The sequence below is a fragment of the Notolepis coatsorum genome (genome assembly GCF_963971535.1).
Source record: "Notolepis coatsorum genome assembly, chromosome: 7".
NCBI lineage: Eukaryota > Metazoa > Chordata > Actinopteri > Aulopiformes > Paralepididae > Notolepis > Notolepis coatsorum.
In genome coordinates, this window is record NC_140171.1 from 12,742,914 (window position 1) to 12,887,092 (window position 144,179).

Genomic DNA, 144,179 nt, shown 5'->3' on the forward strand with positions numbered 1-144,179 from the left:
GACTGGCCCTTCTTGTGTTTGCGCCTGTACAGAACAGTCCAGTTGATCTGCCTAGGGTTCCTCTTGGCGAGGAACGCAGACTCACACTTGGCATTCAAGAACTGGAACACCTTCCCGTCTATCCTGGCGTAGCGGCGGCCATGGCCGGGGTAGATCTTATAGCCGCTGAAACTGCACAACTCGACCTTCATGATGGCTGCGAGAGAGAGCACCGAACCGGAAAGCACTTGATCTTAGAGAAAAGGCAGAGAAGCGATACCGTTAAACTTCTTCTTCTTCTTCTTCTAATGTTTATTGGCGGTTGGCACTAACGCAAAAAGCTAAAACTAAAGGCTGGCTGTCACAAAACAGTCACATCTAGAGACCTCAAAACCTACTCTAGCGAGGCCTTTAACCTTGAACTGGAGAGTCTGGACTGGTCAGATGAACTCAATGGTACACTGGTTGAAGAAACTTGGCTTGGCTTCAAAACCAAATTTTCATCAATACTAAACAAAATGGCCCCCCTAAGAACCACCAGGGTAAAAAATCGCGCTGAGCCATGGATGCACACTGAAATACTGACCGCTATGAAAGCCAGAGACAAAAAATGCTCTGAGTTTCGTAAAAGTCAGTCAAAGCTTACCAAAAGCACGAGCAGTGAACTCCAAGACCACGTGACTGAACTCAAACTAGAAAGAAACAGACTAAGAAATGACGTAAACTCCATGATCAAAACTGCTAAAAAAAAATTCATCAATGACAAAACCGAGGAAAACAAAAATAAACCACGTGAACTTTGGAAATTACTCAACAATCAACTAGGCTGCAGTAAAAAACTCAAAACCAGGTTCTCAAACATAAACATAAAGACGGACAACACGCTCATCACAGACAAGCTGGATGTAGCCAATTACTTAAACACTTTCTTCACAAACATAGCCACAACACTGGTAAACAAACTACCCTCCCACTCAGGGCAGTATGGGGTAGAACACATAGTAGCATACTACATGAACCTAGGCGTCCACAAAGACGACTTCAAACTGGAAATAGTAACTACAGATGAGGTACTCAAAAAACTGAGCGCCCTCCAACCAAACAAGGCCACTGGCCATGACAACATCCCCTCCAAATTCCTCAGAGACTCAGCAGCAGCCATCACCCCAGTCATCACACACATAATAAACCTCTCCATAAAACAGGGACACGTCCCCAAGGACTTCAAAATTGCGAGAGTAACACCCCTGCACAAAAAGGGCAGCAAATTAGACCCGGGTAACTACCGCCCTGTTTCTATCCTTACATCCATCTCGAAAGTCATGGAAAAAATAGTATACGAACAGATCGAAAAGTACCTCGCGGAAAAAAATCTAATCTACGAATTCCAATCTGGCTTCAGAACATCCCACTCCACTGACACATGCCTTCTCTACTTGAACGACCACATCAAACAAGAGGTGGACGCGGGCAAATACTGCGGCATGGTCATGCTGGACCTACAAAAGGCCTTCGACACTGTCAATCACACCATTCTGATTGACAAGCTAAAAGCAATTGGTTTTGATAGTTTATCAGTGAGCTGGATACAATCCTACCTGGAGGGGAGGGAACAGATGGTGGAAGTAAACGGTACCCTATCCCCCCCCCTCACAGTGAGCTGTGGTGTTCCACAAGGAAGCATACTAGGACCGCTACTATTCCTAATTTATGCAAATGACATGTCGTCAGCTTGTGACTGCAACTTGTTCCTGTTTGCGGACGACTCAGCCCTGCTGGTCTCTGACAAGAACAAGTTACAGGTTGAAAAAGCCCTCAGCTCGGAACTAGGCAAAATCTGCATATGGCTCGCCGACAACAAACTATCATTACACATGGGCAAAACAGAGTCCATTCTCTTCGGCTCAAATAACAAACTCAGCAAGACCGACGGCTTCTCGGTTACAGTGGGTGACAATATTATCACAAGGAAAGATGAAATTACCTACCTGGGTTCCATCCTAGAGGCTAATCTTTCCTGTGACAAAATGGCATCCAATGTAATAAAAAAAGTCAACCAACGAACGCGATTCTTGTACCGGATCTCCTCTCTGGTAAACAAGAATACCCTGAAGACTCTAGCAGGAGCACTCATTCAAGGGTACTACGACTATGCTTGCACCTCATGGTACCAAAGCACCTCAAAGGCACTAAAAAACAAATTACAAACATCTCAAAACAAGCTAGTCAGACTACTACTTGACCTGACTCCTAGAACCCACCTCACCCCTGCCCACTTTGACAACCTAGGATGGCTTAGAGTAGACGACAGAGTACAGCAACTTGCAATGGGCCTGGTCTACAAGATACACTACGCGACCAAGGTACCCATGTACATGTCAAAATACTTCCCAAAGGTCAGTGAATACCACGATCACAACACCAGAGGGAGCTCCACAAATCATGTAAAACCCAGATTCGGCTCAAACAAGGGACTAAACACGTTTCGCAATTATGCCACATCAATGTGGAACGCCCTGCCTAAAGCTGTAAAGGAATGTGAATCACTACCCACCTTCAAAAACACTCTCAAAAAACACCTACGTGAGACTGCAATTCGAAACTGGCCCCTACAAATGTCCTAACCTAGTTGTACAGTAAATGACCAAGTAAGGCTTTGTCAATATTCCAATGTACAGTGTAAAATGTGTGTGTGTCCCCTACCCAACCCCCCCCCCCCCCCCCCACCTCCAATGTACAGCCCTCACCCAACCCACCCAACCCCACCCCACCAACCTCCTCCAATGTACAGTTTCTACGCCAAATGTATATACACTCCTTTTCTGGACACTTTTGTATCACAAACAGTACTGTATTTGCAAATCTGATATGTCATAAATGTATAGATGTAGCAGTACTGTCTATCTGTATGTCATGTATGTCATATATCGCTGCTGTCGGGACAAAACCTCATAACTCCAAAAACCCAACTTTTCAGCAGATGAAAAAAACGAACACAGATTTGAGGGTGAATAGAGTTAGGCGGTTTAGACAGATGATCGGTTTAATGCTTTCCCATTGTTTAAACTTTGTAAAACCCACACACACATATGGAGGATGATCTACGGAGTTGATTTATATAATAAAAAAAAATTCAAAAAATGGAGTTATGAGGTTTTGGCCCGACAGCAGCGATATGTTATGATGAATTGAAAATGGGGGACCCTGGTGGAAACAAGACGAAAGTCTTTCTCTGGTCTGCATCCCCTTAACAATTGTATGTATTGAGATGTACTGTACTGTACCCATTCTGCAATCTGTTAATAAACTTTTCAATCAATTCAATCAATCAATCACGTGCTGGTGCATTACCGCCACCTACTGAAATTGATTTTAGAGCTAGATGGATTATGCACATGCCAATCCCTATTCTACACTACTCTATATCCTACCACTCAAACCTGCACTATTTAGAAAATTAAAAATGGCCGTCAGGCGGAGCGGGGTCATTCCCAGACAGCTCACTCTCGGTCGTGGGTTTATGCAGAGATGATTCATAATATCTCTTAACGTATAAGATAAATACTATCAGGCAACATGTGTAGCGTCCGATATATGGATATGTCTACTTTTATACAACATTTAACCGTAGAGGAATTATTTAAGAACAATGTAACGCTATTCAAGTATACTTCTCAACACATCCGCGTCACGTGGCAGCCACCCTCCAATAGGACAAGAGCTAAATATCCAAAACTCAAAAACACCTAAAAGAGGAAGAGTTGCATATATTTTCTACTAATCTGAATCATATAGACAAAGGAAATTAATAACCTCAACCGAACGCTCAGCGGGTGACATCAAGTTGACTTTTCGATCCAATCTCTCCCTGTTTTTGTGTTCTGTTCTCTCACGTTGCAGATACACACGGCGCTCTGGCTCCATCTGCTGGACAATCAAGCGAACTGCACTTAGCGTAGGCGAGGTAACTCCACGACCAATGTCCTCAAACTGAAAACATGTCATTTCATTACAGTCCCCTCGTGTTCATACTGAGGGAATGGGGTTTATATACTGGGGAAATAAACAGACAATGAAATACAATTGATGAAACTTTGAACCGTTGCTCATTTGAAGGTGTGAATATCTGGTCTGTCCTGCTGCACGAGGACCAGGCCTCCCTCCTCGAGTCCACCATTTGTTTACACGCTTGCGAGGCCGTATTTTAACTACATGATTTCAACTTCAGATCATCTAATTGTATTGCTTATATATTATCTATGACTATTTCTACTATTACTCTGCCATGCGTGTACCTCCCCTCCCCCATGCTGCTATTGATCGGAAACTTTATTTAACAGATTGCAGAATGGGTACAATACAGACAGTACGGCTCAATACACACAATTGTTAAGGGCATGCAGACCAGAGAAAGACTTTCGTCTTGTTTACATCAGGGTCCCCCATTTTCAATTCATAGTGACGCCCGAATTCCCCCAAGATGGTCAATAAAGGAATATCTTACTAAAACTATGCAACGTTACTCCAGAGGCAGTGAGTTGAGCTTTTAAACATCTTGCCTCAACTGCTGTTGAGACTTGAGACGTTATTAATAGTCTCTGAAGAAGCTCCAGCTTTTCCATCCCTGCATCTGATCAAAACACTCAACAGAACAGAACTTAGACTGAAGTGGACATGCAAATGGTTTTGACCCAAAAAAAATCCATGAAAACTAATAGTTGACAACAAGTAATAAAGAAAACAAATGCACATAAATACTTACGCCAACGTATTTCCCCATGAAAACCGAACGTCCCAGACGGTTTGTGTCTCTTTCCATGTCCAACTTGTCTTCTTAATAATAAACAGCGCAGTGTAAAATACTCAAAAGGTAAAGGTTATAAAATACTCAAAAGGTACAGGTTAAGGTTATATTCCAGTATGCCATGGTGGTATTCATTTGTTCCTAACGCAGCCCAGCAAGAGAGAGGATACTTTGTGCCGAATTGCAGACAGTGCACAAACAATTGACTATGGGGGAGGGGGGGGGTTGTCCCAGGTGTCCTGATGCTGTGCAGTCCTGCGCATTGCAACACATGGAGGTGTTAAGTGGTGAACGTGGGGGGAGGGGAGGCTTCAGCCAGGTCAATACCAAGTTAGTTGGGTTGGTGTCCCACTACATAACATGAGTCTTACCTCTTAATCTTTGTATCTTCTGTACCCTCCAATATGTGAATCTAAACCAGTCTTTCTAAAAGCAAATATCCTAATTACTAATTTACTTCCAATGGAATTTGTAATTATGGCCTACAGAGGGGGGGGGGGGGGGGGGGGGCTGAAAACGTTGGGAACCCCTGGCTTATAGAAGAAATCTTATTGGGCCACTGCAAATTCGCCCCCTACTGGCCATGGCAGGCATCAACGTTATTAGATCACTTTTAGGGGGGCTGACTGTGCCTTTTATCTTGCTTTTATCACAAAACGCACAATTCTGTTGAACATTTTAGCTAAGCTGAACCACTATTTATGCTATTAAGTTCTAATCTATTTTTTTTTTTTTTTTACAGTTTTTCTTTATTTTCCCTTTTCAACATGAAACAAGACAATACAATAACAATACTAATAAACAAGACATCACAGGACAATAACAGTAATAATAATAATAATAATAATAATAATAATAATAATAATAATAATAATAATAATAATAATAATAATAATAATAATAATAATAATAATAATAATAATAATAATAATAATAATAATAATAATAATAATAATAATAATAATAATAATAATAATGACAAGACCATCAGTTAAATCAGAATAATGAAAAATAAAATAGTCATGTATAAATTAAATATATAAATTAATAAGAATATATATATATAATATATATATATACATATACATACACACATACATATATATACATATATACATGCATATACCCACATGTATGTACCATAAGGCGAGATTACTTGAGCACCCGTCATCTCCAGTATCGACAACCAAGGTCCCTACCCCGTGAGGACCCCAAATCCGGCACCCCAGCGAGCCAGAGCATCATGCCTCTTTAACACTCCGACTCACCAAGACCTCGAATCAGGGGCCCCCACCAGTCCGAGACCGCGTCTTGTTTGCTTTTCTCATATTTTTATATTCAGAGTTAATGATATTGTTTACACTGTTCATTTTTTCTCATACGTATTTTTAAATAAACAATAATAAATAATAACAACAATGACAACAACAACATCATTGTTATACAACAGACAGGCCTCTTACGCGTCTGTTGTACAACTTCTTCCACTAGGGAAACCCACCTCCAAAAAATACACAACCGGGGATAGACATACCAAGACCCCCGGCCCCCACCCCTCCCCCAACCAAATAATCTAATCTATTTTTAGAAATGTAATTGGTCTGCTTTAAAAAAAAAATTATCTCAAACCTCATTTTAATTGGTCTACTGTATAAGTTAGCTACAATAGATTTAGCTAGGCCTATCCTAATGGTAGAGCTGCCAGTTAACACCCTATTATGCTAAAACATGCATTTGTTTGTTGTCCACTAAGCTTGCTAGGTAGGTTAAAATCACTGATTATTGGAATACTAAATCTAAAGAAAAGAAAATGATCAGAATTCTTTCACTCTCAATCAACCAAAAGGGGGCCCTTTGCCCCAATGAAGAGGGGGTTATTTGCCACAAATGTGGTCACTACTAAATGTTTTAAATCGTTTTTTTCCTTCTTTTTCTTAGTGTATTATTTCTCCCAAAACCTTTGTAATAACATAATAATCATTTCAGAGCTATGGTATTATCACATTACGCTGCAATCCTTTTAAAATTATAAAATATTAGATCAAGGACTGCGTCTCTTGTTGTTCTTGCATGTTACCTACCAAAGTCGGCCCATGTCACCCCACTTCTTAGGGACCTGCACTGGCTCCCCATTGCTGCACGAATCCGCTTCAAGGCCCTCGACCTGGCATACCGTGCGGCAAAGGTAACCGCTCCCGCCTACCTCCGGTCAATGGTCTCTAACTATACACACCCTCAAGACCCCTACGCTCTGCATCTTCTGGCCGTCTCAGACCCACTCCTATCCGAGCTCCGGGAGGGTCATCAAGGAGAACCTGCCTTTTCTCAGTCCTTGCCCCACAATGGTGGAATAAACTACCCACCCCAGTTAGGACAGCCGCTCGAAACCCGTCCAATCTTTCGCTGTAGACTAAAGACGCACTTCTTCAACCATTATCTGAAAAAAAAAAAAAAAAATAATAATAATCTAACCCTAACTAACCTTACTGTCATGCACTTGTCCTAATAAACTAACCTACACTGTAGCACTCAACACTTTGATGAACATTGTTGCTCAGCTGATAGAGTTGTGCCCTTCCTGATGGCTTGTCGTACAGAACTTGTAAGTCGCTTTGGATAAAAGCGTCAGCTAAATGACTAAATGTAAATGTAAATGTGCGCCTCAAAGGTCCATTTTGACCCCTAGGTTGGTGATTGTTGGTGATTGTTGGTGACAGGGTGATGTTCTGGCCGGAAAAGGTGATGGTGGATGAGCGGACCTGCTGTGGGGTGCCAATGAGAATGGCTTCAGTTTTGGAGCTGTTTAACTGTAGGAAGTTGTGCTTTATCCACGCCTTAGTCTCCTCCAGGCAGGTGGTCAGAGTGGATGATGGCAGGACTGTGGATGGGTAGGATTTATTTCGAGGTCGAGTTGGGTGTCATCACCGTAGCCTAAGTTGGAGAGAAAGCAGTGCTTTGTGGCTTCTACTGATCAAACTGTGTAACCTATTGTAAGTGTATTTATGACTCAAAGAGCCTTGTGTTATTTTTGTGAATGTGATTATATATAATTATCTCTGTGTACCACGTGTACTTCTTTTGAAACCTCTCAATACATGATGACTGCACTTTACAGAACCTTGAAGCCACAAGTGGAGTCATTTGCAGAAGGACCCACGTGGGTATGGAACCCCCAACCCTGGCAGGATTAGTGCCATGCTGTACCCACTGAGTTAGAGGAGCCTCACGATGGAGGAACCAGACGTGCATAGCCTAAAGTTGTATTGGCCTTAGATGGCTCCATTTCGTGGCGTAATTTCACTAATATAAATGAGTGTGTGCCGATCAGACCTGGCAAGTTAACGTTAGCTAGCTATAAAATAGGCCTACTTGGTGAGTTTGTTTGTGAGTGAGACATGAGATAGACTCATTACACAATGATCAGACACTATTTCTTGCCTACCTTATCTATTAAGTGTCATATGACTTATTCTAAGATCACAGTCAGAGACCACTGAAGACGGCATTCAGTCTATTTTATAAGGCCTTTGATTCCCTGGAACACAAAATACAAATAAATAAATGTGAACAATTGACACTTATTTCTGTTTATACAGTAGTTATGTTATGTATAATGTTTTCTGTTTTTTGTCTATACTCACTGTTGAATTAAGGAAGAAATTAATGGAGGGAGTCACTTACTATTGTGACTAGTGGTGGGACTCGATAAAAGAAATTTCAAATGAATTTTGGTATACGAGTGAATCAATGAATATACATTATACATACGTTTAAGCAGCAAAATCCTGTATTAGCTACTACACAGACCAACAGATCAATGCAATTTTTAATAAAGTGCAGCAATTTTAGGAATAATATATATATAGCGCAAAGGACCTTTTGTAAACTCAAGCACTTTCGAGGTAAAAGTAAAACGCAGTACATTCCAGAACAGTTGACCATTAAAAAAAAAAAACTATGTGTGTGTGCTGTGGCTGCCTCACTAAGCCGTTTCCCCAAGCTTTTATTTAGTTCTAGCAATATGCATAAATCAAACCAACAATAAATTATATAGAGAAGAAGACAGTATATGGCATATTAATACAGTATATTCCACTATACAATATCCGCGGCGATCGGTTTAGTTCTTATTTATTTAGTCTGCTCTGTGTGTAATGCTCACAATGCCTCATTGAGTCAGGACTATAAATGCAAAACGTAATTGTTAATGATACAAATATTGTCGTATTTATTATCATAATTATTTAATTCCACAGATGTCTGTAGTATCGGCAATCCCCAATGACTTGTCCCAGAGAAAGCTGTTGAAAATACGGGCGTGCACCGGTCTGTCTGACTTACCTTTTTTCGAGTTCGTAAATCCTACAACGAATTTACAATACGAAGCCGTTCGAGAATGCAGAATAAGTATGTAAATCGAGTTACGAAGGAATTCCTTGGTAACTTTTACGTATGTCCGTTCGAGAATGAGGACCAGTGTTGCCAGATGTAAGAGAATTATCGCATTTTTTTTTTATCCACTTTTTCTCCCATTTTCTATATTTTCTCCCATCCCAATTTTGTATCATCCAATTCAACCCTCCCCTGTCACAAACGCTGTTTCTTGCCTCCCACAAGCCGGCTGCAATGTGGACTAAGTCATACATAGCACAAGTCCCCTCCGGTACTTGAGGTAACAGCAGTCGCATCTTTTCACCTGCGCAGCTCGATCTCTCAGTGGCGAGGAGTAACGCGTGGGAGGCTCACGCTGCCCCCGACACTTCCTGATTCTACTGCGCAGGCGCACCAACCGACCTGTAGGAGTCGCTGTCCACAACGCCCGATCCCCACCCATCAGTTTCCCACCCCCTAATACGGCCAATGTGTATTAGTACGGACGACCAGCTAAACTGAAAGCAAATGTCTCCAGCATTTCGTGGCGAGCGCCTTGCCCACTACGCCACGTAGCCGCCCCAGAATTATCGCATTTGTATGATCATTTCACCCTCTGTACGATCAATAATGCCAAAAGTCCCATAATGTATGACAATTTGACCATTTTGTGACACTTGAGTATTAGTAGTTGTACAAAGTAGGACAGTTATTTTTGTCAGCCAATTTCCCGCCATCGACTAAAAACACCCATTCAAACAATATCTGAAATGTACATAATATTATATTCTATTATGTGACCGGTGTCAATTGTTCTGCGTTGTGTTTCAATGATGGAAGGGACAGCCAGGACTCCGCTTTGTAGAACACAGGTTTATTTCTTTCTGTACAAGCAAACAAAGACACACACAGGTCTCGAGTCAGCAACTGTGCTCTCAGGCCAAGCAACAGTTGCCTTTCTGTCTCGTGAACATGACAAGAGAGGGGCAACGGTTGCCTTTCTGTCTTGTGAACATGACAAGAGAGGGGCAACGGTTGCCTTTCTGTCTTGTGAACATGACAAGAGAGGGGCAACAGTTGCCTTTCTGTCTCTGGAACATGACAAGAGAGGGGCAACAGTTGCCTTTCTGTCTCGTGAACATGACAAGAGAGGGGCAACAGTTGCTAGAGCAAAGGCTTTGGGCACGTGGACGATACCAAAATATAGATTGTTGATGTTGATTGCAGGAAAATATTATAAAACACTGCATAAACTAAAACAACAATGCAGCAATATATCAGAGAGGGAAGAACATTACGGAATTACATGTAATTAATTCATCAGAAATGTCCACTCCCCTACACTATGACCCCGTCCCCATGCCCAACAACAAGTAGCATCCTGAACAAAGTGGACACGTTAGCCTCATAGCATAATTGCCTACGACATTTTTTGACCAAATTGAACCAATCAGAACCTTGTTATTTTAAACATTTCTTTCTGCCTAACTCACTCGTGTGACTTGTGTGAAAATTCGTTTTTTCTTCTTTTCCGAAAGTCTTGAAAAATGACTTAGGCAATTATGCTATGAGGCTAACGGTATGTAAGTGTAGTGTGTGATGTGTAGAGATGTGGTGTAATTATAAACGCAAGGCATATATTGGACAGGGTGAGCAGCTTCAAGTACCTGGGGGTCCACATCTCAGAGGACCTGAACATGGTCAACACACATAGACACAGTAGTAAAGAAGGCGAAACAGCGTCTCTACCACCTGAGACAGTTAAGGAAGTTCAGAGTATCGGGGAAGATACTCCAGTCCTTCTACTCAGGAGCTGTAGAGAGCATCCTGACCGGAAACATCACTGCCTGGTATGGAAACAGCACGGCACAGGACAAGAAGGCCCTACAGAGAGTGGTGCGCTCAGCCGAGCGTACCACGGGTATTGCACTACCCCCCCTGCAGGTTCTATACAACAAGAGGTGCAAATCCAGAGCCTGCAGGATAATGAAAGACCCTCACCACCCCAATAACAGCCTGTTTCAGCTGCTGAGGTCAGGCAGACGCCTGCGAACTCCAGCTACTAGGACAGAGCGGCTTAGGCTCAGCTTCTTCCCCCAGGCCATCAGAGCCATGAACAATGAACATTGAGTGCTCAGAACATTGAACTGTCCACACACAAGCACACATGAACACACACACGACACGCACACTGTGCACGCTCACACACAAGCAGCCACTTAACACTTTAACATGAGCGGGCACACACTCATGTCGCACACACGCACACTTATGGCCAAAGGAAATGACACTTTAAATTAGAATAACAGGAACAGTGTATTGCACTACCAAAGCTAACTAGCATGTCCCACATGCGCTGTAAATAACTATGTACAGATACCGAGATGTCACTCCATGTTACCTGCTACCTGTTACTGCACAATGTTGTTTCCTTCTTTTGATTCTATTATATGTACCACTGTATTGCACATCGTTGCGGGCAAGACCACCCGCATTTCATTGTATACCTGTATGCCGTGACAATTAAAACTCTTGACTTGACTTGATATTCCACTTGTTACACATACATTACAAAATAAAGTAGGTGAGAGAAATAGGGGAGGGAATAGAAAAGAGGAGGTAGTAATGACCAGATTAATAGAACACAGTAATTTGAAATGGACAACACAATTTTCTATGCCTGTCTTTCTTTTGCTGCTATGAAGCACTTTGAGCTGCAATTATTTTTTTATGAAAGGTGCTATACAAATAAAGTTCATTATTATTATTATTATTATTATTATTATTATTATTATTATTATTATTATTATTATTATTATTATTATTATTATTATTATTATTATTATTATTATTATTATTATTATTATTATTATTATTATTATTATTATTATTATTATTATTATTATTATTATTATTATTATTATTATTATTATTATTATTATTATTATTATTATTATTATTATTATTATTATTATTATTATTATTATTATTATTATTATTATTATTATTATTATTATTATTATTATTATTATTATTATTATTAAAGTGAAAAGAAACAATGTGCCGATCATGAAAAATCCTGTAGTTGGCGACAAATGCAAGGCCACCGCAAAAAAAACATAATAGAAGAAGAAGAAGAAGAAGACGTCATTTCCTGTTTGGTGGCCGCGGCGTGAAATCAAATGGGCGAGAAAAAACAACTAGTTAACAGTTGTTGCAACAAACTTTGGCAAAAGGGAGAGGTAAGGAGGACAACACCGTCGAATAAGTACACGAATATAATTATAGCCATATAATGCGAATTATATAAACTATATAATTTATGTTATAAATAATACAACGACTACGTTAGTCTTGGCCAAATTCTACGCCACTCTGCTAGCTTAATTTATATCACAGCCTGGCAAGTTGAACTTTACCTTTGGATTTCCTGGGCGACGCACGTCATGTAATTTAATTTCCCTTAACCTTACCCCTAATAATTATATATGATCTAAACATTATTGATTTGAACACGATTTGTCAAACACCCACCCCGAAGTGTTCGACAAACGTCTATAAATAAGTAAAGCTAGTGACCACTGTTCTCAACACACCTCAGGTCAGGCTCATCATTCAGTTCACTCTGGACCAAGTCTGGGGTTAAACATCACACTTCTGAAGTGTAAACAAACTACTGCACTGTGCACAGAAATATTCTAAACGTTCTGTGAGAAGTTGACAGTTGGTCATCATACTACACCTCAAGTGAGGAATTGTTTCGTCACTGATCATTTGGTAATGGTAACATGATTAAGTTAGCTCAAATTGTTTTTCTTTTGACTCTAAATCTCCCCAAAATGACAGGCACACCTTTCAATCTATTCACCTGTTTGACTCTCATCATGAAGTCATCTTAGCTTTGCTTTTCGGACTCACTGAACACATGATGAAAACTCTGTGAATATCTTTTTCAAAGAATAACATGTTTACTATCACTTTGTAGGCAAGGCTTTGAGGTACCCAAAAAGCACATTCAGGAAAACTCTCACAAACTCTCAGTATTTTCTCTCAAGGAATGAATCACAAAAAAGTGCTGTTGGATGTCAATTTCCGTAACATCCATAACGCTGTGTATTTTGTCACCTATCTCAAAATCCAAAAGGTCAAAACATTTCTTATTGCAGGCTCATCTTTATCTCTAAGTGTGTAACTAAAATGTGTAAATTACCGTATACTTCAAACAAAGGGGTCATAATCGGACTTAACAACACACATTCACAATGTAACATCCGTCACTTGCAATGTAACATCCATAACACTTGTAAAGAATACAAAAAATATGACCAAAATGACTAATTGTTGCTAATATGTCATCTTTATAAAAGTTAGCTTTGCTTAGGAAGTTTGGTTGACAAACTTTTCCTGGATAACGTTATGGATGTTACATTCGCTGTCCCATAAAGGGGCATTATAACAGCATGCTTCACCTGCCAATGGAAAGACACAAAGTACATATTTGATTCACATATTGATACAACAGCCCTTCATGACCAAAGGTGAGGTTAGAAAAATATCTGTTGATTTTATTTGTCATTCTGGCCATTCAGAAAGTCATACAATTAGGTTAATCGAAAAATTTATTTTTACATCATTGTGTCTCCTCCTGTAGTGTGAAAAAACATGCATTCACATAAATATTACGATCAAATCTATTTTGTACTTCAAAATATAGACCTTGATGATACATTTGAAATTGGTTTGGTTATGATCATGTTATTAAATTTTTTTCATGGTGAGGTTGACATTTGCATGGAATTGCCCGCATAATTCACACACAAACAACAGCAGTCCTTCTTCTTGCTCTTTACCTTTTGAGGCTTTGCAGACTCACTCGCAACTATAGACACGGGTCACACGGTGTGACCCCCATCCTTCTAGAATCTAGATCACACTAGGAGGACTAGGTCATTATTAGCGGTTCATTTGGGATTGTCACTTCTTGGCCAAGCTGCAAAGTTGCCACAATTTCCCCCTTAAAGGTTCTTACCTTAATCCTAACCTAAAAGGAACACGCCAACATTATGGGAATTTCACTTACCGTCGTCCTCGGAGTCAGACAAGAAGATGGATATACCAATTTGCAGTTGGTAGAGAGGGATCCAGCTGCATGTTATCTTAGCTTAGCACAATGAGTGGAAGCAGAGGAGGAGCGGCTAGCTTAAAACTCCCACCGCTAGGCTAGCCGCTCCAACCCCCCGCTTCTAGTCATTGTGCTGCCTAGCTTAGCACTCTCTACTGAGCGCACAGAGAGGAAATTGGTAACTATATTCTTGTCGGACTATAGAAGATGATAAGCTAATTTCCCATTATGTTCTCCTCACTACATCCTTGGGATCTAGCATCTCTACTGTCCCTCAACCCTGCCTTACGCCGTCCACTGAACTCAACCCTGCTTGTCTTGACGCCGTCCACTGAACTCAACCCTGCTTGTCTTGACGCTGTCCACTGAACTCAACCCTGCTTGACGCTGTCCACTGAATGTAAACCGCCAACCTGTGTGACTGATGTCAGTCTTCCTTCTTCTGCTCAGTACCCCATCTAGAAAAGGAAGTAGGAACCGACACTTGATTGTTTCACCATGGACATGAGCTTAATAATCATTGACAGTGAAGACGCCAGTGAAGATGACACTGGTCAGCAGTCCATCAGTGACCTCTCGGTTCTAATCGTGGAGGTGGACGAGAAGAAGAGCACAGGTAACGTTGGTGTCTCTTGTGGTAGGGTTGGTAGCATCATTGTCAATACCTGGAGCTTGCGTCAAAGGAGCACAGGTCAATTGAAGTTGGTAATGCTATTTTGGGGTCTGTTATGGGTCATGTCACAGTGTGTTGTTCCATAGTATAAATATCTATAGGCGTGTTTATACTTTCTTTTGAAATGAGACCAGTAACTTAATGATATACTTGTCTTTATAGACAAAGGTAGTGATATATTAGAGACTATTCTGAAGCCCTAATGCACAGAAAAGCACTGTTATGCACCTCCTCTGTATTGTACCATTGTCCCACACTGGAGTACCTATCTATCTATTCATCTCTCCCTCCCTGTGTATTTATACTGTACTGTGTGTGTGTGTGTCTGTGATGGTGCCAGACCATACGTTGTCTCCTAGTAAGTTGGATGAAGACCTTGTGATCACCTTCTCTCAGAAAGCCGAGGTGCTGCCTCACGCACGCTACGACTGCACCACACACCCGTTCACGTGAGTAGAATACTGCCTCACACTACGACTGCACCACACACCCGTTCACGTGAGTAGAATACTCCCTCACTACGACTGCACCATACACCTGTTCACATGAGTAGAATACTGCCTCACACTACGACTGCACCACACACCCGTTCACGTGAGTAGAATACTCCCTCACTACGACTGCACCATACACCTGTTCACATGAGTAGAATACTGCCTCACGCTACGACTGCACCATACACCTGTTCACATGAGTAGAATACTGCCTCACGCTACGACTGCACCATACACCCGTTCACGTGAGTAGAATACTCCCTCACTACGACTGCACCATACACCTGTTCACGTAAGTAGAATACTGCCTCACTACGACTGCACCACACACCCGTTCACGTGAGTAGAATACTGCCTCACGCTACGACTGCACCATACACCCGTTCACGTGAGTAGAATACTGCCTCACACTACGACTGCACCGCACACCTGTTCACGTGTGTAGAATACTGCCTCACACTACGACTGCACCGCACACCCGTACACATGAGTAGAATACTGCCTCACACTACGTCTGCACCACACACCTGTTCACGCGAGTAGAATACTGCCTTACACTACGACTGCACCACACACCTGTTCACGTGAGTAGAATACTGCCTCACACTACGACTGCACCACACACCTGTTCACGTGAGTAGAATACTGCCTCACTACGACTGCACCACACACCTGTTCACGTGAGTAGAATACTGCCTCACACTACGTCTGCACCACACACCTGTTCACGTGAGTAGAATACTCCCTCACTACGACTGCACCACACACCTGTTCACGTGAGTGCAATACACTTCAGGCACACACCCTCCATAATAGGTTGACTGGCACAATGGGAACCATCAAATTAGGGCCGACCCCGATCAGTCGACGAGTGCAGGTAGGGGCTGCACGATTATGACAAAAACAATCATTGCATTTATTATTCTTGATATTGTGATCAGGATTATTAAGTATGATCAATGGAAATTACGTTTACGTACTGTACTGCACATGCTGCACATGGTGGTAGGCAGGGACTACAGATGAAAACGGGCTCATTAGCTAATTCTAGCATATTTACATTGATGTGGAAACTGAAGGTGATGATTAACCCTTTCACTGCCACACAACAGAAGGTTAACCCTTTACTATCACACAACCGACGGCGATGCTCCATAATTGTGCAGCCCCAAGTGCACGGTTTCCCAAAATGTTCAACATGCTAAACAAGCACACCGTCTGTAAAGTGTATTATGTCTCTTCCTCAGGGCTTCAAGTAGTTGCAATGTCTCTCTTCTGTCCTCAGGCCAACGGATCACGACGTCCTCGGTCCAGTCGGCAGTAACCGGCTGTTCTGTGATCAATGCTTCTGCTATGTCTGCGACAAACTAGCATCAATGGTACGAACGTGTGTGTATCCATGTGAGTGAAAGACATGGGGGGGGGGGGGGGGTGTTCCAGTGTAAGGTGTGGTGTGTGTTCCGTAGTGACTCTTCCTGTGTGTGTGTTCTGTAGTGACTTCCTGTGTGTGTTCCAGTGTAAGGTGTGGTGTGTGTTCCGTAGTGACTCTTCCTGTGTGTGTGTTCCAGTGTAAGGTGTGGTGTGTGCAAAACATCTGTCACTGCAACAGCCACAAGAAGAGTGTGTTCTGGAGCCATCACCGTGACAGCCTGCTGCTGGGAAACCTGAGAGCCTTCAACCTGAAGGTGTCGGACCTAGACAAACACCTCCGACATGCAGGTACACACAGACATAACCTAATCTTAACTATAACCTAAACCCTAACCTTAGCAGTGATGATACTAATAATATTACGTAGCTTGTCATACATAATCAGGACGTCGAACATGTCTCCATTGGGTCCCCAATGGACTACTATCACTACTACTACTACTACTACTACTGCTGCTGCTACTACTACTTCTTGCTACTACTACTACCACCACTACTGCTGCTACTACTACTACTACCACCACTGCTACTACTCCTACTCTGTTCACATATGACTGTACAGCCACACACAACAGCAACAGGATTATCCAGTTCGTAGACGACACAACAGTCATCGGACTGATAAACAACAATGATGAGACAGAGATGAGCTAGTCCAGCTGACACGTTGGTGCAAGGACAACAGCCTTGCACTGAATGCCAGCAAGACTAAGGAGGAGCTCATCGTGGACTTCAGGCGACATCAGGGCAACCAATCCGCCTGGATGGGATACCAGTGGAGGTCGTCAACTGCTTCCGGTTCCTAGGACTCCAGATCTCCGATGACCTAAGGTGGACCTACAACACGGAGGTCATGCTCAAGAAGGCCCACCAGCGCCTCTACCCCCTGCGGCGCCCCAGGAAGTGTGGCATAAGCACGCAATGGCTTGTGAACTTCTACCGAGGCACAGTAGAGGGCGTACTGACGAGCTGTGTCACCGTGTGGCATGGCAACACCACCACTCAGGATAAGAAAGCCATCCAGAGGGTCGTGAGGACGGCAGAAAAGATCATCGGGTGTTAGGGCTGTCACTAGCGACAATTTTGTTATCGATTAATCAGTTGATTATTTTATCGATGAATCATTAACCATTAATTTACCAGAAAAATCTATTTCAATTGAATATTTCAAAATGTTTAAAGGAACACTCCAACATTTTGGGAAATTAGCTTATTTGCCATCTACCCTGGAGTTAGACAAGAAGATGCATACCTTTTTCTTCTCTGTGCATGCAGTAGGAGTAGGAAGACGTTGGGAACTAGGCTAATGGAGGAACCTACTTCCAGTGACTGATGCTAAGCTATGCTAACGTGCGCGTCTTCCTACTCCTACTGCATGCACAGAGAAGAAAAAAGGTATGCAGCTTCTTGTCTAACTCCAGGGTAGATGGCAAATAAGCAAATTTCTCAAAATGTTGGAGTTTTCCTTTAATGAGTATCCTCATCCTTTTTAGCTTTAGATAAAAAAAAAAATAAAAACTACCAGCCAGAGAGATTATTACCAGCCATAAATAGCTTTTTAGTATATTTTCATGAATTATTATATGTATTGTGTTGTGTGTTATCTCTCCACTCCACGCTTGTGCCAGCACAGGAGATACGATTAAAATGTATTTTTTATATATAGGCTATATACATATTTAAAAATCAATATCTTCCTTTTCAATAAAATAGGCTCAGGAATCAGGATTGTTAAAGCTAATTAGCCTAATCCATGTGAAAAAGAGTAGCATATAGTAAATGTATGCACACACACGCGCACACACACGAGAGGGAGAATAGCTTATAGCAGACTTAATGATGTTGCAATATTTTTGCTAATGAAGTGAAATATTTATGATCAACTATCAAGTTCGTTTTTATAGTGTACATTTAGGCTACTTCATTGATCATTATCATTGAACGTACAGAGAGAAAGAGAGAGGGAGACCCCCCCCCCATTCATCACTATTAGAACTCCATGAAACTGATTTTGCCTGTGAGCTAGCTTAGCTTAGTTAGCACTAGCAGCTAACGTTAGTTAAAAAGGTTTTTAACCGTGACAGGCATATAGTAAATACTATAGTTTACATAGAAACAGCGTGACTCCCAGGCGTTCACTGGCTATAGAACGCAGGGCTGAAGAGCCCAGCAGCTTCACAAAGGCATCAACTGAAGGGACTCTTATCGGGTGTTCACTGCCATCCATTGAGGAGATCCATGAGTCCAGGTGTCGGAACAAAGCCATCTCCATCATCCAGGACCACAACCACCTGGGACACCAGCTGTTCTCCCCCCTGCCATCTGGTCGTCGTTACCGCAGCATACGAACAAACAAACCGGTATAAGAACAGTTTCTACCCACAGCCCGATGAACAGTTAATCTGCTCATTACTCGACTCAAATGCTGCTACAATGCTCAGCCACTTACTGCACCCTCGGGCATCAATATAATGTGCAATTATTTTAGCTTGTCTGTGTACTTATTATTATTATTTTTTATTTGTACTTATTTTATTGCACATACCGCAGACAGTTGATTGTTTATTGTATATAAATACCTGCTTTTTTATTTTGTAAATTGTTGCATTTTATTCCTTGATGCTGTGGAGCAGAGATCTGAATCTCTGAACTGCTACTACTACTACTGCTGCTACTCTCCATCCTTTGTCAATGAAGTTGTATCAGTTGTAATTGATTTGTTATCCTTACTTTTGTCTTGCCTTGTTATCTTATGATTTTATATGCTGTGTGATTTTATTTTTTGCTTATTTCTGTACGTCTCATTTATTTTCAAACCTTTATTTAAGATCTAAAGGCAACTACGGTTTCCATCATTTACAGTCACATTGAGTGTATGCACATAAACTATTCCTCTTGATTAAACATATATTTTTCCTACGTCCAGATTCTCTGCTGAATATATTCAAATCACGGCTCAGCGAGGAGTACTGCATCTACCTGAAAGGAAAGGATGCTGAGCCTTCCGTGCCTCAGCCCCCTCCACAGAGCCAACGACGACTGATGCCTCAATTCCATGAGTGAGTGACACAAGCCTGGGCCAAAGCCTGGGCCAAAGCCTGGGCCATTCAAATCAACTGTTTTGTGCAGGGTTTTAAAAAGTCTTGGGTCTTAAATTCTTAATTCTCAATTTAAGGCCTTAACACTTTGGGTGCCACGCATATCGCTTATCTTTACCCCTAGAATGCCAGCGTTATAGTCGTTTCCGCGGTCGTTTCACTATGTTTGTGAAGCTGTGTGTGTGTTTTGTATTATAGCTGTGGAGACATGGTGTGGCTCATTTTGACAAACATTGATTACTTGTAGTGCAACGTGGGAGTAATAGTTTGTTTCCACACGCTGTAGTTTGTAGTTTATTACACGATAAACATCGCACATTTCCAAGATAATCCAGTCTTTTTTCATAGATTGTGAGATAAAACGCGTTATGTGCAATAAGCCCAAACCGTTCTGGCTGATCCCCTGAGACCCCAAATACTCCCAAATCAAAGGTATATGACATGTATATATGTACCTTCACACAATCATCAAGGGGGGCGGGGGCGTTCTAACTCAAATCTCGAGGCGATCGCTCCGTCTCCGAGGAGGGGCCCTTGCAAAAAAAAATAGAATAGGTGTATCCACACCAAGCTATTCCAGTTCAGACACGGACGATACTGCCACCTGGTGATTGTCGATCGGCATTGCAGTTCTAGTGTGTGGGGATGTGCCAAAATGATGCAGATCGCTCCGGGCAAGTCTGTAGAGTGGGGATCAAAGTAAAAAGATCAAACGATCCAAAAACGTAATATCTCGTTTTTGTCACTCGACGCTTGTCGAGCAAAAACGTAATATCAAATTTTTGGCACTGAAAGTGTTAAAGCGTATTAAAAAGTCTTACATTTAATTTGTACAAGTATTATGTGGGGGCAGCCCGGCTGTCGGGAGATGAAATAATGTTAAACATATTAAATATTTGGGCGGCTAGGTGGTGCAGTGGGTAAGGCACTCACCTCCAATGCTGGCGACGCTGGGTTCCACATTGCTTTCAGTTTAGCTGGTCGTCCGCACTAATACACATTGGCAGTATTAGGGGGAGGGAAAACGGATGGGTGGGGATCGGGCGTTGTGGACAGCGACTCCTACAGGTCGGTTGGTGCGCCTGCGCACTAGAATCAGGAAGCGACGGGGGCGGGGCCCCTCCAAAGCCCAGACCCCCGACGCTGAAAGATCGAGTCGCGCAGGTGGAAAGATGCGACGGCTGCTACCTCGAGTATCGGAGGGGACTCGTGCTATGTATGGCTTCGTCCACATTGCAGCCGGCTTGTGGGAGGCATGAAACAGCGTTCGAGACAGGGGAGGGTTGAATTGGACGATACAAAATTGGGATGGGAGAAAAATAGAAAATGGGAGAAAAAGTGGATAAAAAAAAATATATATATATATTAAATATTTTTTGTATTCAAGTCGTTGTTTTTTGCTGGGCTACCGGGAGCTTGGTGCGCCTGGCGAGAGCTTGTATGGAACGTGCAATAATTAAAATTAATTTGTCATGGGATTTCATCTACACAAACATGTTGGAATCCCTGCATAATGCACCTTCAGAAATCAAAGCCACGTAAACGTAAGAAGGTTGAGCTCCCAGAATTGGTATCGTCAAAGGATGACGTGGTATCAAATGATCATGTAATGTGTGTGTTGCAGTTACTCACCGGTGTATGAGTGTCTGTCATCCTTCCTGGACGAAGCTGACCGACAGGAAGACCGAGCAGCTGCCGTCATGCGACTGGGAGCTGCACACGACTTCCTCCTACACTACCAGGCTCCAGGGTACGCACACTGTACTGTGGACATTCATGCCTTGTTCCACAAATTATTCGTGATTTTGTTTGGGAAAACACATTTTGCCCTATAATTTTTCTTGTGACTGATAAGACTCGCAGGCCAAACTCACAAACAATATTAATGCTGTTCAGTGTTTCCCACCGGATTTTGTGAGACTGTGGTGGGTGAACCTTGGACCCTCTAGGGGGGTCCGGGGGCATGCTCCCCCCGATTTCTTTTTACATTTAGTTTGTTTTCATTAACCCATTCAGTGCCAACCACGAGATTAGTCTGGTTAACTCGCCATGCGTTGAGTGCCAAGACCCGAGAAAACTCAGGTTTTAATCATTATTTCTTTTATTAGCAATATTTCATTTTTCATCCATCCAGCCTGACGTTATCATTGGGAATGGGTCTGAGCTCGAAAAGGGCAAATACCGCCGCCTATCGTCGTAAATCCGGTCCAGGTTTTAGTTCTCGGGCATGCAGCTGGATACTATTGCATTGAGTCCCCCCACTGGGAGCAGCGTCAACTATGTGTTTTGGTGCTATAACGTTGGATCAATAAACGCGATCAATATTTGGAATGGCGATCAGGAATTGGATTAATCTTTTTGCAGAACATCTGATGTGAGGTAAGGACTCTATTTGACCAGTCTTGGGTTAATCGGATGTCAAAAATGTAATTTAAATAAAGTATAAATAACTTTGGTCCCAATACGGAACCCTGTGGAACACCACAGGTTACTCTTCTAAGATGTGGTTCTGTATTATTGTTTACATATTGAGTTGCTGTTTGTTGGTGAATCAGAATAAGTTTCACCCTCCGTAGGGAGGTACATTTCCTTAGTCAAATTTGGTAGGGATGCACCGAATGGGAAATTCTTGGCCGAAACCGATACCGAAAATAGGAAACAGTTGGCCGAAAACCGAATGCCGAAAGGCCGAAAATGATTCATATAAATATATATAATGTATTTTTTTTTCAGCTACCTGATTATGGCAAAAGACATGATTATGGCAAAACTTAACTTAAATAATATTATTAATCACTATTATGGGCCCATAAAACATTTATTCAGCACTTTTGAATGCATACATTAATTTCAGACTGACTGCTGAAAGATTGTACAATTTAAACATTTTCTCTTTGCATACAACAAAATGTGCATTAAAGTCAAGTGCATTTTCTTTTCTCTGTAGGATAACTACAACAAAGTGCATTCAGAACAAAGCCAAGGTGCTTTAAAACTGATAACGATCTGCATAAAGACACACACACAGGACTGTTGTATTTACTACATCTCCCATGACTCTTAGCGGGGGTTGACGTAGCTTACGAGAGACTGGTCAAAGGGGAATGGAATCGTTAGCTAGCTTAACGCTAACGTTAGTTCAAAATGTTTTAACCGCGACGGGGCATATAGTAATGGCGAGGATATAAAGCATGTTAAAGAAGCATTTATTGGATGCGTTGCTCGCGGTCGCGGAGTTTATACATAGAAACAGCGCGACTCCCAAGAGGAGTTAGTTATCACAGGCTGCAGAACGCAGGAAGAGCTGCCAAGCTGCTCACGTTGCACGTTTTGATTACGTCATCACAACAACACTTTCGGTTACGAACGTTACGTATCCCTGTTCTTTGACATTCGGTGATATATTTTCGGTGCTAAAACCCTTTCGGCTGAAAGAGCCTTTTTAACCATTTTCGGCCGATGATTTTCGGTGGCCGAATGTTCGGTGCATCCCTACCGAATACCGTGAAACCGTGGTATTTTTGCCCAAGGTTATCGTACCCTCAAAATGTCATACATGCCTAGTTACACTATAGGCTACACTACTAGGTCTACACTATACTATAGTTTAAGGCTACTTTCACTGTTTTACTGCATTACAGTACTGTTATTGTCATTTTTTTATCAATACAAAAAATATATTGCATATATATTGTTGGTGCTCCTTACATTTAGGTGGGTGCTCCTACATTTTTGCTGGTGCTCCCAACTTTTTGAAGTTGGGAGCACCAGTGCTACCAAGTAAAAATGTTAATTTCGGGCCCTGCATAATTTTAACTATACACAATACATAATTTTAACTATAGACAATACATAATTTTAACTATACACAATACTCAATTTTAACTATACACAATACTCAATTTGAACTATACACAATACTGAATTTGAACTATAGACAATAAATACATAATTTGAACTATACACAATACTGAAAGGTTACAGTATGTAGATTTGTTTATTTGTATGACAAAGTCAGTCAACCCTTGCAATCAGTTTCATTTAATGAATTCAAAACAGCATTGATATTACGTAAAAGCAAACTGGCAATAGAAAAGATGTTCAAAATGATCTAGTTCCCTTAAAACGCTAACGCTATTAAATACAAATATATAGTGGAGGTTAAAATAAGAATATGACTTGGCCTGAAAAAAGTTCAGTCAGGAGATTTATTTTTGCTTTAATCCCCGAATATACCTTACCTTAGTCAGAAGGATTTGAAACACGAGAATTCTCGTTTTTGGCGCAGAAAGAGTTAAGAGCCAGTATTGCTTTTTCCTAACAAAATTGTATGAATGCCTATTTGTTCTTATTTTTTATTTAGGGCGTTTTCACACCTGTAGTTCGTTTGCTTTGTTCCGATTCAGGGAGACACGGACTATAATGATACAATGTTGCACTTGTCCCTTAGTTCGTTTGTGTTCACACGGCTGTGTTAACAGCGGACCAAAACAAACGCACGTGCGAGCAAACTGTCACTCATTGGTCAGATTTTGGTGTGTGCCGCACCCCCCCCCCCCCCCAACCCTGAATCTCCGCGTTACATTGAAATCGGGGAGGGGATAGCGGGGGGGAGCATAATGAATGTGGATGAGAGCCTTGATGTAAGTGGTTGCAGATACGGCTGTGGGGGTGCTGGAGACATGATCGAATAGACTTGTATGTGCCTGAATCTCCTGAACACGGCGCGAGCCATTCCTAATCGATCAGAACTAAATCGGCAGCGAAAAAGCCTGTTTTTAAGCAGCTATTCCCCATGCACATGCGCAGATTGCCCACGGATTGTGACGCAACGCACACCCGCCCTGGACTGTTCCATCAGAGGGGGGAGCTTCGGTGGCCAGTGTCTTTTCAGCCGAACAGGATAATGAAACAATGATCCCACTAAATGACCAGACGTGTCTTATGTCGACATCTACAATTACCTCATGGAGTCTCCAGGTAGACTAATGTTTATATTTAAGTGCAGTGGTCTGTAGCCACTCACGATTTAGGAATGGCTCGCGCCGTGTTCAGGAGATTCAGGCGCATACAAGTCTATTCGATCATGTCTCCAGCACCCCCACAGCTGTATCTGCAACCACGTACATCACGGCTCTCATCCACATTCATTCATTTGCTCCCCCCGCCATCTCCTCCCCGATTTCAGAATCCCGGAAGTGTTGCGGTGGTCTATAGCGCGTTAACTTTACCGATCTAGCCTAAAGACTACAATCTGATCCCGCCCATAATTCAATGCGAAAGCGGCATCATGCAGCACGTATACAGTACGGCAAGTGAGTTGTGTCGGTTTGTTAACAGTTAAGTCGATTGCATTCTCACAGCCTACGAGTCGCTTCGGGTTCGGTTGGAAGTGCGCCGAGACCACCCTCTCTAGGTGGTCTCGGCCCGCTTGTTTTGTTCTGCAACAGAATGCGATTGCTGTGTTCACATATGCCCAACTGAACCGAAATAGGGGGTAAACGCTCCAGGTTTCGGAACAACAGCTCCAAACGAACAGATTCATCACATTCATCATTTCAAACACAGCAAAGAAAGGCAAATTATCACTTACATTATTATTATTATTATTATTATTATTATTATTATTATTATTATTATTATTATTATTATTATTATTATTATTATTTGTAAAAATATTGTCGATCAGTGTTGCACTGTCCTTTGTTATTCTGCTAGGTTTTACAATTAAGGGATAGAAACTCAATCTAAACATATTATCAACAAAGTCTTTAGTTTTTGTATGTTCATTAGATTTCATCAAATCAATATTGAAGTCGCCACAAACAAATCACCTTATCCTTATGCATTTCATATAATTCAGAAATCTTCTTATTAAATTGATCAATACACGACCCTGGTGTTTTGTAAATGCAACTAATTAATATATTTTTGGATCTTTCAACATTGATTTCAATGGTTACACATTCCATCAAATTGTCAATAACCGTTGTCGTATTTTCAATAACTTTACACTTAAATTCAGACTTCACAAACGGGGCAACTAAGGCGGCTGAGTGGCGCAGTGGGCAAGGCGCTCGCCGCTAACGCAGGGCATGCTGGTATCGAGCCCAGCTCTCGGAGTTGCTACCGGCTTGGCCGGCCGTCATACTAACACAATTGACAGTGTTAGAGGGTGGGAAAGCCGGTGGGTGGGGATTGGACGTTGTGGACAGCGACTCCTACAGGTTGGTTGGGTGACGCCGGTGCGGCGGAAACAGGAAGTATCGGGGGCAGCGTGAGCCTCCCACGCGTTACTCCTCGCCACTGAGGTGAAAAGATGCAACAGGCTGCCTCCTCGTGTACCGGAGGGGACACACGTGATGCAAGGCTTCTATCCTCACTACAGCCGATCAGTGGGAGGCATAGCCTAGCAACGTTCAAGACAGGGGAGGGAAGAATTGCAAATACGAAATTGGGATGGGAGAAAAATTGAAAATGGGGAGAAAAAGTGGATAAAAAAATTAAAAATGGGGCAACTACTACAGCCCCCCATGGCATGGATCTTTATAACTCCAGGGTCGTCTTTGAGAAACTGTTGTATATGGCATGGATCTTTATAACTCCAGGGTCGTCTTTGAGAAACTGTTGTATATGGCATGGATCTTTATAACTCCATGGTCGTCTTTGAGAAACTGTTGTTTATGGCATGGATCTTTATAACTCCAGGGTTGGCGTTGAGAAACTTTATAACTCCAGGCTTGAGATAAACAAACCAGAGGCCTGTGCCTACAAGGCCAAATCCATACTGCTGCAGAGGTATGTACATGCACACACACACACACACACACACACATCTTTCTGATGCTCTGATTGTAACGTATGTATTCTGAATCTACAGTATATGTATGTGTGTTCACAGGGTAATAGATTCTGTTCAGAGACAAATGGTGACGACTAATTTCTCTTCTGAGTTTATCTACAAACTGGCGGCGTTCTACCAGAGACTCAGTTTTACTCCCCTTATGAGGAACCTGAAGAACAGGTGAGTGAGCATGCATGTGTTTGTCTTGGTTCTTCTAGCCTGTGTTTGTCTTGGTTCTAACTTCTAGCCTGTGTTTGTCTTGGTTCTAGCCTGTGTTTGTCCTGGTTCTAACTTCTAGCCTGTGTTTGTCTTGGTTCTAGCCTGTGTTTGTCCTGGTTCTTCTAGCCTCTGTTTGTCTAGGGTCTAGCGTGTATCTGTATTGGTTCTAGTCTGTGTTTGTCTTGGTTCTAGCATTTGTGTGTCTTGGTTCTAGCATTTGTGTGTCTTGGTTCTAGCCTGTGTGTGTCTTGGTTCTAGCTTGTGTGTGTGTCTTGGTTCTAGCCTGTGTGTGTCTTGGTTCTAGCTTGTGTGTGTGTCTTGATTCTAGCCTGTGTGTGTCTTGGTTCTAGCTTGTGTGTGTGTCTTGGTTCTAGCCTGTGTGTGTCTTGGTTCTAGCATGTGTGTGTGTCTTGGTTCTCGCCTGTGTGTGTCTTGGTTCTAGCCTGTGTGTGTCTTGGTTCTAGCCTGTGTGTGTGTCTTGGTTCTAGCCTGTGTGTGTGTCTTGGTTCTAGCCTGTGTGTGTGTCTTGGTTCTAGCCTGTGTGTGTGTGTGTCTTGGTTCTAGCCTGTGTGTGTCTTGGTTCTAGCCTGTGTGTGTCTTGGTTCTAGCCTGTGTGTGTCTTCGTTCTAGCATGTGTGTGTGTCTTGGTTCTAGCATGTGTGTGTGTGTCTTGGTTCTAGCCTGTGTGTTGGTTCTAGCCTCTGTGTGTGTCTTGGTTCTAGCCTGTGTGTGCGGCCTTGGGACGACCTGCTATTGGTCTCGGTGCTGAGGGGTCAGAACGTGACGGGGATCCGTAAGGATAGAGGCAAGAAGGACATGCTGGTTGAGCCAACTGCTGTCGTCCTACTGAGATCAGAGCTGCTACAGCAACAACACAGGTACAACCTAACCTTAACCTCTGTGGTTCTCCTGAGATCAGAGCTACAACCTAACCGTAACCGCTGTGGTTCTACTGAGATCAGAGCTACAACCTAACTGTAACCGCTGTGGTTCTACTGAGATCAGAGCTACAACCTAACCTTAACCTCTGTGGTTCTACTGAGATCAGAGCTACAACCTAACCTTAACCTCTGTGGTTCTACTGAGATCAGAGCGCCTACAACCTAACCTTAACCTCTGTGGTTCTACTGAGATCAGAGCTACAACCTAACCGTAACCGCTGTGGTTCTACTGAGATCAGAGCTACAACCTAACCTTAACCTCTGTGGTTCTACTGAGATCAGAGCGACAACCTAACCGTAACCGCTGTGGTCCTACTGAGATCAGAACTACTACAGCAACAACACCGGTACAACCTAACCTTAACACATTCCCAGCCAACAGCGAGTATACTTGTTATTGGGAGCCAACGCTTGAACGCCAACGAGTATACCGGTACTTGTTATTTGAAAGTTTTTCATTTTTTTCAAAAAAATTAATTGTATCCACTTTTTTTCTCCCCATTTTCTATTTTTCTCCCATCCCAATTTCGTATTATCCAATTCTTCCCTCCCCTGTCTTGAACGTTGCTAGACTATGCCCCCCACTGGTCGGTTGTAGTGAGGACGGAAGCCTTGCATCACGTGTCCCCTCCGGTACACGAGGAGGCAGCCTGTCGCATCTTTTCACTGCAGCAGCTCGAACTCTCAGTGGCTAGGAGTAACGCGTGGGAGGCTCACGCTGCCCCCGCTACTTCCTGCTTCCGCCGCACCGGCGTCACCAAACCGACCTGTAGGAGTCGCTGTCCACAACGTCCAATCCCCACCCACCGGCTTTCCCACCCTCTAACACTTGCCAATTGTGTTAGTATGAACGACCGGCCAGCCGGTAGCAACGCCGAGAGCTGCGCTCGAACCCAGCGTCTCCTGCATTAGTGGCGAGCGCATTGCCCACTGCGCCAATCATCCGGCCCCTTTTTTTTCAATATGTTTATTCATTATTCATCCAGGGACCTTGGTGTTACCATAGGGAATGAGTCTGAGATCGCCAAAGTGCAATACCGGCCGCATCCAGCTAGACGGCGTCACGGCGGTATCGAGCACCCTTTGAAACCTTGTATCTTGGCCTGTGTAACGGCCAAATGTCTCTGTGCGCACTTTTCTTTGTCGGGCAAATGGAGCAGTTATAACAATCTGATTGAGAAGTGTCAAATGCTCCCGATGCATGATGTGTGGTGGATTATGTTGGCGACACGATCGACACCAATACTTGGAATCACGATCAGATAATTGGAATATTCTTTTTGGGGTACATCCTAGTGAATGTAAGGACTATATACCCGTAATCAATCCTGCGTTGATCCAACCATGTCTTCACCTCGATCGCAACGTGTGTGTGTGTAACGTTACTCCACAACGTATGCCGTTGGTGACTATCAAAGCATCAAAAAACAACCCTAGTTCATGATGAAACATAATACCTATTATATAGATTTGATTTGGGAATAGTAGCGTGTCCAGGCAAAAAACGGTTATAGTAGAATACACGTGTAATTCTATTCCTCAGCCTTTCGGGAATTACCCCAGATCACTCTATAACTATACTTATATTCACCACGGTATAACACGGGAACGTATGTATGGATAGTGGTGCACGATATATCGGCGGCCGATATAATATCGACCGATATGGTAATTTTTTTACACATCGGTATCGTTCCGATATCAAGATAGGGCAGATATAAAAAAAAATACATATAAATTATTTTTTAATAAAAAATTTAAAAATAAATGTTTTTTTTACATGTTTTTGTCTTAAATGTTTTAAAAATATCAGTCATTTCTGAAAATAAGTTACAAAAGTAAAAAAAAAAAAAAATGCGTTTTGGAAAATAGCTCTTTATTTGATTATCATAAAAAAGTGGTTTCTATACAGAGATATCGACATCGGTAAATATCGGTATCGGCTAGGGATGGGCGTGAGTAATCGATTAATCGTGTTATGATAACTGTCTGTTGATGAAGTGTTGTTATGATAACTGTCTGTTGATGAAGTGTTATGATAACTGTCTGTTGATGAAGTGTTGTTATGATAACTGTCTGTTGATGAAGTGTTCTTATAACTCAGATTCAGATTCAGACAACTTTATTGATCCCCGTGGGGCAATTCATATTTGCAGCTTCACCACAAGCAACAAAGACAAACAAACAACAAAACATCTCAACGACAGCACGGAAAATAAAGAGAGAAACACTCCATGTGATACAATCCAGCAATAAAAGTAAAAGTAAAAACAGACAACCAAGTGCAAAAGGCTACTTAAAATGACTAATGTCTGTGTTTAAAAGTCTGATAGCCGAGGGGACAAAAGATTTGGCGTAGCGGTTGGTCCTACTTGGTGGGACGTCATAACGGCGGCCAGAAGGCAACAGTGAAAACCGCTGAGACAGAGCATGGAGGGGTTGATTAATGATGCTCGTCCCCTTCTTGACCACCTGGTCCGTCCAGAGAGAACATAGGTCTCTCTGTTTTACTCCAATTATTTTGGAGCACACTTTCACAATATACTGTAGGTTGTTCCTATCTTCCTATCAATAATTCACTTCAATTCAAGAAGTCTGTACGCAAACTTTAACAGCATTAAGGAATACTTAAACCAGTTTACACAACCATTTAACATAATTGCCATTTCAGAAACTTGGATGAACGAGGAAAAGGGAATGGATTTTGAAATGGTCGGATATGAACTCAACTATATGAACAGAAAAAATAAGAGTGGAGGAGGAGTGGCTGTGTATGTGGATAATAACTTGAATTATAAGATTGTAGAAAAAATGACAAATGTGATTGATAATTTATTAGAATGTATAACAATAGAAATATGTGTAGAAAAAAAGAAAAATATAATTGTGAGCTGTATATATAGAGCACCAGGTTCGAATATTGAAGTTTTCAAGGACTGGATGGAAGAAATGTATATAAACAATAATCAAAAGGCTATTTTCATCTGTGGGGATTTTAACATTGATCTTTTAAATCCAAACAAACATAAAATGACTGAGGAATTCATCAACACATTGTATAGTTTGAGCCTTTATCCAAAAATCACAAGACCCAGCCGAATCACATCCCATTGTGCCACTCTGATAGACAATATATTTACGAACATTATAGAAAACAATACAGTGAGTGGATTACTAATAAATGACATCAGCAACCATTTACCAGTTTTTACAGTTTATGACAACAACTACACAGAAAACAAGCAGGACAATAAACTACAATTTAAACGAGTAAGGACTGAAGAATCAATGAACGCTTTCAAAAATGATTTGCTACTACAAAATTGGGAGATAGTATATAAAGAGGATGACACTGATAAAGCATATGAAACATTCTTATCTATATTTAACTTACTATATCACAAACATTGTCCAATAAAAGAATATAGCAGTAAACATAAACACTGAGACAGCCCATGGATCACAAGGGGATTACAGAATGCATGTAAAAAGAAAAATACACTATATAGAGAATTTATAAAACATAGAACTAAAGAGGCAGAAAATAAATATAAGAAATATAAAAACAAGTTGACTAATATTATGAGAAGATGTAAGAAGGATCATTATAGTAGAATATTAGATAACAACAAATATAATATTAAAGGTGTTTGGAAGATATTAAATGGTATTATCAGGAATGGATCAAGACAAATAAACTATCCTCAGTATTTTATGGAAAAGGATCAAACTATTAGCAATATGGATGATGTGGTTAACAACTTTAATACATTTTTTGTAAATATTGGACCAGAATTAGCGGGAAAAATCCCAGATCCAGTGACTCCTGAAGACATAAAAGACAATTACATTGAAAGAAATCCTAGTTCAATGTTTCTGGAAGCGGTAGATGAAAATGAAATTATAGAAACTACTAATAAATGTAAAAACAAGACATCTACAGACAGTAATGAAATAGATATGAAAATAGTAAAAAATGTCATTATTGGGATTTCAAAACCACTCACGCACATCTGCAATTTATCATTCAAAACTGGTCGATTTCCGAATAAAATGAAAATAGCAAAAGTCATACCTCTGTTCAAGACTGGAGATAAACACCACTTCACAAATTATAGGCCTGTTTCTCTACTTCCTCAGTTTTCAAAAATATTAGAAAAACTCTTCAACAACAGATTAGATAAATTCATTGATAAACATAATTTACTCACCGATAGCCAGTATGGATTCAGAACACACCGGTCAACATCATTATCATTGAACTTGAGCAAAACTAAAATTATGTTGTTTGGAAACTGTAGATTGGATACTCAGGTACAAGTTAAAATAAATTATGTGATTATTGAAAGAGTTTATGAAAATAAATTCCTAGGTGTAATAATAGACCATAAAATCTGTTGGAAACCTCACATAAAACATGTCCAATCTAAACTCTCACGAAGCATTTCAGTCATGAGTAAAGTAAAGCACATCCTGGATAGAAAATCACTCTACATTCTCTACTGTTCACTAGTTTTACCATATTTAAATTACTGTGCTGAAGTCTGGGGAAACAATTATAAGTCTACACTACAACCACTTTTTATACTCCAAAAAAGGGCCATAAGGATAGTTCACATTGCAGGTTATCGTGATCACACTAACATATTGTTTCTGGAGTCAAAGACATTGAAGTTAAATGATCTTGTGGAATTTAAAACGGCACAATTAATGTATAAAGCAAAAAGTCATGCACTTCCAAGAAACATTCAAGAATTGTTCTTTGATAGGGAGGGGGGTTATAATTTGAGGGGAGAACACAATTTAAAGGTGCTAAACGTACGCACTACCATGAGAAAACACTGCATCTCAATATGTGGAGTGAAACTGTGGAACAGTCTTAATGTGGTGCTAAAGCAATGTCCAAACATGAGACAATTCAAACTGATGTATAAGGAAATTATGTTCACAAGGTACAGGGATGAAGAAGGGACTTGATATTCACGGGTGTTTACATTTTTATTTTGTTTCTATTTTATTTTATACATATATAGTTTTTGTTTTTTTGTTTTGCATTTTTATATATATATATATTTTTTTCTTTTCTTTTCTTTTCTTTTTTATGTTTAAAATAGTACACTCATTTGAGTAGTGGAAAAGGGGTAGGATTAAATAAGTGTATACTTCTTCCTACTCCTTTTCCAACATGCAGATTGAGTTGTTTTTCTTTTTTGTTATTGTTTGTTGTATTCATTGCATGTTCGAAATAAAGACTTCAAATCAAATCAAATCAAATCTTTAATAGACAGGCCACTGAACCAGCAGATAAAAGAAAAAGTTAGGAGGCTTTCAATAAAATAACTATGAAAAGTGCTCAGGATCTTCGCACTAACATTAAAAGAGTTCAGCTTTCTTAGCAGGTAGATCCTCTGCTGACCTTTTTTAACAATAGACTCTGTATTTAGGTTGAACTTCAGTTTACAATCAAACACAGTTCCCAGGTATTTGTACGATTCAACAGTCTGGACGTCCTCATCGTGAATTACACTAGCTACACTGGCTTGATGATCGGGGTTGTGTCTGAAGTCAATTATCATGTCCTTAGTCTTAGAGACATTGAGGTCCAAGTAATTCTCATCACACCAATTCACAAAGTCGTGAAGTACAGGTCCATGATCAGTTTCGGAGCGCTGCAGTAGGGATACCAGGACAGGCAGGACAGTGTCATCTGAAAACTTAACCAGATGCCTTTGGTCATGAAGCGATCTGCAGCTGTCCGTGTACATAATTGTCTGTTGATGAAGTGTTGTTATAACTGTCTGTTGATGAAGTGTTGTTATAACTGTCTGTTGATGAAGTGTTGTTATGATAACTGTCTGTTGATGAAGTGTTCTTATAACTGTCTGTTGATAAAGTGTTGTTATGATAACTCTGTCTGTTGATGAAGTGTTCTTATAACTGTCTGTTTATGAAGTGTTGTTATAACTGTCTGTTGATGAAGTGTTGTTATGATAACTGGCTGTTGATAAAGTGTTGTTATGATAACTGTGGCTGTTGATAAAGTGTTGTTATGATAACTGCCTGTTGATGAAGTGTTATGATAACTGTCTGTTGATGAAGTGTTGTTATAACTGTCTGTTGATGAAGTGTTGTTATGATAACTGTGGCTGTTGATAAAGTGTTGTTATGATAACTGCCTGTTGATAGTGTTGTGATAACTGCCTGTTGATGAAGTATAAAGTGTTATTATAACTGTGGCTGTTGATGTGTTGTTATAACTGTCTGATGAAGTGTTGTTATGATAACTGTCTGTTGGTAAAGTGTTGTTATAACTGTGTGTCTTGACATGTTGTAATGCTGGAACTCTTCTGTGTGTCTGCAGGTACAGAGAACTGGCCCGTTACATCAGAGTGGTCCAGACTGACAGAACCCCCCGGTGAGTTGACACACAATAACACACGCTGGATTCCATTCTGAGCTTGTTTGTGTTTGTATGTTTAACACATTCGGGGCCATTGGGATCCGTCTAATCTCACTCTATAAGGCCAGTTTATCATAACAACCTTTCATTGTGCGTGAGGCTGTTAATCTATACTTTATATTATTGCTATCTGTCCATTGTCATTGTCAATTGACACTATAAACCGTCCCTTCAATATGCCTTAAAGAAATAATTTTTTCATTAATACGTTCCCATTTTATAGCGTTGTGAATATGAACTACCGTAATTCCTCAAATATAGGACGGGTCTTGTATTTACCTCAGATGCAAAGAGCACCAGGCCTTTATTAGAGAGAGGCTTATATAAGAGGCAGGCCATAACCTGTTCCACCCGACGGGACCGGATCCGGTCCCAAAATGGCATCTGGTCATAAATCAATATATTTCAGAGTGATGCAAACATTTGTGATTTTTTTTAAAAATTCTTTAAATTTTTTTATCCACTTTTTCTCCCATTTTCTATATTTTCTCCCATCCCAATTTCGTATCATCCAATTCAACCCTCCCCTGTCACGAACGCTGTTTCTTGCCTCCCACAAGCCGGCTGCAATGTGGACTAAGTCATACATAGCACAAGTCCCCTCCGGTACTTGAGGTAACAGCAGTCGCATCTTTTCACTTGCGCAGCTCGATCTCTCAGTGGCGAGGAGTAACGCGTGGGAGGCTCACGCTGCCCCGACACTTCCTGATTCTACTGCGCAGGCGCACCAACCGACCTGTAGGAGTCGCTGTCCACAACGCCCGATCCCCACCCATCAGTTTCCCACCCCCTAATACGGCCAATGTGTATTAGTACGGACGACCAGCTAAACTGAAAGCAATGTGGAGCGCTGGGCTCGAACAGGCGAGCCCAGCGTCTCCGCATTCGTGGCGAGCGCCTTGCCCACTACGCCACGTAGCCGCCCAAACATTTGTGATTTTAAAATCAAACATATTCAAGTATTAACACATCCTGCGCCATTCACGTTGTACGACGTGTTTCAAGTTCATGCGAATTCTGCCAATCCACAGTGTACGACGTTATTGAGATCATATTTCATTTCTTCGCCATGTTATTCATAATTCCCTCACGGAGCCTGGTATGATGCAGTGGGAGCATGCACAACTCTGCAACGCTTCAATACTGCCCCCTGGTGGATGATCGGCGAGTTACCAAACCGGAAATGGCCGAGTCGATCTCGGTGCGTCTTGGAAATGCGTCCGGCACTCGCATATTGTCGCGGGACTCGAGACACACACCGTGTATATGGATCGCTGCCATAACTCAATAATCGACATGATTTGGGCTGTTATTATTATTATACAAACCGGAAATGGATCGACTTGATCACCGTCAAATAAGTGGGATATTTTTGCTCCAGTCTCACCGGCCAACGGTAAGAGGACGCTGACGTACTTTTCAGCACGTTTGTTTATTATTATCCATGCAAACTGCTCTGATCAATATATCACCCATAGTACATAAAGCATTTACTGACGAGCACGGAATTATAAACGACCCCCCCCCCCCATTCACCCGTGCATGATCAGTCATAACGTTTAGGATCATGTACAGTTGAAATTTTTAATATAACGTGTATCGGCAACAAACGGCATTTGATAATCTATATATGCGTTTATGCCTATAACTCACGTTCTAGGAATTACTGCAGAAAACGATAAAAGCATATTTATATTCTAGACAGTATTTTCGTATGAACCTATGAATGAAAAAGTAAAACGTTCCTACATCCTGAACGATAGATAATCGATGTTGAATGGGCCATAGTAATGTCAATTTAGCAATACAATTTAAAAAGTTATAGTCCTGCAAAGAAGGTAAACATCTCCATAGGCTTAGACTGGTGGCAGTGATCAAACATTGATGGATATAAGCGTGGCAGGGAATGTGTTAACATCACTAACATGTCACAAAAGCATGTAGAATGTATATTATCATCAATACGTTAGTTTAGCAATAGGTTAAAAGTGCCATTAGATAGTTTTAACTTCTCGATTTGCTGAAGTCTATTGCAAGATGGTGACCATTTTGGAAAATTTTAACCATGGGAATTGTAGTTTTTTGCTGCCATTTTGTCGAGGGCATGCTTAGCTGTGGCTCAGCGTTGGAATTTTTGCGAACTACACTTCCTGGCAGGTTCTGTGGAGGTTCAAAGTTCAGCGTTCTGAATGAATTATATCAATAACGTTTTTGACAAATATTGAAACACAGTTAGTTTCTCCTCCATATTGTTAGCAGTTTCAAAATGGTTGCACTATGGTGAAAAAAAAAGAAATACAGTAAATTACAGTAGATATCATTATCTGTTCTTATGCACGCCTGGTGATACTAAATCCAAATTGAACTCGGGCATTTGAAAGATAATATATGTATATATATATAAATGTGCGAATTGGCTATAATAAGGTAATTTATAATAGAGTTGTTCCGATACCGATACCAGTATCGGAAATGCCGCCGATACTGCCTAAAATGCTGGTATCGGTATAATCTTTTAATTTTTTTAATTTTTTTTTAATGTATGCACTGGTATCGGATCAGTATCGGTATCGGCCGATACCCAAAGCTTAGGTATCGGAATCGGATCGGAAAGGAAAAAATGGTATCGGAACATCTCTAATTTATAAGCATCATATTCTATATTCTATAATAATATTTCAAATTGCATTGGTCCGGATGGGAGAATTCAGTATGTATCTACAGAACCTTTGGTTTAATCATCTTCCCTTTATTAATTTCCTTAGATTTTTTTTTACACATGATCTCAAGAGGGTATTGTACGAGATCAGTGGCAGTTTTTTTTAAGTTTGGTCATTATTATCATGGTGTTATTCACTGTCAAAGATGCAAAGAAAAATCATAATTCATATTCTCCTTTTTTCACCACAATTTAAGCAAGCCTAGTAATAGATACAATATTTCTGACACTGTGAATACATTCCCTGAGGTCCATAGATGTCCCTAGATACCAAGAATATGCAAATGGACCTTGTAGAAGTGGAGCAATATTCTATTTACCTAGGTATATATTTTAGGTGAAAATATTCCACGGGTGGAACAGGTTAATTTCACAAACTGGCCAATTGTAATTGTGATTGATTGATTTTATTTAGACATGACATGAGTACGGTATTTGCTTTGTCAGGGTGAAACTGGTGGATTAACGTAATTCACACACTGAAGTTGGAACTGTCTATAGGTTGCGGGGTCCGGGGACAATTTAGCGTGTGGTACCTCTCAACTCTTCCTCAGTCGAATCGAGTTGATGATAACATGCAGTAGCTTTAGCTAACGCTATCATAGCATCATGATCTGTAATATCAACTGGACAACGCCAGCCCCGCCTGCCAACACCATATAGATGGCGAACGTTAACCAACGTTTGCAAAACAAGCCAACGTCATCCAGCTGACAACAACGTTAGCTAACACTAATGCTAAAGCTAGGGAAACGTTAATGTAGTCAGTGTAGAGAGAGGCAGCACTTAATTTGCATTGGCAAGAGTTTATCTCATTCTATGTCACGGCATGAAAAATTTAAATAAAACTTTTTTTTGCGACCTTGTATTGGAAGCCGGCCTGTATTTGTCTGCATGTATTGAACCCCCGGCTTATATAAGAGGCCCGTCCTTTATTCGAGTACCCTCCACTATTAGAGGATTTACGGTATATACCGCAATGTTCTGGGGTATTTCCTGGAAGGCGAGATATAGGGTGCTAAGCTAATAACGTTAAATCGAATGGCGTTTCGGCTATACACAAGCTAGAGCTAAAACTCAAAATGCATATTATCGGTATCATGGTCCACCATGAATGCATGAAGGGGGGGGGGCGGGGGACGTTGTTTCTGATTATTGATTACCAATAACGGCATTAGCCTCATACGCTGACCGGGTGGATGGCTATCAAAGCAAGGCCCGACCAGGCTGAAATTGATGTCAAATTGCTCTTACCTGTGGCCGGTTGGACGGCAAAAAGGATTTCCCAGTTATCGATCGCCATCTGGTAGATCCATATATTGGTTGATGCTATATTCCTTTACTGCATACTGAATTCAGCGCCCCAAAAACATTTTGCAGGCGATCGGCTACAGGCATAGCTTTAGGCTAACAAAAAAGTCAACCCATGATAAAAATAAAAAAAACACCGGTCTGTAACAGGGAACACTGCATTATCGAGACAGCGCCCCTACGAGGATCTGGCCGGTAATGCACTTTTCCGAATTCCAAGAGTAGGGTAAATCTGCAGTGCCGCTCGGTGACATTGAGTAGGATATTACAATGGAATGAAAGCCAAAACAACCGTACCACGTGGTTGGCCCTCAAGTGTTGGATCCGAAACACGTAACGTGGTTGGCCACGAATGTGTTAATCATGACACTGTTTCTCAACATAATCCACAGACCTTGTTGTGAACAGTTTCATTTAGGGACTATTTCCTACCAAAGTCCACCGGTATCCGCCTGATATCTGATATCAATATAATTGTATTCTTAGGTGAACTGTGATGTTATGACAACCCTATCACATGTGTTATTGATCTCCTGACCTCCTCACGTTTGTGTGTGTTGTGTTGGTTTGTGTGTGTTGTGATGGTGTGTGTGTGTGTGTAGTGTTGTCGATTTGAGAGACCTCATCCCTCTCTTCAAGGCTATGGCGGGAGAGTTTCACTCAGCCATTACCGCCTTCTTCCCTGCCCTGCATGGCCCCGCCTCCCGCCTCAGGCCACACCTCTTCTGCCTCTACCTCCGCATCTTCAGCACGGCGACCGGTCCCATGGTGACCACCGGCCTGCCGACGGAGCCGGTCCCTGCTGAGGCTGAGTGGCAGCCAATAGAATTAGAAGGTCAGACATCTAAAGACGCGCACGGGCACACACACACAGATGCAAGCACACACACGTATGTACATGGCTACACATACACACACACTGATACACACACGCTTACACATACCACAGTGGCAAACACGGTACATGTTGGAGAGAGTTTGCAGCCGTTATGAGGGATATTCCACATATATAATGGCTGAACAGGTATTGCCTGGCCGACAATGGTGCAGACAAGACGGCTTACAAAGCATAGGACGGGTGATGGGAAGCATAGGAAGGGTGATAGGAAGCATAGGAAGGGTGATAGGAAGCACAGGAATCATGTTAGGAAGCATAGGAAGGGTGATGGGAAGCATAGGAAGGGTGATAGGAAGCATAGGAAGGGTGATAGGAAGCATAGGAAGGGTGATAGGAAGCATAGGAAGGGTGATAGGAAGCATAGGAAGGGTCATAGGAAGCATAGGAAGGGTGATAGGAAGCATAGGAAGGGTGATAGGAAGCATAGGACGGGTCATAGGAAGCATAGGAAGGGTGATAGGAAGCATAGGAAGTGTGATAGAAAGCATAGGAAGGGTGATGGCAGTGTTTCCCCTAGGATTTTTTTCAGGGGGGGTGGTAGGCCCCCCAAAACTACTAGTGTTGTCGCGGGGGGCGCGTGTCACGGATACGTGGTGTTAACAGTGTCGTCATAAACGCGCGCAGTAAGGCGGTTGTTAGTATCGGTGCATTTATCTACACTGAGCTGAAATGAAACGATTGCACATAAATTGTTAATATTTATTTACAACACACATATGAACTATTTACAATACAGGGACAGTGTTTCCCACAGGATTTCATGAGACTGTGGTGGGTGAACCCTGGACCCTCTAGGGGTGTCGGGGGGAATGTTTCCCCAGAATAGTTTTTTTTGTCTATTTAAAAGTTAAATGCATCAATCTGGTGCACTTTGAGAGCAAAATAAAGAGGCCAGATCTATGATGAACTTTGTGCTCAAAACACAAAATCTACTAGATTGCAGTGCTTCCCAATCCTCTCCTCGGAGCACCCCAGCCATTCCATGTATTTGTTAAATTCCACCACCAGCACACCTGATTCAACTTAACAAATACATGGAATGGCTGGGGTGCTTCGAGGAGAGGTTTGAGAACCACTGGAATAGAGCAGGGGTTCCCACGCGACCCCCGAAATAACGGTGTCAGAGAGCCGCGACCCCCACTATTCTAGGAGGTAAATATTTTTTTTTAAATAACATTTATATTGCAAATTTTTTTCTTTTTCTTTTCTTTTTTTATAAATGGAAATGTATGGTTGAAACATGCAAACGTTCAAACGCACACACACTAATAAGCATTGGAGGCTTTTAACCAGGGCCGGACTGGGAAAACATTCAGGCCAGGAAATATAGTGCGAAATATAGCCCCAGTCAGGCCACTTTTTAAGCGGGGGGTCCCCCACCAGGAAATCTGTTGTTACAAAGACTTAATTTCCTGCATTCTGGTGTAGGATTTTTTTTATTTGTACCCTTTAAATGCCAATAGTGTTTGTGATGGCATCACAAATTATTGTTAACACTTTGAGTGCCACGCCGGGTTTTCCTTTTTACCCCCTTGATGCCACCATCCACTCCCAATGTTGATTGATTGAATTGATTGAAAAGTTTATTAACAGATTGCAGAATGGGTACAGTACAGTACAGCTCAATACATACAATTGTTAAGGGGATGCAGACCAGAGAAAGACTTTCGTCTTAACGTTAATATCGCCTAAATTATGGCTATGTGTCTAATCTGCCCGTCGCTTATCAAAGACTCATTTTCCAGTCAACATTGGCAAGGCAGATTGTATTTTTATCGCTTCATTTCCGTTTGATAGCATTTAGAAAATCACCCGTTTTCCGGGGAAAAACAACACATTCTATGATAATCGCCTTTTACTGGAATATTCCAGAACGTTGTCATTTGTCGGCCTATTTATGAATCGTTTTCAAATAAACGCTAGATGATCGATAGTAGGGGTGGACGGTATAAACGGTATACGGTATAAACGGTATTAATTTGCTCTACGGTATGGATTTTGACTATACCGTGTAACCGGTACAGCAGCTCTAAAATAGCAATGACGTCATGTAACCACAGCGCGACTATTTCAATCGCATTTGCCCCTAAAAATAGATAGAATTAGTCATAGATAATAGATATGTGCAAACTGGAAAAAGTTATTTAGGAGGCTTCGCGCAGTGGGCGTGTCAACACGCAATTGTCATTTCATAATAAACGCATATCACTGCGGCGCACAGCAAGTTTCAATTTCAGTTCCTGGCATTTTTAACCAGTGGAGAAAGGTAAGATATTTCCCTATCGTTTTTCTTATATGAATTATTCTACGTTAATAAAACATACCTGGTGATCAACTACAGTTTGCTGTAAACATTACGATATGTGTGTAGTGTTATGATAACGACGGCAGCAGCGGGAGCCGGGAGGACGGCTGCAGCAGTGGATTTGCGAATAGCATGCAGCTGCAGAGCCGCAGAGCCAGGGGCTCTTTCAGGTCTGGTCACAGGCCCGTCAAACAGCGCCCCCCCATCACCATTTTGTGTGTCAATTTGTTGACACATGTGTCAATTTGTTGACACAATTGTCAATTCTTAAAGCTGAGGATGAGTGGCACCTTTGTCTCAATTCTTATTCAATTCAATTCGCTCTGCGGCTCTGCAGCTACATATGCTTCTAGCAAAATCCAGCCCCGCTGTTTGCAATGGGAGCAGGAGTCTCGACTCGGGACTTATTTTATTTGGAATATAATGACTTTATACGCAAAAGTAGCCTAGTTTTAAGTTAAAATATTATAAATCTACATGCCTTGAGGATGTCATTCTTTATATAGCCTGCCTATCAGGCAAAAAAAATTATTCTAACAGAAACACTGATACCGTGATATATACCGTTACCGTCTATGCTTCAAATTATACCGTGATATAAATTTTAGACCATACCGTCCACCCCTAATCGATAGTATATGTGTGCGCACGCACGCTCGTGCCGTGCGCTGATAATCACTGCTGTTATTTCCTCATGGCTTTTACAGTCAAAACAGCTATATCACATATAGTGGAAACGCTTATATCTCCGTGAAAACAAGTCTGATTATCCTAACACTGATAACATAGCTTCCTTACCTGAGGTCAGATGGTATCAAAATGGTTTATTCCAATTTCCGATCGCCATTAGAAAAAATCGATAAATGTATTGATCAACCTTCTCCCATTCACTTTCATTGAGTCCATTCCAAAAGGGTGATTTACCATCTGGGAGACGATAGGGGGTGCTTTTTTCAGATCTGAGCGCCGGCGGTCCCTGGATCTCCAACGGTAGGCTCGCGTGATGCAATATGATTTCAGATCGCTAATATAAAAAAAAATAACCCGAATATTCTCAGGCGTGGCACTCAAAGTGTTAAAAAACAGGCTAGCATATGTATGATTAGCAACAACACTGATTTTGATGGATTTTCAGTTTTTTTGTAATATCAGATTGAAAAAAGGACTAAATTGTCCTCTTCAAAAACGCCATAAAAATATTACTATATGTTGAAATAATTTACCACTTTTTCTTTCATAAATCTTTTATTGCAGCGGCTAGGTGGCGCAGTGGGGCAAGGCGCTCGCCACCAACGCAGGAGATGCTGGGTTCGAGCCCAGTTCTCGGCGTTGCTACCAGCTTGGCTGGTCGTTCATACTAATACAATTGGCAGTATTAGGAGGTGGGAAGCTGGTGGGTGGGGATCGGACGTTGTGGACAGCGACTCCTACAGGTCGGTTGGTGCGCCTGCGCAGTAGAATCAGGAGGCAACGAGGGCGGCGTGTCCCTCCCACGCAGACCCTCGCCGCTGAGAGATCGCGCTGTACAGGTGAAAAGATGCGACGGCTGCCTCCTCGAGTACCGGAGGGGACACGTGATGCAAGGCTTCGTCCACATTGCAGCCGGCTGGTGGGAGGCATGGCCTAACAACGTTTGAGAATGGGGAGGGCGGAATTCGACAATGCGAAATTAAGGACGGGAGAAAAATAGAAAAATGGAGAGAAAAAGTAGATACAAAAAAATATATAGATCATAACACCACATATTAATTTTATAATTCTAGCCCTTTAAATGCCAGTGTGTGTGATGGCATATATTTGCAATATATCAAATGCAAAGTACATTTTTCTGGGGGGGATTATTACAGGCTAGAATGTGTCAATGATTAGCAACAACAATGATTTTGATGGATTTAAATTTTTTTTGTAAGGGTCCCGCCTCCACCAATCGCATGCGGCTCCCTTTGTGTGTGTGTGTGAGCAAGAGAGAGAGAGATAGTTCTCCAACTTGTGTGAGTTACAGTGATCTCCTGGTTGTTCCCCACCTAGGTTATCTAACTATTGCACCGCTGCAACTAGAAACACTGGCCTGGCCTGCTTCTAAGTTCAGTGGCCTGACTGCATAAAAAAAAAAAAACTGTATTGAGGAGTCGTCAGAAAACTTCTGCAGGTGGCACCCGCTTGAGTTGTGGCAGAAGTCTGAGGTATAGAGGGTGAAGAGGAAGGGTGACAGCAGAGTTCCTTGGGGGGTGCCGGTGTTGCTCACCAGTACATCAGACTGACTGTCCTGTAGTCTGATGTACTGCAGTCTGTCAGTGAGGTAGTCCTTGATCCAGGCCACCAAGCCGTGCTCCAGCTGCATCACAGAGAGCTAGCAGTGACTGCTGGATGGTGTTGAAGGCACTGGAGAAGTCGAAGAACATAATCCTCACTGAGCTGCGCGGCTTCTCCAGAAAAAAGGTACCGTTGGGTACCGGTATCGATTCCCATGTAAAAAGAAACATTTCCAGGCTCGGTGTCCCGAGCAGACCCACCGCGTAGGCCAGATGCAAGCCACATTTTACAATACACCTCTGTTGGGCTGCAATCGCAATATCTGTCAGAAAAATCGCAATTAGATTATTTCCCAAAATTGTGCAGCCCTACTGCTGACTGGGGCCTTGCTATGATGTTGTGTATTCTGTGAGGCTGCTGACTGGGGCCTTGCTATGATGTTGTGTATTCTGTGAGGCTGCTGACTGGGGCCTTGCTATGATGTTGTGTATTCTGTGAGGCTGCTGCCTGGGGCTTTGGTATGATGTTGTGTTTGCTGTGAAGACCTACCACACATCCCCTGTCGATCTGAGACAAATGTTTCTTTTATAAGACGAGCTAAACCTTCTCCCTTCCTCCTCCCTAGGGGCCACACCGCTGTCGCGTCCTGAGCTGGTCATGTATTTTGTCAGGCTTCTGAAGGCCTGTCCTGCTGTCTACGACGATGTGAGTATATAGCACAGGAGAACAACAAGAGGATATTATAATAAGATATAGAGTTGCATCAATAACCATAATTAGGGATGCACAGAAAATTCGGCCACCGAAAATTATCGGCCGAAAATGGTTAAAAAGGCTCTTTAGGCTTTCGGCCGAAAGGGTTTTAGCACCGAAAATATATGACCGAATGTCAAATAACGTGTTGTTGTGATGACGTCATCAAAACGCGACTACAGACATACCGGTAGCATGCGCAACGTCTAACGTGAGCAGCTTGGCAGCTCTTCCTGCATTCTACAGCCTGTGATAACTAACTCCTCTTGGGAGTAGGGATGCCCCCCGAAACCCGGTTCTAAACTAAATTAGAAAAAACCGAGTATTGATAAGCTCCGACGTTAACGGTACTGCCATCAGTAGTCTCTAGGAGCGGATTAGCTACGGAGCTAACAGTGTACCATCCATCTGCGACGCAACGGTGGCAGCAACAGTGGACACAGAGTAATGTTAACGTTATGTCGAGTTCATACTACACTACACGTATGAACTCGACATAACGTGTCGTTAACGTTACTCCGTTTCCATGAAGTGTTTAATTAGCAGCAATCTCTGGTTGAAAATGTATCGTTAAACCGGAAATGGAAATGCGAGGACAGGAAGTCATCATCAATCGTTGTAGTCTTTTAGTCTTAACACTTTAAGTGCCGAAAACGTGTTTAGGCGTCCTTCCCCGCCATGCTCAAGTTGCCGAGGACGCCGTAACTCGTCTTTAATATCAATATTTCAAAAATCTGTGATCGGAATCATATTTTCCATCCGCAGCCTTCACACACAGTTCTGAGCTCCTCTCAAACCTCTAGCGGTTCAAGAGCGCCATCTGGTGGCCGATCGGCATAAGCGCCAAACAGGAAGTTATGTGGTTGAAGTGCTGATCGTCCATATTACTTCCGGGCACTCTCTATAGGTCCCGGGACTCGATCTCGACACAATACATAGCGATCCGTTGCCAATAACTCGATAAACAACATGATTTGGACGTATATACTATTATACAACCTGGAAATAGATCGCGTATTTCTACATCCCATAATAGGAATATTTCAGTTCCACGCTCATCGTCCAACGGCGCGAGGAAGATACGGTAAGATTCAGCGTTATTTTTGAACGTGTTCGATATAAACTGCTCTGATGATCATATCACCCACACTAGATGAATGATATAACACTGCCCACGGAATTATAAACGATCCCCCGCCCATCCGGTCATCATCAGATGATACGTAGAAACTTCTAGAAGTACGTCCAATTGAAATTTTTGATCTCGCACAGATTCCTACCAAACTGTATTTCATCATCAATATAATGCATTTGGGGCTATAAATCACGTTCTGGAGAAAGCTGCAGAAAGAGATGAAAACATACTTATACTTTAGACCATATTTTACTATGAATATGTGAACGAAAAAGTTTAACGTTGCTACACAATGAACAATACATATAGGACCTTGAATGGGCCCTAATAATGGCAATTTAGCAATAGAATTTAAAAAGTTATAGCCCTGCAAAGAAGGGGAACTTTTCCATAGACAAATAGAGCTGGCAAGGGATGGTATATCATGAATTTAGCCTTAGGCAATCAAAGTGTTAACTAAAAGATTTTAACAAAATAAAAAGCAGCAGCACTATTGCATAACTGAGTCATGTTTGCTATGTATTTCTTTCTTTAGGGGAGTAGGACATTTGTTTCACAGTTTTAGCATGTTTTATAGATGGCTAGGTTAAACACAGGTTTTTGTTTTTAAGGGGGGGGGGTTGATTTGATTGAAGTTTATTTCAAATATGCAACACAACAAACAAACATCAAGTACATCAACACCTCTTGTGTGTGTGTGTGTGTGTGTCTTTATGCAGATCTTTATGCAGTTTTAAAGCACCTTGGCTTTGTTCTGAATGCACTTTGTTGTAGTTATCCTACAGAGAAAAGAAAATGCACTTGACTTTAATGCACATTTTGTTGTATGCAAAGAGAAAATGTTTAAATTGTACAATCTTTCAGCAGTCAGTCTGGAATTAATGTATGCATTCAAAAGTGCTGAATAAATGTGTTATGGGCCCATAATAGTGATTATTAATATTATTTAAGTTAAGTTTAGCCATAATCATGTATTTTGCCATAATCGGGTAGCTAAAAAAAAAAAAAAAAACATATATTTATATTAATAATTTTTCGGCCTTTCGGCATTCGGTTTTCGGCCAACTGTTTCCTATTTTCGGTATCTGTTTCGGCCAAGAATTTCCCATTCGGTGCATCCCTAACCATAATAAGATGTAGAGTTGGATCAGTAGCCATAATACGATATAGAGTTGGATCAGTAGCCATAATAAGATATAGAGTTGTAACCATACTAAAGAACGCAACCATTCATAGCTGCAAATGACCAATACCAACCATTTTCACCATAGAGAATCATATTTTTGGTTCTGAATGTTTAGTGTCAATTGAAGTCCGACCTACTACTACAGGGTTCTCGCAGGGTCTTACAAAGTCTTACATTTAATAAAAGACCTTGAAAAGCCTTAAAAAGGTCTTAACCTCTTAACACTTTCAGTGCCATAAACGTTTTTGGGTCGTTTTTCCTTTTATTTTAATTGTAATACCCTATTCAATGTCGGGGAGCTGTATGTTGCCTGTAAAAGGCATACTCAGACTTCAAAGGTGCAGTACCGGCCAGATCCTCCCAGGCGGCGGTATCGAGCACCCTTTGAAAACGTGTATCTTCGGCTGTGCGTCGATTATATGGGTCCGGGTCAGCTATTTTTCTCTGGGCAAGACGAGCGGTTATAACGCTCGGATTGAGAAGAATCAAATACTCCCGATCCATGTTGTGTGGTGGATTATGTTGGCAACACGATGGACATCAATACTTGGAATGGCGATCAGATAATTGGAATATTCTTTTTGGGGTACATCCTAGTCAAGGTAAGGGCTATATGATATCAATCTTGCGTTGATCCAAGAATGTCTTCATTGTGATCCGAGCATATGTGTGTAACGCTAGTAGGGCTGTCCCCGACTAAGGATTTGGATGGTCGACTATGATTGGCCAAAATTTGTACTGTGGGGGGTGCTTAATGTCTGAAGGAGTCGACTGAAGGCTTCTTGTCCTCTGCAAAAGCATGCAATTGGTCCACTGATGGATACATCTTGATATTTGTCTAGTCTAGTGTGTTCATTAGATGGGTGAAATCCTCTTTCAGTGCCTGTTTTCGTAGGCAGTTAGCTTCTGGTATGCGTGCCATTAGCGTTAGCCACGCTTCTAGGCCTATTTTCTTTTGGAAAGAATGATATATATATATATTTTTTTTTTAATATATATTCGACTAAGAGGTTGGTTAGTAGTAGACTACGGCCCCTTTCGGCCCCGTAGTTAGACTACGGCCCCTTTCGACCGATTAGTCGACTAATCGACTAATAGGGGTCAGCCCTAAACGCTAGTCTACAACGTAATCCGTTGGTGACGATCAAAGCATCAAAAAACGACCCCCACCCTTTCATGCATTCATGATGGAACATAATACCTATCGTATGCATTTGATTTTTTTTATTGTAGCGTGTGTAGGGACGAAACGCCAATGCATTTAGTATAATACACGTTGCGGGCTATTACCAGCCTCCCAGGAATTACCCTTGGAATTATACCACGGTATAAAACCGGAATGTATGGATGACATTTTTTTAATTTTTCACATCTTGAACGGAAGGTTCTTACGGTCAAATGACCATGGTTATAGCTAGGGATGGGAATCGAAAACCGGTTCCCGTTGGGAGCCGGTTCCTAATTGTCCGATTCCTGGAATCGCATGCCTCCGTGACTATCGATTCCTCTTATCGCTGCCATGTTTTTTTGACAGTTGCGCATTTTAAAACAATAACATTAGCGCCACGCATGTAGCCATAGAACAGACTATTTGATTCCTTAAGGGCTCGAAATTGCCTGGGTTTTGGTCATATGCTCCCGAAATGCTCCCGCTGTTTGACTGTTTCTATGTGCAGTGAAAACTACTCCAATGCTTTAGAACCTAGTCATTCATTTAATTCGGGTCAACCTAGCGTTAGCCGCGGAGCTAACGCTAGCTAACGTTGGCTAACCAAGCTAACACAGAGACAGACACACTGCTCAGGTAGAAAAAAGGTGGGGGCGGGCGGCTAGGTGGTGCAATGGGCAAGGCGCTCACCACCAATGAGGGAGACGCTGGGTTCGAGCCCAGCTTTCCGCATTGCATTCAGCTTTGCTGGTCGTTCATACTAATACATTTGGCAGTATTAGGGGGTGGGAAGCTGATGGGTGGGGATCGGGCGTTGTGGACAGCGACTCCTACAGGTCGGTTGGTGCGCCTGCGCAGTAGAATCAGGAAGCGCAGACCCCCGACGCTGAGAGATCGCGCTGTGCAGGTGAAAAGATGCGACTGCTGCTACCTCGAGTACCGGAGGGGACTCGTGCAATGTATGGCTTCGTCCACATTACAGCCGGCTTGTGGGAGGCATGGCCAAACAGCGTTTCGAGACAGGGGAGGGTAGAATTGGACGATACGAAATTGGGATGGGAGAAAAATATAAAATGGGAGAAAAAGTAGATAAAAAAAAAATAAAAAAAGGTTGGGCCGAGCCGGGACCGGGAAGGGAGCAGTGTGTTTGTGTGCATGCGCGCTGGTCTTCTGAAAGAAGTCGGAGGAATAACGACCTGTTGAATGCAACTACGGTTCAATAGATTAAATTAGTTTAAGAATAAAAAATATTCTAGGGCGGCTACGTGGCGTAGTGGGCAAGGCGCTCGCCACGAATGCAGAGAAGCTGGGATCGCCTGTTCGATCCCAGCGCTCCACATTGCTTTCAGTTTAGCTGGTCGTCCGTACTAATACACATTGGCCGTATTAGGGGGTGGGAAACTGATGGGTGGGGATCGGGCGTTGTGGACAGCGACTCCTACAGGTCGGTTGGTGCGCCTGCGCAGTAGAATCAGGAAGTGTCGGGGGCAGCGTGAGCCTCCCACGCGTTACTCCTCGCCACTGAGAGATCGAGCTGCGCAGGTGAAAAGATGCGACTGCTGTTACCTCAAGTACCGGAGGGGACTTGTGCTATGTATGACTTAGTCCACATTGCAGCCGGCTTGTGGGAGGCAGGAAACAACGTTCGTGACAGGGGAGGGTTGAATTGGATGATACGAAATTGGGATGGGAGAAAATATAGAAAATGGGAGAAAAAGTGGATTAGAAAAAAAAAAAAAAAAATATTCTAAAAATAAATTTAGTTTAAGAGAATAATAATAATAATAATAATACACTTTATTTGTATAGCACCTTTCATACAGAAACTGCAGCTCAAACTGCTTCACAACAGAAAAAAGACGGGCATAAAATGAGCACATAAAGTGCAGACATATAAAATCAGAATCTCAAATACATTATTTTATTTAAGTGTATAATACATATATATTTTCTTTTTACAGTTTTTGTATTTTTCTGACATGGGGGCTCAACAATAAATGACAATCAGAAATGTCAAGTTGCATGTTGTTATTCTAACAGCTTAGTTCTGTTTTTTCTGCATTTCCAATTTATTTATTTAAATTATAAATTGATCAGGGATCAATAAGGGAATCGATAAAGAATCTGATCGATAAGCAGAATCGCTAATGGAATCGTATCGATAAAATCTTATCAATTCCCATCCCTAGTTATAGCTCTACAAACAAGGTGACCGTTCCCTATCTATCTAGTGGTGGCCTCGCTACAGACGGCTGCGGCTAATAGATGGCACCCAAAGTGTTAATTGATGGAATGATGCCGCTGAATGATGGAAAATTTAGTAATTTTGAGAAGAGGACATCCAGAGCTTTCAATGAGCGTTGGCATTTTTCAAAACTACACATCCCAAAGGTCTCTAGCTTTCGGCAAGCAAATGACTTCCTGGTTATTTTTTTTTTCTTATTACTCAGGATTATATACCACAAAACTGAACGTTATTGGCATATATTGGAGCACAGTTAGTTTGTCTCCCCTATTTTGAGCATTTAGCAACCATCCGATTTGAAATCAGTTTCAAAATGGCGGAGCTCTGGCAAGAATAAGAAACAGTAGATTTCATTATCTGTTCTTATTAGGGCTGTCTTAAATACTTCAAAGCTTCGAAGCTTCGTTCGATGGCACAAGCTTCGAACATTAAAAAAAAATCAAAGTAAAAAAAAAAAATTAAACTTTTTTTTTCAAATCTTTTATTTTATTTTTATTTTTACTTCGGTGTGTGTGTGTGTGTGCATGGGGCCATTGGGTGGGGCCGGGGGACAAATACACTGAAGGAAAGTAACCCAGCTCAGCACTGCCCAAATTATATCATCACTATTGCCTGTTTGAAGGATATCATCCTCAAACACATATACACCACCTACACGCCTATTCTCAGTCCTTGCCCCACAATGGTGGAATGAACTACCCACCCCAGTTAGGACAGCCGAATCCCATCCAATCTTTCGCCGTCGACTAAAGACGCACTTCTTCAACCATTATCTGAAATAAAATAAAAAAATCTAACCCTAACTAACCTTACTGTCATGCACTTGTCCTAATAAACTAACCTACACTGTAACACGCAACACTTTGATAAATATTGTTACTCAGCTGATAGAGTTGTATCCTTCCTGATGACCTGTCGTACAGAACTTGTAAGTCGCTTTGGATAAAAGCGTCAGCTAAATGACTAAATGTAAATGTGAATGTAAATGCCTTGTAGAATTCCACACATAAGAAAGAAAGATACTGGGATGAATAAACAAAATAGGAAATAAAATGTAGAAATGCATGCAATACATAAATAAATATGAATCTCCATATATGAAATATAACATTTAGATAAGGTGCTACTGAGATGTTTTGGTGAGTTCTTTGTTTTTTTGTGGAAGTAGCCCTTCTTAAAAATGCATGAACATTCACTGATAATTGGTCTGTAGTGGAGTCTACAAGGTCTACATTGCCGGACCATGTAGAATCCGGACCTTGTAGACTGACATAATTCTGTGCATAGTTTAGTCTACACAGGCCATATTTCAAATAATCAAAATCTTACTTCATTCATCTTAAACATTCTTGATTTGGGGGATTGGTAGTTCCCATGAAATCTGAAGTTGTTCAAACGACAACAGCGATCCACCTTGAATTAAATCACACTGTGTTAGTGTGTTGGCTGCGTCACAGTCACGAAAGGGGCTACTTAATTCATTAATCCAATCCACTTTATTTATAGAGCACATTTAAAAACAACAGTTTACCAAAGTGCTGTACAAGTCCCACAACATAAGATAAAAAAAGAAAGAAAAAAAAATTATATAAAAAAAATATATATATTTTTTTTTTATTCGAAGCTTCGAATTAAAATCGAAGCTCGGCCCTGAAGCTTCGATTGCCAAAAAAAATTCGAAGGTCAGCCCTAGTTCTTATGCACGCCTGGTGATACTAAATCCAAATTGAACTCGGCCATTTGAAAGATAAGATTTGGCCCAATCCATAAATGTGCGAATTGGCTATAATAAAGTAATTTATAGGCCTGCTATTCTATATTCTATAATAATATTTCAAATTGCATTGGTCCGGATGGGAGAATTCAGTACTGTATCTACAAAACCTTCTGTTTAATAATCTTCCCTTTATTCATTTCCAACATGAGTCTGCGCTCCAATATATGCCAATAACGTTCAGTTTTGTGGTATATTATCCCAAGTAATAAGAGATATAAAATAAAAATGCATACAGAAGTAATTTGCTTTTTTTTGACCTAGAGGCCTCTGGGAAGTGTATTTTGAAAAATGCCAACGCTCATTGAAAGCTCTGGATGTCCTCTTCAAAATGGCCGACTTTCGCGATCATAACAGAAAAACTAAAACTAAAATCGAACTAATGACACTTTAACCTATTGGTAAACTAATGTATTGATGATAATATACATTATAACTGCTGTTGTGACATGGTTGTGATGTTTATACTTGAATATGTTTGGGGGAAAAAAACTATAATTTTGTCACAGTCTGTAGAGCTTGATTTATGACGTGATGTCATCTGCGGTCCGCACGGGTAGAAGAGGTTAAGAGGTTAAATATGATTTTGATGGGTCTTAAACATTTATTGTATTAGGAAGTTACATTGAAATTTTGTCATTTAGCTGACGCCTTTATCCAAAGGGACTTACAAGTTCTGTACGACAAGTCAGCAGGAAGGGTACAACACTTTCAGCGGAGTAACAATGTTCATCAAAGAGTGCTGAAACTTGGGCGCTGCATTGTTGAGTGCATAGTAGTAGAGAGTATAGACCTATTAGTATAGTAGGAAGAGTGCATGATAAAAGACAGTTTTCTTTAGTTTTTTGGTAAATTTAAGATTTTAAGTGAAGAAGAAACATAGAAGTCGACTTCTATGTTGTGATAACTTCTCTGTATCTCGTTTATGTATTGTATTAGAAAGTTACTTCTATGTTGTGATAACTTATCTGTAGCTCGTCTAAATGTCTTGTATTAGAAGTTACTTCTATGTTGTGATAACTTCTCTGTATCTCATTTAAATGTATTGTATTAGGAAGTTACTTCTATGTTGTATCTTGTTTAAATGTTTTGGTGGTAAATGTCTGCTTACTGCAAAGTAAGCAGTATGGTAATAGCCATACCGTATATCAGTTCCTCCAACAATTTGTAATGACTTTCATACTTTTTTGCCAGTATAGGTGTGAAATAAGCATTCAATTATATTCAAAGTGGTCTTAACAAGCTCTTAACAAGTCTTAGACTTAAAATGTTAAAACCTGCAGGAACACTGTACTAGGGAAAATGCAATGGAATGGCCCACAAAGTTGTCATTTGCAATGGAATGGCCCACAAAGTAGGGCTGGGCGATATGGCCTCTAAATGATATCGCAATATTTTTGGCCATATCACGATACACGATATATATCGCGATATTGTGACATTTCCTCTAAAGCACTTAAAAATGCTTGATTTAACCCTTTGATGCATACAGTCACGCCAATATGATGATTATAATAAGTCCCTGCAACATATGTTTGCATTATTAAACCATGAAGATGCTTTAAAAAATAATGAAATGAAAATGTACTAAGAGTAGTCTACATTCAGTCTTATTTACATCTAAGACGATTTATATAAAATACTTTTGCACGGTACTGTGTTTTCTATCCACTTTAGCCAAACACACACACATATATATATTAAACTAAATAAGACTTGTGCACATCTAGTTGGACCCCGACTGGAGGTGCAGGTCAGCGCAAGAGAGATATATAACTAAAAGGAGAAAACCTTCAAAAAGAAAGAAGGGACCGCACACTCCTAGGACTGGTTTTTGCTTTTTTATTGCACAACGCGTTTCGCTTCTGCTTCCTCAGGTGCTATGCTATGCATCGGCCGATATCGGCATTAAAATGTGATATCGGAAAATATCGGTATCGGTTAATTTTTTTTATACGTTGATGATGTCCGATATTATCGGCCGATATCGGCATTAAAATGTGATATCGGTTGATATCGGTATCGGAAATTAAGAGTTGGACAATATCGGTATATCGGTATCGGTAAAAAAGCCAATATCAAGCATCCCTAGTATCTATACACACTACTGTGAGAAAATAATAATCACACACAAAGGGATAATGGCTTATAGCAGACTTAATGATTTTAGAATATTTCAGATAATGAAATTAAATGTTTATCATCAACTATCCAGTTAGTATTTATACTGTAACGTTTGGCTACTTTAAATCATTAGAGAGAGAGAGAGAGAGAGAGAGACAGAGAGAGAGAGAATGTAAACAGGAAGAGTTTAACACACAGAGATGGAAACTGGATGATATAAAGAAACGAATAACCAATAAATATGAAGTTTATGTTTAAACTTCTGTTGTCAAACGTCATCAATATAACCCACCCCCTTTCCTCACTAATGGAACTAGTGTTGTGGAGTCCGCTTTGAGCGTTTTCCAGGGTTAGCATCTAACGCTAGTTAGCTTAGCCTAGTCATCATGGATAACTTGGTTAGCAGCTAACGTTAGCCCATTGCTTGCGTCAATTAAAGTCTCATCTCAGCCGCAACGTGACAACATATACTCTTATGTTCACGATATAATAATTTACTACATCTCATGTAGAACAAGCCGCGATACATCGAGTATACTCGATATATCGCCCAGCCCTACCACAAAGTAGGAAACTCTGGCATGATCTCTCAACTCTCGACATAATTTCAACATGGCGGTATACACTGTAACATGTAATCAACAGTGTTCTAATCTTTAGAAGACACTGAAGCTAGGTTCAACTTCTCGTCCATACCAGTGTGGCAGCCTAATCTGCAAAGTTTCCCAGCATATATTGTGCTGGGAAGCCAGATACACAAACACCAGCCTCTTGCAGGGTCATGTGCTCCTGCCTTAGATAAACTTCCCAAGCTGGACACTGGAATGCACTGAGGTCATAATTCCAATTTCCCCAGCTGGGAGCTTCCGACCTGCCACTTTGAATGGATGCGGCAACAAGCCCAATGGGACTTATTATTATATCTTATTTTTTTTTTCTACCATCCCAATTTAGTCATTATGCCAATTCCATTCCTGGTCGTTGCGCGCATTGCCCTACTGTTGGTCTGGGGAGGGTGTAGACCAGTGGTAAAAAAAAATAACAGTAAAGACAAAATGTATTGGGGGGGGGGGGGGGGGGGGGAAGAAGAGCGAGTAAGAGCATAATGTATGTATTGGATTGGATTGCAAGTATTGGGTATATATCTCGTAAACTACATTTATATTGAATCAAATGGAATGTATAATCCTGTGACTTACTGTGGATATTTACTGTTAATGCTTGTGTATCTAATTTTATGTCATGTTTAAAAAAAATAAAAATGTACACAAACAACCATAGACCACAACGTCTTCATCCATAGAAGAACAAATGAGGATGAGTTGGAGACGGGGCAGAAGGAAGCACAGCTTATCTAGTCCTGCCCCTTTCTTACACTATCATGACAGTTAAAATAAAACGCTCTCTACCTGATAGAGAGAAAAAATTATAATGCATAAAATAAGGTTAAAAAACAACAATACAACCATTCTTTTTAGTTTTGAAGAAATCAAAACATTCCCTGAGAGCGACTATCTATTTGTCTATCAGTGATTCATTTATTATTATTATTTTTTTTTTAACTGTGCACTATTATTGCTCTGTTTTGTTTCTATGACGGTACCCATGGTGATTTCACTGGGATGTGGGTACATTTCCTGATTCAGAGCCTACATTTAAATTCAACTCATTTGGACGTAGCAGCTCAAATCTTTTTAAATAAAAATAAATTATACTTTGGTATCTATAAGAAGAAGACGACTTTATTGTACACAAGGCAATTCAAATTTGTCTTTTCGCCAATCCCTCCTAGTACTCAACGCATGCATTTCATCAGAGAGGTTAGAGCGCAGGTCACCCGCAGTACAGCGCCCCTGGAACAGGTTTGGGGTTCAGTGCCTTGCTCAAGGGCACTTAGGCAGGATGGTGTGCACCGTAGATGTAATACCAGCCACCCTTCAGCCACCAGCTGGAATACTATTACTACACCCTCCTGTCAGTGACGGGGTTCGAACCAGCAACCTTTCGGTTACTGGCCGGCCACTTTACCTCTAGGCCATCCTGCCTACCTCACTGTTGCCCATCTTCTTGTCAGACTCTGGAGAAGGCGGTCATGTCCCATGATGTTGGCGTGTTCCTTTTTAAGCTGGCCTCTCCCTTTACGATGCGTTTGTGTTCCAGTGTCAATGTTGGGCCAATCTGCTGGAGCTGGTCAACACGCCGTCGGACCCACAGGTCCCTCTGGTGGAGCCCAGTCACACCTTCATACAGGTACGTCTCTCTCCTCTCTCCCTCTCCTCAGCTTCCTGTCTCCTGTGTTTCTTCACACCGTGTCTCCCATCTCTCTCCAGGATGTGAGGACATTCTCCAGACAAATGCTGGACTACGATAGTTCCTGCAGACTCCCCTCGGTGTTAACCAGTGGAAATGTATGCATTTTACATACACACACACACACGCACGCACACACACACACACGCATATATTTACATTTAGGCATTTAGCTGACGTGTTTATCCAAAGTGACTTACAAGTCAGCAGACAGGAATAGAATAGAAATACTTTATTTATCCCGAGGGAAATTCAGCACTAAAGATCGCTCGCAGTACATTCACATTTACATTTAGTCATTTAGCTGAGACGCTTTTATACAAAGAGACTTACAAGTTTTGTACAACAAGACAGCAGGAAGGGTACAACTCTTATCAGCTGAGTAACAATAAACACATTGTAACAACAGTAACCGTAATCATTTAGGTAGTCAAAACAAAAGTCACGAAAGAAGAATAAAATAATAAATAATAAAATACGGTCCGGGATATACATTCTGAGATATGTATATACAGCCAAAAATATACATTAACATGTACAGTAATTAGTGTACAATTGTAAAATGTCGATTTAAAAGTAAATGTCCAGGAAGATTATGCCAGATAGTACTGTCACTCTGTGCTCAGTGATGCGTTATAAAGTCTGATGGCTGTTGGTGTGTTTGTGTGTGTATTCAAGAATTCTTGGAGGTGTGTGTGTTCAAGAGTTTTTAATAGGGCTATCTCCAGTCTTGTGGTTTGTGGGGGGGAAAAGCTGTCCCTGAACCTGTTGTGTTTGTCTATCTGTATCTATCTATCTATCTGTCTGTGTGTGTTTGTCGATCTCTGTGTGTTTGTTTATCTGTATCTGTATCTGTGTGTGTGTTTGTCGATCTCTGTGTGTGTGTGTGTGTGTGTTTGTTTATCTGTGTGTGTGTGTGTGTCCAGGAGTTCAAGGACCAGGCCTTGTTGCTGTTCGTAACGGAGGCTCTGGCTCAGCGCGTCCTCCAGTCCCCTCTCAAACCCGCGTTCCCCTTCATCGGAGCCTTCAAGGTAGCTTCCTCTTCCTGGCTCTCTGACATCACTTCCTGTCCTTGGAAAGAGGCGCAGCGGTGGCCTAAAGGATGGAGAAGTGGGCTTGTGACCGGAAGGTTGCTGGTTAGAACCCCCCGGACCTCAATCTCAATACACACCACTGATGTGCCCTTGAGCAAGGCACTTAACCCTCAACCTCTCCAGTGGAGATGCTCGATGGCCAACAGTGTATTGACTGTGGCTGTACTGAGGAGCTCCCAGGTGTGAATGTGTGCTTCTCTGGGAGTGTAAAAAAACAAAAACATCCAGATCCAACGCAGCTAGGAAGTGGCTTCAATGTGACAGTAGGTGGTCATGCTCATTTATCCCTATGGTATTTCGTGTTCTTTTCAAGCCAAGTCATCCTGCAAAGCATTTAGCTTTAGATGAAGAAGCAGCGTTGAGAAGCAGCTACCGCCAGCTGTGTAGCCCGTTAGCTTTGCAGTAGCTCTGTGCCCTACAGCCACAGTGAGCTGCCTTGACGTAGGAAACATCGTCCCGCTTCTTTGACTCGGCTGTGATGTGCCACGGTCCACACTTAGTATAATTTACGCCAAAACTTCTTTGATGACAATTTCGCATGGCACCAGCAGGTGTCATGCTAACTAGTCTGGCTTAGCTAGCAGGTGTTTTGAGACTATTGGGTCCGGATCAGACTGTAGGGCTTTTTAGAAGTTTTGTGTTGCCATTGAAAGTGGGATAATGTGGGGGCGGCTACGTGGCGTAGTGGGCAAGGCGCTCGCCACGAAACCTGGAGACGCTGGGCTTGAGAAATATAATATGGGAAATATGGGAGAAAATATAGAAAAATGGGAGAAAAAGTGGATAAAAAAAAAAGAAAGTGGGATAATGTGGAGAATGTGGCTAATGTGGATAACACCCTTCGAAATGACGGTAGAAGCATCTCCATGACCTGCGCATGCATCTTACAAAACATCCCTCACAAAACATACATGTACAACAAGTGAGTGAGTGAGTGAGTGACAATTTGCCACATATAGCCCACAGTGACAATCCTGCACCTTGTGGGGAAGAACACGGGTTAAACGGCCACTGTGGAGATGCCGACGCTTCAGGCCTGGCTTCAGATCAACGTGTGCTTTGTGTTTGTAACCAAGGAGTCTTCTCTTCCAAACCCAAAGGCACAATGGAGTTCATTGAAGGGATCAAGCCTCAACCTTCTGTTAGATCTTACTATGGACAGGGTTCGCACAAGGTCCTTGAAGTGCTTAAAGTGCTTGATTATTTTTACAAAAAAAAAGTCAAGGCCTGGAATTCCTTAAACAGCCCATTTTTAACAAGGTGCTTAAAAAGTCCTTGGAATTCAAATCAACCTTTCGCATTGAAAGTTTTGTTCATCCATGATACAATAGACCTGTCGCTAAACCACGCCCCCTTTGAAAACTCGGTCAAGCTAAGCCGACCGTGGATGACTCTCGTTGGCGATGGCCGTAGGTAGCCCCTTTCCTGACTGTGATGCAAGCCTTGCTTCACAGTCACGAAAGGGGCTATGCCGCGGGAGATTTACCACAGCAGGTAATAGACCTGTTTTTTAAAGATAACACAAATATTTCATCTAGAAGCAGACAGAGAGGGTTACATTATGCAGTGGAAAAGTACGTTCATGAGATTAGCGGTGGGACGATACATAGATCCAGATCGATATATCGATCTATTATCAATAATCAAATAGGATCGATGCAACGTAAAAAGATCGATTCATATTGCGATACTCTTATTTTGAAAATCCCATGGAGTGTCGTATCCGCTCGGCTCAGATCAACAGCACACAGCAGTAGCGTCTAGAGTCACTAGAGCAAGGCTAGTGTGCCTATTCTGCGACCCAAAACATGTCCCTGCTGTTTTATTCCGCAACGGGTCAAATGCATCTAACCTGCTTTGCAATCCTCGCCATTCCATTATGCCCACGTCGCGTTAAGGATAGAAATTAACGTTACGTTAGCATAAGCTAACAACAAGCTAACCCAGAGCCATAGGCAGAGAGAAGTGGGGACTGGGAAGGAGGGTGCATTCTCGAGACAGCGCCACTACCAGGATCTGGCTGGTACTGCACCTTCGGACTCCCAATATGCCTTTTCCAGCCAAAATACAGCTCTGTGACAGTGAATAGGATATTAATATCGGGGGAAAAAAGAAAAACAAACCAAAAACAGTGAACAGGAGGTCTATTTGTATTAAAAACAATAGATTGTTTTTCATTTAATTGTCTGGAAGAGCTCAAAAATAAAAATGTCAAATGATATTTCCATTGCCTTTTTTGTTGTTGATTTGGGCATATAATATCGTCTCATATCGATCGCAGGCACCTGAATCGAATCGTATCGTATCATGGCAGACTTTGTGATATCGAAAAATATCATATCGTTGTCCAAAGAATCGATATCGTATCGTATCGTGATGAAACTGGTGATTCCCACCCCTACATGAGATACACATTTACCTTAGACCTCCATGGTGATGCAAGCATTAGCTATAGATAACGTCGCATTACTTACAGTTAGGGATGGGTACCGAATTCGGTACTTTTGAGGTACCGAACCGAAACACGTCGGTACTACCGAGTATCGAATCAAGTGAGATACAGAAAAAAAAATTACTTTTTTTTTTTTTAAACTTTTTTCTTTTCATGTCAACGTTCACACGCACAATATATGCTTACCTAGGATTTGACTTGATTCAACAACAAAGCAGTCGGAGCAATGGCAAGCCGAAAACTGTTGAAATTGTAGTTATTTGAAGTTTGGATAATTTTTTTTCACGACTCAGGTAGGTAAATAACATTTCTTGAGACTAAAGTACCGAAAAAAGGTACCGTTGGGTACCGGTATCGATTCACAGGTACCGGTATCGGTTCAAATGTGAAAGGTACCCATCCCTACTTACAGTTGACTTGATTGAAGATTACAAGAACTATGACGATAATCCATGATTATTACTATTGCTGATACATTTAGTTTAAGGCTAGTGGGCCAACGCAGTATACGAGCTAGACCCGACAGTTGTGTCACTACTAGTCACTAGAATGAGGAAAAAAGTGAGAGCTGTCACTTGCCAACAATCCTCATCCATTATGGGGTGAGACGTCAGAGAATGGTATGCTGCACATTCTAGTGTACATCAGGTCAAATGATTGATTACACTAACTATAAATGTATAGTGATAGAGACCAAAGTAAAAATACCTAATAATAAAATAGACCTAATAATAGGGGGCGACAGTGGCTTGGGAGTAGAGCAGTCGTCTGGTAATCCGGAGGTTCCGGTTTGATTCTCGCTCCTCCCAGGCAGCGTGTCGAAGTGTCCTTGAGCAAGACACTGATGAGCAGGTTGGCACCTTGCATGGTTGCCTCCACCGTCGGTGTGTGAATGTGTGCGTGAATGGGTAAGATGTGAGAAACAAATTGTAAAGCGCTTTGGATAAAAGCGCTATATAAATACAGCCATTTACCAAAATACCTGTAAATCACAGTATATGGGTACAGGACATTTTCTTTTTCTTATAACTTTTCTTATAACACTAAGTATAAGTTATATTTAATATAAATATAAATAAATGCATATACAACACATTCTCAAGATAGATCACTCTGATTAGAAAAGAAAACCCACAACTAAAGTGTACATAAATAGCCACTATTTTTAATATATACAATAAATATACATGGATTTACAGTTACACAAATGGATGTACGATATAAACTGGAATAGCGAACAATATCATGTGTTGTTGTGATACATCTATGGTAATTTACCATTATATTCTTGTAGCCAAATGAATGCTGTGACTAGGCTTAAAATTGATTTTGTCCCAACCCCAGACCCATAGTTCACAAATCGAATTAAAATGTTATCGCTGGATGCACATTGTCAATCTCCTGACCCGTTAGTCATAGTCACAACATTTGCTGTGATTATTGATGACCCTTGGAAGGAGAAACATGTTGATTTTGGTTACCCTTTCTTCTAGTACTTCCATTATGGATTAATAGCCTGGTCTGTTGACATTTGCAATATCAGCAACTGTTGATGAAGATTAAGTAGTAGATGCCTATAGAATATGTACTGTACTTTTACTTTTGAAACTTAATACAGTACTGTAGTGATTGTAATGGTACATAATTCACCCACGGACCTATTCTCCACTTGCACAACCTGAAAGTAGGCACTTCCGGCTGACTTCTGGTTGCGAATGGTACTTCCTGTCCCATCCAAATACATTGTTTTTAGCTACTTTTCTCCTGTTATTTAAACAACTTTGTCGTCACAGAGAGGCAATGAAACGTTTGTATTATTATAGTATAGAATGTATTTAATAAGCAAACGTTTGTCAGCAGGGTTTTTGGGCTGTATTTCATGTAAAAACGTTTACTGTTAGTTTACTTGCTCACGCTAATTAAGGCTAATGCTGGCTAACAGAAGCTAGCGCAAGAAACGACGCCGCAAAGTATTGTTTATAGTGCATTTCTTGCCACCTTATAGCATTTGTACATTTGTATGACAGTCTATAATGCTCCCGTGAGGTTTTTACGGACGTTTTGGTAATGATTTTCACTATAAAATCATATTTCTAAATGACAGGAAGTTGATAAACTGGCCGGAATAGCTTTGAGCTAACTATCTTTGCCGATGCATTCCATTCTAAACGTAACGTTAGTTGTTCAAAACATTACCGGTCTATATAATTTGTTCCTCAACGTTATATAGACAGGTAATGTTTTGTAAACTAACTGCAGCCTGCTACAGTTAGAAGCTAACGTTAGCCAGCAAGCTGCAGCCTGCTACAGTTAGAAGCTAACGTTAGCCAGCAAGCTGCAGCCTGCTACAGTTAGAAGCTAATGTTGAGGAACAAATTATATAGACAGGTAATGTTTTGAACAACTAACGTTATGTTTAGAATGGAATGCATCGGCAAAGATCGTTAGCTCAAAGCTATTCCGGCCAGTTTTCATCAACTTCCTGTCATTTAGAAATATGATTTTATAGTAAAAATCATTACCAAAACGTCCGGGAAAACCTCACAGGAGCATTATAGACTGTCATACAAATGTACAAATGCTATAAGGTGGCAAGAAATGCACTATAAACAATACTTTGCGGCGTTGTTTCTTGCGCTAGCTTCTGTTAGCCAGCATTAGCCTTAATTAGCATGAGCAAGTAAACTAACAGTAAACGTTTTTACATGAAATACAGCCCAAAAACCCTGCTGACAAACGTTTGCTTATTAAATACATTCTATACTATAATAATACAAACGTTTCATTGCCTCTCTGTGACGACAAAGTTGTTTAAATAACGGGAGAAAAGTAGCTAAAAACAATGTATTTGGATGGGACAGGAAGTACCATTCGCAACCGGAAGTCAGCCGGAAGTGCCTACTTTCAGGTTGTGCAAGTGGAGAATTGTTAGGAACATTCTAGAAAATTAGTGCCGCCCGAACATTCTGGAACGTGTGTGATGTCATGGCAGTACATTCTAGAACCTTAGTTCTGCCCGATCATTCTGGAACGTTGGTGATGATGTCATAGTAGTACCTTCTAGAACCTCTAACATTCCTATTAAATTTTAAGCATTCTTTAGCTTTCTAGTAATGTCCACCTTCCGGGGAGCCTGCTCCACAGGCCGGCACTCCTCATCTGGAGTAAGAGGGGAGGAGAGAGGGATGAGGGGGAGGGGCAGTAACATCTCCAGCACACCTCATTCTGTGAAAAAAACACAAAAAGCTGAGTATTAGCTAATAGCATAGACAGATAATAATAATAGTTCATTTATGGAGCATCTTTCATACATAAAATGCAGCTCAAAGTGGATTTTATTGATTCCTACAAACCGGTTGATACACTCACACTCATCTGTGGCCTTTTGGAATAAACCTAGTGGCTACAGTCAGCGTTAGAGTATGGTCAGGGTTAGCTTATGGTTATGGTTGGGGCTAGGTTATGGTTCTTTATATAACCTTTATTTACCAGGGTAGGTTGTGTATAACCTTTATTTACCAGGGTAGGTTCTGTGTATAACCTTTATTTACCAGGGTAGGTTCTGTGTATAACCTTTATTTACCAGGGTAGGTTCTGTTTATAACCTTTATTTACCAGGGTAGGTTCTGTGTATAACCTTTATTTACCAGGGTAGGTTCTGTTCATAACCTTTATTTACCAGGGTAGGTTGTGTATAACCTTTATTTACCAGGGTAGGTTCTGTGTATAACCTTTATTTACCAGGGTAGGTTCTGTGTATAACCTTTATTTACCAGGGTAGTTTGTGTATAACCTTTATTTACCACGGTAGGTTCCGTGTATAACCTTTATTTACCAGGGTAGGTTGTGTACCTTTATTTACCAGGGTAGGTTCTTCTGTGTATAACCTTTATTTACCAGGGTAGGTTGTGTACCTTTATTTACCAGGGTAGGTTCTTCTGTGTATAACCTTTATTTACCAGGGTAGGTTCTGTTTATAACCTTTATTTACCACTAGCTGGCTCTACTAGTACTAGCCCTGCTATCAATCCAGTCCAGAGTATAAGCTAAGGTTATGATGCAGAAAGCTAACCTTATGATGCAGAATTATCTGCGGTATCGTTACATGTTGGCAGCTAACGTTAGCTAACTGGGCTGGATATACGATAGCTAGTTCGCAGTCAAAGTCAAACGTTAGCAAACTAATAGTTTGGTCTACGTTTCTAATGCATGCCGTCAAATATATATATATATATATATATATATTTTTTTATAAACATAACATCAAATTAGACACACAAGCATTAACAGTAAACATCCAATGAAATCACCATTTGAATCATAAATGTAGTTTACGAGGGGCGGCTACGTGGCGTAGTGGGCAAGGCGCTCGCCACGAATGCGGAGACGCTGGGCTCGCCTGTTCGAGCCCATCGCTCCACATTGCTTTCAGTTTAGCTGGTCGTTCATACTAATACACATTGGCCGTATTAGGGGGTGGGAAACTGATGGGTAGGGATCGGGCGTTGTGGACAGCGACTCCTACAGGTCGGTTGGTGCGCCTGCGCAGTAGAATCAGGAAGTGTCGGGGGCAGCGTGAGCCTCCCACGCGTTACTCCTCGCCACTGAGAGATCGAGCTGCGCAGGTGAAAAGATGCGACTGCTGTTACCTCAAGTACCGGAGGGGACTTGTGCTATGTATGACTTAGTCCACATGGGTGACCGAGTCGCGGGACAGTCCTGATATTGGGCCGTTTGTCCCGCGTCCCGCAACAACAAAGCAATGTCCTGCAATTCAAAGATAAAAAAAAATATATATATATATATTTTATATTTTTTATTTTTTATTTTTTATCTTTCAAAGATTATTATTTAAATTTTTTTTTAAATGTTGTTAATTTAATGCCTCGTTCCAATACCCTCTTATATTTAAAATAAAAGAATCGGGCGACGTCACAAACCAATGCATTGCGCAGCCGAGCAATAGTATCCATCTGCAGGACCACAGCACCGACACATTTAGGACCGCAACACTTTGCGGACCCACACTCTCCAGACCCTCGCTCCCATTGGCTGATTTGGGTCACGTGACCGTCCCACCCAATGGCTGAGTGGAGTGTGGGTCCGCAAAGTGTCACGGTCCTGAGAGTATCGGTGCTGTGGTCCTGCAGCAGGATGCATCTCCAGCCGAGGCTGCTGAGCAGCTCACTCGAGTCGCGCTGCCTGTCACCTGTCTGAGCCGGTGTTCTGCGAAATTCTACTACTCTGCTGAGAACTGCTGCCGTAGCGCGAATCGCCTATATGTTTGGACAGCTGGGTGACGTCACCCTATAGTTCACTCCGAATTCCAACAGGTGTACCGACATTTTATCATCTACAAATACATTCGGCTGCAAAGCCAATTACATGCAAATATTTACATGCATATACAGTTCAAAAGGTGCAATGAAAAACATATGTTTAAGATATTGTTTAAGATATATCAACAACAAGACTCAACAAGACGTTCGTCAGCAAGGTGGCAGGATATTGTAGTGTGAACGATTGTGGGTCATGCGAATGCGTGCGCCATGCTTGCCAGCAGGTATAGTAGAATTTCGCAGAACACCGTTTCAGATGATCCCCAAAAGGTAGAATGCTGCCACTGACAGGAGCTTCACCATCAGACATGGAGGAGAGGGGGACGTCACATATAGTTGTTCAGCAAGTCTGGCCCGACTATTATTGAGAACTGAATCAATCAGAGGGTCGGTTTGTTATAATAACAGAATACACGGGGAGTATCGCCGGGACACTGTCCAGAGGGAAGGGGGCAATAGAATCCGGAGGCTAATATCCCCAAAACCGGAGGTGAGTTTAATAAGATTAATAACAAAATGAGCTATATATAGCCTACCGTCTGCGTCGAATATGATATATAGGCATTTAAATAATAAATACATTTATTTAATTTTAATTAGCAATAAAATTTTTTTTAATTTTCTGCTGTGAGACCGGATAAAACTAGTCTCTTTAGCTGTATAGGGGCTGCAAACTGAAAAACATCATTCAACAGCAATACAGAGGGGTGTACAGGTATGTTCAGAAATAAGAATTCTGATAATTGCTGGGACACTTCTTTCCAGAATATCTTAACCGGTGGGCAATCCCAATACATGTGCATAAATGTACCCTCATCCCCATTTGTACATAAGGAACATTAGGAGTCTTGTTTAAGTCCCATTCTGTTCAATCTTATAGGAGTCGGGTATGTCCTATGAATATAATTGAGATTAATTTGTTGATGGTCCGGGTTACGTGACGCAATTCGAACGTTTGCCCAGACTTCTTGCCAATCAAAATCTATTTCCAAGTCTGGTATATCCCTCCTCCAGACTGAGTCTAGGGGGAGGATTCCATACGAGGACGTTAGTAAGTGATGATAAAAATCATATACGAAGCCTCTCGATGTCTCTCTTTCATAGAAGAATTTGTGATATCTGTGGTGCTCAATTGGTATCCTTAATGGGACTCCATGAGCCTTCAAACAATCCAATAACTGTGCGTAAAAATAATATGTGAACTGGTGAGGTTACATTTTTTATGTATATCTTGATATTTCAAAAACCCTGTTTGTTGAAATATCTCCCAATGTGTGTATGCCCTGCTTTTCCCATTTGGGGTATCTTATAGTCGTTTTCCAATAAGGAGTGCATTGTTATTGAATAGGGGAGTATGACTATGCCATTTATGTTGGTTAAAATATTTTTTTTGTGTTCCACGCCATATCCGGATCACATGTAATAAGGGGGCCAAATTTCAATTTGCATTGCTTAATTGATAATATGGTGTATACTATGTCCTGCAGTATGCCGTCAAATATTATGTCTTTATGAATTGACCTTACCTTTGAGCAAACATATAAGTGTCCTTGGTAATGGTAGCTGCTAACTTTAGCTAACTAGGCTGGATATACAATAGCTAGTTCGCAGTCAAAGTCAAACGTTAGCAAACTAATAGTTTGGTCTACGTTTCTAATGCATGCCGTCAAATATTATGTCTTTATGAATTGACCTTACCTTTGAGCAAACATAAGTGTCCTTGGTAATGGTCTTCACATTCAGTTGTGTATGTGGTCGACGACACAGTAGAATCCACCGCTTGCACTTCTCTAGTTTTCGTTTGGGCTTCGGAAAAGGTATGAAATATACTCCTCCATCCAGTCTTTCAGGGTACCTGGTGTCCGAATTACAGGTACCCCACGCACAGCGTTTCACCATCGGATATTATGTAGATAATAACATAAAACTGAACTCTTGACAGTGGTTTCGATCAAAGCCGTCTGGTTTGATACAGCCTACAAACCTAGTTGACCGAGGTTTGTGCAGCGAGGATTTTGCTCTGATATGATTGGACAAATTCTATTTTGGGGCGTGGTTTAGCGACAGGTCTATTGTAATGAATCAAGAAATAGCATTTTTTTTAACTAATTGTCGGAAATTGGTTTTAAGCCATAAATATTGGATACAAAGAAACGTATAATTTTTTTTTTTTTATCAAATTTTTCTTTATTTTCAATAATAATATTTTTTCTATATTTTTCTCCCATCCCAATTTAGTCATTATGCCAATTCCCCCTCCCCTTCCTGGTCGTTGCATGCATTTGCCCCCTACTTGCCGGTCTAGGGAACCCTGAAGTCTATCACATGCTTCCTCCGATACATAGGAGACAGCCAGCAGCCTCTTTTCACCTGACAGCGCGGGCTCTCATTGGTGAAGTGTAACACGTGGGAGGATCACACTACCTTCACCAGTTCCTTCCCTCGCTGTGCAGGTGCCCTGACCGACCTGTAGGAGTCGCTGTTTACAACGACCAGGATACCACCCTGTAATGTAATGTAAATGTAAATGTACCACCCACCGGCTTCCCTCCTGCTGACTGCCAATTGTGTCAGTATGATGACCGGCCCAAGCCGGAGGCATCCTTGACAGCCGGATTCGATACCAGTGTCTCTGCGGTGGTAGACCGACGCTTAGTCCGCTGCGCTACCCGGCCCCCCATATAAAAACCTTTTTAAAGGTGAATTGAATCCTTTTAAATGACCTTTTTTAAATGAAAACTAGTGCTTGGAAAAGTACTTGAAAGTCCTTGAATTTCATTTTGCAGTGAAAGTCTGTGGGAACCCTGTATGCACTCGTATAGCTGGGGAACAGTTCGGACCCAAGTGCGTTTCCCCTCACGGCTATTGTATTGGCAAACACTGCAGCGGGAGATACATTTGGGTCTGTGTCGAATGTTTCATGTGGTCAAAGCTGAAGCCGTCTATAGATGGTTGCACTGGAATGTTTTGTGTGTTGCTAGGAAACGGCTAAAACTACAGTTGACTTCCTGTTGCAGTGTTTGTTCACCCTTTCACTGCGACAATACCGGAGGTTAACCCTTTCACTGCCACACGACAAAGGGTTAACCATTTCACCGCCACACTACAGAATGTTAACCCTTTCACTACCACACTACAGACGGTAGTAGTAGTAGGGTTAATATCCACAGTAGAGCGAGGCCTGTTGGCGGCAAACAATTTTTTTTAGAATTTACTTTCAGGGCGGTCAGGTGGCGTAACGGAGATTGCGTTCGTCACCAAACCCCGGAGCGGCTAGATTCGCCTGTTCGAATCCAGCTCACAGCTCCGGGGTTGTCACCAGCTTGGCTGGCCGTTCACACTAATACAATTGGCAGTATTAGAGGGTGGGAGAAGCTGGCGGGTGGGTCCGGGTCATTGTAAACAGCGACTCCTACAGTTCGGTCGGGGTGCCTGCTAAGCGCGGATAGGACTTGAATGGGATAGTGTGATCCTTCCACACGCTACGCCCTCTCAATGAGAATCCGCGCTGCCAGGTGAAAAGAAGCGGTTGATTGGCTGGACGTGTGTCGGAGGAAGCATGTGATAGCCTCCACTCTCCCAGACTGACTGTGGGGGGTAAGTGCGCAGCGACCAGGAAGGGGATTGGGAATTGGTATAACGACTAACATTGGGATGGGAGAAAATCGGAGGAAAATGGAGGGGGGAAAAGATAAAAAAAAAAAAAAGTACTTTCAGATCAACTTGTTTCTTTCCCGTCTCTCCTCCAGGACAACATGTGGTGTTTACGGTATCTCTGTAACAGCCTCACCTCCTCTAAAGGCACCTACCACTACTTCCTGCAGAGAGTCCAGCTGGAGCTGGAGAAGGCAGGAGGAGGTGTGTATGTTTGTTTTGTATGTGTCATTGCTCCAATCACTTTCATCCAATCAGAAATAATCGCTTGTCCTTGAGATCGTTTTGTCTGTTTATCCTGTATATGGTACAAGTCATCTGACGAACTGACCAGGTGTCGGCCCTGCTAATTGTCAGGGTTCAAACTATGTGGGTATCAAACAGGAAGAAAAACTGCCAGGTTTTAAACTGAGTATCAAACGGGGACCAACATTTGTTCAATGTAATTGTCAGTTTGGTTCTTATCAATGTTCTTATCAACAATCAGTGTAGTGGAGACACTAATGAGTAGCCTGGCAGTGTAGTGGAGACACTAATGAGTAGCCTGGCAGTGTAGTGGAGACACTAATGAGTAGCTTTCTGAACCCATGTCCTCAGAAGCATATCCACTGTCAATAATTGAATCCTATGTACAGTATGTGTTATCTGTGAATTAAAAGTTATTTAAATGTTTGCACATTTTGTGAAAATGTATTTATTTTCTTACAGGTTCTCCAGAAATTATACAGAATATACTACAGACCTCGTTTCAATTCACGAGAACAGGTACTGATCCATTCACATACCGGCTGCATTAGTGGAACCATGTTACTCAAGTTTGACAGTCAGAAGGGTCATGTTCAGTCTCATCAAAGGCAGTCTTGCTCATCATTGCTCCATCTCGCATGAAATGCTCCATCTCACATGAAATGCTTCATTTCACTGAATGTAAATATCTTGGTGTGGCTCGATGAGAGATTTACATTTAAATTCCATGTGGACAACCCTGCCTCAAAGTTGCGACTGAAAAGTTGGTTTCCTAGAAAAAACACAACCAGCTTTCCTTTGATTAGTAGGAAGAGTTGGCGAAGCAGTTTTCTTATCAGTCTTGGACTACTATGGTGATGTAATCTATAGGCGTTATGGCTGCAGGGCCGATCACGTGATTTTCCGAAGATCGGGATCGATTTTTTTTTTTTTTTTTTAACTATTTTTTTTATTCAACAAACATGACCATGTTCACGTCTTAAACTCATACTGAGGCCTTAGTTTTGGTTTTAAATTGCACATCATCATTCATTTATTTATTGTCACACAGAGCAGAAGAATTTTGCCAAAACAAATGCATTTCCTTTGATTTAATTATACATCAAATGATTTATGTCAAGGATTGCAATGCCTCGCTTGAATGAAGTAAACTTTTCACCTGGATAACGTCAACATTCAGGGTGAATGTAATGTGAGAAATTGGGGTAATTTTTTTTTTTTTTTTTTTTTATAAAGGTGACATGCATTATAAATGCCATTTTTCAGTCTAGCATTGTATTATAGTAATAGGAGTTAGTATCAATGTGTTTTAGTGTCTAAATACCATATTGGCGGATTGCTTCCCCCCCCCCCCACAAGCTGCCGCGCGGCACACCCGAGAGGGAGAGAAAAAAAGAAAGGAAGAGAGAGGGAGGGAGGGAGAGAGGGGGCCTTATCAATAACGGCCTGTCTTCTCTCTCTCTGTAACTCTCGCTCTCTCTCTCCCACCCCCCCTCTCTCTCTCTCTCTCTCTCTCTCTCTCTCTGTCTACCAGTCGCAGACTGTGTGGACTAACTGTCACTCAAAGTGCTTATGGGCGGAGCCAGGCCATAACAGCCTGAAATCTTGAAACTGAAAAATGATGGTTTTGAGTACTTGATTAGAAATATAAAACAATGCATTTTTTTGAAAAAAACCTTACAGATGTCTTCAATAGACTCACAGGAATTGTGTAAAGTTGCCCAAATAGTGCTAGGAATAGCAACGCATGTCCCCTTTAAATATATATATATATTTCTTTATCAGATCGGGAAAGATCGGTATCGGTAGATACTCAAAATCACATGATCGGGATCGGATCGGGAGAAAAGAAATGTGATCGGGACATCCCTAGTATCTTGTATATTGTATCTTAATACGGATTAGCATTCAGACAGTTGGCAGACAGCTAGTTCCACTAATCTCCAAGGGACAGGCTCTAAAACAGTGGTGTGGAATCCTTTGACCGACTTATTCACGGAGGCCAACAACCGAGTCTTTGATTAAGGATAGAGTTCACTGACAGAATGACATGTTGCAACACGGAGAGATGTAGAAAGAACGGCAAGCTAACAAAGTATTTATACATGATAGCAGATCAAATGAGTGGAGCACTGACGTAGATGATACAAGTCATAGATATGATGTACAGACTATAAGAGAATGACGTAGAGAGAAGACTGTGTAATAGAAAAAAAGAGGAAGAGAGAAAGAGGGGTGAAGATCGATATGACTGGGAATGACATAGAAATATGAGTGAAGGCTATCTTAACACGTTGAGTGCCAGCCACGAACATGGTGACTGAAATGTCACCGATGAAGTCTCTCTCACCTCGTCGTCACTGTCACTCTGGGAAGAAGGCAACTCCTTCTTCTTTTTTGAGTTCTTCATTCCGTCAAGTTGCTAGAAAGAAACAAGATCTATATTAGTCCTGTGCTGTAGACATTCAAATGCATGCGAAACGTGTGAAAAAAACCAACAAAAAAAAACATCATGACTTATGACATGGCACATGATCAAGGCGATGACATAGTACAGTTATTTGGCAAACAACCTTTAGACTCTTTGTCAACATAAGCAGTAGGCCTGGGCGATTAATCGAGTTTCAATTTCAATTGTGATCTTGGCTTCCCCATGATCATGAAAATTAGATAAATGAGATAAAACTATTATTGTGCCACATCCCGTGTTGCTCTCGTTTTGTCCTGTGTTGTAAATGCAGCGCAAACTTCCTTCACAGCGATGCCCCCCCCTGCCATAATCGAGCAGCCCTAATAAGCAGAGGACACCAACTTATGCCTCGTCTCTATAGCCTGTGCTGTAGCCTGTCTGGCACACAGTTTAAGTTTAAGTTTATTTGGATCCCCATTAGCCAATAAATGAACTTGACTAAGAATGTTGACTAAGAAAAGTTAATAAAACCTTTACTTCCACAGATCGTCTATAAATAGATGACAAAACTATTCCTTTTCCTGGACAATAATGTGGACGTGTGTCAGCTGTGTGACCAGCACAGGGACAATAATTGTTTTTGGACCAAATAGCACTCAGTGGATGAAGAGCACAGAGACTATACATCAGACTGGCGTTGTGTTTATAATACATACAATGTATGGGATATCAGCCTCTCAGAGAGTCCCTGAGAGAAAACCCATGGGTCTGTTAAGATGACGGATTCTTTTGTTGACTGCGCGCGACAGCTGAACAGAGATGTTGAGACAGGAGTCAAAGGTGGAATTCCAGTTGGTACTAGCCAACAATGGTTTACTTCTGAAGCACACGTAGAGACAATACAGGCCTGGACCAGAGCCCGCGGGGAGTGCACCACCGCGGACCAAGGTGGCGATCAACAGAAACAGACTAGGTTATATACGTTTGGGAACGTTTGGGAAAGGATGACTCAATGGTTTATGACTTGATAGCCGACAGGCTTGCTTCTTAATATTTGTCATATGTCTGGAATATGTGAGCTATATGTCTATCCACATGTCATCACATGCTCATATCATCAGTCCTTTGTGTTTATTTCACGTGCGCATGATATCATGTGAGCTGACATCATGCGCTCATGATAGAGGATCAGGATTGATTGATTGATTGAACATTTTATTAACAGATTGCAGAATGGGTATAATACAGTACGGCTCAATACACACAAAACAAAAAAAAGGGGATGCAGACCAGAGAAAGACTTTCGTCTTGTTTACATCAGGGTCCCCCATTTTCAATTCATAATGACATTTATGACATACACAACATACATATATACAGTACTGTTACATCCAGACATTTATGACATACAAGATATATAAATATACAGTACTGTTTATTTACAGACGGCGTTTCTAAAGGAGAATATATACATTTGAGGGGGAGGAAACTGTACATTGGGGGGGGGGGGGGGGGGGGTTGGTAATTTACCGGGGCCAGTTTCGAATTGCAATCTCCCGTAGGTGCTCCTTGAGAGTGGTTTTGAATGTGGGTAGGGATTCACATTCCTTTACAGCTGTGGGTAGGGCGTTCCACATTGTTGTTGCATAATTGCGAAACGTGTTTAGTCCCTTGTTTGAGCCGAATCTGGGTTGAACATGATTTGTGGAACTCCCTCTGGTATTGTGGTCATGGTATGCACTGACCTTTGGGAAGTTATTTTCGACATGTGCATGGGTACCTTAGTGGTGTAGTGTATCTTGTAGACCAGGCCCATTGCAAGTTGCTGTACTCTGTTGTCTACTGCTCTAAGCCATCCTAGGTAGTCAAAGTGGGCAGGGGTGAGGTGGGTTTTAGGAGTAAGGTCAAGCAGTAGTCTGACCAGTTTGTTTTGTGATGTTTGTAATTTTGTTTTTAGCGCCTTTGAGGTGCTTTGGTACCATGAGGTTCAAGCATAGTCGTAGTACCCTTGAATGAGTGCTCCTGCCAGAGTCTTCAGGGTATTCTTGTTTACCAGAGAGGAGATCCGGTACAAGAATCTTGTTCGTTGGTTGACTTTTTTTTATTACATTGGTTGCCATTTTGTCACAGGAAAGATTTGCCTCTAGGATAGAACCCAGGTATGTAATTTCATCTTTCCTTGTGACAATATTGCTGAGTTTGTTATTTGAACCGAAGAGAATGGACTCTGTTTTACCCAGGTGTAATGATAGTTTGTTATCAGCGAGCCAGGTGCAGATTCTGCCGAGTTCAGAGCTGAGGGTTTGTTCAACCTGTAACTTGTACCGTTTACCTCTAATATCTGTTCTCTCCCCTCCAGGTAGGATTGCATCCAGCTCACTGATAAACTATCAAAACCAATTGCTTTTAGCTTGTCAATTAGAATGGAGTGATTGACAGTGTCGAAGGCCTTCTGTAGGTCCAGCATGACCATGCCGCAGTATTTGCCCATTTCCACCTCTTGTTTGATGTGGTCGTTCAAATAGAGAAGGCATGTGTCAGTGGAGTGGGATGTTCTGAAGCCAGATTGGAATTCACAGATTAGATTTTTCCGCAAGGTACTTTTCGACCTGTTTGTAGACTATTTTTTCCATGACCTTCGAGATGGAGGTAAGAATAGAAACAGGCCGGTAGTTGCCTGGGTCTAATTTGCTGCCCTTTTTGTGCAGGGGGGTCACTCTCGCAATTTTGAAGTCTTTGGGTATGTGTCCCTGTTTTATGGAGAGGTTTATTATGTGTGTGATGACTGGGGTGATGGCGGCTGCTGAGTCTCTGAGGAATTTGGAGGGGATGTTGTCATGGCCAATGGCCTTGTTAGGTTGGAGGGCGCTCAGTTTTTTGTGCACCTCAGCTGTTTCAAGTTTGAAGTCGTCTTTGCGGACAATTAACGTTGATAAACTGCATCCTTTAGCTGAGGACAACCAATGGACATAAGAGCATATGAGAGCAGTAAATGTTTTTCCTAAACTCATGTTAATTGTCTAAAAGGTGTGGATGGTGGTGGTAATGGAGAGGCCCTTTCATCAGACGAGCAGCAGCCTGATGCAGCAGCACCTGTGATAAAGACTCAGGCGGGTGCAGACGCCGGTGATGCCAAACCATCCACCACAACCATTGGTAAGTCAATACAGAGCCTGCGCGGTCTGTGTTGTTCAACAGGAGGGGAGAGGGAATGTTTGTCTTTTAAAGGAACACGCCCACATTATGGGGAAAATGCTTACCGTCTTCTCCAGAGTCGAGGCCGAGAAGATGGATACCAATTTCCCCCTCTGCGTTCAGTAGAAGGCTATCCGGCTGAAAGCTAGTGTGATATATCTTCAACCAGCCTACTGTATGTTATATATCCTGTTGTTTTTTCTGCTGGGTAGCTGTGTCTAGGAGAAGGTCTGGCCAACAGACGCCTCATTGCTTTTACCAACGGTTTGTGCGTTTTGCGAATCTGATTGGCCACTGACGTTTCTGGTCCGTTTCTGGTCATGTGACATGTGTGCCCAATCGTGTGACGGCAAGTTATTTGGACGGTTAAGCTTAGGCGTTCTTTCAAAGTTGGTTAAGGTTAGAGTTTGTCTTAGAGCATGGCGATAGAACGCCAGCCCTGATTCCAAACTCTAACCTTAACCAACTGCGAAAGAGTCTCCTAAGCTTAACCAGTGATAAACTAGCCGTTGGGTCGTTTGCAGGCTGTTCGACGCGGAAATGGTCTAAGTCTAAGACACTGCTCGTCATGCTATTGGGCGCACATGTCACATGACCAGAAACGTGCGTGGCCAATCAGAGCGCAAAACGGGAACGCGGAAACACAAACCGTTTGGTAAAAGCATAGACGCGTCTGGGACCGGACCACAAATGACATCACGTCATAAATCAAGCTCTGCAGACTGTCTGACATAATTATGTATATATATTTTTTTTCAAGCGTATTCAAGAATAAACATCATAACGGGGGGCGCTGGGTGGCGCAGCGGACATTGGTATCGAATCCGGCTGTCGGCGCTGCCTCCGGCTTGGGCCGGTCGTCATACTAACTCAATTGGCAGAGTTAGCGGGTGGGAAGTCGATGGGTGGTAATCTGGACGTTGTAAACAGCGACTCCTACAGGTCGGTTGGGGCGCCTGCACAGCAGAGACAGGAAAATGGCGGGGGCAGTGTGAGCCTCCTACACGTTACTCCTCGCCAAATGAGAGTCCGCGCTGGCAGGTGAAAAGATGCGACTGGCTGCCTATACATGTATCGGAGGGGACATGCGATGCAAGGCTTCTATTTTCCCTACAACCGGCCAGTGGGGGGCACATGCGAGCAATGTTCAAGACAGGGGAGGGGAGAATTGGCACGGCTAAATTGGGATGGGAGAAAAAGTGAAAAAATAATTAAATAAACATCATAACCATGTCACAACAGCACTTATAATGTATATTTTCATCAATACATTTGTTTACCAATAGGTTAAAGTGTTATTAGTGAGGTTTTAGTTTTAAAAAATGTGTTGTTGTCATCGCGGAAATCTGCCATTTTGAATTACCGGCCGTCTGTGAATGTAGTCATTTTGAGTCATTTTGAGAAGAGGACATCCAGAGCTTTCAATCAGCGTTGGAATTTTTCAAATCGATGAAATTAATAATCAATAATCAATGCTTTTGTTTCTTACAGAGAGACACATTTCCATTCATACAGAATTGGAGTGCCTGGAGATGCTCGTCGACCTGAATGGTGGTAAGTCGACCATTATTACAAACAAATACAACATTTAAATATCTTACGGCACTAATGGTAACTAATTACGAACTAATCATGTTTCTTAACGCTGCCTCTGTATGCATGTGGGTTTGAGTTCTATCTGTATACTCTCTGTCGAGTCCTAATGTCCCCACAAATATATAATCATAAATTTGGGAGGACCATTTTCTTTTTTTTTAAACAAAGTTATCATTTTGTTTTGGTTATAATTAGGTTAAGGTTAGGCATGTGATGGTGAAGTTAGTCTTTATAGTAAATATTGTCAAGAGAATGTCCTCACAAGTATAACAACACAAGTGTGTGTGTGCGTGCGTCTCCCTCTGACAGCTGGCAGGAAGGCTTGTCCTCTGTGTCCCCAGGAGAAGTTTAAAGCCTGCTACAGCCACACACTGAGACGCCACCTGCAGAACCTCCACTGGAAGCTCCACGTGGAGTTTGAGGGTATGTGTGTGTGTGACGCATAGATATAGAACAATGAACCTATAGACGGGTTTCTCGTCCACGTCAGTGCGTGCGTCAGTCAAGGAGGCAAAAAAAGGAAACACGGGGCAGACTACAACATGTTTGCATTTGTTAGCCATGCTAGTGATCTAAACAGTTTCTCCATATAGCTTCATTATACTTTTAGTCAGGGGAGTGCCATGGCTTCTCCATAGAGCTCCATTATACTCAGTAGAGCTACATTATATTTCAGTTTATAAAAATTATTTTAAATGTTTATTAGCAACGCCGAGCTTTGAAACCATTGCGATTCTCTGTCCAAGACCCTCGTGCAACTGTGAGTACCTTTTGAAATTTCTCTGCGATACTTGTATAACGAACGTTTCGCGTCGGACCAGTTATTCAGAGTAAATCTAGGGTGGTTTCCTATTGAGGAGCAAGGGACTGTGGATTCACTCAGCCAAACCTTGTTGGCGTGCATCACAGTCACGAACGGGGCTAACTGCAGCAGAGCATGAGAGCCGCAGAGATGCACATTTTGGACGCGGAGGCAGAGTTTCGCCTACGAGATGAGGTTGAGTAGAAGCGGATCTATCGTTTGAATCTTGCGATGCGTCCCTCGACCGTTTTTGACCTTTTTGTAGATTAATCGTCTGGAGGCTATGACTTGGTGTGAGCTCTGCTCATTTATTGACAACTTCAGTATGCAGTAACCCACTGACCAGCGTTTCCGTTAGCCGGTAATTACCGGTATTTGACCGGCAAAATCTGTTGAAGTCCGACATATTTAATCTCTCCGGTCTTAATGTCCGGTGAAAATAATTCCCTGAGTCTAAGCACAATTTGATTATTTGAATTGTATTAAAATAGGCTAAAATTAAATAGCCTATGCGATGAACGAAACAATCATTACATGATTTGTTTCATCGTTGCTTCTAATAATGACAACGACGTTGTCAGCGAGAGCTTAGTGCTGGGTGTGCGAACTTTTGTGAAGCTGCAGAGCCGGAGCAACAGCAGCACAATGCAGTACTCCAGCAGTACTCCAATTCAGCCATTTTCAATTCAATGTTGGGTGGGGGGCGCTGTTGTGCGGTTCCCAGAAAAGAGCCAATAACAGCTGAATCTGCTGCTCTGCAGCGCCATACTCTCGCAAATAAGTCATTGGGAGGTGGAGAGAGAGAGAGTCGTCACGCAGACCCACGATAATGTTGCCGTCTCTCTCTGCCAAATTTATCAGTTCTTCGCTTGATATAATTAATACAAATGTCCAATATAACGGAATTCGTTAGCTCATAAAAATGTGATTATAACAGACTGTTGTTTATTAATGTCGGGCGACTGCCCACAGACACCTACCGTACTTTTCGCACTATAAGCCGCACCTGAATATAAGCCGCAGCAGCTAAATTGAATGATGTGTACATATATAAGCCTCACTGGACTATAAGCCGCAGGTGTTTTAATGTTTGATTACCATATGTAATTAGCATTGGGACACAATACTGTCAAATAACAAGAATTAACTAATTTACAAGTTGTATTAAGTTTAGCAAATAAGGGAACAGATGAATAACATTTCAATGCAGTCAAAAAAGCAATATTTTGATTTTAACATTTTCGGGTTTGGTCACGTCGAGTCACATATAAGCCGCACCGTTATATAAGCCGCAGGGTCGAAAAATGGGGGAAAAAGGTGCGGCTTATAGTCCGAAAAGTACGGTATTTGATTTAAAGTCGGCAGCAGCACGAGTCTCGGGACTTATTTTATTTGGAATATAATGACTTTATACGCAAAAGTAGCCTAGTTTTAAGTAAAAATATTATAAATCTACATGCCTTGATGATGTCATTATTTTGTTTTGTTGTCATTCTTTTGCCTATCAATTGTTTTTAAGCTCGATAAACTCTGACCGGAATGTCTCTCATTTGACCGGTAGATTGAAATCTACCGGACACTGAGGCCAGCAACAATTTTTTCTAACGGAAACCCTGCCACTGACTCATTCACGTTCAGTATAACAATATAACTCCAGATCAATGCGCAGGCCTTAGAACTACCCACGTATCTCTTATATACTTCCGTATATGACACTTTTGACCTCTCACGTTCCCACAGGTCAGAGGATGTGTATCTGTCGCCTCCCTTGCAGACACCTGAAGCCCAGCCTCAGTGGAGACCAGGTAAGAAAGTGAACACGACTTCCGGTATGAGAGCAGACGGGTAACACACGTGCGAAAGAGCTCCTGGTCAAATGAGTGAAAAAACGGATAAAAAAAGACCAGAAAAGTAATTAAAAAGGAAAATGCTCACGAGAAGTAAGGAAGAGACAACGATTGTGAAGGAAATAGAAATGGAGAACATACGAGAAGGAGAGAATCCGAAGAAACAGAATCCCCGGAGCGAAGCCGAGAAAAGCCAGGTGAAAGAAGGGGGAGGTACCGCTGAGGCAGACACGGTAATGCCAGGATGGGCCGTGAACATGCAGGCCGGGATACTGGAGAACATAACAGCGGCGATAAAACTGAACACGGACACGATAAGGAATGATATTGGGAAGCTACGGGAGGAATTGAGGAAGGAACAGGAGGACTTCAGAGGTGAAATGAATACAGAAATCAAAAGGGTGGAGGAGAAGATGGCGGAACAGAACAGAAACGTGACCGAGTTACAGACTAGGACGGCTCACGCGGAGGAATGGAACACGGAGATACACGAGGTATTAACATGTGTGATTCAGAAACAAGAACAGATGGAGACAAAGATGTCGGACATGGAGGGGAGGTCACGGAGAAATAACATCAGAATATGGGGACTGAAAGAAGGAGTCGAAGGGGAATCGGTGACCCTATATGTGGAAAAACTTATCAAAGAACAGATGAAGGAAACGGGTCCTACGCGGGACTGAAGAAAACCCTGAAAGAAACCGGAATGAGATTCCAGTCACCCATGACCTCGCTAAGGATTCACTGGGGGGAAGGAGCGGCGATGTACGCGACGGCACGAGAAGCGGAGCGAGAGATGAGACAGCGAGGGATGAGGATGGCGGAGGACGGAGAAGGAAGGAGGCGGGAGGAACAGACGCGGAGCCTGCAGCAGAGATTGGAAGGAGCCCGCAGGTGGATCAGAGTGGAAGACCGAAACCGGAGGGAGGAGAGAGGAGAAGGCGGAGGTGAAACGTGACGGAGCGAGGACGGAGACGGATGAGGAGGTCAGACGGAGAGGAGGCGGGAGGAGACGAACGGATGAGTACACGCACAAGAGATTGAAAAAACTATTCAAATAGAGACAAAGTATAGAAACTGAAATAACATATGCATAAGCACACATTCCCAGGTAGAGGCAGGATATAGAAATGAACGTAACGTATACATGGACACATAATACACAAGCTGATGGAGGAAATAAATGGAAATATAACTAGGTTTGATAGGCGAGACACAGACCATACTGAAACAGATACATAGAAACACGCTGTGAGTAACACAGTTGGGAGGGATTAAGGGGATAAATGGACATCACATAGAAAATAGAGGAGAGGAAAAGAAAATAATAAGGGGTACACGGGAGACACCGCACACGGGTATGGGAGGAAGGAGGGACAATGAAACATATGAGTCACATTGAGAGGGACCAAGAAAAGAGGGTCTTTGATCAAAAGGAAGGCCAGAGCGCTTTTGACCAGGAGCTCGAAAGCAAAAAAAAAACAGTAAGAAAGCTGGACAAATATGACGAGCGATTGGGGGCAAGGGTTTCAAACCCCCAAGCCGTCAGGAGGGGCCCCTCGCTAGGAGGGCAATTACCCCTCACCCACCAGCAGGGGACAGGGGGGGACACAGGACCCCCCGAACGCCTTGGGAGCACTTTATGTAAAGTTTATGTTTTTTATTTATGTTAATCATTATATGTATTCGGTGAAGAGAGCGGAGGCTCCAACCGGAGGGGGGAAGGAGTGTGACATGGGGGGGACTGACAGACGAAAGAAGAAGAAAGATGACAAGGGTTAAAGGTATAAAAATGATGTCGTTAAACGTTAATGGAATGAATAATGCGATAAAAAGGGGCAAAGTGATGTTGAAATGTAAAAAAAGTGAGATGGAAGTGATTTTTCTGCAGGAGACACATTTGGTAGCACAGGGTCATGAGAAACTGAAGAGATTTGGATATGAAAATGCATACTATAGTTCCTTTGAACAAAACCCGAGGAGAGGAGTAATCACGTTAATCAAAAACACAAATTTGAATTGATCAAGGAAGTAAGAGACAAGGAGGGAAGGTTTGTTTTGGTGAAGGGGAAAATGGAGGGCCAAATGGTTACGTTAGTAAATGTTTATGCACCCCCAGAGAGTGAGAGGGATTTATATGAGACCATTTTTGACATGATAGTGATGGAACTAGAAGGGATATTGATATGTACGGGAGATTTTAACGTAGTACTGAATCACGACCTACACACCACGAGTACTAGAAAAGGACGGGCGCCCATCAGTAGATATATGAATATTCAGATGACGGAAATGGGAATTACAGACGTTTGGAGGGAGATGCACGCCATGGACAGGGAATACACACATTACTCACACCCACACGTGACGTATGCGAGAATAGACTACTTTTTGATGACGACGGGGGACAGTTACAGGGCACGGGAGAGCAGTATAGGAGTGGCGGACATATCGGATCACAGTGCCATATATCTGACAGTAGATCTAGAAGGGAGACGGAGGAACACGATTTGGAGACTAAATGTAGGAATATTAAATAACAAAGGGGTGGTGAGTCAGATCAAGGAGGAGATAGCCAGATATAAGGAAGAAAATTACAACGGGGCGGTAGACCCGAACATTCTATGGGACACACTGAAGGTAGTGATAAGGGGGAAATTGATGGAAAAAACAGCAATGCTGAAGAAGGCCAGAACGGAGACATATCACAATCTGATAGGGAAGCTAAAGAAGCTAGAGGGGAGACACCAGATATCAAAAGAACAGGAAACGCTCGGAGAAATCAAAGAAGTAAAGGCCAGGATAAATAGGGAATTATTGACGGAAATAGAAAAGAAAGCGAGGTTCATGAAACAAACGTACTATGAAGGGGGACCAAAAGCGACCAGACTGTTGGCTAGGAGAATTAGAACGCAACAGAAGTTGAACACGATACACACAATAAGGGATACAAAGACTAATGAAATATTGAGGGACCCAGCTGAAATAGAGAGGACATTTAGAGAATACTATGAGAAATTATACACACAGCCAAAAGCAGCGGGAGAAGAGGAAATAGAAACATATCTGGAGAAGCTAGAGTTACCATCGATAGGGAAAGAACAGAATGAAGAGTTAAATAAAATAATTACGGAACAAGAACTGGAAGATGCAATTAGTAGAGCTAAAAACAACAAGTCTCCGGGGAGCGACGGATTCCCATCGGAATTCTACAAGACATTTAGAACTGAATTAGCACCCATGTTAGGGGCGGCGTTCAGACACACGATGGAAGAGGGGAAAATGCCCCCCTCGTGGAAGGAAGCCATAATCACCACGATACCGAAGGAAGGGAAGGATAGGGAATTATGTAGTAGTTTCAGACCTGTGTCCATACTCAACGTAGATTACAAGATGTATACATCGATAATATCAAAAAGATTTGAGACGTTTATGCCAGACATTATAGATGAAGATCAAACTGGATTTATTAAAGGGAGACAGACACAGGACAACGTGAGAAAGACATTACACATAGTAGAGGAGATACAAAAACAAGGGGGTAGCGCGGTACTGATTAGCCTAGATGCAGAAAAAGCGTTCGACAGTGTGAGCTGGACATTTTTATATAAAACATTGATGAGGTTCGGACTGAACGGGAGGGCGATGAAGATGATCAAGGCGCTATATCAAGAGCCGACAGCGAGGGTTAAGGTGAATGGCAGCTTGACGGATAGAATCAGATTAGAGAGGGCTACCAGACAGGGATGTTGTCTCTCACCGACGCTCTTCGCCGTTTTCATAGAACCACTGGCACAACTGATCAGGCAGACCGAGGACATCAAGGGAGTAAGGATAAAGGGAACGGAATATAAACTAGGCTTATTTGCAGACGACGTGATAGTATACATGAGGCAACCAGAAAAGAGCTTCCCGGCACTGATGGATCTACTGAAGGAATATGGTCACTACTCAGGATACAAACTAAACGTGACAAAGACACAGACCTTAGCATGGAACTACTCTCCAACGACGGAAATTAGAGAACAGTACGGGATAAGATGGGACATGGACAAGATTAAATACTTAGGGGTGAACATCACGAGAGGGGTGGAGAAACTGTTTGAGGCGAATTATACACAGATAAATCAGAACATCAAGAGAGACCTAGAGAGATGGACAGTAATGCCCTTGGACTTCAATTCAAGAATAGAGGTCATTAAAATGAACATACTATCAAGGTTACTGTACCTATTCCAGTCACTACCGATACAAATACCACAGAATCAATTCAGGGAGTGGGACAGACTGATATCGAGGTTCATATGGGCGGGGAGAAGACCACGGGTCAGATATAAAACACTACAACTACCAAAGGAAGAGGGAGGGATGGCAGTACCCAGCCTACAAGATTATTACTATGCAGCACAACTGAGAGCAGTGACGTGCTGGTGTAACGACAGATATGAGGCAAGATGGAAAGACATTGAAAAAGAAGGGGAGGGATACAAGGTACAAGCTCTGGTGGGGGATAGGGAACTATTTAAAGAAAAAGAGGGACTATTAGATCCAATCACCAAATACACCTTGACCATATGGAACAGAGTAGTAAAAACACACAAATTGGAGAAGCAGTCAGGGGTCCTGAGATGGGTAGCACATGACAAGAGATTCAAACCAGGGAGGTTAGACCATGGATTCAGAAGGTGGGAGAGGGGGGGGCAACAGCAATATGCAAAATGATAGAGAAGGGAGAAATGCAGACACTACAAAAATTAAAGGAGAAATTTGGACTAGAAAACAGGGACCACTTCAGATATCTACAGGTTAGAGACTACTACAACAAAGAAATAAGGGGGGCCAAAGACGAGGAACAGAATGGAATAATAAAGATGATAGTATGGGCATACGAAGGGGGGCAAGGAAGAGTAATATCAGCAATATACCGGGCTATAATGACCAGCAAGGGACACACGACCGATTACATAAGGGAGAAATGGGAGAGAGAGCTAGAGATAGAAATAACAGGGAAGGAATGGGGGAACATATGCGAGGTACAACATTCAACAACAGGATCGAGAATATGGAAAGAATTTGGATGGAAAAACATAATCAGATTCTTTATAACCCCAGAGCTGAAGGGAAAATATGCACCAACACAAAAAGCATGCTGGAGGATGTGTGGGAAGGAGGGGGCAAATCACACGCACATATTCTGGGGATGTCAGAAGCTGAAGGGGTATTGGGAGGAGATAGGGGAAGCAATGATCAGAATATTAGGATACGGGATACCACAAACAGGACTGGTGCTTTACTTAGGAGACCTGACACACGAGGGAATACAAGGGGGGGACAAATATTTAATAAAGATAATGTTGATAGCGGCCAGAAAAGCAATAACGAGACTGTGGTATAAGGAAGACCCACCGACAATAGCAAAATGGGTAGGAATAGTGGAAGAAATACAGGATATGGAAAGGATAACACACATGCTGAGGTTACAGGAAGAGAAATTTGGGGAAAGATGGGGAAAGTGGGAGGATTATAAAAGGAACGAGAACGACATCACAGAGGAAGAACCAAATGCAACACAAGAGAGCGAAGGGTAAAGGAGGAAAGATGTTCAAGCAGGGTCTATGAACCCATGTCACACACCTGTACTTTAGTTAATATTATCTATTTTGTTTTTGGGATATTACAAGTGCTGAATGCTTTTATACCTTATTATTTATGTCTGTTTAACGGTGTGATATTAAATATTCAGGGATGATGTGGTTTGTGTATGGGTGAAACAAAAGGCAAAGTGAAAGTTAATAAACAAGAGAAAAAAAAAAGAAAGGACGAAGGAGAAGGGAAGAAAGAAACTCAAGGAGGGTCTCTGGACCCAGATCACACATACAAACCTTAGTCAGCATTTATTGTCTTTGAGTAGGAATTACCTGTTTATGCCAGTTTAAGGGAGATACACAATCAGCCTTTGTATCAAATACCTAGAAAACAACAGTAGGGGAACCAGACAACTAACCATGTGGTACCCATGTAAATATTTATGTGCACTGTTTTTTCTTTTTGTTTTTATTGTGATACTAGTCTCTTCATTTTTTATTATTTATTTTTTGTAAGTGCTGTCTGTCTAAATAAATGTTAATAAAAAATTTAAGTAAAAAAAAAAAAAGGTGAACACTATCGCTCTCGCTTACAGTTCCATTTGAGTTCAGGACCGGTAGCCTGGTTTCCACTGCAGGGCGAGCCAGGGCTTGCTAATTATTTAAGCGACAGGAAGTAGAGCAGTCGTAAATGGTAAATGGTGCATTTATATAGTGCTTTTATCCAAAGCGCTTTACAACTTATGCCTCACATTCACCCATTCACTCACACATAAAAAATTTAAATAAAACATAACTGGATGTTTTTGTATAGTATAGTTAGGATAGCATAGTGACATAGAGTCTAACTGTATATTGTATAATAGTGTACATAGGACTCATTACCGTTTGTATTTTAAATTAGTACTTTTATCATGTGTGTTTTTTTTTTTTTTTTATTATTATTATTTGCACAAATCTCTCCAATATTCAACACATATCTTTCCACATCACAATATGCAACGTCCAAGATTTGCCTTCTTCTTTTTTTGTAAGAACATACAAAACATGTAAAAGACTCATACAAATACATAAAAAACTGACATGGAAATAAAAAAAAGACGTACGAAAAAAAATACTATACATTGTGCATATATATCCCTGATGCACATACTTTACATGTAGACCGATCTACCTGCGAGCAGGTATGTGCTGCATCTTCTATCGGGATGCCATCCTTCTCTATATTGCATGTGAGAGAATGCGTCTCAGATATATGTAGGTGTGTGTAAAGTGTCACAGCCAACTAGTGACACTGGTTATTATGACATCCTGTTCTTATATATGAATATGAGAGACCAAAGAAGGCCAGAAAGACAGCCAAGTATACAAACAACAAGCCTTATCAATAAAAGAAATGTTGGTAAAAATATAATCAAAAAGCAACGTCCTGTTTTCTAAAAACCTGGTTGGAAAACAGTGATTATATAGTTGTGTGAACAGTGATTTCTGTTCTACCCTTTTATATATGTAACACTATAGCCGTATAACCTATTTTCCACATGTAATTATATAGGTACATATATGTATAATGCTATATGGATTATATGCTTCATAGGCAAATCATATGTTTCTGCTTAAAGAATGAATTGCCTGGTCTGCATAGAGGTGTCTGTGAGAGCAAGCATGTATAGAGGGAGTGAACTGTAGAAATGTGGCCTTACTGATAGTGTGAGGCAAAACGAGAGGCCCCAAGGGGAGGTAAAAACGGGAATGTGAAAGTCTAGAGAGGGCATTGTATTCTTGTGAATCACTATTCTGATGTATAACTGCAAAATAACAAATAACTGAAGGAGTTGAGAAGAAACACGTTATGTGTGCCACAAGTCAACAAGCGCCACCTGTGTAATAAACTTATACACTCTTAAAACTATATAACAGTTAAATGTTAAATGTTATGCTACAATTAGAAATGTTGGTATAGAGGTGTATACATGTACTGCTGAATTAATTATATGTTTCATAAATTCTATGCTTAGAAAGAAAGTGTGTAATACTATATATTACTATACTGTGTAAATTCTGTGTTCACTGGCTGAGAGCATCTCTGAGGACTCTCTGCCACAACTCTGAGGAGTCGAGATGGGAGTTTTCACAGATGGCCTCGTGGCACTGGCAGACACCCGGTTAACCCTTGCAAGCCTTGCCTTGTTAAAATAGTGTGTGGAGGGACTCTCCATACTTGAATCACTATGTAACTGTATGTAACGCAAGTAGAGGAAAGGGGTTGATACTTACTGTATATGTACAGTACAATGATTGGATAAAATGTACTGATGTTTTAAACGTTGAGTGGCTAGTGAAATTACATCACAGTATTTAAACCAATGGCAAAAAGATCTTCTTCCCATTATAAGGGCTAACTCGCTCCATCTCGAGAGAGATTTTTTGGATTCTGCATTCTGATAATTCCTAAGAGGAACCTTTTTCGTACTTATAAGCATGATTGTGCATTTATTGTAATCTTGTATTTTTAAAAAATAAAAACCTTTTTTGAACCCACTTCGTGTACATCCTTCTGACCATTCTGGTAAGCATTGAAATGTGTTGCACTTATGACTTTACCCATTTTTTGCATGATGAAAAAGAGTCGGCAGAAACACTGCCCTGTGATGTTTATGATTTATGATGTAAAACACTAGTGGTAATGATCACATATGTAGATTATATATATAATGGGCTTATTAAGTAATGTTACAGTGGTAATACTTATTAAAAAAGTAGTAATACAACCAAGCTTTCAAATTAGCAGTATTACAAGTCCTTTCGTAAAATGATAATAATGATGATGATGATGATAATAATATTATTTTTATTACAGGCGATAATGGTTCTCCTAGACATACATATTGTGACTTCGTAAGAGTAACTCACTCCTAGTTGCCGTGTGACGGAAAAGGGAAATGGATATCATCCGATTAACGACCGTGGCATACTGGTCAGATGAATCCTTCCCGGTGCAAATAAAATAAGAGACTCCGCAACTTCAATCACTTGACTATGGTCTTTGACTGGGGGGGACGGAGCGGTGCGTGTGTTATGTCTGTCGGTCGGGTTTGACCCCAGCAGTTTGTGGACGCATTGGGTTCTGGATATCACAGACATCGCAGGACGCTGCTTGATGTTGAGATGAGCGGACCAATGAGTTATGGGGTTATCAATCTGACCGAAGACTGGCATGAGCATATATCATGGCGTCCCTGCGTTGGGCATTTATACTAATTGAATAGGTGCTAACGGCCGAAGAAAACATGACTACTGTCAAATGCATCTGGAGTAAAATTAAATACAGATTTGACAAAACCTAAAGTAGAAAGCTCTACTTGCGACTAGAAACCTAAAATAAAAGGCTTAAAGTCACACTCGAGTGGAAAGCTCTACTCGGGAATATCACACTTCAATAGAAAGCTCTATCTTTGTGATTAAAGTAACGTTTACTTGCGACTAAAGGGTAACGTAATGTTTACTTACAGTCAAAACCTAAAGTAGAAAGCTCTACTTGCGACTAGAAACCTAAAATAAAAGGCTTAAAGTCACACTCGAGTGGAAAGCTCTACTCGGGAATATCACACTTCAATAGAAAGCTCTGGGGGGAGTTACAGGTGCAACATATTTTTGTGATTTGCCCACAGGAATGCAGGCTAGCTAACTGGATGGCTACCTAGCCCGAGGCTACAGGAGGCTACATAGCCCTAGCCCACTGGAACACAGGCTAACTAGCCACAAGTGAATTGAATGCTAACGTGAGGCTGCCAAAACGGCGCCCACTGGAACACAGGCTAACTAGCCACAAGTGAATTGAATGCTAACGTGAGGCTGCCAAAACGGCGCCCACTGGAACACAGGCTAACTAGCCACAAGTGAATTGAATGCTAACGTGAGGCTGCCAAAACGGCGCCCACTGGAACACAGGCTAACTAGCCAAGAGTGAACTGAATGCTAACTGGATGGCTACCTAGCCCGAGGCTACATGAGGCTGCCAAAACGGCGCCCACTGGAACACAGGCTAACTAGCCACAAGCGAATTGATGGCTAACTAGCCGAGAGCTAACTAGCTCACCATCGGCTAACAAGCCAGTGCTAACAGGAGATGAACTGGCCCTAGCCAGACGAGAGCTAACTAGCTCACCATCGGCTAACAAGCCAGAGCTAACTGGAAATGAGCTGGCCCCAGCCAGACGAGAGCTAACTAGCTCACCATCGGCTAACAAGCCAGAGCTAACTGGAAATGAGCTGGCCCCAGCCAGACGAGAGCTAACTAGCTCACCATCGGCTAACAAGCCAGAGCTAACTGGAAATGAGCTGGCCCCAGCCAGACGAGAGCTAACTAGCTCACCATCGGCTAACAAGCCAGAGCTAACTGGAAATGAGCTGGCCCTAGCCAGACGAGAGCTAACTAGCTCACCACAGGCTAACAAAGCCAGGAGCTAATTGATGGCTAACTAGCCAAGAGCTAATTAGCTCCCAACAGGCTAACAAGCCAGTGCTAACAGAAGTGAACAGGATGTCTCACAATCATTCCCACATCACCGAGGACGAGGAATTACCCTCGGATGATGGATTGGGAGTTTCTACACCCAGCAGGGTGTTAGACTACCCAAGAGAACGGGGAACACACCCAGAGTCCCCTGAGACGCTTGCGGAAAGTGAGGAATTCACAGAACCAAGCAAATCACAATACCCAGAGCTGCCGGCTGTACAGCAGGCAGTAATTGGCACAGGAGAGAAACATTACTGCTGTGGCCAGTGTGGGAAGAGCTTCAAGACAAAGAAATGTCTTAAACAACACCACATGGTACACACAGTAGAGAAACCTTACTGCTGTGACCAGTGTGGGAAGAGCTTCAAGAAGAAGGCTCACCTTAAACAACACCACATGGTACACACACGAGAGAAACCATACTACTGTGACCAGTGTGGGAAGAGCTTCAAGAAAGGGGCAAGACTTAAGACACATCATATGGTACACACAGGAGAGAAACCTTACTCTTGTGACCAGTGTGAGAAGACCTTCAAGACGAAAGGAGAGCTTAAAAGTCACCTCTGGGTGCACACAGGAGAGAGACCTTACTGTTGTGCCCAGTGTGGGAAGACCTTCAAGACGAAGGAAATGCTTAAAAGACACCACCTGGTACACACAGAGGAGAGACCTTACTGCTGTGACCCGTGTGGAAGGTACTTCAAGACGAAGACTCACCTTAAACGACATCATACGATACACACAGGAGAGAAACCATACTACTGTGACCAGTGTTACATGAGCTTCAGGAGCCAGCAAGGGCTTAAGAAACACAGACGGCGGAGGCAGCCATGCAAGGTGCCAACCTGCTTAACGGGAGCAGTCAGGGGTTATGTGTCTTGCTCAAACACTGCGACACACTATCATGGACGAGTTTGGAAATGGAAAAAACCAAGAAGACGATGTAGTCATTCTTCCTCTTTATGAGTCGCAAGGCTCCACCTCAAAACGAGCATCTCCCTCCACTGACATAGAGACGTTCAACTCTCTAGACGAGTTCCTAAAGGCCAAGAATATCAATTATGAGCACTGTTCCATTTTCTATGGACCAGAGGAGAAGAAACATGCTGGCTATGACGTACTACGTGAACAGGTGTACAAACGAGACAGGGCCATGGCCGAAATAGCCAGGAGAGAAAGAAACTGGTTGAACTAGGCCCCGTCCATAAGCCCAATCCGAGCCCTGAGACACACCACAGAGGAACCCGGACCGGAAGGATCAGAACCTGCCCTATCTCGGGCCAGGAGCATTCTTAGACGGGGGGGGGGTCCCCCGGAATCAGTGGACGACGCAGCGAATGGCAAAAAGGAATATACTGACCCAGGTCAGAACTCAGAAATGGAGGAAGACCGGGATAGGTCAAGCTCCAGAGCATCCTCAAGGCCCTCATCTAGATCAAGATCTAGGGAGAGAGTTCGGTACCCAAGGGACGAACCTCCTAGACCAGGGGTGTCAAACTCATTTTCACAGAGGGCCACATCAGCATTATGGTTGCCCTCAAAGGGCCAAAGACCGTATAAATGTTAATGTAATGTAAAATAAATGTAGCTACACATTTACATATTGTTAAACATGGTGTTTCTGTATTTATTACTTATTCAAGTTATACATATTGCATATTAATTTGCATAAATGTAAAAATATGTTAGCTTATGTTATTTTAACAAATAATTTTAGTTTATCAGAACCCCATATTACTCCACCAATCAATGATCAAACCATTCAAGTAAATGACAAAGAAGAATATCATCAAATACAAGCTATGACATTAAGTTTGTTCAAAACCTTTTTGTCACAGTCAAGAGGGGCAGAACTAACAACTGTGAGCTGCAAAGAACACGTGGGACAGATGTAGCAGATGTTACAAAAACAAATGGCTGCACACAACCTTGCAGAGGCCATACATCCAACTAATGGAAGATAGTTTAATTAACTTTAATTAACAGATTGCAGAATGAGTACAGTACAGCTCAATACACACAATTGTTAAGGGGATGCAGACCAGAGAAAGACTTTCGACTTGTTTACATCAGGGTCCCCCATTTTCAATTCGTAATGAAATTGCTATTATGTGTCTGCATGAACACACAACTGTAACTGTAAAAATAACAAAATAAGGGTTGTCTCAGTTCACAACTATATTGGTCAAGTTTTGGGTGGGACTTGTTTGCGTCCCTACAGCTTCTTATTCAATTGAGCGAGATGCTCGGTTATGTCACACAGCCAGTTTGCATCTGACAGTTCAGACAATATTTCTTCAACCCTTTGTTACCTATTCCGCCTGGATCTTTTTTGTATTTTGGGCTGTAAAATTGTCAAAGAATGTCTGAGGAGTAAGTGCTTTTGGCTTTTTTCCTTTGTTACCTCAGATGTTCAACATACATGTATGTGTAAGAATGTGTAATAACTAAGGCTGTCAAAGTTAAAGCTTTATTAACGCATTAACCCACAATTATTTTAACACTGCTATTTTTTAACCCAATATTCATGTAATTTTTTTTTTTTTTTTTTTTTACCTGGGCTCTTGGGGGGCCACATCAAATGACGTGGCGGGCCGGATTTGGCCCGCGGGCCGTGAGTTTGACACCTATGCATTAGAGGGTTCTTAAAAGGTATAGGTCTGTCTGATTGTGTCAGGAAGGATTCCAGAGATGAGGGATATAACATTTCCTCCTCCATCTTGACCCAAGCAGGTGCCTCCTCAGTCGAGTGATTCAATTTGGAGAGCTGGGAGAGCGAGAACGCATAGTGATACCAGTCTAGTTTAGGCAGGGATAAGCCGCCATTTTCCTTTGCTGAATACATTTTGGCCCGTCCAAATAGCGGCCTTTTGCCCCCCCACAGATATACATTAATGACTGTAATGTAATGTAATGTAAATAGCCTCAGGCACAAACTGGCAGAAATAAGAAATCATTTCAGTAGCGGAAAGGTAAACATACTATGTTTCTCAGAAACCAAACTGGACCCATCAGTAACAGACCCGGAAATTGAATTAGAGAACTATTCTTTAGTCCGCAATGACAGGAACAGGCATGGAGGAGGTGTCTGTATGTACATCCATCAAGACACCAAATTTATTAACCGTACAGACCTAGATCATGAGGCTATTGAAACTGTTTTTGTAGAAATTCTATTTGAAAGGGCTAAATCTGTTCGGCACAATTTACAGACCGCCAGACCAAAATGGCTTTTATGACGTGTTGGATGAGTGCTTAGCTGGAGTTGAGGATACAGAAATGATTCTTATTGGGGATTGGAACACGGATATGCAACAAAAAGATGCACCCGTCTTCAAATCCTACAATAGGTTTTGTGATCTGCACGGCCTCAGCCAACTAATCACACAACCCACACGTGTGTGTGAGTCAACTCAGACTACCATTGACCTCATCCTGACCTCTGACAAGTCCAAGATCGCCAATAAAGGGGTTATAGCATGCGGGTTAAGTGATCATTATATGATATTCTGTACCCGCAAAAAGCTAAAACAAAAGGCTGGCTGTCACAAAACAGTCACATCTAGAGACCTAAAAACCTACTCTAGCGAGGCCTTTAACCTTGAACTGGAGGGTCTGGACTGGTCAGATGAGCTCAATGGTACACTGGTTGAAGAAACATGGCTTGGCTTCAAAACCAAATTTTCAACGATACTAAACAACATGGCCCCCCTAAGAACCACCAGGGTAAAAAATCGCGCTGAGCCGTGGATGCACGCTGAAATACTGACCGCTATGAAAACCAGAGACAAAAAATGCTCTGAGTTTCGTAAAAGTCAGTCAAAGCTTAACATAAGCACGAGCAGTGAACTCCAAGCCCACGTGACTGAACTCAAACTGCAAAGAAACAGACTAAGAAATGATGTAAACTCCATGATCAAAACAGCAAAGAAAAAATTCATCAATGACAAAACCGAGGAAAACAAAAACAAACCGCGTGAACTTTGGAAATTACTCAATAACCAACTAGGCTGCAGTAAAAAACTTAAAACCAGATTCTCAAACATAAACATAAAGACGGACAACACGCTCATCACAGAAAAGCTGGATGTAGCCAATTACTTAAATAGTTTCTTCACAAACATAGCCACAACACTGGTAAACAAACTACCCTCCCACTCAGGGCATTATGGGGTAGAACACATAGTAGCTTACTACAAAAACCTAGGGGTCCACAAAGACGACTTCAAACTGGAAATGGTAACAACAGATGAGGTACTCAAAAAACTGAGCGCCCTCCAACCTAACAAGGCCACTGGCCATGACAACATCCCCTCCAAATTCCTCAGAGACTCAGCAGCCGCCATCACCCCAGTCATCACACACATAATAAACCTCTCTATAAAACAGGGACACGTCCCCAAGGACTTCAAAATAGCGAGAGTGACCCCTCTGCACAAAAAAGGCAGTAAATTAGACCCAGGCAACTACCGCCCTGTTTCTATCCTTACCTCCATCTCGAAAGTCATGGAAAAAATTGTATACGAACAGGTCGAAAAATACCTTGCGGAAAAAAATCTAATCTACGAATTCCAATCTGGCTTCAGAACATCCCACTCCACTGACACATGCCTTCTCTATTTAAACGACCACATCAAACAAGAGGTGGACGCGGGCAAATACTGCGGCATGGTCATGCTGGACCTACAAAAGGCCTTCGACACTGTCAATCACACCATTCTGATTGACAAGCTAAAAGCAATTGGTTTTGATAGTCTATCAGTGAGCTGGATGCAATCCTACCTGGAGGGGAGAGAGCAGATGGTGGAGGTAAACGGTACCCTATCCCCCCCCCTCACAGTAAACTGTGGTGTTCCACAAGGAAGCATACTAGGTCCGCTACTGTTCCTAATTTATGCAAATGACATGTCGTCAGCTTGTGACTGCAACTTGTTCCTGTTTGCGGACGACTCAGCCCTGCTGGTCTCTGACAAGAACAAATTACAGGTTGAAAAAACCCTCAGCTCAGAACTAAGCAAAATCTGCATATGGCTCGCTGATAACAAACTATCATTACACATGGGCAAAACAGAGTCCATTCTCTTCGGTTCAAATAACAAACTCAGCAAGACCGACGGCTTCTCAGTTACAGTGGGTGACAATATTGTCACAAGGAAAGAAGATATTACCTACCTGGGTTCCATCCTAGAGGCAAATCTTTCCTGTGACAAAATGGCATCCAATGTAATAAAAAAAGTCAACCAACGAACTCGTTTCTTGTACCGGATCTCCTCACTGGTAAACAAGAATACCCTGAAGACTCTAGCAGGAGCACTCATTCAAGGGTACTACGACTATGCTTGCACCTCATGGTACCAAAGCACCTCAAAGGCGCTAAAAACAAAATTACAAACATCTCAAAACAAACTGGTCAGACTACTGCTTGACCTTACTCCTAGAACCCACCTCACCCCTGCCCACTTTGACAACCTAGGATGGCTTAGAGTAGACGACAGAGTACAGCAACTTGCAATGGGCCTGGTCTACAAGATACACTACACGACCAAGGTACCCATGTACATGACTAAATACTTCCCAAAGGTCAGTGAATACCACGATCACAACACCAGAGGGAGCTCCACAAATCATGTTAAACCCAGATTCGGCTCAAACAAGGGACTAAACACGTTTCGCAATTATGCCACATCAATGTGGAACGCCCTACCCAAAGCTGTAAAGGAATGTGAATCACTACCCACTTTCAAAAACACTCTCAAAAAACACCTAAGGGAGACTGCAACTCGAAACTGGCCCCTGTAAATGTCCGAACACAACCCCCGCCAACACCCCCCCCCCCCCACTCCTACCCCCCCCCCCCCCCCCCCAACCACCTCCAATGTACAGTCCCACCCCCACCTACCCAATCCAATGTACAGTTTCTACGCCTAATGTATATACTCTTTTCTTTCTGGACTCTTTTTGTATCACAAATACAGTACTGTAATTGCAAATCTGGTATGTCATAAATGTATAGATGTAGCAGTACTGTCTATCTGTATGTCATGTATGTCATATATGTTACGATGAATTGGAAATGGGGGACCCTGGTGGAAACAAGACGAAAGTCTTTCTCTGGTCTGCATCCCCTTAACAATTGTATGTATTGAGCTGTACTGCACTGTACCCATTCTGCAATCTGTTAATAAAGTTTTCATTCATTCATTCATTCATTCACTTTGTCATACTGTTTGAGTAACTGGGTCGGGAGAGTCAGCAGCAGCATATATAGGATATAATTTAATTTGGGAGCCAATATCATTTTTACTAAGTTTATCTTCCCCAGGAGGGACATATTCATCTTGGCCCAATTCTGGGTCAGAGCACTAATGTGTTCGATTATAGGGGCAATATTGGCTTGCACTATCTCTTTCAGACCTGGGATCAGCTTTATTCCTAGGTATATCAACCCTGACGGCATCCATCTGTACTGCCAGCCCCTCCTGATAGCAGGGGGACAACATTTAGAGAGAGGCATTGCTTCTGACTTGCTCCAGTTGATTGTGTATCCAGATATTTCGGAGAAGGACTCGATAATAGTTCCAATGACCCCAGCTGCTGTTTGGGGATTGCTGGATACCAATAAGATATCGTCCGCATATAAAAATAATTGATGTTCCACCTGCCCCGCTATTACCCCTTTGATGTCTTGATTAGTCCTTAGTGCGATAGCAAGTGGTTCGAGGAAGAGCGCAAACATTTGGGGAGAAAGCGGAGAACCTTGCCTCGTCCCCCGCCCTAGATTAAAGGGCGAGGATACGATCCCGTTGGTCAAGACTGAGGCCATCGGATTTGTGTATAACAACTTTACCCACCCAGTAAACGATGGTCCGAACCCGAAGCGCTCTAGCGTGTGAAATAAGAATGCAAATTCCACCTTATCAAAGGCCTTTTCGGCGTCCAATGAGAAGGCCACTGTAGGTTCTGTATCATCCCTAACCTTCCACATTATGTGTAGGAGTCTGCGGATATTATCAGCTGAGTTTCTCCCCTTCACAAAACCCACTTGATCTGAGTGCACCAAAGTTGGTAGTACATCTTCTATTCTATTCGCTAGTATCTTTGCCAATACTTTTTCTTCCAAATTGCTCAGGGATATAGGCCTATAGTTTCCACAGTATTGAGGGTCTTTGCCCTTTTTCTGTAGTAACGTAATAGTGGCCGATCTCAAGCTAGCGGGCAATCCCCCTTTTAACAGTGAATCTTGATATACTTTCAATAGTCTCTGAGCGATTATATCACTGAATTGTTTGTAGAAATCGGGAGTAAACCCATCGTCTCCTGGTGCTTTACCCAATTTAAGGCTGTTGATTGCCGCGTGTATTTCCTCTATCGAGACCCCCCCCCCTCCATTGATTTTACTTGTTGTTTCGATAACGACGGTAATTCAATTTTGTCGAAGAACGCGTCCAGTTTTACCTGATCCACCGCCGTCTGTGGGGTATATAAATCCTGGTAAAAGCACCTGAAAACATTATTAATTTCCTTTTTGTCTGTAATAATTTTGTCATCCTTATTACGAATTGAGGATATAATATTTTGATTTTGCATTTGTTTAACCCGATTCGCTAGTATTTTACCCGCTCTCTCCCCTTGTTCATAGTATCTTTGGTTGGTCCTAAATAACGCATATTCGGCCTTCTTTTGATATATGTTGTTCAATTCATATTTGGATTTGTTTAGGTTTCTCCACGTTTCTGGGTCTGGTCTCTGACTGCTGTTTCGAGAGTGTTTTAATTTCCTCGTCCAATGCTGTCATTTTTTGTTTCTCTGCCCTTTTTAGTATTGCACTGTATTGTATGAGTCGCCCTCTCATGTAAGCTTTACATGTGTCCCACATTATGCCACTATCATCTATTGACCCTTCATTAAGTTCCCAGAATTCCTTAAATATAGTTCTAATGTATGCACACGACCCTTCATCATTTAACATCAGGTTATTGAATCACCATCTCAGAGATCGTTGATCGTTGATGGAGTATGAGGAATGCGGGTGAGAGTAAAACGTGTAGTCTCTTTCCTGTGGGTTCATAACCCTCCAAATATCCACTAGACCCAATTCCTCTACCAGTACACCAACCGCCAGTCTCCCTGCGTTGTCAGCGGTCCTGGGTTGATATGATTTGTCCAGCAAGGTGTTTCCAACCAGGTTGAAGTCCCCCCCTATGATTACGTTGCTATTCCCTATTTTCCTGATCACCTCACATACTTCATGGAAAAAGTCTGAGGACGACCCGTTGGGCGCATATATATTAGCTAAGGTAGTCCTCTGCCCCTCCAAATCAGCATCCAGTATAACCCATCTTCCCTCATCATGTGAGAAACTATTGTGCACCTTAACGTCTATGTTTTTTCTCACCAATATTGCCACCCCCCTCTTCCTAGAAGAGAATGTACTATAGAATATTTGTCCCACCCAATCCCTCTTAAGCTTGGCCGACTCCTCCTCATTCAGGTGCGATTCCTGAATTAGTGCAATATCCGTCTTTTTTTGTTTCAAGAACGTCAGTATCTTTTTTCTCTTAATGGGATGATGACATCCGTCTATATTCCACGACACTATTTTAATCAGCCCCATATTCCTCGTAATGTATCTCCCCTGTGCAATCCAGGACGCGTTTTCCTTAATGATAAGCAAGCAGTGCAAAAATGCTTCCGCATTCGTCACCGCACGCCAGTGCGGTAAAGCGCCCTTCTTTTCAGGCCCCGCTTAGACAAATGCTACCGTGCGTGCACCGGCGGCGGCGTGCTCGCTCAGGTGCGTGCGTGCGCCGGCGTGCTCGCGCGAGGTGCCCGCGCATGCGCATGAGATCCCGCCTTGGTTCGACACGAGCGGAGCTCAATATATATAAGTCACCGCCCCTTATTCAGTATCTAGAAATAGCTCAATTGGCAAGGCCACATGGCTGTGGATCCTATGGCTCGTTTGCTGGCGAGTTCGAATCCCATCGAAAATATTTTTTAACGTGATTTTTTTTTAACGTGTATTCTTTCGCCGGTTAAGGTTAGGCATGGTTAAGGTTAAGGTTAAGGTTAGGCATTGTTTCGGAGTTGGTTAAGGTTAGAACGGTTAAGTTTAGGCGCTGTTAAAGAGCTGGTTAAGGTTAGAGTTTGTCAAAGAGAATGGCAATATAATTTCTATGGTTAAGGTTAGGCATGGTTAAGGTTAAGGTTAAGGTTAGGCATTGTTTCGGAGTTGGTTAAGGTTAGAACGGTTAAGTTTAGGCGCTGTTAAGGAGCTGGTTAAGGTTAGAGTTTGTCAAAGAGAATGGCAATAGACAGCCTATTTCCGCGCGACCTGGGCGCTGGGCGGCGGAAAATGAAAGGCGCATTACTGCACGCCACTACGGTAAATTTTTGCACTGCTTGCTTGTCATAAAGCTACACGCATCCAGGACGTAGTGCCTCTATGTCTGGGGCGCCATCTCCCATACTTCTATATCTAGAACCTGAGATTGTGATGATATATATACAATAGCATAGCATATAATGAAATAAAAAGGAACATATAAAAACATAAATACATTCCCCCCCCCCACATTTACCCAAGCTACATTCGATAGGACCCCAGATAGAACAATTGTACCGAGGGTGAGATCGATACTCACCCGTGCATGTCTATTTTATTTCGATTCTATTTTATTCTATTATTATTTGTATTTTTTGCACAATCGAAGCGGGCATGGCCACCTTCATTTCACTATACGTCTTGTATGTGATGAATAAACCTCTTGAATCTTGAATCACACACTGGCGGCGGAGGCGACCACTGCTCACCAGAAGCAGTTAGGGGGTTAAGTGTCTCGCTCAAGGAAACTTCGACACGCTGCCAGGAGGAATCGAACCGGGAACCTTCCGATTCTCACATGACCGCTCTGTGTCCAAAGCCCGAAATAAAAAAAGAACTGAACTGAACTGAACTGAGCCACTGTCCACCCCCCAATCTGGTAATCAGAATGTTCCCGGTTCGATTCCGGCTCCTCCCAGCGAAGTGTCCTTGAGCAAGACATTTAACCCCCTAACTGCTCCCAATGAGCAGGTTGGCACCTTGCATGCTCGCCTCTGCCTTCGGTGTCTGAGTGAATGTGTGTGTTTTGGATAAAAGCTCTCTCTCTTTAGGCTTGGCCTAAAAAAAAGTCTCCCTTCCTGAAGCACAGCTCAAGTTTTTCATTCATCCAGCTCAAAGAAATCAACATAAATGGACGACATTTGTAATGTGATGATGCTGAAATGAGCTTGCCTACTCTCCAGTACCCGAAAGCAAATTCCATTGATCGCCGTCTTGTGGTCATTAAAGTAACTTATAGGTGCTATAGATACAATGCAGCCACTAGATGTCGCACTACAGCACATCATCTAATTTATTCAATCTGGTGCATTCCACGTGGAGAAATGGGAATTAGGGACGGGTTACCCCCTTCCTTTTCGTCATAGTCCTCGACTATGCGCTCAGGAAGGCCATCAATGGACGGGAGCAGGAACTTGGTCTCACAATAACCCCAAGGAGATCGAGACGACACCCCGCCATAGTCCTAACAGACCTTGACTACGCGGACGACATCAGCCTGCTCTCTGACCAGGTGGAGCAGGCACAGGAACTCCTGTGCAGAGTGGAGACGGAGTGCGCCAAGGTTGGCCTTAGGCTAAATGCCAAGAAAACCGAGGTCATAATGTATAACATCCTCCCGGATCATCCACCTCTAAGGACAACAGGAGGCTCTGCTCTAAAGGAAGTCAGTGATTTCAAGTACCTGGGCTCGTGGGTCAACTCGTCCGAGCAAGACCTTAAAGTGAGGAAGGCACTTGCGTGGAGGGCTCTGAACGGCATGACCAGTGTGTGGAAATCCAACCTCCCCCGTCAAATCAAGCTCAACTTCTTTCATGCAACAGTTGAGTCTGTCCTTTTGTATGGCAGTGAATGCTGGACCTTGAAGCCCACCCTGCAGAAGTCCTTGGATGGGTGCTACACCAGAATGATGCGTGTGGTGCTCAACATCAACAGGGATGAGCATGTCACTAATGCAAACTTGTATGGGGGGGTGCTAAAGGTGAGCGATAAAGTGGCAGTCAGGAGAATGAGGCTGGCAGGTCACTGCCAGAGACACCATGAGATGCCAACCAGCAAACTTGTACTGTGGGAACCAACACACGGGCATCGATCACGAGGACGTCCCACGTTAACCTATGTGGACGTACTCAGGAGAGATGTGGGAACAGAAAGCACCGGCGAGCTAGCCAGATGCATGGAGGATCGGGATGACTGGAAGCACCGATGGAGGGCCCGTCCGAGGACGACCTAGATAGAACATGTAAACAACAACATTCATTTTGGACAAGCCAAATGTTTTTAAATTAGTCAATAATTATTTTGGGGGAAATTCTGCACCTTTCTAACAGCTCTGGGGATGTATTATTTAAAGAAAGAATTATTACTCTATAAAAAAAGCTCTATATAAATGCAGTCCATTTACCATTTATCTCACTAATTTCCTCCTAAATAAAATGTCTTTGATCTTTAAAAAAAATGTATCTTTATTTCGAACATGTAAATACAAATGATATAAAACAAAAACAAATCATTGATCTCTAGCAATGAAATAATTTTTTTTTAAAGAACATAACTCAATTTACATGTTCGAAAAGGAGTAGGAAGAAGTATACACTTATTTAATCCTACCCCTTTTCAACTACTCAAAATGAATACTAATTTAAAACCTTAGAAAACAAATATATATGCAAAACATTAAAAAAATGTAAAACATGAAAGAAATTAAATTAAAATGTAAACACCCGTGAATGTCAAATCCCTTCCTCATCCCTGTACCTCGTGAAAATAATTTCTTTACAATTCAGTTTGAATTGTCTCACGTTTGGACATTACTTTAGCACCACATTCAGACTGTTCCACAGTTTCTTCTTTCCATTGACTTGATCATATTACATCTATAACATAGCTGTGTTCAAATAGTGACAAAGGGAAAAAGAAAAAAGAAAAAAGAAAAACAAACATATATTTAAAAAAAAAAAAAAGTATTTAAAACATAAATAAATGTGTACGTTTTGTACATAAAACTATGAAACGTTTGTAACCTTTGCTAAATGATATACTGAATTATGTTTCTCTTTTTTTGTATTTTATTGTTTTCTGTAAATAGTGTAATGTAATGTAAAAAGGGTAGGAAATTATAAGCCTCGGCTTCAGCCTACACCTTTTCGGTAATTTTATTTATAAAAAAAAAAGTTGTAAAAAAAAAAAAAAGGCAGAAATAAAATCATTCATTCATTCATTGATCGTTGCTCTCCTCCTCCGCAGGCGTCGGGCCAAGACGTGGCCCACTACCACTGCGTGGTCTGCTCCGTCACCATCTCCCGCAAGACGGACATGATCAGCCACCTGAGGCACCACGTTGACAAGGGAGAGACGGAGGCCAGCTACACGGCGAGCTCCGACCCGTCGCCCTTCGAGGAGCCAAGTAAGCACCGAGATCAACACGGCCCCGAAACTAGGGATGTTCGATGTTGGCTTTTTTACCGATATCCGATATACCGATATTTTCCAACTCTTAATTTCTGATACCAATATCAACCGATACCGATATATGCAGGGTTTCCCCCCCTAAAAAACGGAATAATTCCAGGTAATTAACATTACATATCTCTTGTCGTGGAATTAACACAACATTATGCATACTTTTGACAATAAATAAAATAAGAATGTTCTTACTTGCCTGGGTAAATAAAAGTAAAATAATTTTTTTTAATCGATACCCATAATTTCAAACTAGACGACCCTAGAGTGGTAGCCTTCGTATAAGGTCCACCCCCCCCCCCCCCATCTTGCATCCTGTTCCGCATTAGCGCTGCAGTTATTTTCCCAAACGGTTCCTCTTCAGATTAAAATTCAGCTTTATTGTTGCATCTTCTTCATATTCACATACAAAAATAAAGTATTGGGTCTTGCCCCCTCGACCTACAGCATAGCAATAAAATACACAATAAAACAATACAATACACAAGAACAACAATAAAAACCAGCATAATAGTGATGTAAGAGAATAGTGACAGTGCCGACGAGTGTGATTGATATAAAAGTGCAATAGTAGAATAAAATCAACATAAAATACTTAAAATACTAAATACAATTGTTAAAATCCGAATGACTGAATAGTATTCATGAGCCTGATGGCTTGGTGATAATACGAGTAGGGATGGGGACCGAATCCGGTACTTTTAAGGGTATCGACCGAATCACGTCGGTACTACAGAGTACAGTTTTCTTCTTTTTTTTTTGTCTGATGACATTGTCCGTTCACACGCACAATACACGCTTACCTAGGATTTGACTTGATTCAACAACAACAAAGCAGTCAGGTAGGGATGTCCCGATCCTATCACGTGATCGGGATCGGGGCCGATCACGTGATTTTCCGAAGATCGGGATTGACAAAAAAAAAAAAAAACGGGATAAAAAAAAATATATATATATATATATTTTTTTTTTTCAACAAACATGACCATGTTCACGTCTTAAACTCATACTGAGGCCTTATTTTTGGTTTTAAATTGCATTATCATTCATTTATTTATTGTCACAGAGCAGAAGAATTTTGCCAAAACAAACGCATTTCCTTTGATTTAATTATACATCAAATGATTCATGTCAAGGATTGCAATGCCTCGCTTGAATGAAGTAAACTTTTTACCTGGATAACGTCAACATTCAGGGTGAATGTAATGTAAGAAATTGGGATGAAAAAAAATATAATTTTCTTTTAAAAATTATTATTATAATTTTTTGATCGGATCGGGAAAGATCGGTATCGGTAGATACTCAAAATCACATGATCGGGATCGGATCGGGAGCAAAAAAAATTGATCGGGACATCCCTAGTCTTGGACTATGGTGATGTAATCTATAGGCGTTATGGCTGCAACTAACGATAATTTTTTTGATCGATTAGTCGATTAATCCAAATGATTAATATCTATTTGCAATTGAATATTTCATAATGTTTTACTAGTATCCTCAGGTCATATGGGTAGTTGCCTCTGACACCTACTGAATACCCAGAGTAGGAGATGAGCCATGATGTTTATTTATGTCTATAAATGCTGTGTAGTGAGGATGCCTATTGTACATGAGTAGGGTGAGTAACCTACATGCCATTACTGCTTTTTATCTATTGACTCATTATAGCTACTTTATTATCTTGAAATAATATAACACCCGCCCGTTACCATGACATTGTTTATCATTACATACAATGTATCCATGCCTGTAGCTGTGTCGGATACTGGTGGGCGACTTGACCAGCTACCTGAGACCTCGGTCCAAAGACGACTGCGGCGACCACGCTATCCTTCGACAGCTGAGGGGGCAACGTCTGCAAAAATAACCAAAAATAAAGACTAAAGGGTAAACGTATGTTTTAAAAACGTATTTTGTGGAGCCGAACTGAAACACCTTAGAAGTGTATTCTTTTTTTCACTCATCAGTTTTAGAATGAGGCTGAGAGAGTGGTTTGCTGGGGCTGCCCTGGAGCTGCTGTCTGAGGATCTCTCATGCACGTGGTCGAGGTGGAGATGAGAGGTTGGACCAGTGTTGTGTCCGTTCAACTAGGGCCCAGTGCTTCCCAATCCTCTCCTCGAAGCATCCCAGCCGTTCCATGTATTTGTTAAATTCCACCACACCTGATTCAACTTAACAAGCCCTTTATTAGTTGAATCAGGTGTGCTGGTGGTGGAATTTAACAAATACATGGAACGGCTGTGGTGCCTCGAGTAGAGGTTTGGGAAGCACTGAACTAGGCTGTACAGCGAGTTTGTCAACAGTTCCAGAACACTTAGCTTACCTGTGGAGCTGCAACATTAGTCCTTTTATCATTACATACAATGTATCCATGCCTGTAGCCGTGTCGGATACTGGTGGGCGACTACACCGGTGGCTCCTCCAGCTACCTGATACCTCCGTCCAAAGACTGCAGCTCCTTCGACAGCTGCGTGGACGACGTCGGCAGTCCCTCGATATTTGTTGTGTTCGAGAAGCACCAAATCTACCCCGAGTATCTGATCAAATACGAGGAAACCAATTAGACACAGCTGTACCAGCCGGTGTACATGAAGGCGGCGGCGGCAGCAAGTGCACCGCCTGCGCCTAGACCCGCGCCTGCGCCTAGACCCACGCCTGCACCTAGACCCGTGCCTGCGCCTAGACCTGCGCCTAGACCCGCGCCTGCACCTAGACCCGCGCCTGCGCCTAGACCTGCGCCTAGACCCGCGCCTGCGCCTAGACCCGCACCTGCACCTAGACCTGCGCCTAGACCCGCGTCTGCACCTAGACCCGCGCTTGCACCTAGACCCACGCCTGCACCTAGACCCGCGCCTGCATCCCCAACACCGCCACCACCCCCGCCAAACAAGGAATCATGTGTCATCAGCTGAGATCAACTATTTGATTGGTTGGAGTTGAGCTGTTTGATCATCGTTACTCAGCTGAAACAGTTGTACCCTTCCTGCTGACTTGTCGTACAGAACCTGTAAGTCACTTTGGATAAAAGTGTCCACTAAATGACTAAATGTAATGTAGTTAAATGCTGAAAAACAGGGAACAGAATTAACTTTTTAGCTTTAGATAAAAAAAATTAAAACTACCAGCCAGAGAGATTTTTTACTGCCCAAAATTTTTAAATAGCTTTTTAGTATATATATATATATTAATGTTATTGTATATATTGTGTGTTATCTCTCCACTCCACGCTATGGTAGTGCTTGTGCCAGCACAGGAGATACGATTAAAACTTATTTTATTAATATTATATATAGGCTATATACATATTTAAATCAATATCTTCCTTTTGAATAAAATACGCTCAGGAATCGGAATTGTTAACCTCTTAACGTGCAACGCCCTGGGCCCTCTTGAGGACGATTTGCCCATCGGCGCGACACCCCACTTTGCCAACCTCTAGCGGCTCGAGTGTGCATTTTTTTTTTTTTTTTTTTTACACTATATTTTTTTAATTAAAGTCCTATTTTGTTGCCTGCCGATTTCCATTTCAGGCGACAAAATCTGTTCAGCGGTCCTCGAGTTACATGCGGATATGTGAGGCGTGCGCCAAAGTACACGGCAGAGTCAGATTACCACTCCCGGGGCTCTAGCTCCGTCAATCATTTGGCGATCTCAAAAGTTATTGGACAGGGTTGTAGCCAATGAGTGTGGCTTTCCAATGATACCCCACGTGGGGACTTGCTAATCAGGGATCAAGGTGAGAAGTCATGAGCGAAAACCGGAAGAGAAAGAAACGCTGAATGAATTGAAGTCGATGAGGAAATGGTTTACTAGAGCTTTTATCTTTCTCCACAGTTTACCAAAATCGCTCATATCACTCATGAGTCATTTCTAAACGGATTTTTATGAAATTCTGACATGTACTACATAAGACTTCAAGCTATGGACCGAGGGTGTTTTCCAGCTCATACCAATTTTCTTGGAAATACTATATTTGGATATTGGAACTACTACAGAAAAACGTGAGTAACAAGTTTTTCTACAACTCTAGTTCAGACCTATGTTACTCTATTTTAAAAGTTCTAAAAGTGATCCTTTGTTATAGTATCAGAAACTTCAAAATGGTATCTTTCAAAAAGAGACCAGGCTTATGCATGTGCTATAAGTATAAAGTATAGTATTTTGGTTTGCAAAAAAAGTATGCAGTATTCAAAAACGAAAACAAAAATGGCCACTTTTTGGGGCGCCTTTGGGTTAAAGGTAATTAGTAGGAGTGGGAATCACCAACTTCATCACGATACGATATTGATTATATCACAAAGTCTGCCACGATACGATTCGATTCAGGTGCCTGCGATCAATATGAGATGATATTCGGGCGGTTAGGTGGCCGAGCGGAGATTGCGTTCGTCACCAGCCCCGGAGCTGTGAGCTGGATTCGCCTGTTCGAATCCAGCTCACAGCTCCGGGGTTGTCACCAGCTTGGCTGGCCGTCTGCACTAATACAATTGGCTGTATTAGAGGGTGGGAGAAGCTGGCGGGGTGGGTCCGGGTCGTTGTAAACAGCGACTCCTACAGTTCGGTCGGGGCGCCTGCTAAGCGCGGATAGGACTCGAGGGGGATAGTGTGATCCTTCCACACGCTACGCCCTCTCGGAGGATCCGCGCTGCCAGGTGAAAAGAAGCAGTGATTGGCTGGACGTGTGTCGGAGGAAGCACGTGGTAGCCTCCACTCTCCCAGATGATCTGACTGTGGGGGGTAAGTGCGCAGCGACCAGGAAGGGACTGGGAATTGGCATACGACTAACATTGGGATGGGAGAAAATCGGAGGAAAATGGAGGGGGAAAAAGACCAATAAAAAAAAAAAATATGAGATGATATTATGTGCCCATTTAACACAACCAGTCACATTTAAATCAACTAAAAAAAGGCTACGGAAATATCAATTGACGTTTTTATTTTTGAGCTCTTTCAGACATTTAAATGAAAAACAATCTATTGTTTTTAATACAAATAGACCTGTTCACTGTAAAGTGCCACGTTTTTATATATTGAGCTTTAAACTTTTAAGTAAAATGTTTTGGAACTCACAACACGCAACCTAAAACCCCTCCCTCTCCCAAACTGTTCCTACAATTGTTTTATGTTGCATGATGATCATGAATACATTTATTATGTGTTTTCGTCTCCCTGAGAACGCACCGCAGTTTTTTCCTTTGTTGTCTCTGCGAATCTCCGATGGCCAATCTTGGCATAAAGTGTCGCTAATCTCCTCTTTCAGTTCGGAGTTTAGGTCCATAAGTGACTGGCGGTTGTATGAAGTCCCCACCAGTGTAGTTTTAATAAGAATATAATAATAACAAAGTATGCACAATCTTCGTGGAGCAAAACCAACAGCGACTGACCTGGGCCGCGCCATCTTCTTGTGCTTTATTCTAAATGAATGAGTGAAGATGTGATGTCTTATCCGTCTGTCCTTCCTTCCTGTCATTTCACAGAGAAGAATATATGGATCCTGGGCTGCAGCTTGAACAGAGTGAAGAAGAGGGCATCGGAGCTGTTTGGGAAAACTTTTGGACTCTGTCGTGGTGCGGAGAAGAATGTCTCCGCTGGTGTGACCTCCTCCCCTGCTTCTACATCGAGGTGCTCACACACTCCTTCCCCGACGTCCTCCTCATCCACGCCGGCATCAACGATCTGGTACGGATGAGCAGCATGGAGCTCGTGGAGCATATGCAGCAGGACCTCCGGGAGCTTCGGAGAAAGTTCCCGGCCATGAGGCTGGTTTACTCCTGCATCAACGAGAGGGGCTTCTGGAGAGACCTCGCCCCGGGGATGGTCAATGAGGCTTACGAGTTTGTGAACAACACCATGAGAGCTTTTGTCAGGGATCTGGGTGGCGTAAGCATCGAATATCCGGACATCAATCACAGTGATCCGGGGCAGTTCCTGGCAGACAAGAGTCAAGAGTCACTTTACTGTAAATATGTTTCACTATGGGAACCAGGCCCTGTAAATATGTTTCACTATGGGAACCAGGCCCTGTAAATGTGTTTCACTATGGGAACCAGGCCCTGTAAATATGTTTCACTATGGGAACCAGGCCCTGTAAATATGTTTCACTATGGGAACCAGGCCCTGTAAATATGTTTCACTATGGGAACCAGGCCCTGTAAATATGTTTCACTATGGGAACCAGGCCCTGTAAATATGTTTCACTATGGGAACCAGGCCCTGTAAATATGTTTCACTATGGGAACCAGGCCCTGTAAATATGTTTCACTATGGGAACCAGGCCCTGTAAATATGTTTCACTATGGGAACCAGGCCCTGTAAAGATATGTCACTATGGGAACCAGGCCCTGTAAATATGTTTCACTATGGGAACCAGGCCCTGTAAATATGTTTCACTATGGGAACCAGGCCCTGTAAATATGTTTCACTATGGGAACCAGGCCCTCTAAAGATATGTCACTATGGGAACCAGGCCCCAGAATCAGTTGTGACGTTTGTTTTTTACATGGCGGGTAATTTTAATTGCCTGATACCTTGTTTCTCCATCAGCTTCCCACTCTCTCGCCAGGTGGATTTTCCATTTTAACCCTTTCACTGCCACATGACAAATGGTTAACCCTTTCACAACCACACTACAGAAGGTTAACCCTTTCACTACAGACGGTTAACCATCTATAGTGTGGTAGTGAAAGGTTAACCTTCTGTAGTGTGGTAGTGAAAGGGTTTTAAAGTATTTTTTTAAGTTTTGTAAACATTTAATAAAAAGCATTGCTATGTGGAAAGTAGTCACTTTAACTGTTTTACAACACATTTACATTTTACATTTAGTCATTTAGCTGACGCTTTTATCCAAAGCGACTTACAAGTTCTGTATGACAAGACAGCAAGAAGGGTACAACTCTATCAGCTGAGTAACAAGGGTTAGTCAGGGTTAGATTTTTTATTTTTTTTAATCATTTCAGATAGTGGTTGAAGAAGTGAGTCTTTAGTCGACGGCGAAAGATTGGACGGGATTCGGCTGTCCTAACTGGGATGGGTAGTTCATTCCACCATTGTGGGGCAAGGACTGAGAATAGGCGGCTTCTCTTTGATGACCCTCCGGGAGCTTGGATAGGAGTAGGTCTGAGGCGGCCAGAAGATGCAGAGCGTAGGGGTCTTGAGGGTGTGTAGTTAGAGACCATTGACCGGAGGTAGGCGGGAGCGGTTCCCTTTGCTGCACGGTATGCTAGGTTGAGGGCCTTGAAGCGGATACGTGCAGCAATGGGGGAGCCAGTGCAGGTCCCTAAGAAGTGGGGTGACATGGGCCGACTTCGGTAGGTTTGATATCAGGCGGGCCGCTGCGTTTTGAATGAGTTGAAGAGGCTTGGTGGCAGTGGCCGGGAGGCCAGCTAGCAGTGCGTTGCAGTAGTCGAGGCGGGAGATGACTGTTGATTGGACGAGGAGTTGGGTGGCTTCTTTTGTCAGGAAGGGGCGTATCCTTCTGACGTTGCTCAGGAGGAATCTGCAGATTCTGGTTGTCGCTGCGATGTGAGCAGAGAAGTTCAACTGGTCGTCAAGGACAACACCAAGGTTCTTGGCGGTCGGGGACGCGGTCACAGCTGCATTCTCGACTGTGATGGAGAGGTCGGTCAGGGGGGAGGATTTGGCCGGCAGGTGGAGCAATTCTGTTTTGCTTAGGTTCAGTTTGAGGTGGTTGGTCGTCATCCAGGCGGAGATGTCGGACAGACAGGCCGAGATCCGCTCAGAGACGTGGATATCTGAGGGAGGGAAGGAGAGGAAGAGTTGAGTATCATCGGCATAACAATGATATGAGAAGCCATGAGACGTGATAATGTTACCCAGTGATTTAGTGTAGAGGGAGAAGAGAAGGGGTCCTAGGACCGAGCCCTGGGGGACACCCGTCCGGAGGGGGCGGGTGGCAGACAGAGTCCCTCTCCATGACACTTGGTAGGAGCGGTCGTTGAGGTATGATGTCTGCCATGTCAGCGCAGATCCAGCCACTCCCATTCCTGCGAGGGCCGTGAGGAGGATCTGATGGTTGACTGTGTCGAAGGCTGCAGATGGATCTAGGAGAATCAGGACAGAGGAGAGGCCTTTCGCTTTTGCTAAGTGAAGTGCCTCTGTGACCGCAATGAGGGCCGTTTCTGTGGAGTGGCCAGTCCGGAAGCCAGACTGATTGGGGTCAAGGAGGTCATTCTGTAAGAGATAAGCAGTAAGTAGGTTGGATACAGCACGTTCAAGTGTTTTAGAAAGAAAGGAGAGAAGAGAGACGGGACGATAGTTGGCTATGACGGTGGGGTTCAGGGTTGGTTTTTTTATGAGGGGCGTGACTCTGGCTTGTTTTAGGGAGGTGGGGACCACCCCCGAGTTGAGTGAGGAGTTGATGGTTGCAGTTAGGAATGGGAGGATGTCCGGTGCTATGGTCTGGAGGAGTGGGGAGGGTAGCTGGTCCAGCTGGCATGTAGTCGGACGGTTCGACGTTACCAGTGTCAGGGTCTCGGCTTCTGTAATGGGAGAGAAAGATGACAGAGTGAAGGATGAGGTTCTCGATTCAGCGTTTGGAATGGGTGGGGGTTGGGAGAAGGAGCTGCGGATGTTCTCCACTTTTTCCTCAAAGAAGATCGCAAAGTCTTCGGCAGAAAAAGATGAGGGAGGAGGGGGTGGGGGGGGAGTGAGGAGGGAGGACATGGTAGCATGCAGTTTGCGAAGATTCTTGGCAGAGGCCTCGATCCTATGGTGAAAGAAAGAAGCTTTGGCATTAGTAATGGTTTTGGAGAATGTTAACAAGAGGTTGTGATATGTGTCGATGTCAGCAGTGAGGCGTGATTTTCTATACTTCCTCTCAGCCGCTCTCAGGACCTGTCTTTGTTCTCTCACTGCATCCGTCAGCCATGGACTGGGTGGGGAACGGCGGGCAGGTTTCTCAACGAGGGGACAGAGCTTGTCAAAGGAGGTTGCAAGGGCTGAGAGGAGGGTGGAGGTTGCCATCTCTGTGGGGAGAGCAGAGAATGTGTCACTCAAAGGTAGAGCGGATATTATGTCAGAGGAGAGGGTGGAGGGGGATAGGGAGGCCAGGTTACGTCTGAGTGAGACGGTTTGAGTTGGGGTGAAGACCTTTCGGTTAAGCATGAGAGTTAGTGAGAAGGATATGAAGGAATGGTCAGATACATGTAGGGGAGTTACCGTGGTGTTAATGATGCTGGAGTTACGGGAAAATATGAGATCCAAGGAGTTGCCTGCTTTGTGGGTGGGAGGCATGGCAGTGGGAGTCAGGTCAAATTGTTGTAGGAGTGTAGGTGTAGGTAAACTATTCCCAACGCTCTGGTTTGATTTGACATCTAGAGACGGTATTCTATTTGGTAGTATTTCGATTAAAATGTGGGTTAATAAGTAATGTATTTATTGTCAACACTTTCCTTATGTTAAGGCACGATGCTTGACACGCTCATGGAACATTATAAAGAGTTGGTAACACATTGATCTATTATTGGCTACACTTGAAAAGAGCTCATTATATAATGATTATCTGGAATGGTATTTCCAAGTACAAAGCTCATAGCTACCATTGCCCTTATATGATATGAATGTAGAAGGAGTTAATTCCAGGGCGCAGCTGGGTAGTGTAGAGGTCTAAGCACTCGCCTACCACCGCAGAGACTCCAGCTGTGAGCGGTACCTCGGGTTTGGCAGTGTTCGCGGGTGGTCATTGCAAAACAGTGACTCCTACTGGTCGGTCCGGCGCCTGTTCAGCAGGGAGAGGGTCTGAGGGAGATGGCGTGAACCTCTGCATGTGTTACGCTCTCCCAGTTTTCCCAGTGAGACTAGAGGTCTGCAAGGGCCTGATATTTCGGCCCCGGCCCAAGCCTGTAGCATTCAGACCCGGCCCTACCTTAGCCCGAAAAGTTAAGCAATTCGGCCCTGGCCCGACTTAAGCCTGAGGCCAATATTATGATGTGATGACAGACATCGTACACATGCACACACACACGCTACCTACATTACACACACAAATGCTACATTAAAACAAAAAATGCACAATGCAATAATGACATACTCTGCGGCTAACAACAGCAACAATTACATGCCCACTGACAAACATTAATGTCGACGCTAAAGCATACCGAAACGAAAACTCATAAACCAGCAGCCAATTAATTTGAGTAAATCAGGATGGACTCACCACTTCACTGTTAGATGAACGTTGGCAACAAAAACTTCTTGCGTTGAATAACTTCAACAAATCTTCGCCAACTGGCTAAATCCAAGAACAATCATGCAAAACCTTTTACAGTTTATTCCACTCTGCTGTTCATTCGTGTTCATAGCAAAGGCAGCTTCTCCATCTCCGACATGCACACTCTCAATGGTCTAGCTTGTTGCTTTGATGGAAATGCTACGTGACGGCACGCTTGTGTGTGTGCGGCGCGACTCGCGTGTGTAAAATGAAGCGAGACAAATAAAAGGAGCCCGAACCCTATATATGCATAAAAGATTCGGTCCGAACCCGGCCACAATCTATCCATGGTGTCTGGCTCCGTCGGGCCCCCTAGGGCTTGCAGACCTCTAAGTGAGACTCCTCGCTGTCGGGTGAAAAAAAAGCGTCTGCCGACTACACCCTCCCCAGTCCGACAGTAGGGCAGCATGTGGTAGTCTACACCCTCCCCAGACTGACAGTAGGGCAGCATGTGGTAGTCTACACCCTCCCCAGACCGACAGTAGGGCAGCATGTGGTAGTCGACACCCTCCCTTTTATCCAAAGCACTTCACAGCCTGCGCTGACAGCCTCACATTCACCCATTCACTCACCCACCGACGCCGGAGGCGACCATGCAAGGTGCCGACCTGCTCATCAGGATCAGTTTTGCGGTAAGTGTCTTGCTCAAGGACACTTTGACGTGGCGCTGCCAGGAGGAGATGGAATTGAACCGGGAACCTTCAGATTACCAGACGACCAGCTCTACCTCCCGAGTCATTGTCGCCTCGCTCCATAACCATTGTGTGCTCCATTTACTACTTGGCTACAAGCATACAATTACCATCTTTATTTATTTATTTAAATTTTAACCAAGCCGGTCAATTAAGAACAAATTCTTATTTACAATGATGGCCTAACGGGAGGACAAAAGGGCCTCTTGAAGGGTAACGGGGAATTTTTTTTATAAAATAGAAAAGAGACAGACGATGCATACATCAGAGGTAAGGGAAGTGATACGTGAAGCAGAACAGATGAATTACAGTTCAAAGGCTGGGGGAAGGCGGCCGGGTAGCGTGTATGCTTTTACCAATGCATTTGTGTTTCCGCATTCCCATTTTGCGCTCTGATTGGCCGCTGACCTACGCTAGCACGCCCCCCTCGCTACGCCCCGCAGCCACGGACGCTAAATCGACAGCTGTTTCCACGCGTACGCCCCCCTCGCTATGAGTGACGCGCGAACAGCTGTTTCCGCGTGCTACACGACTTTCGTCTTGTTTACATCGCGTCCCCCATTTTCATTTTCAATTCATAATAAGCGTGACTTGCTCGTCTTATTATGATGAATTGAAAATGGGGGACCCTGATGTAAACAAGACGAGCGAGTCCCGCTTATTATGATGAATTGAAAATGGGGGACCGCGATTCCCCCCCAACCCCATGTCAGAGACGAAGCCTCTCGACGTCTCCTTGTCATAAAAGAATTTGTGAAACCTGTGGTGCTCAAGTGGAACATCTAATGGGACTCCGTGAGCCTTCAAAGCTGCTCTTATTTGTAAATGGAAGAAATAAGTGGAACTGGTGAGGTCAAATTTGTTGGATATATCTCGAAGACTAACAGTGACGTCAGCGATTTCACAGACGCTGTGGTGTCATTCATAACAACACTGGCTGATAGTATCGTCCCCACAAAGAAGGCGAGGGTGTTCCCAAACCAGAAACCATGGGTGGACAGTACTATCAGAGCAGCCCTGAACTCTCGCACCACTGCTTATAACCGGGGCAGAGAGTCAGGAAACATGGAAGAGTACAAGACAACAGTCTACACTCTGCGCAAGGGTGTCAAACTTGCTAAGAGGACGTATGCCGACAAGATGGAGGCACAAATGGCACAGAATGACACAAGAGGATTATGGCAGGGACTGAGGGCTATAACTGACTACAAAGTCAGCGTCCCCTCAATGGGGAGCGACGACGCCTCCCTTGCGGACCAGCTCAACATCTTCTACGCGCGGTTTGGTGCAAACAGCGGCACTGCTAGCCCAACGGCTAGTGACGTCACTGGTGCGCCGGCTGCTGTGGAGGGGGGGGGGGCATCCGCGGGGGGGCGGGGACGCTCTCTCATTGACGGTACACAGTGTGAGAAGAGCATTTATGCAGGTGAACACCAGGAAGGCTGCTGGCCCAGATGGAATAACAGGACGCATACTTAAGTCCTGTGCCAACCAGCTTGCCCCGGTGTTCACCGCCATATTTAATCAATCCCTGGCAGAGTCGGTGGTCCCTGCCTGCTTCAAGATGTCTACCATCATCCCTGTACCGAAGAAACCCTCCCCAACATGTCCAAATGACTACAGACCGGTGGCACTCACCTCTGTGGTCATGAAATGTTTTGAGAGGCTGGTCAAGGACCACATTTGTGCCTCCCTCCCCAGTGATATGGACCCTATGCAATTTGCATACAGGACAAACAGGTCCACTGACGACGCGGTCTCCCAGGTACTGCACAGCACCCTCTCTCACCTTGACCGTCAGAAGGGGGGCTATGTGAGACTGTTGTTCATTGACTACAGCTCAGCGTTCAACACCATAGTCCCCACCAGACTGGTGGACAAGCTGATCGAGCTGGGTCTGAGCTCCGCCCTGAGCGCCTGGGTACTGGACTTTCTGAGTGAAAGACCCCAGGCGGTCAGGGTGGGGGGTCAGACCTCCAACACCATCACCCTGAGCATCGGGTCCCCCCAGGGCTGTGTTCTAAGCCCCCTGCTGTACTCACTCTACACACACGACTGTGTGGCCAAGTTCAGCTCCAACTCCATAGTGAAGTTCGCAGACGACACGGTGGTGGTGGGGCTGATCTCGGACAACGACGAGAAGGCCTACCGGGAGGAGGTTGAGGTACTGGAACTCTGGTGCCAGGACAACAGCCTGCTCCTGAACATTGGTAAAACCAAGGAGCTGATCGTGGATTATAGGAGAGGACAGCAGGAGACACACACACCACTGATGATTAACGGGGCTACCGTGGACAGGGTGAGCAGCTTTAAGTACCTGGGGGTCCACATCTCAGAGGATCTGACATGGTCAACACACATAGACACAGTAGTAAAGAAGGCGAAACAGCGCCTCTACCACCTGAGACAGTTAAGGAAGTTCAGAGTATCGGGGAAGATACTCCAGTCCTTCTACTCAGGAGCTGTAGAGAGCATCTTGAAAACCGGAAACATCACTGCCTGGTATGGAAACAGCATGGCACAAGACAAGAAGGCCCTACAGAGAGTGGTGCGCTCAGCCGAGCGTACCACGGGTATTGCACTACCTCCCCTGCAGGTTCTATACAACAAGAGGTGCAAATCCAGAGCCTGCAGGATAATGAAAGACCCTCACCACCCCAATAACAGCCTGTTCCAGCTGCTGAGGTCAGGCAGACGCCTGCGAACCCCAGCTACTAGGACAGAGCGGCTTAGGCTCAGCTTCTTCCCCCAGGCCATCAGAGCCCTGAACAATGAACATTGAGTGCCACAGAACACTGAACTATCCACACACAAGCACACACACACGACACGCACGCTGTGCACGCTCACACACTAGCAGCCACTTAACACTTTAACATGAGCCGCACACTTATGGCCAAAAGGAAAGGCCACTTTAAATTAGAATAACCGGAACAGTGTATTGCACTACCAAAGCTACCTAGCATGTCCTATATGCTCTGTAAATAACTATGTACAGATACCGAGATGTCACACCATGTTACCTGTTTATTGCAATGTTGTTTTTGATTGGATTCTATTATATGTTGTAACACTGTATTGCACATCGTTGCGGGCAAGACCACCCGCATTTCATTGTATACTTGTATGCCGTGACAATTAAAACTCTTGACTTGACTGCGGAGACCATATCATCGAAGATATCCCCCAATGTGCCTTTTAAATGTTAAATGATACACTGAAATCTACGCTCTCTCATCCTGCTTTCCGCAACTCCTATACTTCCTGAGTAACTTGCCCAACACTGCTTAATGGTTGTTTAAATATTTTACATGTTTTGATGTGAAAAGGGATGCTGCACTTAGCACTGACTGAGAAAGTAAACATTACAGTTCTACTTTATAAAATGCTAATTGTAAATATGTTTAAGTCCACTCCATATTACAGTTCTACTTTTATTTATGTGAAAAGTGATGCTGCATAAGATGACTGCTGAGAGCGTCGTTTCTTGACTCTCAGCTGAGAGCGTTGTCAAGCTACAATATTATAAAATCCTGTCAGGAAGCGTGCCTCAAGGCATGAATGAACCGGCATTTATAAGCACTTTAACTGTGAACTTTAGCGCACATATAAAGTCACGCTTATTATGATGAATTGAAAATGGGTCTGGTCTCTGGTCTGCATCCCCTTAACAATTGTATGTATTGAGCTGTACTGTACGCGTGTAGCACGTGTCACTCAGCGAGTCACGCTTATTATGATGAATTGAAAATGGGGGACCCTGATGTAAACAAGACGAAAGTCTTTCTCTGGTCTGTATCCCCTTAACAATTGTATGTATTGAGCTGTACTGTACGCGTACTGTACGCGTGTAGCACGCGGAAACAGCTGTTTGTGCATTTTTTTTCTGGAACTTTAAAAAAACTAGCGTTTTTCAAAATGGTATAAAACGGAAATGAACCGATTAAAAAAAAAATCCGTTTCGACAATGTTGACTGCAAACAAGTCATTGATAAGCGACGGCCATATTAGACACATATTGATATGCGATTAATTTAGATTCATTAACTAGTCTCAAAATTAATTCGATAAAAAAATGTTTATTGAGTCCCACCACTAGTCACAAATTAGTAAGTGACTCCCTCCATTCATTTCTTCCTTAATTCAACAGTAAGTATAGACAGAAAACATTATACATAACATAACTACTGTATATACAGAAATAAGTGTCAATTGTTCACATTTATTTATTTGTAGTTTGTGTTCCAGGGAATCAAAGGCCTTATAAAACACAGACTGAATGCCGTCTTCAGTGGTCTCTGACTGTGATCTTAAAATAAGTCATATGACACTTAATAGATATGGTAGGCAAGAAATAGTGTCTGACCATTGTGTAATGAGTCTATCTCATGTCTCACTCACAAACAAACTCACCAAGTAGGCCTAGGTTATAGCTAGCTAACGTTAACTTGCCAGGTCTGATTGGCACACACTCATATATATTAGTGAAATCACGCCACGAAATGGAGCCATCTAAGGCCAATACAACTTTAGGCTATGCACGTCTGGTTCCTCCACCGTGAGGCTCCTCCAACTCAGTGGGTACAGCATGGCACTAATCCTGCCAGGGTTGGGGGTTCCATACCCACGTGGGTCCTTCTGCAAATGACTCCACTTGTGGCTTCAAGGTTCAAAGTGCAGTCATGTATTGAGAGGTTTCAAAAGAAGTACACGTGGTACACAGAGATAATTATATATAATCATATTCACAAAAATAACAAGGCTCTTTGAGTCATAAATACACTTACAATAGGTTACACAGTTTGATCAGTAGAAGCCACAAGGCACTGCTTTCTCTCCAACTTAGCTGATGACACCCAACCCAGTCGTGGGCCTGTAGAGGATCTGTGCTAGTCCTGTGTGTTCATCCATCCACTAGTACTACGATATCAAAGCATCAAAACATAGAGCTATGACACCAGAAACCAGACGGCCAAGTGGACCAGTGGGTCATCCTTGAATCCAGGACCTTGAAAGGGCAACTTTTACCCAAAGCGCTTTACAATTTTGTTCCTCACATTTTACCCATTTGATTCACTCACACATTCACACACCGACAGCGGAGGCGACCATGCAAGGTGCCGACCTGCTCATCGGGAGCAGTTAGGGGTTAAGTGTCTGCTCAAGGACACTTCGACACGCTGCCCGAGAATCGAACCGGGAACCTCTGGATTACCAGACGACCGCTCTACCTCCCGAGCCACTGTCGCCCCGACTTAGGTGTCGGCAGGACACACAGGTCCGTTCGTTGTCTTGTGGAGACGAGGTCATCTCTCCTGTCCTCGGCGGGGGCAGAGGTTTGTGTTAAGCGGGAGACGTGCTGCCGCTCCTCTGCTTCTTGCGGACGTTGTGTCTCCTGACCGCAGCCTGCTGGTTCCTCTGAGCCGCCGTCCGGCCGTCGTCCTCGGGGACCCCGTCCATCTCCGCCTCCTCGCCCTCCTCCTCCTCGGCGCCCTGGCCGGGCATGGACCTCAGCCACAGCTGATAGTAACCACGGAAACCGTCGATCTGAACCAAGTAGTTGTTCCTGGACTTGTGCTGGGATCGCAGGAGATGAATGAGAGGAGAGAGGGGGGGGGGGGGTAGAGAGAGAGAGATAGAGGGAGAGAGAGGGGGGGGGAGATAGAGAGAGAGATAGAGAGATAGAGGGGGGGGGAGAGATAGAGAGAAAGAGAGAGAGGAGTGGTAGGGAGGAAGAAAGGGAGGGTGACATTCAAAAAGAGAATAATTTATTATCAGATGTAGCAAATTCTAAAAATGGAGCTTCCTGGGTGCTTTTGAACGTTTTTTTTTTTTTTTAAGTAAACTGTACACGACACGTAACTGTAAAGTTGAACAAACTATGTACATGTATCATGTACAATAACGCTGTATATACCGTATCCGTCTGTACATACCTGTATATAATCCCTTTTACTAATCCCTTTTGCAGTTACTATATCTATTATCTGTACATATCCCTTACCTACTCTTACTAGTTACGCTGCTGGCCAGTATGACTACTACAATAGTGTCTTTATACCTGTATCACTGAACATGATAATACTATAACATAATACTGTACATCAGGGGTCAGCAACCTTTTTGACATGGAGTGCCTGTTTGAAATAGAGTTGTAACTAGTGTGCCTCAACAATATTCCATGCATCGTAATATTTTTTTCTCATAATCAGGTCTTTTTAACACTTTGGTTGCCTTGGGTTAAATTAATGATATACCATAGGTTGCCGGCTCTATTTGTCTATGGAGAAGTACCCCTTCTTTGCATGGCTATAACTTTTTAAATTCTATTGCTACATTGCCATTATTAGGGCCCATTCAAAGTCCTATATGTATTGTTCATTGTGTAGCAACGTTAAACTTTTTCATTCACATATTCATAGTAAAGTATGGTCTAATGTATAAGTGTTTTCATCTCTTTCTGCAGCTTTCTCCAGAACGTGATCTATAGCCCCAAATGCATTATATTGATGATGCAATACAGTTTTATGGCAATCAGCGCGATATAAGAAATTCCAACTAGACGTACTTCTAGAAGTTACTACACGTCATCTGATGTTGACCGGATGGGCTAGGGGGCGTTTATAATTCCGTGGGCAGCGTTATACCAATCATCTAATGTGGGTCAAATGTTGATAATAGCAGTTAGTATCGAAGAGGGTAACGTTACACGCTGAAACTCACCCCAGTCTCCGCGCGCCGTTGGGCGATCATCGTCGAGTTGAAATCTTATCATTATGGGATGTAAATTTACCCGGTCCATCTCCAGCTTGTATAATGGTATATACGTCCAAATCATGTTGTTTATCGAGTTATTGGTATATCGATCACTGTGTAGTGTGACGAGCCAGAGTCGCGGGACCTATAGCGAGCGCCGGAAGTACTACGATCGTCTAGGACAACCTCTATTCAACATCCTGTTTGGCGATTGCGCCGATCGGCCACCAGATGGCGCTCCTGAACCGCCAGAGAGCTCAGTGGGACCAGCAGTCCTGCTGGTGGATCTCAGGCCAGCGGAGGGACATTATGAATCCGATCGCAGATTTTTGAAATATTGATATAAGGACGCTGTACAGCGTCCCCCGGCAAATTTAGCATGGCCAGCAAAGACGTGAAAAGACGTGTCCCGGCACTCAAAGTGTTAATGATAATTTTTACATTATTACATCATTATTGTTATTATCAACAATATTATTATGATGGTTGTATCAACCCTAAATCTGAGTTGGGGGGGGGGGGGGGGGGGGGGGGAATGCAATGCAGACAAACGGCTGCATACAGTGCGACCATTTCACTCACATTTGCCCATTCATTTTTGGACACATCACACACCATCGGTGTGTGTACTGTACGTGTGCTGTCATAGCTCCACCTACAGGCCTAATGGAGAACACCAGGATGTGAATGGAGGGTGAATGTGAGGTATATCGTGTAAATACGTTTTGATTGATCGCAAGACTACACTGTAAAAAAAATTGTAATAATAAGTTACCAGAACTTTAAAATATTGAGTTCAGTTACTGTGCATTAAGGTTTTCAGTTTTCAATCCATAATAAGTTAACAGAAAAATAAGTACACAACCACATTATTTCAACCTAATAAAACTATGTTTATTGTCATTGTTTTAAGAACACAAGTTGACTTGGTAATACTCACATTTTGAGTAAAAAAAATTGCTTTTAACATGTGCAATGTTCAATGAAATAGAAAAATAAATAATAAAATTTGTTGATTAATCCCACTGGTCACAATGGTGACCGTAATAATGTTTTTGTTATAAGGCTCTGCAAATGTTACTGAATGATGTAGCAATGTATTTCCAGCTAAATTGAAATAATAAACAAATAAAGGGTCTCAATTAAATATGTGGTAGTAAAAATAACCTGTGGGAGGATTTCAACAAGATAAATGCGACAACAGTGCAAAATATTTCACTATAATATTTCAAAGCAAAAAAATAAAAATTATTATTTTCTTTTTATTAATGCTGCCCCCTGTGCCTATGAAAATGCCCCCGCGTGCCTATGCAGGCACGTGTGCCTAGGGTTGCCTACCCCTGCTGTACATACATCTGATTAGCACTATTACTTAGTAGTACCGGTACTCTTACTTTTGAAACAGCACTGTGCAATACTACACCTACTGTAGACCTCAGTATATTTTTACTGTATTTATTTACTGTATGTTTGATTCCATTTTTATTCTATTTTATTCTACTATTATCTTAGGCAATTTAATTTGTTTTTATTCTTATTCGTGACCGGTTCTGTCTAAATGTTTAATGTTGAGCGATTTTTGCAGTGTAAAATTTCCCTCAGGATAATAAAAGTATTTATATTCTATTCTAGTACTAATTTATATATTTTATATACAGTTTAATCACCTGTATATTGTATATTACTATTGCACTTTGCCGTTACTTCTTTTTTCGTTGTACTGTACTTGTGATGTGTCAGTGTGATGACAATACATTTGAATCTAATCTAATCTAATCTATATCTTGACACAATACACTGGGGCAAACTAAACGCAAATGTTCCTATCTCAAGGGGTCCTCGTCAGGTGGTAGGTAGGCACATTTAAAAATGAACACACCTGGTCGTAGTTTGGTGGATATTGAGCTGCAAACTCCAGCTGTTTGATGATGACCTCGTTAGGCCACACCCCCATGTCCTTCATGCTCTTGAGGAGAGTCTTAAGGTAAACGTAGTCCAGCCTCCAAGCGGCTCGGCCAATTAGAGCACTGAACACGTAGACGTTAGGCATAAGCCCCGCCTCCTACAGGAAACGGGAAAGGATTAGGTGCATAAAGATGGGGCCTCCAGCACTGACTGAAATTCCATCTTGTGCTCGTTATTCATTTAGAAATCAAAACGGTGTGCAAACACATCATAACATCATACTTTCAACCAGATATAATTGCTTTGAAAGATGATAAATTATAATATTTAAATTATTATTAGGGCGGCTACGTGGTGCAGTGGGCAAGGCGCTCACCACAAATACTGGAGACTGGGCTCGAACAAGTTCGCCTCCCTGTTTGAGCCCAGCGCTCCACATTGCTTTCAGTTTAGCTGGTCGTCCGCACTAATACACATTGGCAATATTAGGGGGAGGGAAACTGATGGGTGGGGATCGGGCGTTGTGGACAGCGACTCCTACAGGTCGGTTGGTGCGCCTGCGCAGTAGAATCAGGAAGCGACGGGGGCGGGGCCCCTCCACAGCCCAGACCCCTGCCGCTGAAAGATGGAGCCGCGCAGGTGGAAAGATGCGACTGCTGTTACGTCGAGTATCGGAGGGGACTCGTGCTATGTATGACTTAGTCCACATTGCAGCCGGCTTGTGGGAGGCATGAAACAGCGTTCAAAGACAGGGGAGGGTTGAATTGGATGATACGAAAATTGGGATGGGAGAAAAAAATAGAAAATGGGAGAAAAAGTGGATAAAAAAAATACTTAAATTATTACATAGCATACAAAGAGTTCATGTGCACAGAAAGAGTTCATGTTCACAGACAATGAACTGTCCTAGACCATAATAATAACAAGTAAAACACTGAACTGTCCTAGACCATAAGAATAACAAGTAAAACACTGAACTGTCCTAGACCATAAGAATAACAAGTAAAACACTGAACTGTCCTAGACCATAAGAATAACAAGTAAAACACTGAACTGTCCTAGGCCATGAGAATAACATGTAAAACACTGAATACTGGTATTCCCCTTCACATATTGAGACAGAACACTGGTGACTTGTCTTACCTCCATGTCTTTGAGCAGCTGTCAACACTAGTGACTCGTCTTAAGGACGTGTGTTATCTCTATGTCTTTGAGCAGCTGTTAACACTAGTGACTTGACTTGTCTTACCTCTATGTCTTTGAGCAGCTGTTAACACTAGTGACTCGTCTTACCTCCATGTCTTTGAGCAGCTGTTAACACTAGTGACTCGTCTTACCTCCATGTCTTTGAGCAGCTGTTAACACTAGTGACTTGTCTTACCGCCATGTCTTTGAGCAGCTGTTAACACTAGTGACTCATCTTACCTCCATGTCTTTGAGCAGCTGTTAACACTAGTGACTTGTCTTACCTCCATGTCTTTGAGCAGCTGTTAACACTAGTGACTTGTCTTACCTCCATGTCTTTGAGCAGCTGTTAACACTAGTGACTTGTCTTACCTCCATGTCTTTGAGCAGCTGTTAACACTAGTGACTTGTCTTACCTCCATGTCTTTGAGCAGCTGTTAACACTAGTGACTCGTCTTAAGGACGTGTGTTACCTCTATGTCTTTGAGCAGCTGTAGGCCATCCTTCTCTTGCGTACAGCCCAGTGCCAGACTACCGTAGGTCTGAACATCCACACTGACATGTCGCTGGTGCATCACACGCAACACCGCCTGGAATGAGAAAAAAATATGTATTGCCGTTGTTGGGTGCAAACCTAGCACATCCGATTTGGCTCATATTTAATGTTTTCATGCGGTTCTCTATGTTAGGAGTAAGTCCTAAGACCCTAAGCACCATGATACCCATATCAAAACCCAATGTGTAACTTCTAAAATACAGTACAGGCCTTTCCCCAGAATTTTCAAACAAGATGGCGCTGAGTTTCAATTAGGGGGTAAATGGTAAATGGCTGCATTTATTTATCCAAAGCGCTTTACAATTTGTTCCTCACATTTTTACCCATTCACTCACACACTCACACACCGATGCCGGAGGCAACCATGCAAGGTGCCGACCTGCTCATCGGGAGCAATTAGGGGTTAAGTGTCTTGCTCAAGGACACTTCGACATGCTGCCCTGGGGGAGCGGGAATCGAACCGGGAACCTCCAGATAACCAAACGACTGCTCTACCTACCGAGCCACTGTCGCCCCCCATATGTGGCCCCCGTCCGGGAGACAAAAAAATGATTGCAATAAAGAAATCCATTTGCTGTAATTTCCTGCAACTTTAAAAATATAATTTCAATAAAATAGCAACACAAGGGTAAGTTCCAAATAAGTTAAGTTCCAAATAAGTTATTTATTTATGTAGGGTAAGGGTATATAAGATTGCACAATAGTTTAACGTTGAACACAAAAACACACGCATGCACGCACACACACACACACACACACTGGACAGAGCAATCACATATTAGACATCCGTTTCTAAGCTAGCCCCAAGCATTCACTGCAAAAAATTTATCAATAAATATACAGTATATTATATATTTCTTGTTTTTTTATACACATGGTGGTGCTGGTGCATTGTCATAGTGGCACAACCACGCCCCCTATAGCATTGTTTAGGGAAAGCCCTGCAGTATGTTCATGCCAATCTGAAAATTAGGTGGTTTTAAATTATTATCGATATAAAACTGCTTGAACAGTAAACCCTGTGAACAAGGGTGTAGGGATGGATGAAGGGAGGGTAAGGATGGATGAAGGGAGGGTAAGGATGTATGAAGGGAGGGTAAGGATGTATGAAGGGAGGGTAAGGATATATGAAGGGGAGGGTAATGATGGTTGAAGGGAGGGTAATGATGGTTGAAGGGAGGGTAATGATGGTTGAAGGGAGGGTAAGGATGGATGATGGGAGATTAAGGTTGGATGAAGAGAGGTTAAGGATGGATGAGGGGAGGTTATGGATGGATGAAGAGAGGTCAAGGATGGATGAGGGGAGGTTAAGGATGCTTGTGTACCTTTGCACCATCCAGGTCACCAGCTCTGGCTGCCCGACGAATCACAGAGTTGAAAAAGGCCACGTCCAGCTTCACCTTGTGTTGCTTGGCAACCTGCAGAAGGCTCTGCAGTGACTGGTAGCTGGGCTCCATGGTGTCAGCCAATAGGGTTAAGGTTTTGAGGTTGGGATAGAGTCCATCGGCTGTCATCCTTTCCAGGAAGCCCTTGGCCCCTCCTATCAGAGCTAGCCTATCGGACGCTCCGTTCACGGCGCCGAGGGACACTACGGCGCTCCTCTCTCCGTTAAAAAGGTCCAGCAGGTTTGGGGCCACGGCGCCTGGCTCCAACTGGCCGGCGGGGGAGACCATGGGGATGTTTGGTCTTTCCTTTTCCAACACCAGAAGACTGGAGTCCTGTCTCCTGCCGGGTTCCTCCTCTGCTACTGGCAGGACCACGCCGTCTCCGTTGCTGCCGTCGTCTTGGTGACGGACGCTGTTGCCATGGTGACCAGGCTGGACGAACAACTGTTTCTCCAGGAGGTCAACGTCTATTGGAGGTTTGCCCCGTGACCATGGCTTTGTCTTAACTGTCCGCCCCCTCCCACTCTGGCCCGTCCAATCGGAGCTCAGCAAAAGGTCAGAGGCCTGGGTGGGATCACCAATCCCACAGTCCCTCGCGCTACGCAGGAGAAGATTATAATTCGTATAATCCGGACGAATACCCGACCTCAGCATCTGCCGCCAAATCTGAAAAACAAACATTTGGCCCATTCTATCATTTTCAGGCCCACGTCACAGTGTTTTACATGAACCCAGCTGTAGAGCCGGTGTGAAGCCTGTTTCTATATGTAACCATGTATGAACCCACCTGTAGAGCCAGCCTGAAGCCTGTTTCTATATGTATATGTAACCATGTATGAACCCACCTGTAGAGCCAGTCTGAAGCCTGTTTCTTTGTCCTTCACACATCCCATCAGTAGGTAGTGGAATGTCTCCTGTGTTACAGCATGCCCGCCCTGCAACATCTCCTAAAACACACACACATTAACACTTTGAGTGCCACTCGCGGCTTTTCTCGGGTTTACGCCCCCGACCGTTGAATGCCACGGTCACGAGTATTCTCTGTTTTTTTTTTTTTTTTTTTTTTTTTTCTTTTTATTAGCGATCTGAAATCATATTTCATCACGCGAGCCTACCGTTGGAGATCCAGGGACCGCCGGCGCTCAGATGTGAAAAAAGCGCCCCCTATCGTCTCCCAGATGGTAAATCACCCTTTTGGAATGGACTCAATGAAAGTGAATGGGAGAACGGATTTCTGACTCCACATTTTACTTCTCACTGATACAGCCGGGGTCTACCAGAGTTCATTCTGGAGCCTCTGAGCCGCGCGGATCATGTGTTATACTGTACACACGATGGATCAATACATTTATCGATTTTTTCTAATGGCGATCGGAAATTGGAATAAACCATTTGGATACCATCTGACCTCAGGTAAGGAATCTATGTTATCAGTGTTAGGATAATCAGACTCGTTTTTACGGATATATAAGCGTTTATGTGATATGTGATATGGCTGTTTTGACTGTAAAAGCCATGAGGAAATAAGAGCAGCGATTATCAGCGCACGCACGCTCGCACACATATACTATCGATCATCTAGCGTTTATTTGAAAACGATTCATAAATAGGCCGACAAATGACAACGTTCTGGAATATTCCAGTAAAAGGCGATTATCATAGGCATGGGTTGTTTTTCCCCGGAAAACGGGTGATTTACAAAATGCTATCAAACGGAAATTAAGCGATAAAAATACAATCTGCCTTGCCAATGTTGACTGGAAAATGAGTCTTTGATAAGCGACGGGCAGATTAGACACATAGCCATAATTTAAAACATAGATTAGGCGATATTAACGTTAACATTGGATGGTGGCATTCAATGGGGTAAAAAGGAAAAGAGTGCTACTATGAGGTTACATCGTACCTCAAAACAAATTACTTTATTAATTACTCTCTGGGGAAAGTAATTGTTTACGCTACTTGGTTACATTACAACAATATCCATACTCCAAACATGTATGTACTCACTGAACTAAGGCTGTTCCCGAAGCCTGTTTTTGGGATTCGAACTTCGTCAGGGTTTTTCGAACGAACGTTCGAACCTTCGTTTAAAAAAATACTTTAAAATAAATAAATAAATAAAGATTTTTTTTTTTTTTTTTTAACTTTGACCAGTCAGCTGGTTCTTTTTAGCGTTTATCGCTTTTTCTGGTCAAGCATGACCGACAGAAACAGGTTGAATAGGATATAGATCGGGGGAAAGACACTGAGAAAATACGGCGAGTCCGGGAGTCGAACTCGTGTACCCCAGATCCGTGACGCGCACGGTTGTCCCCGACGCCGAAATAGCGCAGAGATACGCGGTGAGCTACTGGAGCTCCCCAAGATTTTTTATTTTTAATAATATATATATATATATTTTTTTAAATATCCTCAAACTAAATCCTCAATTTGAATAAAGTGATTAATCTGATTAAATTAGTCTTTTTCTTTTTATTAACACTTTGACTGCCGGGAGCCGTCTTTGCTGGCCATGCTAAAGTTGCCGGGGGACGCTGTACGTCGTCTTTATATCAATATTTCAAAAATCTGCGATCGGATTCATAATGTCCCTCCGCTGGCCTGAGATCCACCAGCAGGACCCACTGAGCTCTCTGGCGGTTCAGGAGCGCCATCTGGTGGCCGATCGGCGCAAGCGCTTAACAGGAAGCGCATTAGAGGTTTTGCTAGACGTCCGTATTGCTTCCGGCCACTCGGTACATGTCCCGTGACTCTAGCTCGTCACTCTACATAGCGATCGATTGCCAATAACTCGATAAACAACATGATTTGGACGTATATACCATTATACAAGCTGGAGATGGACCGGGTAATAATATATCCCATAATGATAAAATTTCTACTCGACGATGATCGCCCAACGGCGCGCGGAGACTGGGGTGAGTTTCAGCGTGTAACGTTACCGTCTTCGATAATAACTGATATTATCAACATTTGACCCACATTAGATGATTGGTATAACGCTGCCCACGGAATTATAAACGCCCCCTCGCCCATCCGGTCAACATCAGATGACGTGTAGTAACTTCTAGAAGTACGTCTAGTTGGAATTTTTTATATCGCGCTGATTGCCATCAAACTGTATTTCATCATCAATATAATGCATTTGGGGCTATATATCACGTTCTGGAGAAAGCTGCAGAAAGAGATGAAAACATACTTATACATTAGACCATACTTTACTATGAATATGTGAATGAAAAAGTTTAACGTTGCTACACAATGAACAATACATATAGGACTTTGAATGGGCCCTAATAATGGCAATGTAGCAATAGAATTTAAAAAGTTATAGCCCTGCAAAGAAGGGGACTTTCTCCATAGACAAATAGCGCTGGCAATCTATGGTATATCATTAATTTAACCTTAGGCAACCAAAGTGTTAAATCAACTTTCCAGCCCCAGCCCAGGGAGAAGCCCCAGCCCAACAAAATCAATTAAATCAACTTTCTTTAATGAATATAACTCAGTTTCTTTTAATACTATAATATTAGTGTAGCCTAATCTTTATCTGCAACTGTGAAGAAAAACCCCATTGGTTTAAACAGAATTAATAGAAAAAAATATTTAAAAAAAATAAAGAATTAATTAAAATAATTTTTATTAAAAATGTTAAATTCGAATGTTGATTTAGAATTCGAATGCCAACATAACGGACGAAGGTTCGAACGTTTGGGCGCGCGCACGCACACACACACGCGCGCACACACGTGCGCAGTGTACCCTGAAGGTGTGGAGGCAGGCTTGAAGGTGATTGGTCAGGGCGTGCGTCTTGAGGAGGGCGTGGTAGGTGATGTCACTGAGGCGGTGGTTCTGGCGACGGAGCTCCTGCTCCAGCTTCAGAGCGTGCTGGAGGCCCTGCTCCTTCACCCGCGTCTCGGCACAGGCGTTGAACAAGGCGGTGTAGGTGGCGTCGGTGGGGGCTAGACCTCGCTTCTTCATCTGGAACACACACACACACACACACACTTTATCTTTATTTTTATTTCATTTATTTAACCTTTATTTAACCAGGTATGTCATTAAGAACAAATTCTTATTTACAATGGCGACCTGGCAAAAGGCACAGCCTTCTGAGGGATAGGGGGCAGCCAGGGGGTAAAATAAATGCATAAGTTAAAACAGAACTAGATTAAAACAAGTTAAAACATGATCAGACAAACAGGAAAACAGACGGCATGTCTCAACAAATGCGCATGTTTGGTGTATTAATTAATGACTGTGTGCCATTATTACTATCAAATGTAATGATTGTGAAATATTACTGTAATGAGTGGTACTACGTGTATGAACCAAGCATGGAAATAAGTCCTGGACTTTTCGTTTCTTTCCCTGACAAAGCAAATACTCATGTGATCTGTATATGTTTATTGTCTAAATAAAACGACCTACTACCTACCTACCTAGACACAGCAGGCTGGCAGATACAGGTGCTAGTTTAGGAGTAGTTGCTGTGTGTGAGGGTGTATCTATCCATACATCGTTGTAGATTCTGAAGGCCTTCTTACAGAGAGGTAACAGTGTTTACAGAGGGCTGTGTGTGAGGGTGTATCTATCCATACATCGTTGTAGAGTTTGAAGGCCTTCTTAAGGTGTCCAGCGCGACCACAGCCTCCTATTAGGATGGTGTAGTTGCTTTCTTCTGGCTGCAGCCTCTCTCCCTCCAGCATGTCTTTGGCAAACACATCCAATGCCTCCTGGAGCTACAGAGGACACAGGAGAGGAGGAATGAGACAGAGTGGCTGAGTGAGTGGGTGGGTAGTTGAGTGAGTGGGTGGGTAGTTGAGTGAGTGAGTGAGTGAGTGAGTGAGTGAGTGAGTGAGTGAGTGAGTGAGTGAGTGAGTGAGTGAGTGAGTGAGTGAGTGAGTGAGTGAGTGAGTGAGTGAGTGGGTGGGTGAGTGAGTGAGTGGGTGGTTGGGTAGTTGAGTGAGTGAGTGAGTGAGTGAGTGAGTGAGTGAGTGGGCGGGTAGTTTGAACTGCTGCGGTCAGGCAAGTGATACCGGAGTCTCATGGCCAGTACAGAGAGACTCAGAAGGAGCTTCTATCCCCAGGCCATCAGGATGCTCAATGACAATAACACTATGTAACAAACCATCAAATACACTTAGAGCACACGTCCACACTTACTTTAAATAAACAACTCACTGTAGCACCCACTTTAGACACTTTAACACACTTTATATTTATTGATAAAGAGATTTGCACTACAACTCATACCTCATTGCACCTTAAGTTGTACATCATCCCATTTCTGCATTGTACTGTATATTGTATTGTAACTCAGTTAAAAAAATTCTACTCTGTATTGTATATTGAACACTTTTGTTTACACTTGTTTACGTACTTTTGACTTTCTATTTCATACTTTATCTATTTTTTATCTAGCAAAACAGGAAAAAAAGCATTTCATATAAAAGTATTCTGTATTTTTGTACGACAACTAATAAAGAAACTTGAACTTGTTGAGTGAGTGAGTGGGTGGGTAGTTGAGTGAGTGGGTGGGTAGTTGAGTGAATGGGTGGATGGGTAGTTGAGAGTGAGTGGGTGGGTACTGGTAGTTAGTTGGGTGGGTAGTTGAGTGAGTGAGAGACGGATAAGTCAGACTGACCTTGTTCTGCTTTATGAGTTTCTTGCACTGTAAGAAGTACCACTGTGGCGTGTTTTTCGTCCTGTACTTCCAAGACGTCACCCGCGCCTCGTCATCCTCCTGATTGATTGAAAACTTTATTAACAGATTGCAGAATGGGTACAATACACAGTACAGCTCAATACAAATAAACTGCTAAGGGGATGCAGACCAGAGAAAGACTTTCGTCTTGTTTACATCAGGGTCCCCCATTTTCAATTCATCATAACATACAGATAGACAGTACTGCTACATCTATAAATTTATGCCAGACATGTTCATCACAATTAATCACCTCTTCTTGGTACTGTAGATTCTGCAGCTCTGGGCTGCTTTTTTTAAAGGACCTCCTGGAAGCCAGATCGGCGGACAGCGTGCCGAAGTGCTCCCCGGGCTCGTCCCTCTCTGCCGGGTCTGCAGCGACGTCCACACCCCTGCTGCTCTGGGAACCTGCGAGGAACACAGATGATCCGCTAACTGCCCTCCGAGACTGAGACCCGGTTGGTGAAACGTGCAGCAACCAGGGAGAAGATGGGTGGAGGAGTGTTCTGGATGGACGGGTCGCATGATGATGAGCCCGTGAGAACTTTGCAACATCCTGGATCAAGACATGTCTCCCATCATGTCGCATCATGCAGGAGGAGCGAGCGAGGAGCCGCAGCATCCTGGAGAGTGAACCTGCAGGCTGGTTGTCGTGATCAAGGTTATAGTAAGCTACACTAGCTGAGGCAGCTAGGAGCGAGCTGAAGTTAAATACAGCTAACTGGTTAGCTCCCCAAACCACACATGGTGCTGTTAACGTCGGAAATCGTGTCGGAGAGTGCCTGACAGTCAAGAGTAAATTACATTAATTCAGTGTTTTAGACTTGTATCTCACAAGGCGTTTAGCTGACGTTAGTTAGTTAGTCTGATGTCTGATGCCCTGCGTGCTGCATGTTGTCATGACGAGCCGACCTGAGGAGTAGATCACCGATGCGACTCCCTCGAACCAAGCCAGCCTGAATAGTAGATTATCGACACAACGCCCTCGAACCAGTCAGGTTGATTGATTGATTGATTGAAAACTTTATTAACAATTTGCAGAATGGGTACAGTACAGTACAGCTCAATACACACAATTGTTAAGGGGATGCAGACCAGAGAAATACTTTCGTCTTGTTTACATCAGGGTCCCCCATTTTCAATTCATCAGGACATACATGACATACAGAATGAATGAATGAATGAATTAATGAATGAATGAATGAATGAATGAATGAATGAATGAATGAATGAATGAATGAATGAATGAATGAAAACTTTATTTAACAGATTGCAGAATGGGTACAATACAGTACGGCTCAATACATACAATTGTTAAGGGGATGCAGACCTGAGAAAGACGTTTGTCTTGTTTCCATCAGGGTCCCCTTTCAATTCATATCGACATTTATGACATACACAACATACATGACATTTATGGCATAGGGACATATAGGTATTTAGTACTGATACATTTGTGACATAAACGGTATTCAAATATACAGTACTGTTACCCCTAGATCCTGACAGAGTATATACATATGATGGGGAGGGGACTGTACATTAGGAGGGGGTGGGTGGGTGGGAGAGAAATATAGATACGGCGGGGAGGGAATATATACATGCGGTGGGGAGGAGACTGTCTATTAGGAGGTGGTGGGGGTTTTGGGAGTTTACGGTGGCCAGTTTCGAATTGCAGCCTCCCGTAGGTGCTCTTTAAGAGCGGTTTTGAATGTGGGCAGGGATTCACATTCCTTTACAGCTTTGGGTAGGGCATTCCACATTGTTGTGGCATAATTGCGAAACGTGTTTAGTCCCTTGTTTGAGCCGAATCTGGGTTTAACATGATTTGTTGAGCTTCCTCTGGTGTAGTGGTTGTGGTATTCACTGACCTTTGGGAAGTATTTTGACATGTACATGGGCACCCCGGTCGTATAGTGTATCTTGTAGACCAGGCCCATTGCAAGTTGCTGTACTCTGTCGTCTACTCTAAGCCATCCTAGGTTGTCAAAGTGGGCAGGGGTGAGGTGGGTTCTGGGGTTCAGGTCAAGTAGTAGTCTGACCAGTTTGTTTTGTGATGTTTGTAATTTTGTTTTAAGCGCCTTTGAGGTGCTTTGGTACCATGAGGTGCACGCATAGTCATAGTACCCTTGAATGAGTGCTCCTGCCAGAGTCTTCAGGGTATAGACAGTACTGCTACATCTATACATTATTTATGACATACCAGATTTACAAATACAGTACTGTTTGTGATACAAAAATAGTCTAAAAAAGAGAGTATATACATTTGACGTCAGCCCAGGAACTCTGCAAGGAACTAATAACATTTAGGATTTTCATTAAATCAGCAATCGTTAATAACAGACAAACCTCTGTAAGAGGGGTTGCCTTATGAGTCATTTCATTCTAGTGAGCCTGTCAGCAATTTGTTTTATTATAAGAACATTTTAGTTCACATTATATTCAAACCTGAATATATAATTAATCAAATCATTATCCTCAGCAAATATTACATATCGGTAAATTATCAAAATATTTAATCCAAAATTGAAAGTTTGTACTGATGGCGACACAATAGGAAAGGTCATGGGTTCACCCTCTAGGGGTCATACATGTTGAATGAAAGCTATTCAAGTTTATATTTAGGAAAATATCCTGCAGCAGTGGCAGTCAGGGTAAATAAACAATATCACCAACACTGTCATTCAGGAATATAATAACCAAAAGCAAATGCCGTATTAACAAGTCGGTTTCATTTGACATCTTAATTGGTTGAATAGAAAGTGAATCATAATAATAAATAATAATGGATTGGATTTATATAGCGCTCTTCTCTGACTCAGAGCGCTTCACAGAGTCCATTATTCGTTCATACACAGTCATACCGGTGGTGGTAAGCTACAATTGCAGCCAGAGCTGCCCTGAGGCAGACTCACGGAAGCGTGGCGAATAATCATCGCCTACGGCCCCTCCGACCACCACCAACATTCATTCACATGCATACACATTAATACGAGGCAAGTAGGTTAAGTGTCTTGCCCAAGGACACAACGGCAATGGGATGGACATGGGCTTGAGCGGGATTCGAACCACCAACCCTTCGATCATTGGACGCCCCGCTCTACCCCTGAGCCATAGCCGCCGCCATCATCATCAAACCTTTATTTGAGTAGGCAGGTTAATTAAGAACAAGTTCTTATTTTCAATAACGGCCTATTTGGGGGTAAAAAGCCCCAAAATAAAATAAATAAAAATAAAACACAAAGGAACATTATTAAAAAGGCAGGACATACATACAGAGCAACTGAACTGAACTGAACAACTGGCGAACAGAACAATAGTGGCAGCATGGTGTTAGCACATGGAGAAACATCTACATGAGTGCTCTAGGGAGTTTGTTAAAGTTTCCTTAAACAATCTCTATCGTCATGTCACTGTTGTATGTATTCTGTTGCAGATTCTATCGTCTATTTGTTTAATAAACACTATGTACCTCTTTATAATCAGTAGTGATTGTAATCTTTGTCAAATTAAGATGAAGAAATAAATTCAATTATTGATTATATTGACAATGTACTATACATTACCTGTTAAACTGTTGTGAACGATTCGTCTCTTGAATGCTCTTATGCTGACGTCATATCTGTCAGTCTGTCAATTACACAGCTGGTGCTAATAAAGGGATCATTGCTGGCTCACTCGTGGGATTCAGTCAGTGTCACGTGAACTACAATGCAAGTGTGTGGCGTCTTTTATTCCTCCGTAGTAGTCCAAGGCTATCTAGACCTTTGCTGGTAATAGCTGCTGCGCCAACACATAGTACATATTGTACATTACCTAATAGTACATACTCCAACACTTTAGTAGAATGTAAAACAAATGACCTCAGAGCACAAATCTATCAGGGTATTCTTTTTATTATGTTTTTTTTAATTTTTTATTATGTTAATTATCTTAATATTTGTGATCAGTCACTTCCACTAATAACACTGATATACACCCCCCCCCCCCCCCAACACCATGACTCTATTCCAGACAGAAGCAGACAGATAACGGATATAAGGCAGACAAGTTCATACTATAATTTATATAGTTTATTACATCATTTTTTTAAAAGATATTTTTATTGGTTTTCCCTTTTTACACAAACAACAAAAAGACATTGAAATTAAAAGATTGACATTGAAATACGAATGAGAAAAAATGTATAATAAAAATGACAAAAATATAAAGCAAAACAAGCACGAAGTGTTCTGTATAGAGGCCCAGGCTTATTACAAAAATGCAAAAAGAAAAGAAATTTAATAAAAAATGTAATGAACAGGCATGACTTTGAATAAATGTTACTTACATCTTGGGTACGTAATACAGATACACTAATTAAGTAAATGATAAATGAAATTACAACAAACAGTTTATTACATCTCTGAACTGAAAGAACACATATTTTTGGCACTTATTTTCAATTTTGTGTCAAAGTTGCAAAACAGCTCAACATTTGCTAAACATTACAATTAATGATGAGCATTCCAATGCGTGACCTCTAAAGCAGCGTGGGGCCTGTGCCACTAGGTGGCGGTAAAGATCACAGAAACAAGAGTTCACTGGCCTGGGTTGTCATAGCTGTGAATTCTCCTTTCTTGGCAGGAAACCCAGCATGAAACACCAGCCGGTCGAGTCCACAGTAAACATGGGAACTGGTCTGTCCCCTCAAACTATGTAGGTTTACCAAATATGAAGGTATACTGTCACAGATTCACACAAAGGTATGGGTTTTTACCGGACCGTCGTCCACGATATATACATACTGTATCATTAAGTTAAAGCTGCTACGAGGTGAATTGTCAACAAAACATATCATCGAAGGGCGGCTAGGTGGTGTAGTGGTCTAAGGCACTCGCCACCAGTGTGGAGACGCTAGGATTCGCGTGTTCGAATCCAGCTCTCCACATTGTTTTTCAGTTTGGCTGGTCGTCCGCAGTAATACACATTGGCCGTATTACGGGGAGGGAAAACTGAAGGGTGGGGATCGAACGTTGTGAACAAGCGACTCCTACAAGTCGGTTGGTGCGCCTGCGCAGTAGAATCAGGAAGTGTCGGGGGCAGCGTGAGCCTCCCACGCGTTACTCCTCGACACTGAGAGGTCGAGCTGCGCAGGTGAAAAGATGCGACTGCTGTTACCTCAAGTACCGGAGGGGACTTGTGCTATGTATGACTTAGTCCACATTGCAGCCGGCTTGTGGGAGGCAAGAAACAGCGTTCGTGACAGGGGAGGGTTGAATTGGATGATACGAAATTGGGATGGGAGAAAATATAGAAAAATGGGAGAAAAAGTGGATCAAAAAAAAAAAAACATATCATCGATATATATGGTTGTGATACCTTGGTATAACTATGGTAAACAAATTAGACAATTGCTGAAACAATTGGTAGCCTAATTCTCACGATAAGACCCCAAGTTCCCATAAACCCTGTCGCCTCGGGGAGCTCCCGTAGCTCACCGCATATCTCGGCGCTATTTCTGCGTCGGGGAAAACCGTGCTCGTCACGGATCTGGGGGACACGACGAGCTCGATTCCCGGACCCGCCGTAATTTCTCAGAATGTCTTCCCCTGCTCTACATCCTGTTTCTGTCGGTCATGCTTGACCAGAAAAAGCAATAAACGCTAAAAAAGAAAGTAAAAAAAAAAAAAAAAAACCCTGTCGCCTCCGCCAGGGGAAATGTTTTGATGAAGCATTGTCAACGGTGAGTGTGAAGTTATTTCCGTTGATGAAGCAGGACCTTCAGCAGAACCCTGTGGATCCAGACACACAACGTCAGTAGAACATGGAGGATATCGATGGACTGGAGGATGAGGAAAAAGCTAGAAGCCATCCTGGAGAACCCCTCCCACCCCCTCTATGAGGAGCTAGCCAGAATGAAGAGCACGTTCAGCCAAAGACTCATCCTCCCCCCCCACACCACAAACCGCCTGGGCTGGTCCTTTATACCGGCAGCCATCAGGCTCTTCAACCAAGGGCTCGGATGGCCGGCTCTGCTGCCAGAAGAACTAACTGTTGTCAGAACTCAAGAACAACTAGAGAGATGACTCCTATTCACCCTATTCTCACCACGTGCACTCATATCCATCCACCTATTCACCCATATATCATTGACCTTTACACTCATACTAGTCATATTAGTCTTATTCTCCGTTATATATATATATATATATATATATATATATATATATATATATATATATATATATATACTTACTCTAAAAAAATTACTAAATTACTAAAAAATAAAGTTATTATTATTACTCATATTGTTTATACTGTCCATAGTGTTAATTCTGTTCATACCGCTAGTGTCTTCAGTACTATTTATTTATTTATTTGCTCATATTTATTTATAATACAGTCAGTCTCTGTCCTGCTATAATACTGCACCCCTCACTTTACTGCTGTTGCTACTTTTGGTGCCCCCCCATGCTGCTTTAACACCTGAATTTCCCCAAGGGGATTAACAACGGATCATCTTATCTTTGACTCATGGCGGTCATGGCAGTCATCTTTTCAGTCTCTATCGATCTCAACATGTTTCTGCAGTAATCCTGCCAAGGTATGGACGTTGAGTTGACCATAATATACGGATGTCAAAATCTTCCTAGTAGTAGCACCTTTTAATCAAAAACGTGTTTTCATTTAAAGAAGTAAAGGAATAGGGAGCTCCAGTAGCTCACCACGTACCGCGAGTGCTATTTCAGCGCCGTGGACAACCGTGCTCGTCACGGATCTGGGGCTGAGCGAGTTCGAATCCCGGACTGCAGCCGTGCCTTTCCCAGAGTGTCTTCCCCCCCATCTGAACCCTTTCAGCCTGCTTCTGTCGGTCGAACTTGACCAAGTATAAATGCGATAAACGTATAAAAGAGCCAGGGAAATGGCAAAAGTAAAAAAAAAAAAAAAAAAAAAAAGGTAAAGGAATATAAACCATTTTTTAATGAAACAGCACAGTCACAACTGTATTAATAACAATAATAATAATTATAGATCAAATTTATATAGCGCCTTTCTAGAACCCAATGTCGCTTCACAATCAGGACAAAAAATAGGGCTAGGGAAATAGGGGGAAAAAAGGGGGATGAGGGAAGGTAAGGGATAATGGACCTAATCTAATCTAAACTAACTGATGGGGAAAGCCTTGGTGAAGAGGTGTGTTTTTAGTGCAGATTTGAAGGTGTCCAGGGTTGGGGCGTTGCGGATTTCGGGGGGGGGAGAGAGTTCCAGAGGGTAGGGGACGCCACGCTGAAGGCTCCGTCCCCAAAAGTCTGTAACCTGGTGCAAGGGATGGAGAGGAGACCTAGGCGGCACGGTGGTGTAGTGGTTAACACTGTCGCCTCACAGCAAGAAGGTCCAGGGTTCGAATCCCGCTTGGGGACCAGGTTTCCATGATGCCAGTTACCCAGGTGGGGTATCTCCCAGGCCTTTCTGTGTGGAGTTTGCATGTTCTCCCCGTGCTCGCAAGGGTTTCCCCCCCCGATAAGATAAACCCAATGGAAAAACATGCACAACAACAAGATCGCTAACGCTGTGGCGTCCTTGACGAAGACGGACAGGAGCACTTGGATTGGTCCCCTGGCGCGGCTCACGTGGCGCCTGTCTGCTCCCGGCTGCCCTTGGGGGGGAAGGACGACGGGATGGGTTAATCGCAGATACGCATTGTATGCATGGTTCGCATGTGTGCCAAATGGTGACCTCGGAGCAGGTCCTAAATTATTATTATATTATTATTAGATCAGAGGATCGTAGGTTCCGGGATGGAGTGTGCTGGTGGAGGAGATCAGACAGGTAGGTGAGGAGCAGGAGTTTGAAGGTGATGCGGAACTTGACTGGGAGCCAGTGGAGGTGGATGAGGGTGGGGGTGATGTGCTGCCAGGGCTTGGTGTGAGTGAGAACCCTGGCAGCAGAGTTCTGAACATACTGGAGCCTGTCCAGGGCTTTGCTGGGTGCCCCGAACAGGACTCCGTTACAGTAGTCCAACCGGGAGGTGATGAATGAGTGGATCAGGGTCTCAGCCACAGAGTCTGAGAGTGAGGGTCGGAGACGGGAGATGTTTTTGAGGTGGTAGACGGCAGACTTGGTGACAGATTTGATGTGGGAGTGAAATGAAAGTGTGGAGTCAAGGGTACAAGATACAAGATAAAGAAACAGCAAAATTTGTACTGGAAAACTAAATACCATCAAATACCGTCAAAACTATGAAAAACCATCCCTGCCTCAAACCCAGGTCAACACAGTGTTCAAACCCCACCATACTCTCGCTAGACTACGTTACTGTATGTAAACAATGATGATGTTTGTAGTAAATACTCTGCTTCCCAAAGCAAACCACAGGGGAGAGACTTCAGAGGGGAGAGACTTCAGAGGGGAGAGACTTCAGAGGGGGAGAGACTCTAAACCCCACCATGTCCGACGACAACACCATCTCCACCAGAAGAGGTAAATAAAGTACTAATCCACCACAGGAAAAAAGGTACACATAATGTATGTTATGTTATAGCCAGCCCATAAGTAATATATTTACTTATTGTATAAGTAATATATTTCCGTTTCGTATAGACGAAAGTCCAAAACAAACAGCGCGACTGGGAGTCGAACTAACAATGATTGTGGTTGCGGGCGAGTGCTCTCACCACTAGACTTACTAAGACACATAGTGCTCTCACCACTAGACTAAGCCAACCACCCACCCTGATACAAACACAGCTACAGTATGATGATGGTGTATGAGTGAGGAACAAACGGACTGCCAGACGGTTGTTAGATGCAATACACGTGAAGTGCCATGTTTACTTCCCACTTCCTACAATCTAATACGTCATCACGTCAACCTGTGTGACTACATAACGTCAATTCCCTCTAACCACACCCTGTGCATAACATTGAACATGGATGTGACAGAATGTGAATTCTATTGTCCATTATTGTCCCCGACATGCGCCCCCCCCAGAATTCACAAGAACTGGCAGCATGAGCCGTTGAGGACCCCGTAAAATCCTGCCGAAAAAAGGCTTCGGGTGTCCAAAGTCTGTGTAGCGACGGGACCAGTGACCACCAGAGGGTGGCCTGAGGACTTAACGGCCAGGGGGTGGTCTGAGGTTTTGATGGCCGGAGGGCGGCTGTGCCGCGGCGGCTGAGCTACAGGAACCGGACGGTCCAGGTCCACATGAGCTGGTTTCAGACGGTCCACTGAAATGTGGTCCGGTTTCCTTCCTATTTCGCCTACAAATGACTTGTCCCCTGTTTCCAGAACACGAAAAGGCCCCTCATATGGTGGCCATAGTGGCGACCGATGGGCATCATGGCGGACAAAGACGTACTTTGCTGTATGGAGATCAGGTGGAATATAAGCCTGGGGCACAATGTGCTGTGACGTAGGCACGGCCTAAATACCTTGGCATTGTCCAGAAAAACAGACCGTTGGTGGCCAGCAGACCAAGGCGTTGTGGTGTTGGGTATGAAATCCCCGGGGACTCGCAAGCAATGGCTGCCCATAAACCAGTTCGGCTGAGGAGGACTGAAGATCTTCCTTAGGGGCTGATCGGAGGCCCAGCATGACCCACGGAAGTCTGTCAACCCACCCATTGTCCCGGAGACTAGCCCTGAATGCGGCCTTCATTGACCTATGAAACCTCTCGCACAGTCCATTGGCTTGAGGGTGATAAGCTGTTGTACGGTGCAGCTTCACCCCGAGACCCTGGGCCACAGCATTCCAGAGCTCCGATGTGAACTGAGGCCCCCGGTCGGAGGTTATGTCCGATGGAGCACCAAAACGGGCAACCCAGGTGCAGATGAATCCTCGTGCAATGTCGGCAGATGTAGTTGAAGACAGCGGAACGGCCTCTGGCCAACGAGTCATCCTGTCAATCATGGTAAGGAGGTGGGTACAACCGTGTGATGGTGGCAGTGGCCCAACCAAGTCTATGTGCACATGATCAAGCCGCCTTTCAGGCACATTGAAAGGGGTTAGTGGGGCCTTGGTGTGGCGGTGCACCTTGGCCCGTTGACACTCCAGACAAGCATTAGCCCAATCTCGAACATCCTTTTTTTTCTTTTTTTAATCTTTCTTCCCCTCCTTTTTCCCGATTTTTCTCCCATCCCACCCTTCCTGGTTGTTGCGTACTTTCCCCTACTGTTGGTCCGGGAGACCGGAGACTGTCACATGCTTTCCTCCGACGCATGTGCAGCCTGGGGCAGGCCAACCTGGCCGCGCAGGTTCTCACCGGGGAGAGTGTAGCGTGTGGGAGGCCATACTATCTCTCCTTAGTTCCAACCCTTGCTGAGCAGGCGCCCCGACCGAACTGTAGGGGTCGCTGTTCACAACACCCAGGACCCACCCTTCAGCTTTCCCACCCCCTGATACAGCCAATTGTATCAGTGTGAGAGGCCAGCCAAGCTGATAGCAACGACGGGAGCTGGATTCGAACAGGCGAATCCAGTGTCTCCCGGTGTTGGTGACGAACGTAATCTCCGTGCGCCACCTGCCCCCCCTTCGAACATCCTTTTTAAGACCGTGCCAGACGAACTTGGCTGCCACCAACTGCTGAGATGGTTTCCTGCCCGGGTGAGAAAGGCAGTGAAGGGCGTTGAAAACCCGCCTCCTCCAAGCGGCAGGGACAACAGGGCGAGGCTGCCCAAGTGAGATGTCACACAGGAGCGTAGAACCAGTGTCATTAAAAGGGATGTCCACCAACTAAAGACCTGTATCGGTAGTCCTACATGCCTGGACGTCCTTGTCGGAAAGCTGATCGGCTGCCATCTGTGCATAATCAATCCCGAGGTGGACCGTACTGATGATAGCACGAGAGAGGCAGTCGGCGACAGGGTTGTTCTTCCCGGCAACATGTTGGATGTCCGTTGTAAACCCTGAGATGGAGGACAACTGCCGTTGCTGGCGAGCGGACCATGGCTCTGAGACCTTGGCCATAGCAAAGGTCAACGGTTTGTGATCGACAAATGCTGTGAATGGTCGGCCCTCCAACAGGAAACGGAAATGCCGTACCGCAAGATAGAGGCTGAGGAGCTCCCGGTCGAAGGTGCTGTAATCACGCTCACTGGCTTGGGGCTGCAGACTAAAAAAGGCGAGGGGTTGCCAGTGACCATCGACTAGCTGCTCATACACTGCCCCAACAGCATAATCCGATGCGTCGGTTGTGAGAGCGATCGGCGCCTCAGGTAATGGGTGCGCCAACATGGCCGCCCTAGCCAGGGCTTGCTTGGTGTTTTTAAAAGCTCCATCCATCTCCCCTGTCCAAGTGAGAGTGAGCTTAGCAGGTTTGCCCTCGAGTGCCTCGTAGAGGGGCTGCATGAGCTGGGCTGCGCCAGGCACAAAGCGATGATAAAAATTCACCATACCCAAAAATTCCTGTAGTGCCCGGACGGTGGGGGGCTGTGGAAACTCGCTCACAGCCTGCACTTTCGATGGCAGAGGCACTGCCCCATCCTTTGTGATGCTGTGCCCCAGGAAATCAATTATTTGCAGTCCAAACTGGCACTTGGCTGGGAAATAATCAAGCAATGCTGACTCAGGCGCTCAAAAAGTGTGCAGAGGTGAACCATGTGTTCAGCCCTGGAGGAGCTGGCGATGAGGATGTCATCTAAGTAAGTGAACAGGAAAGGCAGGTCCCTTAACGCTGAAATGCTTGGGCAGCGTTCTTGAGACCAAAAGGCATGCGGAGGAACTCAAAGAGCCCAAAAGGGGTGATTACCGCGGTCTTGGAAATGTCCTGTGACTGCACCGGCACCTGGTGATAACCACGAACCAGGTCAACCTTAGAAAATATGACCTTCCCCGCCAGGCGAGATGAAAAGTCCTGAATGTGTGGTATAGGATAGCGGTCAGGGGTCGTAGCATCATTCAGGCGCCGATAATCACCACACGGGCGCCAACCTCCGGCGGGCTTTGGCACCATATGGAGTGGCGAGGCCCAGGGGCTATTGGACCGGCGCACGATGCAGAGGTACTCCATCACCTCAAACTCAGCAATAGCCAGTTTACCTGGATCCAGGCGCCGTGCACGGGCATGTACTGGCGGGCCTGTAGTCGGTATATAATGTTCCACACCGTGCTTAGCTGTAGCTGCTGAAAAGGTTGGCATGGTAAGAACTGGGAACTCAGCCAACATACTTGAGAACTTGGAGGCAGTGGACAGCCTTGAGGAGCTAGAACCACTGAGTTCACATGGGAATGAGCTAAAAGTCTCTGCGCTGACCAAGCGCCGGTTTTTAATGTCCACCAGCAGCCCATGGGCACACAAAAAATCTGCACCTAACAATGGGTTGTTACACCTCAGCGGTAACAAATGTCCATGAGAAATGCTGTCCCTCCAAACACAATGTCACATGACGTTCACCATAGGTCCGTATGAGACTGCCGTTGGCCGCCTCTAGTGGTGAACCCCGTACTCCGGCTTGTATATCCAAAACAGATGCGGGTAAAATGCTCACAGTGGCCCCAGTGTCGCACAAAAAACGCCGCCCAGAAAGTGTGTCTCTAATTAATAATAAACTGCCTTCATGGCAGCTAGCGGGTGCTGGCCCTCTCGTTTCCCGACACCTTGGCATGGGGGTAGTTACATGGGGGTAGGCATCTTCTAGCTTTAGAGCCAAACTGTGCATGGTAGAAACACATACCTGATTGATTGATTGATTGATTGAAAACTTTATTAACAGATTGCAGAATGGGTACAGTACAGCTCAATACATACAATTGTTAAGGGGATGCAGACCAGAGAAAGACTTTCGTCTCGTTTACATCAGGGTCCCCCATTTTCAATTAATCATAACATATATATTAAAAAAAAAAAAAAAAAAAAAAAAATCTAACCCTAACTAACCGTACTGTCATGCACTTGTCCTAATAAACTAACCTACACTGTAGCACTCAACACTTTGATGAACATTGTTGCTCAGCTGATAGAGTTGTGCCCTTCCTGATGGCTTGTCGTACAGAACTTGTAAGTCGCTTTGGATAAAAGCGTCAGCTAAATGACTAAATGTAAATGTAAATGTGATATGACATACATGACATACAGATAGATAGTACTGCTACATCTATACATTTATGACATACCAGATTTGCAAATACAGTAGTTTGTGATAAAAAAAAGAGTCCAGAAAAGAGACATTTGACGTAGAAACTGTACATTGGAGGTGGTTGGGTAGGTGGGGTGGGGTTGGGGGTCCCCCATTTTCAATTCATCATAACATATATGACATACATGACATACAGATAGACAGTACTGCTACATCTATACATTTATGACATACCAGATTTGCAAATACAGTACTGTTTGTGATACAAAAAGAGTCCAGAAAAGAGAGTATATACATTTGACGTAGAAACTGTACATTTGAGGAGGTTGGGTAGGTGGGGTGGGGTTGGTGGGGACTGTACATTGGAGGTGGTTGGGTGGATGGGGGTTGGGTAGGAGGGGTGGGTGGGTGGGGGACACTGTACAACTGTACAAGCAAAACTGTACATTGGAATATTGACAAAATCATACGGTCATTTACTGTACATTGGAGGGGGTTGGGTTAGGACATTTACAGGGGCCAGTTTCGAATTGCAGTCTCCCGTAGGTGTTCTTTGAGAGTGTTTTTGAAAGTGAGTAGTGATTCACATTCCTTTACAGCTTTTGGTAGGGCATTCCACATTGATGTGGCATAATTGCGAAACGTGTTTAGTCCCTTGTTTGAGCCGAATCTGGGTTTAACATGATTTGCGGAGCTCCCTCTGGTGTTGTGATCGTGGTATTCACTGACCTTTGGGAAGTATTTTGACATGTACAACATGGGTACCTTGGTCGTGTAGTGTA

At 42.9% G+C, this 144,179-nt stretch overlaps 3 protein-coding genes across 3 annotated transcripts in view; 1 reads left to right on the plus strand and 2 right to left on the minus strand.

Annotated features, from left to right (window-relative positions):
* LOC311232423 (large ribosomal subunit protein eL24-like) overlaps positions 1 to 232 on the minus strand; it is a 542-nt gene extending 310 nt beyond the window's left edge. Inside the window, exon 1 of the mRNA XM_084319214.1 lies at positions 1 to 232. This exon is cut by the window's left edge and continues 310 nt beyond it. Within this exon, the coding sequence (XP_084175340.1) occupies positions 1 to 191 (191 nt within the window). The 5' untranslated portion in view covers positions 192 to 232.
* Positions 233 to 12,325: 12,093 nt separating this feature from the next.
* Positions 12,326 to 108,521, plus strand: LOC311231334 (uncharacterized protein). The gene is made up of 24 exons (XM_084317888.1): positions 12,326 to 12,396; positions 14,727 to 14,892; positions 15,290 to 15,398; positions 16,729 to 16,822; positions 17,012 to 17,162; positions 19,801 to 19,933; positions 21,597 to 21,722; positions 26,681 to 26,770; positions 26,874 to 26,996; positions 27,758 to 27,913; positions 34,338 to 34,391; positions 39,069 to 39,301; positions 44,548 to 44,627; positions 56,468 to 56,557; positions 56,638 to 56,715; positions 57,544 to 57,648; positions 69,252 to 69,360; positions 69,865 to 69,921; positions 74,840 to 74,968; positions 76,499 to 76,561; positions 76,913 to 77,026; positions 79,146 to 79,210; positions 101,706 to 101,865; positions 107,399 to 108,521. Exons 2-24 carry the CDS (start codon positions 14,775 to 14,777, stop codon positions 107,608 to 107,610), a joined length of 2,649 nt encoding a protein of 882 aa, XP_084174014.1. The 5' UTR covers positions 12,326 to 12,396; positions 14,727 to 14,774; the 3' UTR covers positions 107,611 to 108,521.
* Positions 108,522 to 117,054: 8,533 nt separating this feature from the next.
* LOC311232670 (pentatricopeptide repeat-containing protein 1, mitochondrial-like) lies at positions 117,055 to 131,234 on the minus strand. Its single transcript, XM_084319538.1, has 9 exons — positions 130,592 to 131,234; positions 130,279 to 130,377; positions 129,233 to 129,373; positions 128,394 to 128,612; positions 125,474 to 125,575; positions 124,569 to 125,294; positions 123,161 to 123,277; positions 121,477 to 121,659; positions 117,055 to 118,418 (listed from the first exon to the last, which is right to left on the minus strand). Exons 1-9 carry the CDS (start codon positions 130,958 to 130,960, stop codon positions 118,185 to 118,187), a joined length of 2,190 nt encoding a protein of 729 aa, XP_084175664.1. The 5' UTR covers positions 130,961 to 131,234; the 3' UTR covers positions 117,055 to 118,184.
* Positions 131,235 to 144,179: the final 12,945 nt, after the last annotated feature.

Bases quoted from the DNA above. Each gene is read 5' to 3' on its own strand.
- LOC311231334 (XM_084317888.1), top strand. From the start codon at position 14,775: ATGGACATGAGCTTAATAATCATTGACAGTGAAGACGCCAGTGAAGAT. The intron at 26,997-27,757 runs GTGAGTGAGCAT...TCTTGGTTCTAG, and splicing joins ATGAGGAACCTGAAGAACAG to CCTGTGTGTGCGGCCTTGGG. The intron at 69,361-69,864 runs GTGTGTATGTTT...ATTTTCTTACAG, and splicing joins GCTGGAGAAGGCAGGAGGAG to GTTCTCCAGAAATTATACAG.
- LOC311232670 (XM_084319538.1), bottom strand. From the start codon at position 130,960: ATGCTGCGGCTCCTCGCTCGCTCCTCCTGCATGATGCGACATGATGGG. The intron at 129,374-130,278 runs GTCAGTCTGACT...TGTCCTCTGTAG, and splicing joins AACTCATAAAGCAGAACAAG to CTCCAGGAGGCATTGGATGT. The intron at 125,576-128,393 runs GTACACTGCGCA...TGTGTGTTTTAG, and splicing joins CCTGCCTCCACACCTTCAGG to GAGATGTTGCAGGGCGGGCA.